The sequence below is a fragment of the Pyrus communis genome, chromosome 14, assembly GCF_963583255.1.
Source record: "Pyrus communis chromosome 14, drPyrComm1.1, whole genome shotgun sequence".
In the NCBI taxonomy this organism is placed as follows: domain Eukaryota; kingdom Viridiplantae; phylum Streptophyta; class Magnoliopsida; order Rosales; family Rosaceae; genus Pyrus; species Pyrus communis.
In genome coordinates, this window is record NC_084816.1 from 8,074,104 (window position 1) to 8,207,436 (window position 133,333).

Consider the following 133,333-nt stretch of genomic DNA (forward strand, 5'->3'; position numbering starts at 1 on the left):
TTCCCAACAGGATGTGAAATCACATTTTGTACTGCGCTGTAAGCAACACACATGAACTGGTGCTTAAAGCCCTTGTTAGAACTTGTGGCACTTACCCAAGTTCATAACAATTCTTGGAAATGGGTGGCATGGGAGGAAGAGAGGAAAGGCACGGATCGATCCTAGAGTCTTCCGGGTAGGTTTGCTTCAGTGGTGCTCGAGGGTCGGTTTCCAATCCTCTTCTGCACCTTCCAGACTGCGACCTCGACAGCTAACAGAAGACGAGGCGCGGTCCTTAAGGTCATGACTCCAACGTTCTCTTGGAGAAAGAGCCACAAGGTATTATGCAATTTGCATAATTCGGAGGGAGTTATGCAGAAACAAACGAGATTTAAACTCAGGATCTCTTCCAACAAAATGAAGACTGAGTGTAACCGCACGAAATGCTCACGGGACAGCTTAATATGTTTGTTGAAATAGTGATAGTTTTCCTAGAAAATGTAAGGTGACGAAGGTGCTACCATCCACTGGTTTTCTTTTTTCTTTGTCATGGGGTAACTCTGATTTGTCAAGAAACCTAATGAAACGCCTCGTAATTTGCTTCTTTGAAGGAAAACCAACCAGTATATTAGATGTACTGCTTGAGGAATAGAATAAAATATTGTATTGTAAATTTGAGTTGGCGCCATGAGCTAATTCAATTAATGGAATGTTTTTCCATCTGTAACATTGTGGATTGAATATTTCTTTTTCATTCATGAGTGAAATAAATATTACGTTTACAAAGTTAAACCGTTCTAATTAATGTCGAAATTACACGTATAATGCTTACTCTATTATATAAGTTATCTTTTGCAACAAGATGTGAAATCACATTTCTTATTGCATTGTAACCAAAAATGGCGAAAACAAAGATATTGTTTGGTAACTATCATGTATGACCTTGTACTAAGGTACACTGAACACTAACATAATATCTGTTCAAACTAAAAGTACACGCAAACTAGAAAACGAAAGGATCCGGCAACAAGTAAACTTTTCGGGTAGCAACCTAGCTCTTCGTATAATTGGCAAGACCCGAAAGTGTTTTCCAAGTGTCTTTATCGCCTTCCACCATACAGATAGAGGCGCCTATCAAAAAGATACTTAGCAGGTCTCAGGTCTGCACATTCCTAGAAATTTTGTCGAAATCTGAGCTGAACACCTCCTTCAACCAAATGAAGAATGAGGGTCACTAGACCACTAGGGAATTCCAACGAATCTGTAGATTTCGTTGCAAGCTGGCCAGGCCACTAGAGTTTGACAACCTGATACCATCAAACCCACTAAGAAGTATCAGTTCTTATGCCAATTATTTAGGGATCTAATTCTAATGCCGGCCATTGTAAACTAGAGTCCCAATTGTTACGCTTTATCCCTACACAAAATCTGTAAGTATTGAACTTGTAATATGCTTGCAACATTCTCTCCCAGATGCCAATTTGCTCAGGTTAGGGATTTCTTCTATCACTTGATCCTTGGTCCAACAAATCTCCAAATTCGTTGCCACAGCAAGAAAGCAGGCCAATGGAGTTAGAAAACTGATGCTACCGGTACCAAACCCGTTGAGAATTTCATCAATTCATATGAGAATTGTTTCAGAAATGAAGTAATGTAATAAAGAAGAAATGCAAGATAATCTCAGCCGGTGGACTTTTCCAAAACCAAGAAGAAAAAATCCACTTTGGAAGAATTGAACCGAATACAGAACATCTGAACTTTAATATAAACATAGAGCTCGATCGCCTCATTACGGAAACTTATGTGGAACAAGAAGGCTGGTATGGAAAGCTGCAAATCCTCTCCAACTCCATCAAAACCACATACACAGTTGCTTGTTTCAGAAGGAACTCCTCTTGCTGATCCTAGCTACTACATAAGCATTCTTGGTACTCTTCAGTACTTAACGTTCACAAGACCGGACATTGCATACTTAGTCAATGTAGTATATGTCAGTTCATGAATAGGCCTACAGATGCACATTTATTTCTGGTCGAGAATTCTCAGGTATTTGCTAGAGTGTGGACTCACCTATACACCTTCTGTTACTCAAATCCATGGATATTCTGATGCTGATTGGGCAACAGATATTAATACAAGACGTTCAATCACTGGTTATGTTGTATTCATTGGTGACAATCCCATATCTTGGCAATCGAAAAAGCAGCCATCAGTTTCACGAAGCTCAACTGAGGCTAAGTATAAAGCATTGGCAAATTGCACTGCATATGTATGTTGGATTCGAAACATACTCAGAGATGTGCATGAGCATTTGGATACTCCTCCATCACTACACTGTGATAATATCTCTGCACTTGCATTGAGTACAAATCCTGTCTTCCATTCGAGGATAAAACATATGATACAAATTATCACTTTGTTCGAGAAAGAATGCAAAAGAAGGATGTGACAGTTCATTACATCCCTACTGAGAATCAAGTAGCTGATGTTCTTACAAAGGGTTTACATAGTCCAGTCTTCATTAAACATTGTTACAATCTCAGACTTGATTATCCTCGCTGAGATTGAGGGGGAGTAACAACCAATAAAACTGAAATGTCATGTCATTTCCTGATTGGGTTAGTTAGAATTGTTGGTATGATGTAATGAGTTAGTTAGAATAGTGATGTACTGCTACATAGGCATAGTTAGTTAGAATAATGAGTTAGTTAGAATTGTTGGTATGGTGTACTGCTACATAGGCATAGTTTGTTACCATTGCTTAGTATAAATACCCTGTAATAATTCTATTTTCTCTTAATGAACTCATTTCAGCTTCTTACATTTTCTCTCTCATTTCGCTCTCTCTCTCTAAAACTCTCTCTCAATCTTTCTCTGTGAATTCATAGTGTTCATCAATGGTAATGCTTCAGTTCTGTTAATAATAGTCACAGCATGCCTTGAAAGTGAAATCGTCACCCAACATCTTAAATGTTAAAATTACAACATTAATTTCACTTTAAGCAAAACGATGGCCGGCTTCATAAATTAACTGATAAATTATCATATATCTCCACACGAATAACTTGTATTAAATACAATCTGTATTATGTTTCTTCCAAAAGTGTAATAAAGTGCAAGAATAAAAATTGTATTCCATTACTTAATCATCATGGAATGGATCGGAATGACTTTTATAATTCCATTACAAATTTACAACGCTTGGAATAAAAGAATAAAACATCAAATCTTTACTTCTAATTTTCTTACTATGACAAATTACATGGACATCAGCAATATATTAACAAAAAAAACGAGGAGATTTGTTGTATCAAGCACGTGCTCATTCGTCTTGTCGCATTCAAGCTTTTATGGTCTTCAAAGAGGCCATGAGTTTAAATCTTGTACATGACAGTTAGCGAAAATCTAAGAAAATTTCTTCCATAGATGCTGTTCATCGCCATCACCACAACTACACATACCCTCTTCTCGGTCTTTGACGGTGGCTGGAGTCGTGACCCTTGAGGATCGAGTAGATAGCTGCTCCTCATCAGCTGCCAAGATCAAGCTATCGTCTGGTGAAGACATCAAGGCAAATGAGGAATAACAGCTTCTTTGCTAGAGAAAACAAATCCTCTGGCAGCGTCGACGTCGCAACCGTCTGAAGAATCTAGGATACAGAGGTTGTGAATCAGCATCTACCTTCCCTTCTTTCTCCCATGCCACCCATTTCTAGAAATTGTTACAAACTTGGATAAACAACACGAGTTCTAACAAAGGACTTAAGCACCACCAGTCCATCTCTGTAGGTTACAATGCAATAAGAAATGTGATTTCTCACCCTGTTGTGAAAGATGATTTATCGAGCAAGGCCTTGGAATGGAAAACCAAAAGAGAGAGATGGTCACACTAATTATCAAGGTAAGTTTCAAAGAAAGACCGTTTCAAGAACTGTGCATGCATTATACGTGTCGGTTTGACATCAGAAAAGTTAAATTCTGCGTAACTGCAACATTTATTTCACCAATAAATATCGGATTAAAGATTTGATGCACAATGTTACTCAGAAATAGTATTCGATTGCCAATGAGGGTTGGCTCAATTAGTAAGGTCTTTGTCTTTTGTGTGGCACCTCCAAGGTTCGAGTCCTGCTGCCAGCAGACCTCATCGGTGCATGATCTGTAAATTCCTATGTAAATTTATATCAGTGGCAGCTGACAGTTAGGCACCATGCGTAAGTCCTTCTGACTCGAGGTTGTGAGTATTAGACCTAACAATTTCTTATACGACCCGTTAATGCGACACATAAACTACACGAAAATAACGGGTTTCGGGTCGATAGGATAACTAATCGGGTCGTTATCGGGTTATACAATAACAACCCATTAATAACGGGTCCTTAACAAGTTTACAGGAAAGTGACACGCGGGTAACCCATTTCAACACGTTAAGAAAAATGTTATTTTGATAATTTTAAATATTAAAATTTTAAACTACCAAAAAAACTTACTATAAAATATAATAGTCATAGTGTATATATATATTGTATAGGCTAAATAGCAAAAATGGTCTCTGGGATTTACATAATCAATAGAAATGTTCCTTGAGAATGAAAATTAATAGAAATGGTCCCGAGATTGTCTACCATCCATGAATTTGGTCATTCCGTTAAAAACTCTTTGGGCAATTTTCAAAGCTTCGTAACTCAATCGTTTTTTAACCAAATTCGACCCATAATATACCAAAATGAAGATAGGAAAGTGTAGAACAAGATTATACCTATTTGGAAGCCCAATGGTAGCCGGAGATGGCCAGAAAATAGCCTGAAAAATGACTGGTCCGCAGGAAAACTAGAAAACTCGCCGGAAACTGGATAAACTTTAAACGTTCATAACTTCTTCAATACGCAACGAAATCGAGTGATTCAAAAACAAAAATCATACTTCTCGACGAGACGAAGATAATGGTACCTTTCTCCACGGCTCGTCGAGAAAGGTACCATTATCTTTGTCTCGTCGAGAAGTATGATTTTCATTTTTGAATCACTCGATTTCTTTGAATATTGAATAAGTTATGAATGTTTAAAATTTATATATTATTTTATATAAATTTTAAGGGAATTCAAAATTTAAGCTTTTATTGTATTATTATTTTAAATAAATAAATAAATTTTAAGGGAGTTCAAAATAAATAAATTTTATATTATTTTATATAAATTTTAGGGGAGTTCAAAATTTAAGCTTTTATTTATTTAGTTATTTTTATAGTATACTATAGACAAAGAGTGAGATTAAAAAATTATAAAACACATTAAAAAAAATAAAAATATCAAGTAATTTAAAAATACCAAATACATTAAAAAATTATAATAATTAATTTAAAAGTGTGAAAATTGTGAAAAAATGGGCAAATGCTTGTGATCATATCCTCTACGCTTTGAGGACGGATACATGGCCATTTGAAATCTTTAGTACCATACAAACCCTCATTAATAGTATTTTTAAGGGAGTTCAAAATAAATAAAATTCATAATCATTAATGTACAAATTTGAAAAATGTGAAAGCATATATAAATGCTCGTGATTGCATTCTCAACCTTGAACGCAATTGTCTTCATTTTGCATATCCTTGAACATTTGGTGTTTTGTAATAATGTACTAATGTTTTTTTCATTAGGCTCTTATTTTGGGGTGGTAATATTTGAAAGACAAATGTTTTTTTTATGTTTTGAAGTAATATTTATGTGACAATATGGTATGCATATACTAATTTAGTATTATTTTTCCTTTTTTTTTTGGTCGAATTACATTTTACATTTTCATTATTTATTGATTTAAAATATATTTTCTTTAACGGGTAACAGGTCGGGTCATATTATCTGGTAATATTAACGGGTCAATTTCGGATCTGGTCATATTTCTCGTTTACTTTAACAGGTGTTACACGACACGACCCATTAAGATATATAGGTATGTCACGAAAACGACATGAACATGGAAAACATGACATGAATGTCAGGTCTAATGGGTATGCTCTAACGCTGGTGGTGAGAATAACCAATCTCTCCTTAAACGTTTTGTTACCAACAAAAGAAAAAGAAGTAGTATTCAATTAATTGAGTTAACTTGACTCATTTTAAAGAACTTTTCTAACATGGATACATACGTTGCTATTTTGCTCAAACTATAACACGTAAAATTGTTTTTTAATTAATATTTATTAGAATAGGACATAGCTACTGTGTTGTCGATCATTATTATAAGATGTTAATGGTACAACTTGCGTTCACGGTACCTAAAATTTTTCTCTATTTTAAGCTTATAGTGTCAACTCAAACAAATTAATTATATATTTAGATCCATGTGTCAAGCAAGACTTGAGCATTATCACTTTTAAAGCAACTCAATACTTTTTTTTAATAGCTGCACAACTCAATACTTAGTTAAGTTGGTTAAAACAATATGTTTTCTCTTTACACTTCATCTCAAATCCTCCTCTGTCTAGACTAATTTAATACAAATTATCGCTTGCATCGAAGAAAACAAGAATACAAGGGTTCATTTTTGTTCATCAACAAGAATTACAAATTGCCCCGTCCCGTTGTATAATATAAAATTTTATTTTTTACTTGATTTTAATCTCACTTTTATCTTGAAACAAAAATTTTGCTACTTTTAACAATCTAAATTTCAAAAAAAAATTTACGAAAAAGAAAAAATAAATCAAACTTTTAGATTGCCGTTGTGTAAGTGGGCATCCGGTCCTCATCGTTGACGGACGACACATGACAAATTACGAGGGAGCAGACTAGCGCAGAGGGATGTACATTCCAACAAGAATCGCAGCCAGAATTCCCCTACTCACATCTCCTTCGCTTCCCTCCTCCTCCTCCCTCCGCAGCTTCTCCTCTTTATTCTCTCACCACCGTCAGTCAGTCAGTCTCTCTCTTTCTCGCACACCCATATTGAGTAAGAAAACAAGCATATCAAACTTACCTATTTCTTCTCATTTTTCTCCAGGCGTGCGCAAATTGGGTAATTTAGCGCCAGCAGCGCACATTAGTAGATTGAAACGCTGCGCTGCGAAGAAGATGGCTTGGAGTTTGGAGAAGAGCGACGCGGGCGTTGAAACCCACTTGGGGGTGGTCCGGCCGGCCACTGAAGCTCACGCTGAAGAGGCCGTCGGAGCTCTCAGAGCCGGAAAAGTCATTGCCGTCCCCACTGATACGCTATACGGCTTCGCTTGTGATGCTTGGTATGGAATCAACCCTATGCACTCCACCTGTTTGTTTAAATGTCTCTGTGTCTAAAACCCTGTTATTTGTTTTCCGATATCGGTATAGCGCTCTTGTTTTTAGTATGATGATTTATAAGAAAGCCCATACCTTTGTGTAATTTTGTAACCCATCCCTGAAACGGTGGAGAATAATTGCAGCTCTTTAGAAGCAGTGAACCGGATATATGAGATTAAAGGACGTAAGCATACAAGTCCTCTTGCAGTTTGTGTTGGGGATATTCCAGACATTGAGCGGTTTGCTGTCACGGACCATTTGCCCCATGGCTTGCTTGAGGCTCTCCTTCCAGGACCCGTGACCCTTGTACTAAGCCGAGGTATAGCGACAGAACAGAAATTTCTGTATTCAAGAAAAAAGAAAGTACTAAGAATTTTTTTTTTTTCTGATAGACACCACCATTTGATTGATGCTTGATATCAATAGGGTTGATTTCGTTTCGGCTTTGTCACTTTCACATTCAGTGTTAAATAAGAAAAGCTAGTTTGGGTATTTTGCAGGGGAGTCAAGTATTCTTGAGAAGTCTTTAAACCCAGGATTGGAGAGTATAGGAGTCCGAGTACCCGACTGTAACTTCATCAGGGACATTGCACGCAAATTGGGGAGTGCATTGGCCCTTACAAGTGCAAACCTAAGTGGGCAGCCAAGTAGTGTTTCCATCAAAGATTTTGAGAATCTCTGGGAACACTGTGCGTACGTTTACAATGGTGGTGTGCTTCCTTCAGGCCGTGCAGGCTCAACAGTTGTGGACCTCACCAAACTCGACAGGTACAAGATTCTTCGACCCGGAAGGTAAGAATCCCATTGACTACACTACCTTTTCTGTGATGTAAATGGCTGGGAAAATGAAAATATATGACATTATTGTTGTGGTTTGTTATTTAAATCTAGAAGAAGTCCTTAAGGAAATAATAGTTAACAGCTTATTAGAGATGAAGTACAGCTGAAGTATAACATATGGTGTATTTTGTCTCATCAATGCATTCTATTTATGGGAAATTTATTAAGTTTGTTTAGTACTCACTAGTCACTACACACGCAAAGATGACAGTAATAAACTAATAATTGGTCTAATGATGCCTTTTCTGCCGTTGAATTTAACAAAATTGTCGGGATAGCTATCGGTAATAATCATTTTTCTCCAGTTTTAAAATGCAAATATGTTTAGGATTCTTTTGATGGATCAAATCCCGAATGTTGCTCTTTAGATATGTCTTCTTCATATCCTCTTGTTTCTTTTTGCTTTGGGCATGCTGAGCTTTAGTACAACCAGGTTCGAGTGGTGTAAATATTCCTTGCTTTGCCTTTGCAGTGCGAGAGACGAAACTGTTGCAATTCTGGGAAGGTTTTCTCTTGAGGAAGAAGGAACCGCTACTTAAACCCACATGCATTGCAAATTCCATGCTTTACATGCCTTAATGGCTGTGACCTGGGCAGCTGGAAGGTATGAATCGATGATATATACACACTTATAATCCGGAATTGAAGCAAATTTGTGATTGTAGAATCCTATTTGTTTTTGTAATTTTATATGACCTGAAGCGATCGATGAAGTTTGGATATAAGTTAGATTGGTTAAGTTCATTCACCACTAAGCTATTATCTCAAGTTCTGTTATATTTTAATACTTTTATATTTTGATACGAATTATTTTGTATCAGATGTATTTCAAATTTGTATTTATGCAAGTATATATAGATGTTAGGGGAGAGCAACTATATGGAACAGATTCATCGTCCTGTAGCTTCCCAATCCAATAATATATTATCATGTGGAGAAAAAATTGCACTTAACAATGTATTATTGGATACAAGACGTCACATGATAATGAATCCATTTCATGTAAGTCCCAATGTCTGGGAGATAGTAGTGACAACGTCGTTTCACTTCTAGGCCTCTTGGGCAAGCCATGTTGGTACAACGTTATTTCCTTATGATATCGTGTCAAATTTGTAAGTGGACGCTGTCATATTCACGAGCACAATAATATGGTCATGAGGACGTAACACGACATGATAACACGATTCAAGCTCAATATTATTCTTTAATCACATTTATTAGTCTTATGAACCCGGGTTAGCACTAGCACAGAAAAACGACACTTCTTCAAACTTCTTCACAAACCAACATGATGTATCAAATTCTGACCGATGGATGGTTATTTTAAAGTTTCGAATCCTCCAACTAAGATATGAATTGATTTAGACAAGTCTTTTTCGTTTCATTTTAATTTTTTAGATTTTAAAAGTATAAGCGTCTTTGTTTGCCCGTGAATAAATTTCTGTAGGAATCATAACTGTTCCAAAAGCCATTGGATATTCAATACTGCCCCCAACTGAAACATAAAAATAAAAGAAAATTAATGAAAATGACTTAAAAACTACGAAAATGACAAAAAAGTGTTGTAAGTGAATAGTATCATAATTGACTTTTTAGAGTAAAACTGTAGTTTTTCGTTAAAATGAATAATACCGGAAACTTTTCGTTAAAGTTCCCTAAAAATAATGAAGGTGGATTTGAAAGTGGTAACCTGAAACACTGGTAAATAGCTTGGCATATAACTAACAAAACATAGAAGGTAAAAACAACTGAAGTGAAGCCACTTAATACTACAGTCTAGTGATATTCCTCTTCACTTGTAAGTGAGAGGCCTTAGGTTCGATTCTCACCAAAGGCGAATTTGAACCACATTATTGCTAGTCCATTGTGATGTTAAGTCCACTCCCTCTTGTAGATAATATTGTTTCCTCCAAAAATAAAATAAATAAATAAATAAATAAACAACTGAAGAAACGTAATTTTTGAAGTTTTTGAAAGCAGTATCATCTATCAACCAATGTGAAAGGATTATCTCCTGAAAAGTGAAGTCCAAAGACAAAGTCCTTGAGTTCTGCTTTCATGGGCGCTTTCTTCTAATTGGTATTTATCTATATTTGTTTTTTCAAGTTTGGGAGCCACCAATTCTGGTTCAAGGGCTTCGATGAGTAGACTAGAGCGTGTACGGAAGCGCGTGGGCAGCAATTTGAGTTGTAAGCCCAGCAGTTTAGTTTGTTACGTTGTTGTCTTCCGGCGGAATATGCCAAAACGGTGTATGCAAGATTCCTAGTTGTGCTTGCTCTTTGGCATCAAAACGTAGAGAACTCATGCTCGTTCATTCTCTCCAAATTACGCATTTAGTGACGGGTTAATTTTTTTTTGGATAAATCACATTTTACCACCTCACCTTGGATTACATAACAAATGCATTTCTCATTTTTTAAACATTACAATGTTATACATCAACTTACGATTTATTGCAATATTAGACATCTGTTAAATTTTCTATCAATCTGATCGTTAAATGATGACGTGGTAGGTGTAGGGTACACTTTCTCCGCCAAATTTTGAAAAATAAAAAATGGCAAATTACATTTTACCACCTTAACTTTGAGTCACGTAACAAATGCATGCCTCATATTTTAACCATTGTAATGTCATACATCAACTTACGAATTCATTACAATGTCAAATCTCATTTTCTTATCCATTAATTTGTCAGTTAAAGCTTGTGCCCACTCCCTTGCCTACTGGGACTCCACGCTGTTGACATGTCGAAGCTAGCGAACAAGTTCAATGTAGATTCGAGAGAGAACGAGCACCAAATGCCGCCGTCCCAACCGAGCGTGTTGTCTTCGTCGTCGATGGAGTCGTTCGAGTTGGAGTGAGCACTTCTGGATATGTAGGCGAAGCGGGAGATGCAGACGTTGAGAAAGTAGGAAGCGAATAGGAAGCCAGATCAGAAGAAAAGTCAAGGACGGAATGATTCCCCAGCGGAGAAGCAGCCGACAGTGAAGAAAGAGAGAACATAGACGAATGTGAATTTGAATTTGCTCTATCCGGTTCAACAATAGGGGCAGTACCCGTACTCACCGGTTTAGCAAATGATATCATATATTTACTGAATGGGACTAGCCACACTCCCCCGTTGACAACCAAGTAGCATGGAGTTTCGGTAGGCGAAGGAGTAGGCCTTGCGCCTACCACGTAAGCAATTAACAAAGAAAAATTCACAAACAAGGGAACGAGGTCTGACTTTACAATGAATTCGTAAAGTTATATATGACATTGCAATGTTCAAAATATGAAATATGTGTTTATTATAAAATTCAAAGTTGAGATGGTAAAATGTAATTTGTTATTTGATAAGACAGTGAAGCGTGCGCCTAAAATATCATCATTTAACGACTAACTAAACAAAAAATTTAATGAAAATGTGACATTGCTATGAATTGTAGGTTAATGTACCCAAAAAACGATTTCACGGCAAGTTTACACGTTCTAAAAAAAACACATGCACAACGAACATGGACAAGCTTTGATTGCATCGTTATGGCGTTGGTTCCATGGCGCATAGATCATTAGACCTTATATTTAATGCCACTACCCACCACACTAAAATATGATTGGTGATTTCATTTGTTTACCCTACAAGCGTATACCTTTTCTATGCATATCAAATTTAATCTGCACTAAATCTCAATGAAATGGTTTACTGTTCATAAGCAAATTGTGCTTCCAAATTGCTTTCGTATTTTTATGTTAATACCGATTGTGGTCCCGGAAATCCCGCCATATGTATACGTTTTTCTTCCTAATTCCCTTCTCTCTTGAGGTTTTGTGGAGGAAGAAGGCTGAAAATTACTAAGAAGAGTAGCACACGCAATTATTAATGGCTTCGTGCTTTGTATGGTTAGACGACTTATTAGATACCAAGATTAAACATTTACCAGAAAAATAGATACCAAAACAAATGGTTTTGTCCATATCCTTCCGGCCACAAATTGGTACAAATTCAACCATTGAAAAACAAATTTCCAAAAATCCATTGACAACTCCCTTCTCTCACTCCCCATCCCACCACCAAATTTTCCAGCTTCTGGAGTTCCAGAGCCTTCTTCTTCCCGTTCTCACTCTCAGCTGCTCTGACTGATCATCTCCACACATCACTCAAGGTAAACAGAAAAAACCCATCAGCACAATCACCAGCACCCCACGTGTCCACCAATTGAGCATCCTTTTGAGCACTCTGGTTGTTGGTTTTGTAAAAACTCTTTTTGGGTTTTGAATTGCATTTGATTTATTTGTTTTTGTTAGGTTTTGTGTTTTGTTGATTGTTTTGAGGTAATATATTATGTGATTTTATGCAAAATTTAATCAGGAAAGTAGATAATTCAGTTGGTGTGAATGTGATTAGGTGGTGGATTGGTTTAGTGTTTTGGGCTATGGGAAAGCTGAGAAATCTGTGAGGAAGATCATTGTATTGAAGTTTCTTTAGCTGCTTACCTTAAGGAAAGAGTGAATTTGAAAACCCACAAATTCTTTTTCCTGTTTATGTTTTGGTTCATGATTAGTCAATAGTCAAAGTTCTTGTCTTGACATGTTAATTCTGAATTTTGATGTATAAAATGATGAGTTAACTGAATTTCTAGCAAATTGTGCTTTTGAATTGTGAAGGGTAAAGCTTTGCAGTCGTGGAAATGGCGACCGGAGCTGTACCGGCTTCTTTTACGGGTCTGAAAAGCAGGGACTCAAGTTTCGGGTTTGCTAAAAGTATGGATTTTGTGAGGGTTTCTGATTTGAAGAGGTTCAAGTCTGGCAGAACAAGAATCTCAGTGATACGAAACTCAAATCCAGGCTCAGATATTGCCGAGCTCAAGCCTGCATCTGAAGGCAGCCCTTTGCTAGGTTGTTGAACTCCCTAATTGGTTTAGTCAGCCTTTGTTTTAATGCATGTGTTGTGTTTTAGTCCTTGAAATTACTTTTGGCAGCTGCAAAAACGGGTGAAAGTACAGCAGATTGCTATGTTTTCTTTTGCCTTGTTTCTGGGTTTCTCAGAAATGCTGAACAAGAAATAATCGGTAGTTATTATTAGCTGGTTGTAATCTTCCTGTTAATCAATAATTCATTTACATGGTTGGAAATAAATAGCTATTAACTAGAAAGTTGTGAAATAACTGTTTGCTGGATGAGATATATCTATAAAGAAACCCGAGGTAATTGTTATTGTGAAAATGGAATTCTTGCCTAAACTAAGCTAATTGTATTAGGATCAGTCAAACTAAGCCTTGGCTTGATCACATTTATACAGTTTTCCGAGAGACGAAATGGAATGTAAGGTAGTATATATCAGCCTAATTATGTTTTTCTACCTTTATAAAGTTTCTTTCATATTGTCTAATAATTTTTTTTTTTTTTTTCAATTTAGTTCCTAGGCAAAAGTATTGTGAATCCATACACAAAACTGTCAGGAGGAAAACGTGCACAGTTATGGTTGGAAATGTGGCTATTGGTAGTGAGCATCCCATAAGGGTTCAAACAATGACCACAACTGACACAAAGGATGTTGCTGCTACAGTTGAACAGGTTTGATAGTTCCCTTTTTTCATTTATATACTAGTGGATTGACCCAACTTGGTATATCTATGATACCTCTGGGTCTGATTCAGATTGTTGGCATATCAATTTCTCCCTTGTTTGTAGGTAATGAGAATAGCGGATAAGGGAGCAGATATTGTTCGGATAACAGTTCAAGGGAGGAAAGAAGCAGATGCTTGTTTTGAAATTAAAAATTCCCTTGTGCAGAAAAAGTAGGCTTCGTTGTTGTATTTTCAGTGGTTAAAGATCTACTCTTTATGTTGTTTAAGGCCTGACCATGTTTCAATCTATATGTGCAGTTATGATATACCTTTGGTGGCAGATATTCATTTTGCTCCTACTGTTGCACTGCGGGTCGCTGAATGCTTTGACAAAATTCGTGTCAACCCTGGAAATTTTGGTACACAGTTCACTGTTCAATGGTTTTGTTATATTCTATTTGAAGGGAGTGATTGTGGATTCATATAGGTGTTTTATTGCAGCTGATAGACGGGCCCAGTTTGAGAAGTTAGAGTACACGGAAGACGACTATCAGAAAGAACTTGAGCACATTGAGCGGGTAACCATATATCTATCAGTACATGGCCTCTGCTTGTGTCCACTGTTAAAGGCACACATTAATGTTTGAGAAACTGATGCAGACTTAGATTTTCATTAAAGTTTGATACGTATGTGTGAAATGGTAACTATTTTTTCCAAAAGTGAATTGACTATGAACAAAATAAAATAAAGAGATTAAAGAGGCAAGTATTTTGTAAAGCCTATATTGTTGGGTATCAAACAATCTTTTATGTTGATACACAATCATGCTCTAATGTGCTCAGTTTAATGAAAGTTATGTTCTCAACAACGGCAGGTTTTTACTCCATTAGTTGAAAAGTGTAAGAAGTATGGAAGAGCAATGCGTATTGGGACAAACCACGGGAGCCTTTCAGATCGTATAATGAGCTATTATGGGGATTCTCCTCGAGGAATGGTGAGCAAAACATTGTCTTTTTGCTGAAAATAGTTCAAGCTTGTTTGATGTACATACAAACTCATTGGGTGTCATTGACATGTTATTCCTCAACAGGTTGAATCTGCATTTGAGTTTGCAAGAATTTGCCGGAAGTTGGACTACCATAATTTTGTTTTTTCAATGAAAGCAAGCAACCCAGTTATCATGGTCCAGGCATATCGTTTGCTTGTAGCTGAAATGTATGTTCAAGGCTGGGATTATCCATTGCACTTGGGAGTTACTGAAGCTGGAGAAGGTGAGGATGGGCGAATGAAATCTGCAATTGGTATTGGAACCCTTCTTCAGGTACTATTGAATCATTATGTTGAGGTGTTGTGATCGATTCAAAACCAGTAAACATCGTAGGGATTATTCTGATTTATGAAATTATGTGCCAGTAATGCACTATTTTGTTAAGTTGACTTTAAGAATAAGTATTTGCGTACTGCAACTGTGCTTATGACAGATGATAGGTTTATGATAGATGGAAGGTTCGTCTATTTGTGTATGTCATGTGATCCTGCACTTAGTTCAATAGTCCAATAGATTGAAGCTAATATAAATGCTACGAAACATTACATTTATAAGTCATGTCTAGCCATAATGGAACACTAGAATTTTGCATGCAGGATGGCTTGGGTGATACAATTAGGGTTTCACTTACTGAAGCACCGGAGGAGGAGATAGATCCCTGCAGACGACTGGCCAACCTTGGTAAGAGAGCAGCGGATCTTCAGCAAGGAGTGGTAGGATTTTACAATCTTCTGTTTGTTGATTCATATTCTTGATCGCTTCTATTTTAGAAATTGAAAGTCTAATCAGCTTTCTTGATGGCATTATTTGTATCAGGCTCCATTTGAAGAGAAGCACAGACATTATTTTGAATTTCAGCGTCGATCTGGTCAACTGCCAATACAAAAGGAGGTTAGCCTAGATCTTGAGATTGAATCAATTAGTGCTTCATATTCTTTTTTCTTTAACAGAGATAATGAAGTCGTCAAAACACAGGGTGAAGAGGTGGATTATAGAGGTGTCTTGCACCGTGATGGCTCTGTTCTGATGTCAGTATCCCTTGACCAGTTGAAGGTACAGTTGAAATCATACATCCTTTATTCCATTCTATTGCTTTTTTTTTTTTTTTTTGGGCTTGGGTGGAGAAAGTACACTGACCTTTTTGCTTTCGTTATAGACACCAGAGCTCCTGTACAAGTCACTAGCAACAAAACTTGTTCTCGGAATGCCATTTAAGGTCTTACTATTATTCCATTTTACGCTTCATATTGTACATCATGCAGGTTTACTGGGATTTTCATTTATATAGTTCTGTTAATACAGGATCTTGCAACCGTTGACTCAATCTTATTGAGACAACTTCCACCTGTTGATGATGCGGATTCTGTAAGAACCCTACTGAACTTTTCTTCATTACTTTAGAAATAATCCTGTTCTCTCTCTCTTGCTCCCCCAACCATTCCCCCAAAATTTTATTTACTTCGTAATAAGCTGCTTGTGCATTAAGTTCTTTGCAAGAACAAGAATAATGTGACAGTTTTCTTTTTATTATGATCAGCGGCTAGCTCTCAAAAGGTTGATAGATGTAAGTATGGGTGTTATAACACCATTGTCAGAACAGCTAACAAAGCCATTGCCCAATGCCATGGTTCTGGTAAATTCGAAGGAGTTATCAACTGGTGCATACAAGCTTTTGCCAGAAGGTGAAGCTTTGTTACCGAAATGAGTACTGAGTACTGAGTACTGATGCTTGAACACATCCCTTTTTTCTGTGTGTGTTGGAGGACGGCTACCCCTGTTTTATCTTCTGTATTTTTTTATTGTGAGTTAATTACCTTGTAGGTACACGGTTAGTGGTCTCACTACGTGGTGATGAACCCTATGAAGTGCTGGATATTCTCAAGGGCATTGATGCTACAATGATTCTCCATGATCTGCCCTTCGGTGAAGATAAAATAAGCCGAGTGCATGCTGCGAGGAGGTAATGACTTTATAACTCATATAAATCATCAAAATAAAATTTCCATTGTAAGAATTTCAATCTAGAAACCTAGGCCCTAGACACTTCAACCAATATGAAATTTGTTTTCTCCGTTCTTTGGCGCTGTTGATTGTTAAATGACAGTCCATGTTTTAACTTCTTGTATTGTTATGCACATCTTTCCTTCTCCTGATAATATGAAGTCTATGTTTCTGTAGGCTATTTGAGTATCTGGGAGACAATGCTCTAAACTTCCCCGTAATACACCATATTCAGTTTCCAAGTGGAATCCATGGGTAATTACATGATACTCTTCCCTTCTGTCAGAGATCCACGGTATTAGTACTTCTAGCTTAATTCCACTTCGTGCAGGGATGACTTGGTTATCGGTGCTGGTACCAATGCGGGGGCCCTTTTAGTAGATGGACTTGGAGATGGTCTTCTCTTGGAAGCCCCAGACAAGGACTTTGATTACCTGAGAAACACATCTTTCAATTTACTACAAGGATGTAGAATGCGGAATACAAAGACGGTAGGGAGTTTTCTTACGAAATATAACTGAACTTGACATATCATAAAGAGAGGATGGTCTTAAACAATCGCCATACATGCCTAAATTTCATTTCAGGAGTATGTTTCATGCCCATCCTGTGGCCGAACTTTGTTTGATCTTCAAGAAATAAGTGCACAGATACGAGAGAAGACATCACACTTGCCTGGCGTTTCAGTAATTACCTTATTCTTTAATGATCTTGAATGGTGATTGTCTTTTATTCTCAGTAATCCAATGGTCTCTGTAATTTGTTCTCTATTTCCTTTTTCTAGATTGCGATCATGGGTTGCATTGTAAATGGACCCGGGGAGATGGCTGATGCAGACTTTGGGTATGTTGGTGGCGCTCCTGGAAAGATTGACCTCTACGTTGGGAAGGTATTTCCTCCGTCCAGCTTGAAATTTGTTATCGGTTTAGTTTGAAGAACATAAACTAAATACGAGGTTGAAATGTGTTTCAGACGGTGGTGAAGCGTGGAATTGAGATGGAGCATGCAACCGATGCCTTGATCCAGCTAATAAAAGATCACGGCCGCTGGGTTGACCCTCCTGCGGAAGAGTAAAAGCCGGTAATTTCTGATCATCGCATATTGAAAGTAGAGGGTATTCAAGAGAGAGAGTTGTCCCACATTATGTTGTATACTCAAGTAGCCACAGTTGAAAACAATAAACGATGACTTGATCTCAAAGAAAATGTGTTGCCTTATATATTGGCACGAGTTGACAACATTCACAAGAGGCCAAAAGTTGAAAATGCCCCGCACTTGCATACCAAATTTATCGTTGGCATATTTCTTATTTTTTTTATACACACTTTATTTATACTAAAAGTTTGTTTAGATTTGTTTTTAAAATGATTGCAAGCGTTTTTTATAAAAATGTTTTTAGAACCAATCTTTAGTAAAAATGCAAGTAAATTCTGAAAAAGCACTTAAAGTGCTTCTTGGAAGAAGCGCATAACTGGTGCTTCTTGCAGAAAGCACTTTAAGTGCTTTTAGAATCCAAAAGTTTTTTTTTTTGTTTTAAATAGCGCTTTCAGTCATTTCACCTGCTCTCCGGTTTTTATTGGTCCCACCCACACATTTTGTATGGTGCCTTAAAAGAGGTTCCTCCACTTATGAATATGTACGAGTTTGTAATTTACAAACTTTAATGTAAGAAGAAATTTCTCATTAGCTATGAGTGGTGGCCAAGCCATGTTCAAAGATGACCCAAAAGTGAAATTTACAGATGCATGGTAAGCAAAAAAGACGACCTTGTTTAGCATGAGGAGGTTTTTCATGACACGGATAGACCACCATGATATCCTGTCTCAGATTCAATGACAAGTCACAAAGTATAGCACTGGCAATATTCTCTCTTGTGGAATTTGCTCCCTTTTCATTTTTTTAAAAGTTTATTAGAATAATGACTTGTTATAAACTGATCGAGATCAAACATGGACAATATTCCGATCATATATTGGCTAATCAAATATTAAAAATAATCACTTTAATCGATTTCCCTATTTAATTCTGGCCATAAGGAAGTTGTGGTCTTTGTGCATAGGAGAGTTTGTACTAGGGTTGGGCACGGTTCCTGGCCGATTCCACCCTCAAATTAGAACCGGAACTGAAAAATATAAATTATTCAGTTCGATGCTATTCCACTTAAACTTTTTACTAAAATCATATAGTTCGATTTACAATGGTTCCGGTTCGATTTTGAGTGGTTCCGCCAATATAGAAGCTGAAACTGATATGAATGATTGGGTTCTGTTCTTGAACTTAAGTTGACGTTTTTTTTGTCTGAACGATTTTTTACAATTTATTTTATCATGATTCAATTCGATTTTGCGATTCTGCAGTATTATGCCCATCCATAGCTTGTGCTCTCATTTAATCTTTAAACTTTAAAGATGCCGAAGCAAAAGTAAAAGCTACAAAAGCATAAAAAATGGAGAGAAGGTAGAAAGGAGGAATAAGTTCCAGTAGCCCAAGTATTCACTTTACAAAAAATAAAATAAAATCTTTTTTTTTTTTGGCACAAAGTCGACATATCTACTTCGAAAAATAAAGATGCAATAAAACGAAACCAACAAAAAGAATAGATGTATAATTGATGACAAGTCACGATTATCTATCTTTTTTAAGAACTGAAAAAACTCACAGGGATACTTCAATCTCTTCTTGACCACAAATTTGGGTTTCAAACCAACAGCGGATTTCAAACCTGAGACCTCTAGTTTTTAGTTTTAAGGAAGCCTCATAATCTGTAGTTTGGACCAGCAGCTCCTAATTTAATTTACCATATTTATCATTCACCATTTATTTCTATCCTTCCTTGTTCACACTCTCCATTTATTCACAATCATCGCATTGCAATCAACGGGATAAATCAAATCATCGAATTATATATAATCTAAATCGCAATTAAAATGGCACGTAATCATCAAATCAGAAGAAAAACGAGTAACTCCAAATCTGTAAATCCAATTATTATATTATTTCTAAAATAGAGAAGCAATACACGAATCACTGATATTTGACTAATCAAGTATCTTACCCCCAAAATTTAAAAAGAAAATAATAAAAATAATCTACCTATCACCACTCCTCCGCCGCCGCGCCAAAAAATCAAGAATCGAATTGAATCACCATTTTTCACCGCCGTAGAAAACCCCAATTCAATCATATACTAAACATGCCCAGAATTTAAACAAAAAATTACGAGAAATTAATACCAGAAAATTTAAGATTTAACAGTAACCTCTATAAGTAGAAGAGCTTCGCGTATGAAGACGATTGAGTGTTTCTTCAGAGAATCTCTCTCCTGGCGGCGTAACCGTACTGAGATCTACGGACGTTATCTTGACGCTTCTTGTACACGAATCCTCCCAGCCCTACCAAACTGACTCCGACGATGACTCCGAACGCGATCCCCGCCTTCTTTCCGGTGCTCATTCCTCCTTCGGAGGACTCCTCTCCGTCGCCGTCGGCGTTGATGTTATTGTGATTGATGTCACTAGGAACCGACGGAGCCGAAGAGGGAACCGAAGGTTCGCTGTCAGGCGACGGCGATGGAGTCGATTGCGGCGGAGCGGGAGGAGAAGATGGAATTGGTGAGTCGGCCGGAGCGTTCGACGGAGATGGAGGGAGGGAAATCGGGGATGGAGATGGCGGTGAAGGTGCATCGGCGCCGGGTTGCGGCGATGGAGTCGGGGAGGGCTCTGGCGGAGAGGAAGAAGAGACGGCGGTGCTGAATTGGACTAGGAGGAATGCGAGAAGCAGAGGCGAGAGGAGTTCGATGAACCTCGACATTGTTGACGGAGGAGGCGGCGTCGGCTCGAGGTGTTTGTTTCCCGAGAAAATGTAGATCTGATGGGAAAGTAAGCAGAGAGGAAGTTGAAATTTTGGGAAGCAGTTTTGAAATGGAGCGGAGGAGATCTGAATTTGAAAGGAGGAGACCTCGGGAGAAGGGAAAAAGGGGACGGCCGAGATTGAAGGGGAGGGAAGAGGGGGAGTCAGATCTGGACAAGTAGGTGGAGTAAAGAAGCAGGGAGAGGAGCGATACACTGGATCTAGAAAAATGCGGAGGAGATTTAAGTTGGGTTTTTTTGGAAGTGTGGAAAAGAGTTGGATGATATTGTAATTCTATTATTTTATTTGGTCTTATTTATAAAGAGTTGTGTTTTTTTTTTCTTTTTCATTTTTTTTTGTTGGAAATGCAATATTAGGAACTATACTTTATTGAATTTGAAATGAAAACGATATTTTAGACTATGCTATTTTACGAGGTTCATTCAGTATTATAATCCAATAATATTCTTTTTATTTGTAAATGGAAGTTTTAGATTCAATATTATTAACAGTTCAATCTTCAAATTTGTGTAAATGAAGATAATAATATCACTTGCATCTCAAAAAAGAAAGTACATTATTGTATAAAAAAATGTATTGGACTCCAAATGCAAAGCGAGCAGCCATTTTGTACTATGGTCTAATGATATTCCTCTTTACTTGTAAGTAAGAGGTCTTTGGTTCGATTATTGCCAAATGCGAGTTTAAACCATATTTTTGTTAATATATTATGATGCTAAATTTACCCTCTCTTCTTTAGTGTAGATAATATCGTTTGTTAAAAAAAATTGCAAAACGAGCACACGAAGGAGAGGAAGGGACAACGTTTAAAAGGTGAGTTGGAGATGACTTGAATTGTAAGGACATGAGAAATATGAGCTTTAATTGCTTGGTGGGTTTACTATGAATATTAATTTCTTTATTTATGGGATGACTTGAATTGGAAGGAGATGAGAAATGTGATTTATCAAACACAATAAACGCGGCAAGAAATATCTTTATTTATGTTTTGCAAGCTACTGTTTTTTATGCAATTTGCACATGATATGATGGGGACTAATTTTCATTTTTGTTACCTTTTAAAAACCCTAACTCCAAATTGGAAAAGGAATATTTGATCATCCAAAGAAAAGGAATATCTAGGAAGAAAAATGTGGAGTGAAATACGGATGGATGTGTGACTCAACCTGAACTTGACCTTAGATGGGTAGGTGGTCGGATCCAAGGGTCACTAGGTCGTGTTTAGTTGTCACACAGGAATCGCCGTATCGGGTACGGTGATTAACGAGTTGTGTTTGACGATAACCAGATCTTGTTCTTGTCTAGAGTTATTATGTCATGTAAGTCAATAATTGAGTCGACGTAGGTTTTATTTATCGTAATATGAGGATCAAAGTATTGACAACCCACTAAAAACACAAAAAAGAAAGAAAAAAAAAATCCAACAGCTGTTTTATACCTTATCAGTTATGGCATTACAACAAATACGTGACAGGATGGCCGGGCTAAATTGCTAATGGGTTAATTTGTTTTTCTTTTTTGAAAGAGGACAAATATGGAAATTAAACTATATACATACCATTGATACCAACCACAAAATTAAAAACTTTATTATCCTTTATCCAAAAAAAAAAACATAAAGCAAAACAAAGGAATGCATTATACATGAATTTATGGGACAAGGATCATTTCCGGATCTTCTTTGTGAGGATTTGATCGTGTCCGTTCAACGTATATAGTGCAGTCAATTTTCATTAGGTGCTATTTATATTTAATTTTAAATTTTAAATTTAATATGATTTCTAACCGTACTATGTACGATAAACAAACATAATTGATTGATTTTCCAGATCCCCACAAAGAGGATCCAGTGAGGATCCTATTCCGAATTTATGGACATGATTGTCCATCCAAATATAGGATAAATAATGAACAGCGGAGCGAGAGGTCTGGTTTTTTTGTCATTGACAATATGGCTGTCCAACCATATATGATAAGAGAATTAACAATTATTATTCACTTAATATGAAATTAATTATGCCTATGCAAAACAAATTAGAGTCCATTTGCACATGGACATGGTTTCACAAGCATTATGCATACAGGGATCTGCTTAAAAAAGCAATAACAATTATTAAAATTCCAATTAATGGCTAATGGGTACTGAAAAGAATTTGCATGAAACAGATTTATCGTCATTGAGCGTCATATGCTAATAATATATAGAGATGTGTAAGTTTTTATCCGCATGACATACATTTTTATCCACCTTACCACTGTAATGTGTAGAGCCATAGTTGGTAACACGTCGGCTCTAGACTTTCAAATCCGGTGGGCATCTTTGAATAACTCTGAATATAATTTCAAGCGTTAAGATGTTCATTTTCTTCTTTACCAATCTATCTTAAATTCTAAGGGTGACAATTTTGTTGTCTTATCATGTAACGCTACTAGATCATGATTGCATGAGAGGCTGTTCTATTTATGCCAACTCACGTTGGGCTACAAGTGCCCTACAATGTTTGACTCAAACAAAAAAAAGGTACCCTACAACTGATGGACCACCCTACCTAAGTCTCTTGATAGGCATACGAGAACATAAAAAGTGTGTTTTGAGACTAAAAAGAACATCTTTTTCTTTAAAAAATAGCCTTAACCACTTTAAATTAAAAGAATTTTTAACAGAAATTTTTCAGTACTGTTCATTTTAACGAAAAATTATATTTTTACACAAAAAAATCAATATTATTCACTTTACCTTAAAACTCAAAATTTTCAAGTTATTTTCATTAATTTTCCTTAAATTAAAAGCCACTTTTATAAAATTGTCAATTTAACCTTGGATAATTAGCTACAATAAACATATTTTGACATTTTGTCGATGTCGTGGTTGGATTAAATTGATGCTTTTGTAACAAACTAAACTGAAATAACACATTCAATACATCAACAAGAGATTATTCAGGGTAAGTTTCTTAAAATTATCCGGACATCTTTTCGGGATTTATATTGCGAATTTGAGTTTCTCATATCGTTTCTGATCTCCCTATTTTCTCTTCTATGTGACAAGTCTCTCTTTCTCTACCACACGTACGGTGATGGCCAATACTAACTAGGCAGACAAATTAGCATACGCTATATTCCTCACAATTCATCCTTCGAATCTTCGGCGCTGCCGCTCCCTTTGCTCTCTGTAGCAGCAGAACCCTCGGATTTTGGTGTTGAGGCCGGCTTTTGGAGCTTGAAGGGGATTGATGCGTTTTTCTTGAGGAATTTGTAGAATGCCACCACTGTGCGGTCACCGTCTACGGTAATCTGTTTGGCATCAAGGAAGCAGATAGTCTACGTCAGACACAAAACAAGGAAGAACAAGAAGATATGTGCAGAAGCTCTTGTTGGATATAAGAAAAACATAATGAACGATTCTAAATGCCACTTACTGGATCAAAGCTCTTATTTCCCGCTGGGAAGAATAGAAGTGTAGGGAACCCATCGGCCTGCAAAATCAAACGAGCAGCAATTAATTGCAGAGTTCTTGTTTCCAATGGAGATTCACTTTTTACCCTTAGGATATCGACATTAGGCGTAAAAACAATAGAGTCAATTTGACATTACCTTCGCCCTGGGATGCTCATTTGTGGTTCCGTCCATCTTCGCTATAACAATAGAGTCAATGCCTCGTAGATGTTTGGCAAGCTTGTTGTAGGTTGGCTCCAGAGATTGGCAATGCCCGCACCAGGGTGCATATATCTGAGATAATGATTCTTCAAAAATGAGGACCTTGCAAAGACAAATTTTAATCAACTATTCGTTTGTTTCTTAGTTTGCAGTGTTTACCTCGAGAAGAACATCCTTTGACTCATCCAAGACAATTTCATCAAAGTTATTCCCAACAACTATTTTCACATCCCCGTCGTTCTGTGCCAATCAAAGAAAACATATAAGTTTGAATAGAGAACCAAGACAACACAATTAGGAGGATGAAAGAAATTTAACACTTACACTTTCAGGAATTGGGTCCGACTTATAGAAAGGTTTAAGCTTGTCCTCAATAAAGTCCTCCCCAAAAGCCTAATGAAAAATGAATTCACAAGATACAGTTAGAATGTATAAAATGAAGCACACAGAAGAGAGAGAGAGAGAGTAGTCACCTTTAAATTAGCTAAGGTCACCTCTCCGTCAAGAAAAAATTTCCTACCATCGTCATTTCCAGTGTACCCAAGAACCTATAAGGAACAATATTATTCATAGCAACAAATAAATCCAGGAACATGTAAATTGCAACTATACAATCTATCTTCTATCTTTCCAAAGTAAAGTAAGTGAATTGAATACAAAGGTTAGGAAAAGCTCACTGTTGGAGCTTCACTAGTGACACCGAAATAATCCGAAACTGGCTTTCCGATATCTTCATTATCCGTTTCCACATATACAAAGATAAGCTGCAAGCAACCACACACATTATACAAAGTTAAGTTGCAACCCTCATCCTTTGTTAACAAAAAAAGAATGCGATGTGTAGCTTAGCAGCCAAAAAAACATCAGAAGCTCAAAATTATGCAGGTCATATATAGTGGCCACAGAGAACAAATGCAACAACACATTCAAAGTTAATAGAAACTGACCAACCTACTTAAAGGACAAGGTATGTATTAACCTTTCTATTTTCTATTGAAACAATATTTTGTTAGTAAAAAGAGATGAGCACAAACTGAAAACCCTAATAAGGCCGAAAAAAGGGTTCCCTGGAGTTTTTCAAAAATCAAAGCTGGTTATTTTAGATGCTCTTGAACAGTTTCTGTGACAGCAATCCAACTCATAGCGAATGGCGAATAGTAACCATACCTTTCCTTTGAAAAGCTGTGCAGCCTTTTGAAAATCAGGGAGAACCTTCTCTGAATCTTTTGAAGAGGCAAAAAGCAACAGCTGAGAATAGAAAGATTACATGTCAATCAGCATGCGATGTTTAATACTTTGTTTTAAAGAGTTTCATATTGAAGTCACATCTATGAAAAAAAATTCACACATGTAACAATTACCTGTTTCTTAATAGTACTTTCAAAAATTTGTGGGGCATTATCCCTGGTAAAGGTGATAACCAGAGGTAGCTTGTTCGCAAAGACAAACTCCACAATTGCAGTCTTATCAAATTTACCATCTGCAGAAATGAGAAAGTGAGTATATAGTAATGCAACCCAAAATCTCAATCTGAGAAATCTTAGCCAATGTGATAACAATAAAGAAACTAACCGAAATAGCTTAGTTTCTCAGCCTCCTTCTTTAGCAGGACCAAAGCAGGGCGCTTAACTTCAGCGTCAAGATGGAAAAGTTTTGCCACCTTAGGATCTACAGTTTGGTAAAAGGACACCTCATCTTCAAGTCTTGAAGCAGCAGCAAGCTCGTCACTCTCAGGACCCTTTTATCATAAGAACAACACATAATCACAACAAGTATTGTATCATGGGAGACAAATTACAAAAGTTAACAAGAGTAAATTCTGAGATCTTCCAGCCACCTTTGTCTTCCTTTTTCTGTTTCGAAAAATCATTTTAAAGATACCAACTTTATTATTAATTTATTACATGAAGAAAAATCCAAGTGTTTTGTATGCTTCATTGATCACCTACTTTTGAATTCCTATTCTAGATTATGTGCAATTAATCAAAATGCAAAATTCAGCAGATCCCCAATTCGGCATTTGACAGCCAAACTTGTCCTAATAGATTCGGCTAGTTCCATGTCCACGTATATTACTCAAACAAACTCTAGGCCGTCAACTAAAAGCCGATCGCTTGGACCACATTCTAAATTTAAGATTAATTCCATTCCTAGACTATGAAGAGGCAACTGTAACCTGGAAGAAAATTTTCAATCTCCTTATTACCGCCACCAGAGTTTACGACCAACCAGTGTATTATGCACATTAATTATAATCTAATGCATTATTATAAAATCACAAAATTATACATTTCAGATTTCATAACATACCACCAAAGAGTTGAGGTAGCCCAAAACGACTTTGCTTTCAGCAGTCAATATGCGTTCCGCATCCTCCAATGTGGTCACGTTTTGGATGCCAGGTCCAATCTTCTTCTTAATCCAGGTTACAATTCCCTCCCTGAATTCACAATTCCAAAAATTTATAACAATCCATAAAATTTAAAAATTTAAAAATCGGCCCCTGCAATTTTGATAATTCTATCAAATTAACCAAAAAAGAAACTCACTTGGTCCTTTGGCCTGCGTAAGGCTTGTGAACGCCATCAATGAAGAAGAAGATAGTCGGGAAACCCTCGATGCCGTACTCCTGCGACAGCTCGTTCTCCTCTGTGGCGTCGACCTTGGCCAAAATTACATCTTCCCCCTTGAGCTCGGTAGCTGCCGCCGCGTACTCCGGTTTCAAGGCCTGGCAGTGTCCGCACCACGGCGCGTAGAACTCGACCATGACGAACCTATTCTTTTCCACCACATCGCTGAAGTTCGCCGCCTTCAAAACGGCGACATCCTTCTCGTCCACCTCCGGCTCCTTGTACGAGTCCTCATGATCGCCACCCTCGTCAAAATCAGAGTAGTTCTCGAGATCGTCGTAATTGTCCTCGTCGTAGTGGTCCGGATCTGGATAGTGCGGCGCGTCGTCGCCGTGGTCGGTGGGCTCCTCGAGGAAGCTGAGATCCTCATCGTCGTCGTCGATGGGATGCGATTCCTTGCAGAAAACCGAGTGGGAGAAGAAGAGGAGAGTGCTGAGTGCGAACGCGAGAACGAGTCGACTCGCCATTTTTGAGTGAGTTCGGGGATCCAATGAGTGAGAGTGAGATCCGGTTTTAGCAGGGTTTATAGTGGAGGAAGGATGGAAGAGAAGAGGAGTCAAGGCCTCGTACGACGTCGTTTCGTAGGGGTCAATAGAAATGCTTTACCGTTGGAGTTGCCGCTGGATTTGGTTCTAAAGCGTTAAAGCATCCTTCACGTTGACCGGCTAACTCAAAAGCATTTTATAGATTGGAAAGCAACTTAAGAAATTACCAAAGAAAAAAAATGTAACTTCAGACATAATTTTTCTTGAGTGTTTTCGAGTACTTTGAATCTTCAAGTGACAAATCGTAAGCAGCGTGGTCAAGAGGATTGTTTGTTCTTGCATCATGACGTGAGTTCGAATTTCTTCGATTTAATAATCTAACATTTAAATTTACAAATTTATTATTTGACTAAAAAAAAAAAATCTTAATGTCATAAATCGAATTCATTCAACCATTGTTAAGCAAAAATTGAAATCTCACTAAATTAATAGAATTTTGGTATCTCGCTTTATAAATATATACACATATAAGCTGCTAAACCCTTGTCGATAAATTGATATCTTGCTCAATTTATAGAATTTAAGTGGTATCAAGGCTATTAATTTAAAGAGGTTAAATTGTATTGCATCTATATATAAAGCCGGCAGGCTTTTGAACAGTAGTTTTTTGGGTCACAGGCTTCACCAAAAAGAAGTGGACAGAAATGCGCATCAAACAAAAAACTTCAAAAGCATTTCAAAATAAAGCATCAAATTTGGCATGGTGTTTTCATCATATAAATAGTGTTTTTTAATATTTAACTATTTACTGTATAATGATAAACAGTGTTTTTAATATTTAACTTTTTCCCGTACAGTGTTTTTTATTTTATTTTATTTTATATTTTTTTTATAAGTAGTACCTCACAATCGGTTAGCAATAATGTAATTCAATTAGTTGTTTATTAAATATTATTTTCTCTATTTTTAATGTAAATTCAATAAAATGTAGATCAAAATTGAAGACCGATTTTATTATGTGGATTCAGCTGCTTTAATTGGTTTATGAGCGGTTTTTTCTAGCATGGTCTAATATTATTCATTTAAAACATATAAGTTGCGTCTAACACGCCGTGATTCCAAAAGTATCCACGCGTGCATGAAGGCTAGTATAATCTTAAGTTTGCATGATTACAGCTATTATAATTCATTAGACTCCAACGGGGTTTTAAATGATTTAAGAACTAATCCTACAAGCCTGTGTATAAATCAGACTTCAGAGTTTTATAAAATTTGGGCTAAATATATAACATAAAGTAGATAATAACTTTAAAAAAAAATGATATTATTGAAACTAAGAGACTTTGGTGTAGGTTAAGCCTCATAATGGGTTAGCATAAAAACAGCCCAAAATAATGCATCAAATGTGGCAGGGGTATTTTCGTCAGATAAACAGTTTTTTAATATTTAACTATTTACTATACAGTGATAAACATTGTTTTTAATATTTTACTTTTTCCTGTACAATATTTTTTTTTATATTTTTTTAATTAGTACATCACAATGGGTTAGCAATAATATGGTTCAATCAATTGTTTATAAAATAGTATTTTCTCTATTCTTAATATAAATTCAATAGAATGTAGATCGAAATTGAAGACAGATTTTATTATGTGTATCCAGCTGCTTTAATTGGTTTATGAGTGGTTTTTTCTAGCATGCTATAATATTATTCATTTAAAACGTGTAAGATACGCGTAACACGCCATGATTCAAAAAATATCTTTCTTGCGCATGCATGAAGGCTAGTATAATCTTAAGTTTGCATGCTTACAGCTATTATAATTCATTGGACTCCAACGGGGTTAAATGATTTAAGAACTAATCCTTCTAGCTTGTGTATAAATCAGAGACTTTAGAGTTTTATAAAATTTGGACTAAATATATAACATAAAGTAGATAATAACTTCTTTTTAAAAAAAAAAATGGTATTATCTAAACTAAGAAATTGTGGAAGTAGGCTTAATCACACAATGGGCTAGCATAATATGATTTAAATTCGTCTTTAGCAAAAATCGAATTTAAGACTTTTTGCTACTAAATATAATACTCTTTTAAAAAAATTCAAACGACCCTTAAAATGTTTCATTATAAAAGTATTTTGTTTAGTCTCATTATCGTGCATGTGGTAGCTTTTTTTCGCTTGAATAGTTAACAACTGATTCTAAAGTTTCAAGAACATGGTAAAATCCCTCCAGCTTGAGACCGTCTTACGTAGGGAAACAAGTATCATGAACATCGTATTTTGTTTAATGACTTGATGAAGAGGAATTTGGACATCGTATCATGAACAAACATATTTCCTAATCCTAGCAATCCTCAACTAGCAAGTTGCAAGTCTTATGACGCGTGAAGAGATAAGAAAAGCAACTAGGAGTTGGGATCGGCTCCATGATCCAAATAAATAAAAAAATATTAATTTTAAGTTGAAGATGTTTACATGATCTCTGCACGTTCAATTTCTTGCCATGGAAGCAGCACAAAGCTAGCAAGCAAAGGATTCATTCAGCAATGGATCTCAACAAATGGTTTCTTTACTTTACTTCTAGCGCAGCTTTTGCTATCTATAACACTCTAATAGGAAACCTCTTCAAAGGTTCTGAGTCAGGACGACATAGTCCAACTAGCCCTTAATCTAATGATATTTTACTACTTTGTCCGTGAAAATTTGCACAAAATGTATGTTGGGTCATTTGGACTATAAATGGAGTTTTTCAAGTGGTTCCGATTTGTTACAATCGTTCTTATTAGACCCCGTTTTGTTTTTCTTTCGTTTTCACCAAAAAAATTGCTTCACTTTAAAATTAGAGTTAATTACATTTGTACTCTCTAGTTTAGGTACCATTTCAACCTCTTACCTCAAATTACAGTTTGCACCCCCTCCTGTTAGTCGCTTCGTTTTATAAATTCATTGATATGTCATTGTAAACACGAAAAGTTCCTGAAACAAGAAACAAGAATACCGTGTACAAAATATATTTTATGTTTAATGATTTTGGGGTTACAATATCTTTGTAATTTGATCCTCTGATTCTATCTTCGTAGGGTGTAGGTTTGTGGATGAGCTGTTGATCCAAAGGGCCGTCGGGGCTTGATCTAGGGATGAACAGTTGATGAACGGATCTTCGAGGGCTTTTGAGCTTGATCTTGAAGACTGGGTGTATGGATTTCTTCAAGAGGCCGTCGGGGCTTGATCTTGAGGGTTGATGGATGAGCGGATCTTCAAGGGCTTTTGGGCCTAATCTTGAAGACTGAGTGTATGGATTTCTTCAAGAGGCCGTCGGGGCTTGATCTTGAGGGTTGATGGATGAGCGGATCTTCAAGGGCTTTTGGGCCTAATCTTGAAGACTGATTGGATGTGTGGATTTGTTGAGGTTGTTGATCCAAAGGGCCGTTGGGGCTTGATCTTAGGACGAACGGATGATGAACACTTTCTTTAAGGGGCCGTCGGGGCTTGATCTTGAGTCGGCGGAAGTTCTTCAAGGGCCGTTGGGGCTTGACCTTGAAGGAGGATTTGACGAAGAACGAAGAGTGTTTTCTTGATCCTTCGGGATTTGCTTGAGAGCTTTAGAGTTTCAAGGCTTCAAGGTTTTGGTGTGATGTAAATTCCCTTCTTTCTTTCTTCTTCTTCCTTTCTCCCCTTCTTCCTTTCTTTTTTTTTTTTTTCTAAATGAATGCCTTGGCTTCCTATTTATAGAATTCCAAAACTTGATTTTTGGATTTAAATAATCAGATGAAATAAATCATTTCTGCCAGATATTGACACGTGTCCTATTTGATGACCTTTCCAATTTATTTCGATTTTTCGTTGAGTCACACGCTACATGTGAAATTTATGTGACACGTGAGCGTTGAAATTTTAATTATTGGTTAACATTCATTTCACCGAAATTTCGATGTCTACAAATGCCCCCACTTCAAGGCGCGTCGTTGACATGTGCTTGTCATGTGTAGAAGATGCGTTTTGAAGTCCCTTAATGTAGATGTCAACCCAAGGGCCGTCGAGGCTTGATCTTGTATTGAGCTGGAAATTTCTTCAAGGGCCATCGAGGCTTGATCTTGAGTTCGACTGGAAGATTTTCTGGTTTCCTCCAATCGTTGATTTTCCACAAGCTTAATCTTGAACTGGGCTGGAAGATTTTTTTTTTTTTTTTGGTCTCCTCCGAAGGTCTGAACTTACTCCTTTTATCTGGAGTTGAATTTGATTCAAGGGTGGTGAACACTTGATTTTGAATCGGACTTGTGATTTCTTCAAGGGCCATTGAGGCTTGATCTTGAACTGGGCTGGAGGATTCTTCTGGTCTCCTCCGCTCGTTGATTTTCCTTTGTGCTACTCTTGAACTGGGCAGCAGGATTCTTTTGGTCTCCCCCCGAAGGTCTACGAGCGGTTTCAGGATATGGCAGGCAAGTACGAGGTGGAGGTGCTGACCTGTTTCTTTGTTCAATCTTTCCAATTCGTATTGAATACGAATCGGAAAGATTGAAGTTTCCTTGTCCCTTCTCTGGCAGTGTATCAACCGTTGAAGATGACTACTCGAGAGCAATACTAGGTAAGCAATCAGGAATAGATTCCAGGTAGTCGGTTCCAGATCGGAAGACTGACTCCAAGTGCCGGCTGATTGCTTCTTTCACTTTGCCATGCGAGTAAGAACAAGGACAAAGGAAAAGACAGGGAAAAAGCATGATATGAGATACCTTTGCTTTCGAAGAAGCAGCGAATGAATCAACACATATATTTGTTGTGCTTGTCTCCACATGCTTCGATGTATCATTTTCACTTGCCTTACTTGCTCCCCTTTGCAGAAGTGGTATTTCCTTATGCAGGTTTAGCATCTTCTCTTGTAGTATTTGTCCTCCGATGCAGGAGTTGAATGCAACCTTTGCATTTAAATGGTGCTTCACTTCTTGGTGGCAACTGGTTTGAGTGGAGGTTCCGACATATTGCTTTCTCTGTCCTTGTCTTGGCAGGTGAGAACAAGGGCAAAGGAAAAGATAAGGAAAAAGCATGATATGAGATACCTTTGTTTTCGCCCTTGATGATATGAGATACCTTTGCTTTTGAAGAAGCGGTGAATGAATCAGCACATGCTTCAATCTATCGTTTCCTCCTGGGTCATCTGTACTCCAGGCATCTGGTATCTTCAAAGGTTGAATAAGTTTTCTCAAAGGAAGAAGAAGAATTGTGTATTTCGAGAGGCTTTGCTGGGAGTGCGCCCTCAGAGGTGAGGAAGAGTTGGGCATTTTCTTCAGGTCTGCCTTGCCATAAGAGACGAAGGTCGACACATATAGGGATTTCTTAATAGCAAGTGGTGGTACCGTTCTTTTACCCTTGTCGACAAACGTCTCTTCGATATCTGAACGACGCCTCTTCGATTTCTGAACGACGCCTCTTCGATTTCTGAACGAGCGCCACTTTTGACAAAGTTGCACGCGTTTTCTGAAAAGCAGAGAAAGCGTCGCCGAACTTTGCGCTTGTCGGCTAAAGACGTGTAGTTACGATGATGGCCTCCACGTGTTCTCGACTTTGTCAGATATCTTTTGACAAAGTTGAACGCATTTTCTGAAAAGCCGCGAACGCGTCGCCGAACTTCACGCAGGAAAATCCGGATTTTTGAATCGGTGGTCGTGTCACTTGGCTTTTTACAGAGGTATCGATCACTCCAACATACACACTCTGAAAATTGCCCATTCTTGAAAATCGTCTCCGGCCTTTTGAGAATTATCTTCATCCACCCATTCTCTCTGAACACCTTTGAAAAAATGACTAACTCATCGAACCTTTGCTTAGATTTGAGTCTCAGCAGCGATCCGGTTGCACCCGGTCAAGGTAATGTATGGCGCCCTTCTTTTTTATCTTCTAACGGTCCTCTTACAGGTGAAGACTCCGTGATGCAGGACGCCACAACAGCTACAATAGTAGCTAGGAACCTCCTCACTCCAAAAGATAGTAGGCTGCTGTCAGGACGGTCCGATGAGTTGGCCGTTCAAGAGTCCCTCGCTCTCAGCGTTCAGTGTGCAGGCTCTGTGTCCAACATGGGCCAACGCCTACTTGCTCGCTCCCGTCAGGTTGAATCGTTGATGGCAGAGGTGGAAAGTCTCAAGCAAGAGATCAAGCAGCTGAAGTATGAGAATAGAAGTTTGCACGTGCTTGCAAACAACTATTCGACGGGCATGAAGATGAAGCTTGATGAGCTGCAAGAATCTGAAGGTCGGATTCAAAGTGATCGTCAAAGGTTTTCGTCTTTCCTCCAGAGGCACCTTTTTCCTGGGTCTTCCAGCGTTTGGCCAAGTATTGAGGCCTGGAATGCTCTAGTTTCAATGCCTCCCGCTCCGATGCCTTCTGCTCCGATGCCTTCCGCTTCTAGAGTTTTGCCAAGTAATGGGGCTTCACGTGAACATCCTTTGTGAAAGCTCCATCTTTTTTTTTTTTTTTGTACACACTTGTAATTTCTTAGAGATTAATGGACATGTTTTATTTTATTCAGTGTATTGTGCTAAGTACAGATAAAACATATACATCACCGTCCATCATCATTCCTTTTTATTTTATTTTATTATTTATTATTATTATTATTTTTTTTTTTTTTTTTTGACTTTTCTTTGCTTTCGGTGGCACTGATCCACCATTCGTTTATATATATATTTCAGATGGTGCCAGAAGCACCATCATTGTTTTTTTCTTTCTTTTTATTATATATATATTTTTTTTTTCTTTTTGCACATGATTCCAGAAGCACCATCATTGTTTTTATTATATATATATATATATATATATATATATATATTTTTTTTTTTTTTTTTTTTTTTTTTTGGGATGGTGCTGTCCATCCAGATTCCATCATTTTTTTTTTTCTTTATATGGTGATCTGCAAGGCTGAGTTTGTGGGTGAAAACCCAGGCCGAGTCCGAGAGAAGACGGAGGAAATCTTTGGGTGTGAGTTGACAAACTTTGATTTTGTCAATCACATTCAAAGGCAGCAGCAGAGGCAAGCAGACGGATGAGATCTTTGGGTGTGAGTTGACAAACTTTGATTTTGTTGATCACATTCAAAGGCAGCAGCCATGGCGGAGGTGCAGAAGCAGCCAGAGCTTGAAGTAGTGCAAAGCGTCGAGCTTCATGATCGGCTAGTCGTTTGACAGCGGTCACTGAAGTTCTTCGCCGATTTTGACCACGGTGGCCAAAATGAAGCTGAGGGACTTGCAGGCGAGGAGCTGCATGGATGGAGAGGAAGAAGTGCCTTGTCGTGTCCCGTCACTTTCTCTTAACCTCTCTTACTGACTTCATGTTCTTTTGTTGCAGAAAAAAGGGAGCAGAGCTCTTGGATTTGATTGGAAATTCACCGGGTGGTTTAGACCATTGATCAGGACAGTACCACTGAAGTGAAGGTGCTTGCTCATCGGAGAAGAAGCTACAAGCCTCCTCACTGCTAAAGAAGTTGTGCTCCTCCACCTTCACGGAAGGCTGATAGCTCTTTTGGAACGGAAAGCAGTTCATTGACGATGATGACGGCAAGGACGACGAACAACAGTTGAATTTGAGTGAAGTGGAAGCCGGTAAGGGGAATCTTGGGGTGGAATCGGATGAACTTGGATTTGAATGCACGCGGATGGTGTCGTTTTTGCTTTGGAATGCGTGGCAGGGTCTTGATGAAGCGTCGCCGTGCAAGGCAAGCAGCAAAGTCCATACTGTTGAGGTTGAAGAAAAAGGCGATGTGCGACTCTATCAAGAAGTTCCTCTCTCAGGCCAGAGATTCCCTCTTCTTCACACCAAACTTGGCGATCTTGAGGCTCCTGTTCAGACACATCTTGAATCAACGTGGCAGGATGCCCATCCAATGATGCCGTAACTAAGTCACTCGCCAAGTCGAGACTCAGCGAGTTCTTGAGCGACGAGATGGCCTCAGACACGTTCCGGCTCAGCCTCTGCAGCTTCTTCTGCTTCCCGCTTTGAGATGTTTACAAGTATGGAACCAACATGCTCAAATGGATCTTCGCTAGCTTCATCTGAAGATCTACAAAATGATCTCACAAGCTTCATAACATAGAGCCCTTGCATCTTCTCGTCTCCAGTCTGAATTTTGTGAAAGATTAACAAGAGCTTTCGCTGCAGGTTCCACGACCTCCTTGTTTCCGGCTACGAGACGAGATAACGAAGGAAGCAGAATCTTCGAATAATTGCCCAAAGACTGCAGGCCGTCGTCGGAGCCGGTTAGCCCCCGAACGATATCAACAGCTGCCTTTGTCACTGCTGGAGATGGAGAGGATAGAAATCCCACTAGCTCTTCCAGTTCCGTCGCCATTGTTGTCGAAGAACAAGAAGAAGAGTTGGAAGATCCAATCTCATTTAGACCGTGCGATCGGAGCAGTGGCTTGGTGGTGCTGGTGTCCCTGTGGCTGTTGTTGGATGAGTTGACTTTGAAGCCGGACTCGGAGCTAGTGAAGGAGGGAGAGTCGCCGCCACCGTCTCCGGAGAAGTAGTGGCCTCGTAGGTGCTGCGGCGGAATTGGAATTCGAATGAGCGGCGGAAGAGTTTCTGTGGCTGTTGTTTCCGAGGTGCCAACAACATTCACATTGGAAGCTGACAGCAATGGTATCTCTAATCTGCTCTGGACTGTCCAGATCGGGATGAAAGGATGATACCGACAATCAGGCCATACAAAGCCAAAGCTTCGGCAAAGATGAGAATCAGAATCATGCCAACAAAAAGCTTTGGCTGTTGTGCGTTCGCCCTAACACCGGCATCGCCAACGATGCCGATGGCCATTCCGGCGGAAAGTCCGGCGAGTCCACAAGCCAGACCGGAGGAGAGGTGGGCGTACCCATCGAAGAGGTAGTAAGATTTGGCCTTTGGGTTAATTCCAGTACTGATAATCACAGCAATGATCAAACTGTAGATACCCAACACTCCCGCCATAACAACCGGAACAATCGACTTCATCAGCAGCTCCGGCCTCATCACCCCCATCGACGCCACGCCCACGCCGCTCTTCGCCGTGCCGTACGCCGCTCCCATACAGGAGAAGACGAGGGCGGCCGCCGCGCCAAGGAAGCCGAAGAACGGTGCCGTTTCGTCGCCGCTGAAGGTGGATGGCGCCATCTTTTCGGTGTTCCGATTAGCGATTGGGGTTGGAGTTTCTCAGATTTGGGAAATTTCTGATCGCGGAGATTGGAGAGAGAGAGAGAGAGAGTCGGGCCTGGATTTGGGTATATGGGCCTTCGTCCTCAACACAACAATCCAGCCCACCATTTTGGGCTTGTCAACATTTTGCTTCCTCTTCTTTTTTTTTTTTTTTTTTTTTTTTTTTTTTTTTAGTAGAGAATATATATTTTTTTCTAATACATAGTAACATATGTATTTTTTTTTTTTTTTTTAGTAGAGAATATATATATTTTTTCTAATACATAGTAACATATGTATTTTTTTTTCTTTCTTTTTTTTTTTTTTTTTTTTTTTTCTTTTGTAATAAAATTGACTTTCTTTAATGAAACATTTATTTATTTATTTTGATGTGACTGTACTTGAAGTTTTGAAGTTTCAAGTTGCCTACGTACTCTTCCAACGAAGAGATCAAGTCATAACGTAGTTCAAATGAGTGATGGTTTTGATGATGATTTTGCCGTACACAGTTTATGCTCTTGCGGGCTAGGAGCGTTTGATGCCGTTTGCAGTTTCAGCTCATGCAGACAAGGAGCTTTTGGTGCCGTTTGCAGTTTCAGCTCATGCAGGCAAGGAGCTTTTGGTGTCGCCTTTTATGCTCGTGCAGACCAGGAGCTTTTGATTGTCGCCTTTTAGGCTCGTGCGAACGAGGAGCGTTTGGAATTTGTCAAACGATCTTAGAGAGGCATTCCTTGCAATCTTTATAGCAAGGAGCCTTGACTGAGTGATTGAAGAAGTCTTATGGGAAGAAATCGCGCATCGTAATGGCAACGGACGATCTTTGTGTCATAACTTCATCATCCTCAACACTCTCATGTAGCTTTGAAGGTTGACGGTAGCTGCTTTGCCCCCTTTCCGATTGGTGAACTTGTGGAGGAGACCTATGTTTCTTGTGCATTTTCTTTGGAGTGACATAAGTCCATCCTTCAACTTCACTTCACTTGACCGACATGGTCTTGGAGCATGCCCCCAGCGGTTGAGGTGAAGATTTTGAGTTCAAAGAGCCAGAAGTGGCGGTGGTATAGTTTGACTTCACCACATCATTAAGATCTAGCTCGATGATCCCTTTCTGAGCCAACTTCATGATGAGATCTTTTAGCACAAAGCACTTTTCCGTCGGATGACCAATGAAGCGGTGGAATTTACAGTACCTTGGACTGTCAGTACGGTTCATATCTTCCGGCCGTTTACACTCAGGTAGGTCGATCACCTTTTTTTCCAGCAAGTCATCTAACATGGCAACCACGTCAGAGTCGGGGAATGGATAAGTCTTCTCCTCAAGCTCCTTCAAAGTGCGTCTACGTATCTCTTGATCACGAAAAGCTTCGGTTTGAATCACCTTGCCTCGTGTATGGATTTTGACTGGAGTTGTGTTGACCGTCATTGCTTCATTGGTGGGTTTCCACGCAGCTTTATCCACCTTGGGCCCCAAAACTTTGTCATTCTTGTAGTCGGCGATCTGTTCTTTCTTCCCATGACGGGTGATGCTTAACTCTATATCATGGGCGCGGGTGGCTAACTCCTCAAATGTTCGTGGTTTGATGCCTTGAAGGATGTAGTGTAGTCCCCACTGCATACCTTGAACGCACATCTCGATGGCGGAGGTTTCAGAAAGCCGATCTTTGCAATCCAGGCTTAATGAACGCCATCTATTTATGTAGTCGATGACAGGTTCATCTCTCCACTGTTTCGTACTGGTCAGCTCTAGCATGCTTACAGTACGACGAGTGCTGTAGAAACGGTTGAGGAATTCCCTTTCTAGCTGGTCCCAACTGTTGATAGACTCAGGTTCGAGGTCAGTGTACCAGTCAAAAGCGTTACTTTTCAGCGAACGCACGAACTGTTTGACGAGGTAGTCTCCCTCTGTCCCAGCATTGTTGCAAGTTTCAATGAAATGGGCGACATGTTGCTTCGGGTTGCCTTTTCCATCGAACTGCATGAATTTTGGGGGCTGATAACCCCTTGGCATCTTCAAAGCATCAATCTTCTTGGAGTAAGGCTTTGAGTACAGTACGGAGTCGTGCGAGCTTCCTTCGTACTGTGTCTTGATAGTGCTGGCGATCATCTCCTGTAGCTGCTGGATAGAGAGAGATCCCATGGATGCCATTGCTTGGTCTAGCTTCGGCTTCTCTTCAACTTTCTCCGCTGGTGGCTCCTCTTCTTCGTCGTCTTCTTTCTTTAATAGGCCAATATTTGGGTCGACTTTCACGTCGGGCAGCGCATCTAGTTGGTTGACAAGTGCGGCAATCTGCAAGTCCTTCTCTTCCACAGTCCGTGTGAGCTTTACGATTGCTTCATTCATCTGAGCTAGCTGTTCCTCGATTGAAGTTGCTCCAGTGGTCATGACTTGCATGGTTGTACTGCCGCTTGGATCAGGGTCGGAGAGTAGGGACTCTGAGTATTTCCTCGGGCTTTCGTCTTCTTTACCTTCTTGAACCGTGATGTAGAAAACATCTTGGATCTCCTCTTCAGTGCCGTTTTGTTGGGTTTGTTGGCATGAAGATTTGCTAGTGTGGACGATGATGCGCCTCCTTACCTTCAGTGGTCCTTTTGTGTCGACCTCTAGGATTGCTTGGCGCTTCATCCTTGAAGGAATCAAGCTTCGAGCATCGTCTTTTTCTCCTAACCCATCGAGCTTTTCTTCCTTTGATGTTGTCTTCCTCTTTCCAAAAGGCTTACCATTATCTTCAAGTCTTTCTGAAGCTGATCGTCGCAGAGGAGAGATAGCTGTGTTGCTTTGTTTCTTAGGCTTTAACAACCTTTCAAAAACAGAGCTTTGGGATGTCGGCGCGTTAAGCCTCTTGAAGACAAAGGTTGGGTCTTGACCACCAATGCGATTAAGCACTGAAGTTCTGGAGCTTGAATGGCTCATCCTATCGAAGACCGACGTCCGAGGGGAGGGTTTAGGCTCTTCTTGGTCTTGTTCAATGCTCACGCTGATGTGTTGAGCGCTAGCTTTCTTCATTTTGCTTGAAATCTTCACGGGTGCATTTGGTGTGAAGCCAAGTCCAGCCTTGTTGTTGTCAACTCCATAATCATGCTCCTTCAACTTCTTTTGAGTCTCGGTGAGGTCGCGATCTTTGTCGTTGACGGTGTTTGAAACCTTCTTTCCAAGATTTGAAGGGGAAGCAAAGTCATGCCTAGCCTTTGACATGAGTTCGTAGGCATTTGGGTTGAAGCCTTCTTCGGTCCTCTTAGTTAGAAGAGAGCTTGGTTTCACTATGACACCATGTTGCGCCTTCAGACGGTTGATGAGTCCGGCGGTTTGCAAGTTTTTCTCCTCTGCAGTCTTTATCAGCCTTGCAATTGTTTCCTTCATCTGAACCAGCTGTTTTTCAATGGAGGTAGTGCCGATAGTCATGACTTGTTCTTTGTCTGAAGCCATGGACTGTGCTTGAATATCTTGAACGGAGACAGAGATGAGAGGTAGGGATAGTCCCACTGGGCGTGCCAAATTTGTAAACACGAAAAGTTCCTGAAACAAGAAACAAGAATACCGTGTACAAAATATATTTTATGTTTAATGATTTTGGGGTTACAATCTCTTTGTAATTTGATCCTCTGATTCTATCTTCGTAGGGTGTAGGTTTGTGGATGAGCTGTTGATCCAAAGGGCCGTCGGGGCTTGATCTAGGGATGAACAATTGATGAACGGATCTTCGAGGGCTTTTGAGCTTGATCTTGAATACTGGGTGTATGGATTTCTTCAAGAGGCCGTCGGGGCTTGATCTTGAGGGTTGATGGATGAGCGGATCTTCAAGGGCTTTTGGGCCTAATCTTGAAGACTGAGTGTATGGATTTCTTCAAGAGGCCGTCGGGGCTTGATCTTGAGGGTTGATGGATGAGCGGATCTTCAAGGGCTTTTGGGTCTAATCTTGAAGACTGATTGGATGTGTGGATTTGTTGAGGTTGTTGATCCAAAGGGCCGTTGGGGCTTGATCTTAGGACGAACGGATGATGAACACTTTCTTTAAGGGGCCGTCGGAGCTTGATCTTGAGTCGGCGGAAGTTCTTCAAGGGCCGTTGGGGCTTGACCTTGAAGGAGGATTTGACGAAGAATGAAGAGTGTTTTCTTGATCCTTCGGGATTTGCTTGAGAGCTTTAGAGTTTCAAGGCTTCAAGGTTTTGGTGTGATGTAAATTCCCTTCTTTCTTTCTTCTTCTTCCTTTCTCCCCTTCTTCCTTTCTTTTTTTTTTTTTTCTAAATGAATGCCTTGGCTTCCTATTTATAGAATTTCAAAACTTGATTTTTGGATTTAAATAATCAGATGAAATAAATCATTTCTGCCAGATATTGACACGTGTCCTATTTGATGACCTTTCCAATTTATTTCGATTTTTCGTTGAGTCACACGCTACATGTGAAATTTATGTGACACGTGAGCGTTGAAATTTTAATTATTGGTCAACATTCATTTCACCGAAATTTCGATGTCTACAGTCATACCTCTAGTTGTTAAGCTGTTTATTTGATCGTTAAATGATGGATTGGAAAAAATGTGCCAGAGATTGCACATCGAGATATACTCGGCTTGGTTGCTTTGAATTGAATATAACATATTGACAACCAGCTGCATCACCAAAGCCAGTGATTTTCTTGAAGACCTGTACAGCTTTTAGAGAATTGCTAATTTATACATTGAACCCTGAACTTTTACTATTTTCATTTGATTCATGTACTCAACAATGCTTTTATGTATCATATATTTTTCTTGTGTAATTAATTACAAATCAATCAAATCTATAAAAAGAATGAAGAGAAGACACTGATACAAGGAACTCATTTGAAAAGCTCACTCCCAAGAGTCACAGCACCTATCTCCTCATCAACTTCTATATGAAAATGGTTACTTTCTCTCCCCTGACGAATTCGTTCTAGCTCCTCCACAACAATCTGCATCTGCGGCCTTCGTTCGCTCCCATCTACACACATCAGTGCCAGCTCCATCATCTGTTTTGCAGTTTGCCTTGACATGTCACCTAATGTTTTATCAACAAATCTGTCTAAATCCTTGCAATCCTTCGCCTACAAAAGCAAACAGAACTTGATTAGAAATGAAAATAGTCTGTGCTTCGCCTTGTTGCTTTCTCCTATTGTTTACAGTTGTCACATAAGCAGATTTTAAGAACGAACAAAAGAATTACTTCTTTGTATGACAAACTTGTAAGAACGAATAGTCAGTGAAGTTTCACACCTACGCATAAATGCATATATAATGATGAAAGCATGTAAATGCTAGAGTGAATGCATTTTTCAGAACCGATGACTCATTCTCCCTCTCCACGAACTTTTGATCAACTTCGTTCAGGATGTACTAGGATTTTCTCTCTACTACATCTCTCGCACACTCTAAAACCTTCATTCTTTCTTTAAAAGCTCTCCAATTACGCCACTTGATCTGATCCGAAAAGGATAAGAACAACCTGCAAGCTCCTCTAGAATCTTGAGAATGTACATTAAATTAGAGAGAGCTTCAGCTATCATTTTGCTTGCCTTAGAGAAGTGAAGTGTCCATCCACATAAAGACGTGTGGAGTGCAAGAGTGTAGATGGGGTGGCGTTTGGCATCAAACAACAGACAAGTTCCTGATGGCCTATACCTAAAAGGTAAAGACTGGGGAAATAAGAAGTTATCGTTAGGGCAAGATAGAGATAGACACCTGCAATATTAAATTATCCCCCGAGTTCAACTGGTTTCTTGCATTCGCTTCACGTCCACTGATCAATTCCAGTAAGAAGACCCCGAAACTGTACACGTCACTTCTCTCTGAAAACTTCTTTGATGAATCCAACCTTTACAAAAAGTAAGGAGTAGATTAGATTGGACATCATCAACAAATTCAGTCTAAACAGAACTACCGTAGTTCTATAATGAACGAGATCTGAAGGTTTTTCTTCAATCAAATTAGTCAACTTAAAATTCGAAGCAACTTCCACTATAAGAACTAGAGGCATAACTTGATGAAGCACTCAGAAGCAGATTGTTACTAGCTGCTCAATGTAGTACTAGAAGAAAGTTAAATCATACAGTAATACAATCAACTTCTAATCTTGATCGTTTGGCACTCAACTGAATATAGAACTCGACATAATCAAGGTACTGTTCAGTGTTAGATTGTTTTCACCAATCTAGACTGCTTAACGTGCGAAAATGACCTGCAACGAATTAACAGGGGAATCTTTGGTGAATAAGTTGGTGGAGGAGGAAACTTACTCTTATATTCCTCACAGGCAATTCTTGCATATCAAGCGATCTTGATCATTAGTGACAAATAGCATTACAGGCACAAAGAGGTGGTATCCACATCCTACAATCTAGCATACAGACTTAGCACTTTAAGGATAGATTACATACTCTGGGTCAAGAAAGCAATCTACGGCTGAAGATGAGCCAGCATGATGACCCACTAGCAATTTGGTTAGTCCATAATCAGACACCTTGGCAGTAATGCTTTCGTCCAGTAGAACATTGCTTGTACAAAAATGCATGTGCAGAAGAGGAGGCACCAAACTGTGAAGGTGCGCAAGTCCTTTTGTGCAAAATATACGAAAGAGGAAATTCAATTATTTAATGCAAAAGATAAAGACTTGCACAGGAACATGAAGCAGGTGGTGTACCTTTGGCTGCACCCAAAGCAATCGATAGCCTTTGCTTTATGCCCAACTTTCCAATAGGTAAACCTTCAGCATCTGCATAATATGTTGTTAAAGAGGGGGAGAGAGAGAGAACGAAAGAGAGTGGGAGAGAGAGAGAGAGTACCGTATAGATGATTCCCAACATTTCCATTTGGAAGATAGTCATATACAAGTAACTGTTGAGTAGCATCTTGACAATAACCAATAAGCCTGAGAATATGCATGTGGTTGACACGAGCTACGTGCTTTACCTGTATCACATCAAGAGAAGTCAGAATACTCAGAAGTTGCTGCCAAATCATTTTCTGGGCACTACCTCACTAAGAAAGTCATGCTTTACTAGATAAGAAATTTGAATAGGCACTTGCGTACCTCATGAAAGAAATACTGAGTTGGGGCATGTAGGCGTCTCTTGACAGCCACAATAGTTCCATCTTGGAGCAATCCCTTGTAGACCAAACCAAATCTACCTTGGCCTATGATATTAATTTCATTGAAATTGCGCGTTGCTTGCTCCAGTTCCAATATTGTGAGTTGCCTCAAGTTTGGTGCACTGTATGGAGAATGAGCAACGGCGTAGGGAGATGTGTCCCCTCTTTCCCACTGAACTGAAAGAAATCAAAGAAGGAACCAATTCACCAAAATTACCCAGTAAGCCAAACCACAACCTTAACAGATAAAACACCATTTAATATTCTTGTACAACATTATCAATCAAGCATGAAACAACTTCGCATCATTTTCAGTCACATCATACTGTTACATCTGTAATCTTTTCAACGTACACTGGAACTGAATTTTATAAGACGCACCACATAATGCCAACTTTGGACCATCTAGCTAGGAGGATTCCACCATTTTTTTTTTTTTTTTACTGGGTTAATTAGAATGCAAGGTGGTTAAATACAGATAATCCAAACACATGGATGTTTTGCTCCCTTTCGTAGAACAAGCAAGTTGATTTATCTTGAGGACCTCAATTTGAGAAAGGCATGTCCGTATTGTACCAACGTGGTGTGTGTGGCCAGAAACTCATTACTTACCCCAGTGCTGCTTCAATTTTGAAGCCTTCAAAACAATGTCTATAAAATTGTATTGCTCATCATTTGACTAACAAGAATATGCAATGCAAGGAATCCACAGAATTCTTTGGCTAATGACCAATGCAGTTAGATGTTTGCCTAATTTGAGTCATTTTACATCCTTTCAGGGTCTGAAAATTCCTCAAATGGTTACGAGCCAACTTACCAGTGGGTGATGGTGCAGATGATACTGTCTCAGATGTTCGCCTAGTTAATCTTTTTACACGCATCAAGCAGATGTAAACGAGCATCACTATGATAATCACAAGCAGGGTGGCAACAACTCCACCAGTAATTGCTGCAATTTTCCGTTTTGATGAATGGTTGCCACGAACTTCTTCCACAGGTGTGAGTGTTGGAGTACCGTTATCCCCATCAACTATGGCTTCTATCCTCCTGCTTCTTGGGTTATGGTGCTCTTTTCGTAGTTGAATTGAAGAGTGTGTAACGAAAAGTCTTGGAGCAAAAGGTGGCAAACTGACTGCGTTAGTCCACAAAGAAACTGAACAGATTCCAGAAAACCTGTTGAAGCATAACATCTAACATACTTCTTACATGATTACAGAAATATAATCAATTTGTTCGCTTGCATCTTATATTAATGCTATGAAGGCAACAATTGTTCTACTCTGATTTTTTTTAATGAATCATCATATACTATTTACTTCTACATATGACAGAATGCACTGCTAGAGAGAGAGAGAGAGAGAGAGATCTTACAGAGGATAAATGCAAGGGTCCTTCAGTTTGTGACAGTTGACAATTTTCCATTGTCTTAGACAAGAACATCTTCCAATTCGACTATCAAACAGTTGAGGACTTCCGCCTCCGCTCTTAAAAGTTAGTAGAGCTTCAGCTAGATATTTCAGAGAGGGAAAAAAGAATAAGAAATCAGCATTCTTCCAAATGCGAATCGCAATGAAGATTAAGCAAAGCATGTTACTCAAAACCACAAGAAGTAAGAACATGACAGCCTAAACATCATGCACATTTTTGCGTCAATCGCATGCCTAGCCAAACCATTTCGGACATGAACAAGAAGTTGCAGCATAGCAGTTTAAAAGGGAATTCCGATATCCAAAACAATCTAAACACCGTGTACATATTCGAAGCAGCACCTTAAACATATGATTTCATCCTATGAGTCAAATAACAGTAGGAAAAATGGTTGCTTTTAGTTCTTACAGAAGAATCCATTCCATTCAAACAATATGCACAAGCAGATGTGGCAATAACGAAGTTGGATAGAGCAAAATGCTCCTACTCCGACTCAAGTTCGAATCCCGTTTCTGGCAGTTTAGATTAGATTAAAATATATAAAAAAGAACAAGCAAAGTGAGAGAAAAAGTACCATAAATTATGTAGCTTGTTCTGCTGGGTTCCAAAATCTGGATGAGAAGAAGCAGAGGCAGCTGTTGCCACCAGAACAAGCGCATTGTCAATAAGCCTCAACCCATTTGAAAATCCACCCCCCCCAAAAAAAAACAAACCACCCTGCAAATTTTAAACCAAACAAAACCCTAATCAGCCACTCAATCCAGATTCTCGAGACTTGAAGAACCCTCAAGGACCGACAGAACAGGCTGTCTTGTCTTTTGTGGGACCATTTGCTGTGTTTCTTGTACAACGGCTAAAATCCCAACATTGCATTCACACTTGGCAAACAAAATCACAAAAACCACACATCCCAAGAGATTCCCATGGGAATCGCAGAAACATCCACATGAAACAGTTCAAAACTTGGGAAATGTTCAAGTCCCAGAACCCAGATAGTGAATGATGATAATTGATAAGAAAGTGCTGTGCTTTTCCCTCGGGTTTTTCACTTTTCACCTTACGAAAAAAAAAGCAGCTTTTTCTGACAGGGCTTTTTACTTCTGCTGTTCAGAAAAATCTTAGGATTCTCGCGAAAGTAATGAGACCCCAAATTTCCAAATCTTTGCAGATTTTCGAATTTTTGATTGTTTCACAAGAAGAGTGTAAAACCAGTACTGATGCAGAAAAAGTTAGTCAACACAAAGCTAAAGTGTGACTAAATGGGCCTTCCCATCAATGTTAGAACATGTTATCCGTGAGAATCTTTTGCAAACTTTTTTTTTTTTTTCTTCTTCTACATGTCAAGGAAAATTAAATAAATAAATATAGATATATATAGTCCAGAGAGACGGAGAGAGAGGGACAAATAAAAAGCAGACATGCCCTGCAAAAATGAAGCTGAAGAGATTCATAGATTATGGAAAAAGCAGTTTATTTTGTTGCTGCCATAAGGCTTCAGCTTACCGGAGAATTCTTGTATTTTGAGTTTGTTGAGGTCCCTTGTGCAGGTTTACATTGGAAACAAGGACTTCCTCTCCCAGAAAAGCAGCTAAACACAGACATAATGAATGACATGACACACAAGACATGTTCCAAGTAGGTCCGGATGTTCCTATGCTATGACATAAGAACAGTTGTTCTTCAAAACCCCTCTTTGTTTTTGGGCCTCTTTCACATTTGTTGACAGTCTCAGACAACTGTAGAGCATTAAATTATTAATTTTTCAAATTTAAGAAAGTCAAATCATTGTTTGTGTTGCTTTATAGAGAATTAGAAATGATTTGGACAGTCATTATGTGAGATTTTAACTATTAATGCAAGCAAGTATTACAATGTATTAACGGTTGACAGTTATTCATGTACTTATAAACAAATATTACTTGCACAACTCTTTTATAGATTCATAAGAGGTTTTAGTTTTTAAGTGTTTGTCAACTTACGTAGAAACTAAGCATGTTGTGTGTACATTTTCATATGCCAATACATTTATTATATAGGGTGTTTGAGTCTACATGATATAAGTACACATGAGTCAATGAGAAGATGTGTCCCAACACTTACTTAAATAAGAGTGGAATTTCAGCTGATACAAGCTAATCTCATAACACATTAATGGCTGACAGTTATTCACGTGTGCATAGACAACGATTATAATGACCGAATTTTTTGACGAATTTTCTCTTTCCAAAGTAAGAACAAATTTGAGATTGTATTCTTTGCAAAGCAACAAACTTTTTTTTTTTGAACAATCAATATTATCTACACTAAGGAGGAGGAAGCGAGCTTAGCCTTACAATAGACCAGCAATAATTTAATTTAAATTCGCCTTTGGCGAGAATTGAACATACGACATCTCACTTACAAGTGAAGATGAATACTACTAGACTGCAGTACTAAAGTGGCAAAGCAACAAACTTCACTTTTTGAATTTGAAGAAGAAATTGCATGCAATTAGGACGTCAATATGGCACTAACCTACACCAATTAATCATGAGTAATGCCACTAGTTGCATGTAATAAAGTTTCTCTCATAAATTTGAGGTAGTTGTGTAACCAGATTATAATTTCTTCCAAGTTCCAACTTCTAACTTCCAACCCAAGTTATTATGGAATTCAACATCAAGACCGTAAAGATTTTTTGTTTAACCGGAATTTTCTACGGTGGTCTGATACTCCGGAGTACCATAGTACATTCTCATGTGTCATTGTGTATGTTTGTTCAGAAAGAGCTTATCTATGGGTCTACATAATACAAATACTAGTGAGTTTACGAGGAAGGAGGATTTTTGGGTACCAAGTCGTTGTCGGACTGGTCCTGCATAATCCTGCGGTTCATGGAGTCCAAAAGGTCCCACAACCAGCGACAGTCACATGACACTGGGTTGCTGTGCTGCCCAGCGTTGGCAGAGGGGACTCTAATCTCTATCCTTGTTTTGAAAAGTTGGTTTTTATGGAAAAATAAAATAAAATAAAAGAAGCACTCTTGTGACCTAGTCCTTTTCTTCCTTCATGCAAGCCTTATTCGGAGGCTATTAATATTTTTAACTATTTGAGTTGCAGATTTTTAATTTGGTAGTTCAGAAAGTTCATTTTACGTCTTCCCCATCTTCTCAATTTGGCTTGCGCAAAAACCGAAACGAAAGTAGCATCTTAAGTTTTCTAGCTGCTTTTGAAGTTTAGCTTTAAATTAACTTTCTCGTTCAACAACTTTATCAAACAGTCGAACAATTAAAACTTTTTTGAAAAATAAAAAGTTGTCCCAAATAATCAACCCGAAACAGACAGTAATTCTTGTGATTTGAGGTTGAAACTAAATAATGTAATTTGGGAATGAATTTGTTGGAGGATTTCTCAAAGGCTATGTCTTTTTTGTTGTTTTGATTTTTATGATTTGCATTTAGGGGAACAAGTTTAGTTCCTTAAAAGTTGCAATGTTTGTGCCAATTACACCAAAATAGTATCCGAGCTTTGTTTCAATAGCCTTGGTGTGTACTAGGTACCAACCCAACTTCGAATATTTATTGGTTGATAGTGTGAGAATAAATAAATACATAAAATGTCTTAGAGCATCTCTAATAGAGATTGTCAAACGTGTTTTGACAAAAATATGATTTTCTGGTTCCAAAGAAGATACCAAAATTCCATATGGATTGACATTCTTCACTTTGCTGTCAAATTTGAAGGTAACATCAAAATTTTTTTTTGTTTTATTTTAATGATGAGCCCATACATTTATTCTTTCTTCACTTATTGATTAGTTTATTATTAAATTCTGACTCATTTGATCTTATAAATAACCTAAAAAACATTTTAATTCGACATCTTATTTGGAATATGAGACTTTACAAAATGTTGTTTTGTCATATCAACTATAAAAATAAAATTTGACATTTTAATGTAACCTTTCTATTGGAGATAAACTTTCAGTAAACTTATAAGGAGTTTAACTAGTTTTGCTCGTCGAAACTGGTTTCAAAATGAAATCACAACTATTTTGTATATCTGAAAGCGCTATTAACACTTCAATGACAACTAAGAACGCGGATGAAAAGAGTGTGCCGATGAAGTTTCCTATGACCAATCCATAACATACATCACAAGCCGGGATTGTTCGAAATAGACCGAGTCAGACAATTCGTGAACCCGAGTTCAACCCATCCTCTCACAACCCGTCTTATACGGGTTGATATTCTTAACCGGGTTCAGTTAGGGTAACGGGTTAGAACCCATCTATGCATTATACTGGGCCTGCCCATGTAAATGTCTTTTGGGTTGGGCCTGGAGTTAATAAATTTAAACCCAGCCCAAATCAAGTCCTCTCCCCTGTCGCGCGAGCCAAACAAAATCAGCTACCCATTGTTCTCCTCCATCTGCACAGAAATCAAATCGAACAGCCCCAAATTCCATACGCGCATCCGCCATGATTAGCGTTCTTGCTCAGGTAGTCCTCAATCGAAATTACAAATTCAAACCCTTTTGTTTCGGTTCGTGATTTTCTCGTATGAACAAAATTTTATAAATGCAGGAGCGTCTGCTGGGCGCTGCACTCGGAAGCATTTTCACGGGGATCGTTGTGTTCGAGCAGCGCCGATGCATCTACAACTCGATTTCAGGGACCAAACCTCAACCAGTTTCCCGGGTAATTTCCAATTTGCTTGTATAATTGTTGGTGTTAAGGCGTCGTTTTGTGCCGACTGAAAACCCTAGCTTTAGCGTGTGAAGTCTTAATCTTGTTGGTTTGTAGCTTTTCCCAATTGGTCGTGTTTACCAGATAATGAGGTTATGGCTAGGATTAGGTTGCTTGATCAGTATACTTGGATCATTTGTTGGGGAAAATATTTGATTTTTTATTATAATTTTATTGTATTTATCTATGATAATCATTCTCTGTACATGAACACCTCGAAGTACCGCTGTGGATTCGATAAACTCAACAAATTTTGCCCAATGAGGTCTATAACAATTTAGAACTGAATTGGTGATGATCACGGTTATCCGGGGGATGAAATGGTAGGAAATCAGGGGATGGATATTTGTTCTTCTTCGTTTCAGCGAGTAATTATATGGGTTTTCTGTCTTTGCTTTCTCCTGGAAACTTGTTGATATGAAAATCTTTGACTTTGATGATGTACGATTATAATCATAGGTAGGCGTATAGACATATGCATCTATTTCAGTTAAGCTACATCCCAAAAGGAAAGTTAGAGGAGTGGAATAGCTAAGGCGTGGGGTGGAAACACTTGTATACATGATTTTGTTACAATTTATGGTTCTAATGGTTGTTTGGTAGAAATGTTTGTTCCTCATAGGACATTTGATATTCAGCAATACTGAAAAACAAAGTAGCATCTTCTCAGAAAGGAGGAACAACCTTTTGGCAATCAGATAGATAGAAATGTGGCGTGTCCCAACCAATATAACAATTCTCTTGAGTTTGTATAGAAAGCATTATCGTTTAGGGACTTGTGAGTATTGTGTTGTAATATAGGATCATTGAGATGGGTCTAATCTAGTTTATACATGACCTATTAATGATGAACTTGATGGAATATTCATTACTTTAAGAAAAAGAGTTATTACTTTCTTGAAATTATTCATGGTCAACTGTCATTGTTCATCGCTAATTATAGGAACAATTATTATGCAGAATCCAAAATTGATCCTCGTTCTTTCTTGTAAACCATATACTGGCATTTTTTTGGTCCGGATCTAAATTTTTCCATTTGCTAATGATATTGTAGGAAGAACTGTCGAGTCCTAAACATTTAATAAGGTGGGTTTGAGGGAGGAAAACTGAAGTTGGAGTAGGTTAATTTTGGGTTAAATTTCTTTGATGCAGCTATTGCTCATGTAACAGAAGTTGGTGAAGGATAAAACTCTTGGTTCATGAAAGTTGAAGAATAGGTAAGTTGAGTTTAGAATCATTTTTGGCTGGGCACTCTCTGTGCACTTTTCAAGTGAGGTCGTAAACTTTGGATTTATGACCTTATGTTATGGACTTGTGTGCACTTTGTGTGTTTGCCTTCTTTCTTAGATCATCTCCATCAAACTTATCATGTAGCTGGAAACTATTAACCGAACTTACCAATAAGCATGCGTGACATAGATTGAAACATTTCGTAATTTATTGAGTTCCTAGCTTGCTTTGCTTGAATTCTAACAATTTCGGCTTTCAAAACTCTGCAGATTACAGAGCCCATATTTGGAAGGAAAACTCGTGCAGAGCTTGCACATCTTTGGAACAAATCTGTGGACCAGACATTTCGACCTGTGATTGAATCTCTTAGTTCATCTGGATGGTAGATAGATTTGAATTGCTGCACTGCACCCCGTATGGAGTTCTATTTGCGTGACATTTATACATGCTGAGCTAAACTTGCCCACATTGTATCTTTTTACATATTTTGAGCAAACCAGAAGATAATGCATCGTGACCATCATTTTAAAGGCATAATAATTTTGCCGGTAAACTATATTATATTTTTTTAATTTACATCCGTGAATGTCTTTTTCTTGATGGTTGATGACCTTCGTGACAGTTCAAGATTTACCAAAGATAAAACGAGAGAATGGGACCCGAATGTTCTGGCCCTGATTGTCCAACCAATCCATCTGGATCTTTTCTTCCATTGCGATCATTAGAATAACTGAACATATATCTAGCTTTATGGTTGTTACTACAAAGACCCCGTACTAGTGAGTTTCCTTTCAGCTGTTTGTGACACTTTTGGTTTACTTTAGGAGTGCCTTTCATCAATTTGAAAAATGACAAGATCATTTGCGGATTCTTATCTCAAAGCGGCGCTAGGTGGAGATTTTAGAACAGTGGTTATGATACGAGTTCGATGTTCAGAAGCAAAGCCATAAAAGGATCAGGATGATCCTAGGCCCATCCTGAGATTTTTCAAGCATAAAGGTTTAGTGTTATGCAAATGATTTTCAAGGTTTATCGTAAGCTCAGAGCCCCAATCTAACGTTTTTATTTTAATTTCTTTCATTGAGTTTGATTTGAGGTTTGTGGCTCCTATGGAGTTCAGGCAATCTGTTGTTTGTGAGTTTTGAGGAGGCCTTTGGTCTGAGAATCAATGGAGGGTGAGAAGAAGAAAGTTAGAAGGCTTGGGGTTTAAATTTAGGGAAGATGATGATGAGAACAACACCATACCATATCCAAACGACGTTGATCAGTTGCTCATCACTCAGCATAGTAATTTTTGTAAGATCAGGAGAGCGTTTTTCAGATTGAGACGTTTAGACCCCTCCTAGGCTAAAATTCTGACTCCACCACTGTCGATGTTGACGTTTTTAGAAATCGTAGGACATAATCATGAAACCTTTTTTTGTTTTTATCTTCATTCGTGTAGGTTACTTGCTATTTAACTTGTTAACATGGGGACCTCCATTTTCTATCATTGACTGCTCTCAATGTAAATTGCTTGGTAATCATTTGGTTTCTCAGTTTTGCTTGAATGCTAAAAAGTGAACAAACTTAATTGCCATTAAGGAAGGGAATTGTTATTAGCACTCCAAAAATCTCATTCTACACTCCAAACTTTCTATATTAGGAAATAAAAATACACTTGTAAGGAGTGAAGAATGAGATTTTTAGAGTGTCAATAATACTTCCCTTAAGGAATATGTTTAACTCGTAGATACCGTGCACTGATCACTAATTAATTATGGATACACACTACATAATCTGGTTTTAGTACAATGAAATGAAGGATAGATCATAGAGAGATCCAAGTAGGGTTGTAGATAGCTTGGTCGTGCCATGAAGCTTCATGCAGTGAGAAGAGAACTTCATACATCGGGTTTTACCGTGTTGGTTAGACTCATATTTGCACTGCGTGTGACAAGCACATAGTAAACGCCCATTGCCATAAAGACTGCAAATGCTAAACCGAACACAATGCCAGCAACCCCAGCAGCTCCGAATCTCGCTCGCCCATTCTGTGATGTAGAGAATCTGCTCTCGTGTGCTTCTGTTGATCGTACTTGAGCTGCAAGAGGCAATGGTGAGCAATTGGATTCAACACATGGGTCTTTGGCATTGGGGTTTTGGGACGTTGGATGGAAAAAATTGTATGCTGACGGTGAAAACGCCATCGGGTTTTCTTTGGCAAGGCCGTGGGGGGCTCTTTCCACGGCAAAAGCAACGGAAAGAAACGTCAGAGAAGCGAAGAAGAGAAAGATAGAAACCCTAGAAGCCATTTTTTTTCTCTCTCTAATGTATGTAGCAGTAGTTAGTCTTTTCGTATGAAACTTTTGGGTGCATTAGTGTGGCTTTTATAAGGTCCGAGGAGGGAGTGGTTGTCGCTTCGCTTGGACTAGAATTTTGGTGATGGAAAAGAGGTCCAGGAAGGAACAGAATGATGGTGTCCTGTGCTGATCTCCCCGAATCCTAATAAGAATGTCTAAATTTCCAGAAATACCCTTTAAAGGTTAATTTTGTTGCATTTTTTACGAAGCATTATTTCATTGAGAAGTTGCATGCCAGTCCTTGAAGAGGTTATTTATAAAGGGTATGATTGTCATTTAATTTGTTCACAACCTTAATATCTTCAATACTTTAGTTTCTCTTAATCAGGTTTTTGCTCCACTTGAGTGCCTTAATTTTTAATCTTCTCAGAACCACTATGTCCTTAATTACTCCTTAATTCATAGATTTTCACAACCATATAACATACTAATTAAATTCATGGTTATCACAAGCAAACCACTTTTTGACCCCATCTCTTTAACTAATTTCTATGGGATGGTGCTATCCACACACCGCTCATAATTTTCGGCTGTCAGTTCGAATAGATTGAATAAAATCGACATAAATTAACAACAATGTGTGGGAAGTAATAAAAAGAAGTGTGTAAATAACACTACCCTTTCTATTTTGGTTCTCCCAAGTCTTCCCTTTGTAGCTCAAATGAGAGATGAAAATGTCTTGAACGGATGTAAAATACATATTTTAGCTGAAACGTGTAATTTACATCTTTCTTCTTACATCTTTAGGAGTTCGGCCTTGCCATTCAAAGATATTGAAGTAAATAAAATTCCAAATTTACATTGAATAAAACTTATATTTACATGAGCACAAAATCTCGAGTGTAAGAATAAGAACACATAACCACTCAAGCTACAAAATGTCACAAGTCTTGTTTAATTATCATTATAGAAAATCAAATTTAAAGTGGTCTTGTAGTACCCGACAAGTACAATTAATATATGCATTGCAAACAAGCATGGATGTGATTTATGCACTGTTTCAAATGTAATTGATGGCAATGAAACAGAAAAGCAATTTGGTGGAATGTAGGGTGTAAAAGGAGCTAAGTAATGGAAGGAGGCTACCATAAGCATGGCGTGGAGGTTTCTTAACTTGAAGGGGCAGCAAAGGCAACCTCCATGTACATGCATTCATGATGGGGCAGCCAAGCTTTGTGTGTGTGCCACCGGCCTTGGCAGTTGACATTATTGCAGATGTTTAAACGCATGCCGTTGCCAATTTGCCAAACCTCAAATAAATATTTCCATTCTCCCTCACCCACTCTAATGTTAGAGTCATGATTGATCATGAGTCTTGACTCTCTCTCTCTCTCTCACTAAGGGCATCCACAAGATCCTTGTTAATTGGTTCAGGGCATCACATGTTTGATCACTGCACCTTCCAAATCACGAGTTTGGTTGTATGTGATAAACATCTCGGACTTTTGGCTACTTCAACATTTCAATGTTTTGTTTTTGTGTTTGGTGAGCAAAAACTTTGATATCCAAATAGCGCTCCTTTGTTTCTTAGGATTTAAATGGATTTGACAACTTGTAAAACTCAAGATATATTGAAGAGAGCGATGGATGATTTTTCTTTGAGTGAGGATTAGACATGAAAAACTTATGTCTACTTATCCTACTATTTTTTTAGGGAGAGAGAATTGTAATGTATATGATTTCTTAATGAGTAACTCATTTTCATTTTTCAAGTTGGACATAAATTATTCTTCTATTTCTTTGACATTCCTTTAATATAGTGAATCATCTTTTCTCGGTCATAGAACTCCAAACGAGATTATGTTCTTTGGGACAACTCATGTCCTAATGATATAGCAACAATTCATTTGTTTACAATTGGGCATCCTATAAAACTCATTTATTTGCAGACAATACGAAAATGTTATGTGATATGTCACGTCAATTGGTATTGTACAAAAATTAGAGGTGCAACTTAGGTTGGGCCAATTCGAACTCGTCCATGTCCAACTTGACTTTAAACCCAACCAAGCGATTTTTTTTTTAGTTATAACCGGTCCGAACCCAACTCAATTTCAACCCCCTTTATTGATTGGGTTGAGTGGGGTTGATCATTTGCCGTCTATCCCCAACCCAACCCAATTAGATTAACTAAACTCAATCTAACCAGATTGTAACCCATATCAATTAATTCTCATACTACATCCAAGTGGGCTAAGTCCAAAAACCAATGCCCTTTCTAATACTTTTTTAATAAATTACCCTTTATAATTACTTAAGCTTTTAGGGAATAAAAGGCTGTGATTAGTCAGTCCATATTCGTAGTCTCTAAATCCTAAGGGGTGTGTTGTCAAACTTAGATTTGAGAGGATTTTAATAGATTTTGATAAGTGATGGATTTCATAGGATTATGTAGACTTCTACAAATCCGTATGATTTTGGAAGATTTGAGAAGATTCACGTAACAAATTTCTATGGATTTTGATAGATTTTTAGCGTTGAATCTTAACCGTCAAATAAATCCAATAATGATAAATGAATCTAGGTCATAAATCTAATCAAATAAAGTTGTTCAAGCTCTAGAACTACATCCCTTGGAGCCGAAAAAGAAAGTCAAGATTATTATACAAACCGAACTCAAAGATCCATAGTTGCACCCCTTTCCAATCCTACTTCCTCCCCCACTTTATTCTTATTTGTTCCTAATATTTATGAATGAAACAAATGCATGCATGGTACAAAGACAAGCATAATTAAGAAGCAGACATGCTCTCAAAATTTCCTCTTGATCAATCTATTAGACACTTAGGTATCATAATCCAGAGAAACCTTTCATCTTCATTTACAACTAGAAGCAGTCCAATCGTAATATGAAAATTTTGGCAGAAACAATAGCAATCAACATGAGGGCCCAACAACTTGAAAAAATTGCAAATATATATGAAGAAAAAAGTTGCAACCCAACAATGAAAAGTTGAAGAAAAAATTGCATAAAAATGATGCGACCTAGCAACGAAAATTGAAGAAAAAATTGCAGAGATGAAGGAAGAAGATAAAGCAAACAAAGTGGCAGGCAGTGAGAAGAAGAGGAGTCAACGTTCAAAGAGGTCCCTGGATTTGAAATCCTAAGGTGTGAGGTAGGATTCCATTTGGTCTTGAATATATATACTTCTTCCTCTCAAATCTCACAAAATCCACAACTTAATGAAATCCTACAAAATCTTTAATTTTTTAATACATCTAGATTTTGATGGACTTTAAAACTGACTATTGAAATCTCCATTGACTACACCTAGATTTACAGGGATTCTAAAAATCTTTTGGTTGACTATATTAGGATTTTAAAGTCTTTTAAAATCCTCTCAAATCCAAGTTTGACTACACCCCCCTAAGGCTTTATAGTAGATTGTTAGTCTCCAAAACTTAAATTCTTTTTGTCTCGAAGCAATTCCTCAGCAAGTTTGATTGATTTATGAAATTAAAGTTAACTAGCTTTGATGCTACTTGGCTTAATTTTTTTAGGAATTCTTGAAAACTAAGTTGTTATATGATTAAACTCGAAAAGTTGGGCAACCCGAACCCAACCCAAGTAAACCCAAACCCAATTAAACCTGAGCCACAACGAACCCGAATGAAACCCAACCTAAATCTGAGCCCGAATTGTAAAAGTTGGGTTAGAATTGGGTTGACCTTCCAACCCACCCCAGTTGCGCCCCTAACAAAAATAGATGAATGAGACACATTACCTAACATTTTGTTAGCGTATTTTTCTCCCTATTTTGAAGTAGATTTGACAAACATGTCGTGTTTGTATTTTTCGAGTCATACCCTTTATCTTAATGAATCATATCATGTCAAACCTGTTATCTTATTGAATTCATAGCAAGTGACCCAATAACGATTGACTCGTCAACAGGTACACTATCCAAATAGATTCCAGTTGGCAGCAACTTTGTCCCTCATGCCTGAGCTCTCTCCCTCCCTCATTCATATTTCCCTACTAGCTATCTATGGTTCCTTGCTCTTATAGACCTCAACAGAAAACTGAAGAGTAACGGCAGCAAGTGATTGAATTTAGTAGTTCTTCATATAAAATTATTGACTCTAGAGATATAGTAATACGTAGAAAACATAATTGTTTCAAACACTACAGAACCAAAAGTGCCCCTTGTTTCAACCGTGGGGAGGAAATTCCCACAAATAATGTAGTTTACTTGCTTAGTGCTTGCCTGAAGGGGATCCCCATTTTCGCTATGTAGGTTACCACCCCTTGATGTGGGCCTTCTCATTCCTTCCCAATCTAAGGGTTTGAGGACCTCTTCATACAAAATATAGCTCAATACCATCATCCTTACATGCATCACTAACCAATTGGATTGGAGAGAGGGTACTAATATTGCGGATTGATGCATTTTAGTATTTCGAATAATATATAATAAATATTATTATTAATTATATATTATAAGATTGTAATATACAATAATTATAGAAATAAAATAAAATTATAAACTTAATTACATTACTCGTTTTTATGTAAAATTAAATTCTAATTTTATTATATTTCCTTAACAATTGACTAGATAAACCATCTAACTCATTAGTGGATTGATTCGGAATCTGTATTTTCGTGTCGGTTTAACTGAGCAAGCAAATACCAGAGCTACTTTGGACTCACCAAAGTTGTCTTCTTTCTCTTTAAGTGCTTGCACAAGGGCCAGAGGTCACCTTTAAGTGGTGACGACGGCTGCCGGTGGACCACTCTCCAATGCCTGAATCAGAAATATATCTCAAATGGTAACATTGTACTCAATGTTGCAGTTTCAGAAGTAATGTTCTTATACCTTGTCTTCTTTCTCTTTAAGTGCTTGCACAAGGGCCAGAGGTCACCTTTAAGTGGTGACGACGGCTGCCGGTGGACCACTGTCCAATGCCTGAATCAGAAATATATCTCAAATGGTAACATTGTACTCAATGTTGCAGTTTCAGAAGTAATGTTCTTATACCTTTGCTGAAGAACTTAATGAGTTTGATTAAGCCTTGTTTTCAAGTGAAGCATTCCATAAGAGGACAATCCCCTCGTTCCGCCTGTTGTGCAACATTTATATACTGGCTCATAATCTGGGAGCTCAGCCTGCACTGTTTGCTATCTAGGAAATAAGGGTGGGCATGGGGTGGTTCGGCACTGGTTGGACTCCAACCCATTGGCCAACCCAAGCGGTTTGGATTATGCTACTTGTGGCAGTAGTGAGGGTCACCCTACTAAAGGTGTCACGCCCAAGTTTGAACCTCAAACTAGCAGTGCAGTAGTGTCACGCTTCACCAAAAATATAAAGTTACAATTTCTAATCCCAGAGAGACTCCTACTGGGGATAATCTCCTATGGATGTTCCAAATGACCTCCGTTCCAATGTGCGGTTCATTGTGTGCGATTAGCGAACGAATTGGTACAATGTGCCAATTTGTGAGGATCAGAGTATGATCGAGGGAATACATGATTTTTGACCATTTATGTGCTAATTGCTTCTTCAGTCTTTGTCTCCAAGGAAATTATCTGGTCGAGTCCTCCTACAACCTTCGTGCAGCCCTCCTCTAGGGAGACTTTGATAAAGAGCCGAAGGTTGAGTGTGAGTGGCGCCTCACTGCGATCGTCAGAAGCATGGAAGATCGGGTGGGTCGTAAGGAGGAAGAGATCAAGTCCTTGGCAAAGCAACTACAAAGAATGACCGGCACTCTACTGACAATGCTAGGGTGGTGGCAGAGAGCAAGAAATTCGAGGATAGGGTCTAGCGTAAAAAATGGATTTAGAGAGCAAGTTGGATCAAAATGATTTTCACATCGTGGGATTTCGGACATTGTTTAGAGGACATAGCAAAAATTAATCCATTTGAGATGATGGTGGACCTTTACTTATTTTGAAAGAAGCTTTCAAAATAAGTAGAAAAGTAGTAGCTTATTACAACAACAAAACCAAGATATATTGTAAGACTAAGACTATAATTTAAAGAAGAAAAATACAAACCCTAGAAAGAATGCATTATCTAATCCTGGGAAGGCAAGTCCATACAATAACCTCAATAATATATATTTGTTGTTTAGTCAATACTTACCGACCAGGAAAATAGATAACTGTTAATTATTTTCAGACTCTTTTTTCATGATCAAGATAATGAGATGTGCAGTATTTGATAAGGTGGCATCATCATGTTCATACACTTGCCAACTACTATTAAATTACCCAAAAACTAAAGAAAATATTAAGAGTAACATGAGTGGCAAAACATCGCTCTCACTACATGCGTAACTCCAAGAAGAAGCAGCTTAAAGCATTACCTACTTATTATTCCTAGAAAACGACCAGAAAGCCATCAAATATGGACGAAGATAAGGTAGAATAATCACTACAAAACTATATATTATTGGGTTCCATGTAACATCCAGCCACCTTTTGAAAAAGTAATACAAAGGCAACTCGAATGACCTGGTAGTGGCATATATATGTGTTGTCCCTATAGGCTATATCCCAAACAACTGCTGGCCAAAGATAATCAAAATCAAATGCACCATCGACCTCGCTCCCAAGGTTCACCACCACCACAAAAACGCATCTTTATAATAACATAAACTATCTCATCAGCAACTTTTTAATAATTGTAACGATAAGAATGCATACAACTCAACTCATCTCTGGTTTTCATATTATATTGCAACTAATTTACACCACCACAATCCCAACGAGAGAGAGAGAGAGAGGTGAAAACAGTAAGCCTTTATAGTTTTCGTTTCAAACCTTTTGACAGTTGCTAATTTCCCTTTGAAGAGGATCCAACTTTGAACACATATAAACTCTTTAACTTGTTATGATAGTTTTTTCTTACTATTTAGACGAACTCCAAAAGCTTTATGCTTTCGACAAAGAAATGCTTTATTAGCGTTTTGATCAAATGATGAATAAATATACATTTCCGCGGGTAATTTGTTGATCAAATTCGGACTCAGTACTTCTTTGAATGTTGGGAAGAAATGTATATCACATCAGAAGCTAGTTGGTCACTTCATTATGATGATTCCACCATTTAAATAAAGTTAAGTTAAAGTTTATCTTTCATTATCTCTTAATCAATGATCACATTTTCAAACCTGATTAATTAACTCTACCTAATCTGATAAGGATCTGATAATTGGGTTGAGGAATATTCATTAATTAATTTGCAAGCAAATTGAAAACCATGATGTGAAGCATTAGAAGGTGATTGAGACCAAAGAAACAACTCAGACTTCATTAGCACTCTCTGGCACCAATATAAATACAACACCACTTAAAAAAGTAACAAGAGAAAATAGTAAATAATAATAAAAGATAAGGATACACAGAAGAAATGAAAATAGCACAAACATGCAAAGCAAAGATAACAAAGAAGAGAGGGATACAAAATAACACCCCTTGCCCAAAACCATGATTATCTACAATTCCATAGCCCTTCAAATTTCTCCTTTTGAGACCATGACAGACTTGCACTCCTCAATTTTGTTATTCCTTTAGAAACACCATCTCCGTTTGAAAACCATGGATCAAATTAATTAATGATCAATTAATTAAGCATTGCTCCTGAAAGATCCTAGAGCCTTGATGGCTCCTGCTCTCAGAATGTATTGGTGGTAGAAGGCAGCAATGGCAGCTCCAATGAAAGGTCCAAGCCAGAAGATCCACTGAGATATAAAACAAAACCAATTAATTAAGATAATTAGTGAACCAATTAGATGTTGATCAATTACGTACACAAAAGAAAATAATATAATAAAGTTAATATATATATATATATATATGTATGGGAAAACTGAGAGAGATCATACTTGGTCATCCCAAGCTTTGTCCTTGTTGTAGATGACAGCAGCTCCAAAACTCCTAGCGGGGTTGATACCAGTCCCAGTGATTGGAATGGTGGCCAAGTGAACAATGAACACAGCAAATCCAATGGGAAGTGGTGCCAAAACCTAAATTTAAGGTGGAAAAAAAAAACATAAATGGTCAATAAATTTACTTAAACACAACCAAAATTTATCAGTTATAAAAAACTGTTAACGATCATTTGGTCTAGTGACACTTAATTTATAATTTATCAGGCCACAAGTTCAAATCTCGTAGCTAACAATTGAGTGAGAGATGTGCTTACAGGGACGTGAGAGTCTCTGGCATTTCTCTTGGGGTCGGTGGCTGAGAAGACGGTGTAGACAAGAACAAAGGTACCGATGATCTCAGCACCCAAACCAGTGCCCTTGTTGTAGCCATCAGCCAACTCGTTGGCTCCACCACCATACTTCACGTAGTATGACTTCTGGAAGGCTTTCACCAACCCAACACCGCAGATGGCACCCAAACACTGCGCTACGATGTACAACACTGCCCTGATCAGTGAAACCTTGCGAGCCAAGAACAGCCCAAAGGTCACAGCTGGGTTAATGTGTCCTCCTGCAATTGTCATAGAAAAACAAGACTCAGATTCTGTTGTAAGTACTTGTATAAAGCGCTTTTAGTCAGTAACAGTTTTTTTTAGTAGCGCTTTTATTATAAACACTAACAAAAATTTACTAAAAGTTCAAGTACTTCTGAAATCCTAGAGTCACTCAAACTCCAAAAGCACTTATCATATGCTTGTTCATGAAGTGCTTTCGAGTGCGTCTGAGATTTCATAGACATTTGTTATTTTGTTTATCTCAAACACTTCCAAGAGTGCTTTTAAAGTTTCAGGATCACTTTCATCTATTTCTGCCAAAGACGGATGGGAGAGAAAAAAAAAAAAAAAGACATACCTGAGATACCGGCGGTGCAGTAAACAAGGACGAAGATCATGCCACCGAAGGCCCAAGCGATACCAAGAATGCCAACTCCGCCGCATTGGTCAAGTTCACTCTGGCTTTTGTAGCCAATCACAGTCAAAACCGTGATGTAAAGGAAGAGAAGGGTGGCAATGAACTCAGCAATGACAGCTCTGTAAAATGACCACTTGGTGAGCTCTTCAGCATCAAACAAGGGGGTTGGAGGTGGGTCCTGGTAGTCTTTGGTGGCAAACTCACCGTGCTCAGCTCCCTCAATATCTTTTGCCATGGCTTCTGCGACTAATTAAGCAGCTTTTGGCTTTTGGCTAGCAAGGAATGAGAGAAGAGGGAAATCGTTTGGGTTTGTGAGTGTGGATTGAGAGGTGAGAGTGTAAAGGGGTATTTATGGGGCAGATGGAGTTAGTGTATGCTAAACAATAATTAGGAAAGTAAGTACTTTTATGTTATTGTTTAAGTAAATGATACATGATTATGTTATTTTATGCCGCCCTTAATCCATATTAGCTTGATTTCGCTTGCATGGGCCCCCGCTTGTCCTCCAACGGCTGCTAAAAATAAAAGGGTTTCTTTATTTTCTCACCTTTATTCATCACTTTAGAGATGGCCACTCACCTAGACACAAATAAAGGGTAGTTGATTGGTAGATTTATAAGTGTTACTCAATTTAACTTGGCAAATGCAATGGGTATAATAATGCGCTTGAAAGCAAAATGGTAAATGTTAAACGGTCATCCAACCCCAAAAAGTGTAGGCAACGGTCTAATGCTTACACTCACATTTTGCTTTTTGGTTGCTTTGGGTAGATTGGTACTTATGGGGGATATCTTCACTCACAATGTATGTTATAAGAAATTGAAAGGAATGAGTTTCGTTCATGTATTAATAACTAAGGAGTGAAAATAAATGGATCCAAGTATCTCGGATCTTCTTATAACACTCACATTCTCGTTTATGTGTTTATTGACAGCCAAATATTTGAAAGGAGTGGGTATGATTCTCGTTTATGTGTTAACATCCAAGGAATGAAAATAAATGGATTTAACTATCTCATATCTTCTTATACCTAAACAAACAAGGTATCAGATTACCAAAAGAGGATTGTTTATGATGGTGCTATCCACACAACCCTTTTTTATCTTCTACACACCCATGTTAATTTCTGACATTTGATCATTTTCAATTTATTCGATGGAATGTGTAAAATGTAATAAAAAAAAAAGGTCCATGAATAGAACCATCCCATTATTTATCACCATCCCATTATTTATCAATCTTTCATATTCCTTTTCTTTTTCATAGTAATTTCACGTAACAAGAATGATATTTTTACTATCTAGTTGTATCATCTTTCTAATAGAGATAAGACCCATATGTGTTGACCGGCCCTATGTCTATTAGATAAATAATAAAAATGATGGTACAATTAGGTGATAATTGTAGCATTACTCGTATAAATATTTTTCTTCTTCTTGCTCTTTATTTTCGTGCATGCAAATTGTGAAAACCAATAGAAAATGAACCTGCAAGATTGGAGAAATTAACAATTCTCACCTACAAAATAGTATATAATAAGAAGCCTATAATTGAGAATTTAATAATAATATAAGGAACAAAAACATTATCCTTAAAGTTTTAATTAATTCATTTATGAATATTTTATCCCTAAACGTATTGTCATATGTTGGCAGATGATGGTTTGCCAGAGGAACTTGTCTGGATCCTACCTAATATCAAATGGTATACATATATGGTGGTTATGCACCATTCGTCATCGCAATTATCATACCGATCGTGTTTTTCTTTCTCAAACCCCCTTAGACTCATTAGAACCAAATTCAGGGCAATAGTTCTCCCAAAGAAAAATATATATATTCAGGGCAATATGGTTTCAAGTTAAGTTGATACGGTATTGTAATTTGACTTAGAATTTTGTATGTATCCTGAAAATTTTGTATAGATTCTCGTTAGTTTTGTAAAATTGCAGAACAAGAATGTTATCATTGTGTGGCTAGATATAAGTGATGAATGCATATGACTTTAACCATACATCAGAAGACACAAGTCTTGTTCGTCTTGCCTTTCGACCAACTCTCATTACGCTTAATTTCAAATTTCGCTCTTCATAATCAAAGCGCTACTATTACCCTTATAAAAAAAAATTACATATTGACAAGAGTAACGTGCAAATCTCACTACGCTTAATTTCAAATTTTGCTCTTCATAATTCATATTAAATTAAGATGCTGTCCAAAATAAAATTTGGCAAAAAAAGTCTGCATATTTCATTTATATAACTAAGCCAAGTTTGGCTACAGCTACATAAAACAAATTCAGGATCCAAACATAGTGCAAAAATACATAGCTCATGACAACTTCACAATAGATAAACCATTTAATTTAGAGAATTTTAACAAAATATTTTTGGTACTGTTCATTTTAAAGAAAAATCATATTTTTACACTAAAATGTCAATCCTAGTACTTACTATTTATTTTGTCTTTATCATTAAAACTCAAAGTTTTCAAATTCTTTTCCTAATTTTTGCTTTAATTTATACTTTTGGTAAAATGTGGATGCCATGAATTGACAACCCTGGCCGCCCCACTATAATATAACTACAACCCCTTTTGATTTTTCCAATCGACAATCTGACATTCCCCAAATCCTGATTCCCCGATCCAAAATTCCACGTTTTGTTTTCAACTTTCAATATTGTCCTTGAAAGTATGGCTAAAAATGAAACACTTGTCCAAAACTCGAAAGTGGATGATGTAATTGAAAGAAAACTTGGTTTGTGTTCTTGGCTTTTGTGTGGCTGCAAGTGACCCCTCATTGGCCGGTGCCTCCCCCAAATTTTTTAGTCCATGATTTAGACATATGTTTGAGTGATTGCTTAATGGTTGATGGTGACCTAATGCAAAAATTAGTCCTAAAAATATCTTGACAACAGACTAGAGAGGGCTGTTGAGCAGAAAATAAGAAGTGAAATAGACTAGGAGGCAGGGAGAGCTCAAATCTAAAGACTTTGGAGAAGGAAAGTAATGGTGTATCCTTTTATTTGCTCCAAGCTCCTTTTTCCAGCATGTTTAAGTGGCATACAATTGAGAAGGCATTTTGGCTAACCCTACCAGACGGGTATTGTGCCCTTTGTCGGCTTATCCGGTACAAGAATTTTGTAACTCAATTGATTGAGAGCATTTATGTTTGAGCTTGAGATTTTAGGTTTGGTTTATTTTCCTTTTACTCTTATCTGTATGAGAAAAATAGATAAATAGCACTCAGTTTAAATAAAAAAATTTGAAACTTGTTGTGAAATTGAGGTATGTGTGTAGGAACATAAATTAAATAAGACACAATATTTATGAGGTTCGACAATATTTATGAGGGACGGTAGTAGTAGTCTCTCTCATTACCAAACTGAAATTACAAAGGCAATGGAAACAATAGATTGTGTAACTTCTTCTTCTTCTACTGCTTATGTTTTATTGGTGACTTAATATTGACCATCATATAGGAATTGTGAGATGTGCTTATTATGAGGATTGGGTAGAAATCCTTGAAATTGTGTGCCTCTCCACTGATCCACTTTCTTTGACTTTGTCTATACGTGAAGGTCCATTCAAACCAAATAATGATATCCATATTTACAACACTCCCCCTTGGATGGCCCAACTCTTCGATTGATTTTTCTTAGACGCTTGCCCTGACGATATCTCCCCCTAATTATGAAAAGCTTGGATTAACTAACTTGCCATCAAGTCGATGCAACTCATGAACTTTATGAAGTGAAAACCTTGGCAGATAGTTGGTGATGTTGTGTACCATAGCTTTAAACGCGTTTCTCCAGCTTCCATTACTTTTTTTTTTTCTGGGAGAGATCTTTATGCAAGCTAGAGAGATATTCAGATTTTGCTTGCCCAATAAAACCATGACTATTAGTAAGTTTATTTGAGATAGAATAAGCATATGTCTATAATTTCCTAGATATATCAATAAGTTTATTTGAGATAGAATAAGCATATGTCTATAATTTCCTAGAGATATCAATAAATAGACTTTGTTTCATTTTAATACCTATACGTTAGTATTGTTCCTCACATGAAATGTTTCATCTAATTCACCAGGTCACGTTCTTTGACTTTGTCCATACGTGAAATGTGCTGATTATGAGGATTGGGTAGAAATCCTTAAAATTGTGTGCTTCTTCGCTGTGGCACTTTTAAGTGAAGGTCCATTCAAACCAATAATGTTACCCATATCTACACCAAAACTACATATTTTGTAATTTTCTATTTTGTTTTTATACTTTTGGGCTTTGGACCGATATAAATCGTATGGTTAAATACAAAAGAGCCAGAATGCTATTTAAAATACGGAAGGTACAAAATGGGCTTCACCCATTTAAAAAAGGATAAAATACAAAAAAACTATCTCAACTATAGATGTTACGACACTTTCATACCTCATCTTTTAAAATTGACAATGTCATACCTCATCTTTAGAATTTGTGCCAATTTTATACCTTCCGTTAGCTTGGCCGTTTATTTCTTAGTTAAATGTTGACGTGGTTTGATCCGGACACATTTTCTATTAAAAATTTAATAAAATATTATTAAAAATAAAAAAATATCATTTAATAATTTTTAAATATTAAAATAATAAAGAAAAGTTAAAAAAAATTAAAATTTAAAATTTAAAAAAAAAACCCTCACGTCCCCTTTCCCCACCCCCCGTCTCTCTCTTCTCCCCCATCTTCATCTTCTTCCCCTTCCAGCCCTTCATGCAACCCAGAAAAAAGAAGAAGGAAAAAAAAACCAATTTATCTTCGCCACCCCCTCCCACTCGTGATTTTCCCCGACCCCCCTTCCTTTCTTCCCCCCTCCTGTCTTCCCTAAACACGCACCCACCCTCGTACTCACTACCTGCAACCCCAAAAACAAAACCCAGTTCGTCTGTCCCCCCTGCCACCGCCCCACCCAACCTGCAGAAGAAGAAGAAAAGAAAGATAAGGAAATAAAAAAAGGAACCCCAATTCGTCCTTCCCCCCCCCCCCGGGGCACCCACCCTCGTCCAGGTTCTCAACCTTCAGAATCGGCCTGGCGAAGGTTTTCCAATTCCATCTCAATGGGATCTGGGCTTTTTTTTTTTTTGGGTTGCAGGTAGTGGGTGCGAGGTTGGGTGCAGAGGGTGGGTGTGAAGGTGGGGAGGTTGGGTGCAGAGAGTGGGTGCGGGGAGAAGCGAGGTGAGAAGCGGGGAAGACAAATTGGTTTTTTTTTTTTTTTTCCCTCTTCTTTTTTCTAGGTTGCAGTTACAGGAAGGGGGAAGAAGATGAAGATGGGGAGAAGAGAGAGAAGGGGGGGGAGGGGACGAACTGAGTGTTGTTTTTTTTTTTTTTTTAATATAACTTTTCTTTATTATTTTAATATTTAAAAAATATTAAATGATTTTTTTTAATAGAAAAGAGGCATCTGATCAAGCCACATCAACATTTAACTGAGAAATTTATGCCAAGCTAACGGAAGGTATATCATTGGCACAAATTCTAAAGATGAGGTATGACATTGTCAATTTTAAAAGATAAGGTATGAAAGTGTTATGACACCAATAGTTGATATAGTTTTTTGTACTTTACCCTTTAAAAAATATCCAACTCTCTTTTTAAGTAAAATTTGATGTTTTAATGATTTTACAACATTGTACTGTGAAATTAATTAATATAAAAAAAAAATTAGTTATTCTATGATTCTTGAGAAATTTTATTTGAACCCATAGAAAATCACTCTACAACCAACTTAAATTTTAAATGTAATTTTCTTTTTTATCCTATTATATAATTACCATCAAGTACAAGATGAAAATAACAGTAAAATTGAAATTTATTAATAAACCCACTAATAATATTGTGGCTCTTGAAAATGATTAAAAAAAAATTTGATAGATATGTTATATTTTAGATATAAAAAAAATAAAAAATAAAAAAACAACACAACTATATTGCACTTGTAGAAATAGACTTAATGCACTACACATTCATTATAGAGAGCCAAGAACTTGTAGGCTGCAGTAATGAAAACTAAAGCTCAATCAAGATTGAACACAATATTTGGGTAGAATAGAAACAAAAAGTAGTTTGATTAGTGATCAGGCATGCCCTACAATAGAAAAACAATAAAACCAAGAATCATAACTTGCTAAGATCAATCCCAGCTTTCTTCGCAACAACATCGATTAGATAGTAGGGAGAGGTTGAGAATAGATTGGATAACAGGGAAAGGTTGCCCAATCAATCATTGACAGGAAAATTTAGTATCGAGTTACATAAACCTAGTTTGTATTAAGATTGAATGAGTTGCAGAACATTCATGGGTGAAATGTCATTGGAGAGAGAGAGAGAGAGAGAGAGAGAGACTACAATGTGTAAGTGATGAATTAGTCAGATAAACCGATGAACCAATTACCCCTTTTCAATGATCACTCACATATTGTTGTAAACCTCATTGATTTGATTGCTTTCTTTACGCCTTGAATGAATTGCAAGACATGATCTTAGGTTTTTATTTTCTAAATAGGTGTAAAAATAAATTTACATATTGAATTGGATTTGTGAGGGTATTTTAGGTAATAAATTTGGGTTTAAAGAGATATTGATAGTTTAATTAAAAAAAATTTGCGTGTAGAAAGTAAATTGGGTGTAGAAAAATGTTGTACGGGTTCAAATAAAATTTTCTTTCTACAAAATCAAGGTATTGACCTAACCAATTTTTTTTAAAATGATACGAGAAACAACTCTTGCTCTAATAGTGACATAAAAAAAGGAATTATTATTATTATTGGTACTTCAAAAATCTCAACACTCCAAATTTTCTATATTTAAAAAAAAAAATACAATTGTGAGAAGTATACAATGAGATTTTTGAAGCGTCAATAACAATTCTTAAGAAAAAAAAAGATAATACTTGCATTCCCTACTTTGAGGATGAATTCATTCCCTCACTTGCAAATAACGTATCTTCACCGTAAGGAATGCAAGTACCAAATAAAACAACGGCTCATCATGAATATGTTACTTAATACCTACATACATCGTTGATTTATTTAATACATTTTGGATGACTAAACAATATACAATTCAAATGATTTTTTGTAAAGATGATCATTATCTGAAGATTTAAGAAATTTTCATGATGTAGATAAATTATTGCAAGTGGAAAAATGGAAATTAAGAACTTGTTTGCTCACTGTTTCATTTTTCATTTTTCATTTTTTTTAAACTAAAATCAAAATTTAAAGCTATTTTTGTGAGTATTAAAATATATTCACAAATTATAGAATAGTTGGATACCATTGATGCACAAGTGATTAAAATATATTCACAAATGTACATAAAAAACACACATACCAATTATCCAAGAGTGGCTGACAATTGCAAGCCATCATCTCAAATAATTGTCATCTCTCATTCAATTCCTGAACGAGGACGCTATCTCCATTCTCCAGCACAAACTTCCCCTTCAAAACAAAGGGAAAGAATTCCTCAAAGCAAAACCAAGAACACTAATCGTCGTCGTCGTTATACTCTTCCACTCGCTCCTCGAGAATCGTCTCCAATTTCGGAGAGCTAGAACCCTTCCATGGAAAATCAAGAAGGGGCGGTGCAACCTCAATCCAAGGCTTCCTCGTATGCACGAGCTCCTTGGGCATTGCTAGTTTGTAACTTACCATCTTCATAGCTTGTTAAGCAAAATTGAAGCGAAATCGTAGGTTTTGATGTCGAAATTTGTATGCTTTTGTGATGTGGAGAAGATTTTAGGTAAATGGATGCCTCTCTTTCTCCTTTTGGGTTTTAAGGTTGAGAAGGAGAGAGGAGGATGGGAAAGGGAAAGGATAACAAGGGATTTGAGAAATGGGGTTTTGAGTGGGTTTAGATTTGAGGGGTTTGAGGATTTATATAGGTTGTGTGTTTAGGCAAAAGCCCAACTTAGGAGGAGGCTAAACAAGCAAATTTAGCAACAGAATTCTAATTATCCCTTGCATCTTCCTATCATTGGGGTAATGAACATAAAATAGGTTGGCCAAATTTATGCCTAATTGCTACAAGGTTCGACCTAAAAAGTGTGAACTTTTCTAGATGGTGCGTTCTTTTTCGGTCAATCTATACAAGGTATGTTTTAGGTTGGGAATTGACCTCAAAACAACCCGTTCATCGATTCTCCTAAGATTTATTCAATCTAAAGGCCATAAAATGGTGTAGAAAAGAGAGCAAAAATCAGTACAGTTTGGATTTAACAAACACCTGGATGCCAAAGATCCACACAACAAAATCTACATCCGATTTTCGGAGGTAAGACTTGATTTTACATATCGGATTAGTATCCAAGAGCACCCGAAATCATAGGGATTCAGCCTCTCTGAAAAATATTATCTCAACAGCATTCCATCCAATTAGGGGTAGCATGTCCTAACAAGGATTCTAGATGTCAAATGCAAGCCGCACGCAGTAGTACTACTTCTACAACAGAAAAGGTAAAAAGAAACAATGCTTAAGGAGGTGCGCATTGCGATGTCGGGTGAGAGACAAGGCTTTCAGAAGTGAAATTCAAAACATACAGTAAACATGTTGCAAAAAACAGAAGAATTGGTAGGGGAAATGACAAGATACACTTGAACTAATAGTTCGATTGGCGTTGTGTTGGTAGTTCGAGATACAACTAGGGGTGCAAACAAGGGGTTTTTTAAAACACAGAAAGAAAATTCAATACAAATGCTTGAACCAAAACAGGTGAAGCAAACAACGGCACGAAATAGGACTCGAAATCCCGCAACTCATCTAAATTACCATGAAAAAGTGTGATTAATGATCTTAACAACGTGCTCAAAATTAATCCCAAATTATCCGAAATGGCATACACTCCAAAACAAAAATTTAATTCAGCTAAAGTAAAAGAGAGAGCTTCCCTGAAGCAGCAGCTCAATCGAGAGGGATCTCGACGTCACCGTCGGCGATCTCCTGTTGCAAATCCTTGGGGTCCTTGCCGTCGACCGTGCAGCCCACCGAGACGCAGGTTCCGAGAATCTCCTTCACCGTGCCGGCGAGCTCCTTGGCCATGGATCTGTTCCTCATAACCTTGGCTATCTCGATGACGTCATCGAGGGAGATGTTGCCGCTGTGCTTGATGTTCTTGGTCTTCTTGCGATCGCGCTCGGGCTCCTTCAAGGCCTTGATTACCAGGGCAGCCGCCGACGGCACCACCGAGACCTTGGCTTGCCTGTTCTGGACGGTGAGCTTGACGGTGACACGGAGACCCTTCCAGTCCTTGGCGGTCTCCTTGGCGATGTCTTCTCCGATCTTCTTTGGGGAGAGACCCAGGGGACCGATCTTTGGGGCGAGGGAACTGGCGGCGCCGACCTCCCCGCCGGTAACGCGGACGTATACATCGACGACCTGTGAGGGATCGAACTTTGGCGGCATTGTTGCAGATAATGGCGAAGGACAAAGAGTGAAATGCTAGGGTTTTCAACAAAGGCGACAGACGGAGAGTGGGAAATGCTGTGAATTATATGCTAGGGTTTTGCAGGGATTGATATTTTAAAATGTCGGAATTGGCCCTGGTGTTTGCGGAAAGTTAAGTTTTACGTAGAGTTGTCTGTGGCAATTTGGGCTTTTTGTAGGGCTCTTCCTTAAATTGGGTTTGGGCCTGGTAAAACCACTACTTAGACTTGACCTACTGTCATTGGGCTTTATTCTATTTGCCTAATTGCCTTTCATATTTTGCCGTTGTGTTACTCTCCGTCCAGCCTTTTTTTATATTTGCCTGATTGCCTTTCATATTTTGCCGTTGAGTTACTCTCCGTCCAGCCTTTTCGTGATCAACAACTTAAAATTAAGGAAGGGGGTAACTCTCTTTATCTCGCATATCGGAGTTTAAGAGTTTTCATCAGTGCAGTGTTGTTGACTTTAGAAATTGCAATGCCTATGTAGCTCGAGGCCGAGCAATTATGAGCTAACTAGATTCTTCTTATGAATGCGAGCATGTCAATTCATGACCAAGCTCGGCTGGACGAGTAGAATAGATGTAGGGGTGGTAATGTTGAATGCGTTGCTGACTTCTGTACTCGAGCAATTACAGCCAAAGAAGGAACACTTCTCGGCCTTGGATTCTAGAACCTGAATGCAAGGTTGGCTTGATCAGTGCAAAGTTCTAACCAACAAGAGGTTCAGCAGCCTTGACTATATTCATAAAAATATAGGTGCGCCGAATCAGTATCAGGCTATATTCAAAGGAGATAAGCATTTTTATAATCAACGTGTTTCAGCCATGTAAACGTCGAACTGCGAAGTTTTGTGTCTTGGGGAACGTAGCTCTGTCACTGCCAATCTAATTCGGTATTTTCTAATTGTTTGAAGTATTTTGCTGCATTAGAATGTTTTGATATTTCAGTCGTGCACTACAACAACTTTCGGTCTTGTTAACGAAGCTCACCTTAGTTGAAAGTTTTCTTGGTTGATTTGATGTCATACCACACACAGCAGGACTCTCTTGTATTTTTGTCGATCAAAAAAGTGATGCTATCACTCTCACAAAACCCATGCACAAGAGTCCACACTCACCTCTGTACCAGAAACCTGGTGCTGCTGCTGAGCTCAAGTAGTAAAACTACAGCCGTTAGCCTGTTTACACAAATATCCTCACGTCGAGATTCAACCTGTCTTTGTTTTGCAACTGTTATCGCAACCTGTCTCGGTCTACCTCGATTATCTTTGCTTAAATTGGGTTATCATGTAAAGGAGTTTATATCTCAAGTGATTAAGCGTGTTAGAGCTTACATCCGTACTTCTTGCCTTAGAGCTTACATTTGTATTTCTCTGTTTAATTCGTTATCCTCCGTTACTACTTGTATCAAAGGGGAAAAGGCAGGTCTATCATTGTTCTTTCAACTCCTGAACGAATTATTTAACTGAATTATCAAGAGAAAAGATCGGCTTTATTTGAATGAAAAAGAGTCATTTTTTAGTGTGGGACACTGGGATTTGATCGTATTGGGGTCATTTCAATTGCCAAAAACAAATAATGGTGGGGAGAGAGTTTGGAAGTTGCAGTTAGGGTTTCATTTTTAGTTTAGAATTTCTCACGGTGAAATGATTGAAATAACTTGACATAAAAATCCACACTACTATCACAATTCTAGAACGACCATCACTATCTTTCCTTTACTATTCGGGAACGTTAGTAATTTTTTCATTCGAATATTCTCATTTTCTGCTCTCTTTTTTATCTTACAGTGTTTGATGGTCGACACCATTTAATTTCTAGGTCATTCTATAAATATCAATTATGTAAAATAAAATTAGACCGATTAATTAATGGTTTAATTAACGATGTCAACCTTACAAATTAGGAGTGCAACTTTGGTTGGGCCAACCCGAACCGGCTCATGTTCAACCCGACTTTAAACCTGAACCAGCAGGTATTTTTTTTAGTTATAACCCACCCGAACCCAACCCGATTTAAACCTGAACAAGCAGGTGTGCAGAAAATCTTTATTACAGGTGATGACACATTTGAAAATATTGGGGTATGCGAAGTTTCTGTAAGTTCCTCTACAACATATGATCTTGGTCGTGGCCTTTAGCAAGTATGTCGTGCCTGAACCTTTCTTTCATATTCATATAAAATGGTTATAGCGTTACATTTAATTTGAGACTTCCATCAAATTGCTAAACCTGAGGAACTTTAGTTAATCAAGCCTTGAATTCTGGTAACCGAATCACCATCTTGGATTACAAGTTGAATTCACATTATATACGGTAGCAAATGTCCAAGTTGGTACTAGTTTTGGTATTTCTTGTATTTTAATTCAAACCTTGCATGGTTGAAACATTCATATTTAGTTTAAATTTATAACGGATACAATTTGCGGAATTGAATTTTAATTTTGAAAAAGTTGGGCAACCCGAACCTAACCCAAATAAATCCGAACCGGATTAAACCCGATTAAAACCCAACCCGAACCCGATCCCGAATTGTAAAAGTTGGGTTAGGGTTGGATTGACCTTCCAACCCGCCCGAGTTGCACCTCTATTACAAATATTCAAGTGAGAAGCATGGTTCGCCTCTTTAACGGTTAATTGTTTGATAAGCAAGCCATTTTAGATTTTGTAAACATTGCAGAGATTTATGATTTAGAAAATAGATGACTTAGAGTATTACGCAACATTAGAGAAAAACCCGAAATGGTAAATTGAGAAGACCCATATGAGAAGGTTGCTAGCTACTCTTACAAATATCACGACTATTTAAACTTTGTAATCATTACCACTACCTTAATATCTTGATTATCTCGGTGGTTGAGCTTAAATTGAGTTACCTTGGCAAATGACTCATAACTTAAGTAATTAAGTAACATTCCCTCTTATATTGAGGATCATGTGTTTATCTTTCCCCTTCATCCCACATCACTAATAAAGAAAGAAAAAAAACAAGTTTATTGATCAATTAAACTCCAAAATGAATCATTCTATAAAATGAGTCATTATTAGACGAGAGTGATTTCTGCAATATATATATATATATATATATTTGCACATTTATGTTTATTTCAACTTTAGCATCAAATAAATTTAAAAAAAAATCAAGAGACTGAAATAAACAGATATTTCCATAAAAATTAAATAAATATGCAGAAATTATTTCGTTTTAACAGCAAAAACCATCACATTCAAAGGAAAATAAGGGTGCATAAAGGAGCTTCAAAGTTGCAAGTTACAACCCAACTTTGGATAAGGAAATCACCCTCTCCTATCCAATCACTCTCATAAAATGTCATTATCCAAACACACTCGGCTAAGCTAGGCTCTACTAGAATGCTTCAAAGGGGTTACGTATCAATCCAACGGCCCACAACTTACATCAACTTTATGCCATGAAAGTGAAACCCTAGCTGTTAGGCCTTCTCACCCTCTCCTCCTCCATGCCTTTTAATAGATAGAGACTCTCACTCGTCTTATTAACCAATAATACAGCAACACTATCTCACAAGTAATAATCTAAGTTGAAGGGTGATTATAATGGAATTCTTTTATTATGAAAATCAACGTATTTAAATTTGTTTGGAACTCAAGGGTGTGTGGATTTTTTTCTTGGGTGGGCTAACTAAAATTAGTGCCATAAAATCATATGTTTATTTTTTGCTTATATAAAATTATATAGTACTACAGTCTAGTGGTATTCCTTTTCGCTTGTAAGTGAGAGGTCTTAGGTTCGATTCTCGTCAAAGACGAATTCGAACCACATTATTGCTTGCCCATTATGAGGCTAAGTCCACCCCTTCTCCCTTAGTATAGATAATATTTTTTGTTAAAAAAAAAAAAATATATATATATATATATATAGTAATCAATATAAAAGAATAACAATAGAATAAATTATTCTCAAAATCATAACTGTGACAACTCTCGTCCCTAATTTTAAGTTTTATAAATTTTAAAGTAATGATTTTACGAAAATGCCCTTAGAGGCGAAGATGTTTGACTTTCGTTGACCGTTCGAAGTCACAATTAATGTCTACGCATAGATCTCGAAGCTGTGAAAGCATAGACGAAAGCCGTTTGCGAGTCCAAGTTTTAACGGTATAGTTACGGACATTTAAAGTCGTTTTACTAAGCTATGAATATTAGATTGATTAAAACTCCCACCATGTGGGAATTGTAACCAATCAAGGTTTAGAACCACCCAATCATATTATTTTTAGGACCAATCAGAGATTTTTTTTTTTTGGGGGGGGGGGGGGGGGGGGGGTAAAAGGAGGGACCAATCAGGAAGGGTGAGAAAGAACCACCCTTTCCCGTCGACCCATCCATGCTCCATAACTCGGTTTCGAACTGGTGTGAATTCCGGCCAATCTCATCTATTTTTCAGGTGAAACTCAACCATCCATCACTTGCAATCTTTTCTACAACCTCCCATCTAACATCTCCTCCCAAATTCAAAGGGTTTAGGTTCAAAACCGTGTAGAACCTCACCGGAGGTGCTCGACGGTGATTCCTTCGATCCGGCGAGTTCTACCACCCACAACTACCCTTAATCAACTTCCCTTGGACCCAGGAACAAGACCCAACTAGTGGTAGAGACGTTGGAACACCGAGGAAGGAGAATCGAAGTTCACCCATTTTAGGGTTCCGGTGGGTTTGAGTGAAATTGGAACCTTTTTGGCTAAATTGGACTTGGTCACAGGTATAAAACTTGCTATGCTCTTTGAGATCTTCATTTCTATAAAATTTGAGAATTTTTGGAGATAGTTGAATTTCAGGCGAATCGGGACGGCTGACCGCCGTATGTCACTTAAAAAATAAAGTTCCCACCACTTCTATTAAAACAGATGGTGTACCACTTGCGTTCCCTTCACAACTAAAAATTTCTTCTAGTGCTTTTTGCAAGAAGCACTTTAAGTGCTTTCAGAACTCAAAAAAAAAAAAAAAAATTAATTTTTTTTTATTTATGAAAGCGTTTTCAGTCATTTTAAAAGCAAATCTAAACGGATTCTTATTAAAGGAAAATGTTAGAGAGACCATATTTTATAAACCACATGAGGTGGCCATTGATGGTTGGACACTTCTCAAATGATTTAAATAAAAAATCCAACTACTAACTATCACATCATATAATATACAAAATATAATTTAAGTAGATCATCAACATTACATTAAACATTTGTACAATATTGGAAAATCAATAAAGCGAAAACGCAAAACTAAAGCAGATAAAAACTGCATAAACAACTGAAAAACTCATGTCACAAGCCGCACAACCAACAAAACATATACCGCTAATATCCATATTTGGGTGGAACTTTGAATTTCAAAGAAGTGATGCCTTTTAGCTGTTGGTGGGATCATCTGCTGTGGAATTATAATTGTTTTCAAAGATCCAATTTTGATGCCATTTTAGTCCTCGATAAGGTAATCCAATACCCACTACCCAAAAGGATCGCATTATTGTTGTCCCTCGTGATTTAAATATCTACCACTTATGACTATCTGGCTTTTAACAATTCTTTGCAAAAACAAATTAAAACATAGATTTAATTAATTGAAAATAAATATTTAAGGATAAGTCTAAGACGGTGTTTGGTTAATTATTGCCCCATTTGGTCCCCTTACATGCATATCTCTCTTTCTCCTTAAACTATGATTTAATTATAAAAAAAGAGTTCAATTTGTACAAACTCGAAATAAGTTGTTAAATTCAATCATCAAATCAACGACTTGTTTAAGGATCGGTACGAAGTTGTTTAATTTTTTTTAAAAGCAACTTCTTAAAAAAGTTGGAGTCTTAACTGTGTTTGGTATATAAAAAAAAAAAAAAAAAAAAAATTCAAAACTTGGGTCCAAATTAGCAAAAAGCAAAAGCAGCTCTACACTTGCTTATCAAAAAAACGTTTTTTCATTAGAGGGAGGTGGACAATACCAATTAATGAAACTTTCATTTGACAATCCTACCCCATCTCTTTTTTTTTTTTTTTTTTTTCCCCTAAAAGCACTTTTAGCACTATACAGTTTACCAACACTTACCTGCTTTTTACATAACAATTTTTTTTCACAGCATAGTATAAACAGTTTTGAAAAAAAAAAAAAAAACACAACTCCAAACTAACCCTAAATGTGTATGTGGCGCTCATATTTCTTTGTAGCTTAAATGTGAAACCATATTCTTTTTTCTTTTTGAACAAATGTGGAACAATATTCTAACCAAAAGGAAAAGGCATAGCACAAGTACTTCAACGAAAAGTGCTTCTCTTTATGAAATTGCACCTACTTTTTTTCCATAGAAAAAGTTTATGGCAAGTGGCTTAGGTCTTAAGATGCTTGAATTAATTTGTTATTGGCTTATTGGTTATTGCTAAGTGATCTTTGATTAGTGCATGAAATGATTTCCACTTTAAAAAAAAAAAAAAAATCGTAGCTATTACTATATAATATGACTTGATCATCATCAGATCGTAGTCTAAATAAACAAGTCTTGAAATAAGGTCATCATTATTGGAGTGTAATTATTTTTTAATGAAAGTAGTATATAATATTCGAATTATTATATTATGGTTGAATATAATATATAATAAACGAAACATCGCATAATTAAGACAAGACGTCATCACCGAATTGATTAATCAAGTTATTATTGGATGATCTAGATTAAATTAAGAAATGAAACAATCACTATGGCATTGAGTGGATTGGTGTTATTAAAATCGAATCGCAGGAAGGCTTTATTTACCAAAGTAATTCATCACATGCATCATACCGTCACGGATAATCACGCAACCCCTATATTATAAACTAAATATAACAAATATTATCAGTCAATAATTTGGAGTCACCCTTCTCAAATTGAATATGTTCATGCCTATTCTGTGAACACAAATAAAGTAAAAAAAAAACCAATGCTAGTGTTTATTGGATGATTTAGACCACATTTTAGCCATCAAAATATAATATTCTCATGGAAACCAGCCAAAAGGACGTAATATTCCCATGGGTTATTGTGAACTCATTTGCTCGAATCAAAACTTATGCTTAAAAATTGACTGCATTAAACCCAACTTTATCCAAACGAATTTGGTAGCTAAACAAGTTAGATACAGATAACGTGAATTAAATCAGTTGACTTAATTAATTCAACTTTATCAAAATGAATTTGGTAGCCAATTAAGTTAGGTACAAGTATATCAGAGTTAGATAAGTTGATGAGGATAACGCCTTAGTTTAGCTTATGCTCGAGTTTAAATTCAATCAGAGTAATTTTGTATTCAATTAAATAAAGGACCAATGAGAAATGATTTTTACATATCATTTATCTTCTACTATATGGGATATTGATTTTTGTTTTCGTCTATTAATTATTATGTGTTTTATTCGACCAAAAAGTTGAAAATAAACAATCGCGTGCATGGAAAGAAAAAAAAGGGTGTCAAAAAATCATCTTACGAAATCAATAATTACAGGTTTAACAATCTACAAAAGAAAAGAAAGTAAAGAAAGACCGATTGACTGGACCGACTTGAGCATTCGCATTTTCCTCCTTTCTATTTTCTACACAGCGCGAATCCTATCGCTTTCGTAAGCAAAGCGTGAAGTTTGCTTTGCCGTTCAACGTTCAACTAATTTCATAAACTCCGGTGGGTCCCCCCACTCACGATACCAATCCAATAAAACGCGATACGTGCGCGGCGATTTTTCGCACTTGGTTGTCGCATTTGAGAGGACAACGGGCCAGCTGGTATGAGTCGCGCTAGATCCGAGCAGTGGGGCCAACTTCACGTGCCAGCATGCTCTGCAGTTGCGTGAAACCAAACTCCGCCACGTGGCAAGGATACAGGTGACGGGACACGTGTCCAAGGCCTCGAACGTCTAAACAGGACCACTTTTGGCCTCTTTCTAGGGAAAAGGATCTTAAGCATACGATCGAAATCTTCCTGATCACAAAATTCGAACCGTTTAATTTTAATTCAACGGTTTTAAAACAAGAGGTTCTTTAAAAGTTATAGTAATTGTAACCGTTGAATTAAAATTGAACGATCCTTATTTCGTGATGAGGAGAATTCTTATTCTATGTTTAGGAGAGGATCCTCTTCCCTTTTCTAGAACCAGACCTCCATGTCGCGACAAAACTTGTGACTCCCAGCGCGAGACGCATTGTACTTTTGTTTTGTTCTCGTCTTACGACAAACCCGCATTTACCATACTGCCCCTCTCTCACCCTTTTTGTCCGCTCCCCCGCTATCTCTCTACGTTACGCTTTCAATTCCCTCGCCCTACGTGGCGGTCATCGACTGCTTGGAAACCAACGGCGCCGAAATATTTGGCGAGTTACGAAATTTATTATTTATTTATTTTTTATAAAACGGAAAATACAAAGTAGTATTCTTCACATTTTTCATCTTTTCCTTCACATTTTTCATCAAATCCACCATATTTTATTTTTTTAAATGTACGTTATATTGTTTGCAGTGGTGAGATTCATGTGAAACTCAGGCATCTAAAATAAATCAGGTTTCCTAACAGGCAATGCGTTTTTTATGTGGTTTGAAGAAACAAAATCAGTTGTGAACATGAATAATGTTTTCACATAAATTACAAGAAAAAAACTTTATATGATACAAGCATTACTAAAGTACGTATCATGACATCCTTTATGATTATAATTATTTGGGCCGCCAAAAAAAGAAAAAAAAACATATTTACATACGTCATAAATTTTAACAATTTCTATTTATTTTTTTAATTTTGGATAGAAGACTTTAAAAGAATAAAGCAAGAGGACCCAATTATCGCCCCAGACTTTGGTATTTTCGCTAGTTCCATTTTGCGACCTCCAACCTTGGCGAATAACTTCATGAGTTGAACACACAAAAGCTTTTGTCCAAGTCCACATATCTCATATTTCTTACGCATATGGTGTAAGGATGCGTCTTTTACATTACAATTTGAAAATCGGCGGGCTTGGTCGTTTTTTTTCCATTGCGATCTTTTCTTTTTTGTTAAAAAAAAACAAATAATTCAAAACAAAAATATCACCAGTGTCTCTTTTCTAGTTTACAGTTACAAAAGATCTATTACGTGATTTGGGCCAAACAAAAAGGATCAAACACCAAGCATACGACTCTACACGAACTGTCTATTTGCCACCCACTACTATCCAGCCACGTAGCGAGCGCAACTCCATAATTCCGAGTGGGTCCAATAAAAACCTCTCCCAGCAGAACCGTGCGATGCAATATAATCCCGGGCCCCACCCCCGAGATATTGAACCTAACCCCGAGTGGATAAATCGAAAATCCTACGTGTCAATTCCCGTAATATTAGAAGGGCCAGTTACGTAATTTTACCATAATTGAACTCGAAGAGAGAGGACAGTCTTATCCACTTCTGCCGAGCGGCGAGCCGACCTGTATAAAAGGCAATCGAAACGCCCTCATTTAGCAGAAGAAGAAAACCCAAGCTTGGAACCAAAACGCAGCGTTTTGAGCCTCCCCAATGGCGACTACTAAGAGTTGCTACGCTAGGCCGAACTACCGGTACCTCACCAGCGACCACCAGCACCAAACCCTATCGTCCGATTTCGAGCTCGACGAGTCGGACATCTACAACTTCGGCAGGTCCAGCTCGCCGGAGTTCCGCAAACCGGTTCCGAACTCCCGCGGCGTCTCAGCGTCGAAGAACCGGAGGGGAGATTACGGAGACCGGTCGGACCGGACCTGCGGCACGCCGTCGTCGTTGCCGGTCGGCATTCCGGACTGGTCTAAGATCTTGAGAGACGAGTACCGGGAGAAACGGAGGAGCGAAGACGACGAGGCGGATGGCGAGGACGACGTGGAGGGAGGCATGCGGATCCCGCCGCACGAGTTGTTGGCGAGGCAGATGGCCAGAACGAGAATCGCGTCATTCTCGGTGCACGAAGGCGTCGGGAGGACGTTGAAAGGGAGGGATCTCAGTCGGGTGCGAAATGCAATTTGGGAAAAAACTGGGTTCGAAGATTAATATTTATTTTTCAGAAGAAGGAAATACATAGGGGTTTGGGGTGTACGGAAATTATTGGGTAGATTTTTTTTTTCTTTCCTTTTTTGAATTTCTGATGAATTTTCTGCTCGTTTTTCTTCTAGTTTGTGGGATCAAGATGATCGATTTTACGAATGTAACCCCGAATTGGAGAATTGTCCTGAAATTCTCGTAGGTTTAAATTTAAATATTAACATAATTTGTTCTTTAAATTCCAATTTTTTAATTTAATTAAGTTAATTGGGTTGTTATTTCGGATGATATGAAAGTGGTTAATTTTTGGGTTTGAAGTTTGAAAATTGTAGGGGAGAAACGGTGGCTGTGGCGGTGGCGGGGCCAAGTTGGTAAATCGAAATGGAAAGTAAATGATTGGCGGGTGTTCTTTTAATTATTTGATTGTTGGTGGGGTTGGTACGAAATAAAAAGCAGAGGTTACAAACTGGTGAGAAGGACCGCAATTGAAAAATAATGCCCTCTCTTCTTCTCCCGTGTACCCTGAAAATAATAATAATAATAATAATGCACATAATACAAAGGTGTCAAATCTAGCCCCTTTTTCTTTTCCCTTCTAGTTTTGTCGTCGTCCCTGAAATTTGCATCAATCTTTCTTTAGACGGTGTTATTCATATTGCATATTTTACTTTACACATTCTTTTTTAAATTTTTGGTCGTTGAGTCGAAGATCAGTAGCTAAATGGTTGAAAAATGTTTGTGTTTGCAATTTGGGTCGATTGGGATTTACAAATGCATCGGCAGTTGTCGACAATTACTTTCACACCATACAGCCGTTCTTTCTTTTTTTTTTCTTAACAAAAAATATTATTTACACTAATAGAGAGAGGATGAAATTAGCCTCATAATGGACTAGCAATAATGTGATTCAAATTTGTATTTAACGAGAATCGAACCTCAGACTTTTTATTTTCAAGTGAAGAAAAAAACTACGAGATTATAATACTAAATGGCTCCATCAACAGTTAATAATTGCTCATATGCTCATATGACGACTAATACAAGAAATTGTTCAATGCAATTGCTATGAGGTTTTTTAGAGCATCTATAATGGGGACTTTAAATGAAGTCTCTACAACCTTACAGTCCCTAAAATAAGGATATAAGGTTTTCAATGGGTTGGAATATAAGTCCTCAAAGTATCTCAATATAAAATGACTCATCGGATACCTCAAAGAAATCGTCAAATTTGATGACTGTTTATAGAGACTCAAAGAGTGGGCTTACTGTTGATTTTGAGTGGGAAACAACCTCACCGATGTGTGCCTTCTCTTTTTAGGAATGATGCACAACAACTTCTCTTTTTGGTTTTTTTTCTTTAATTTTTCATTTTCAACACGAGAAAACTTTTTTATTTTTATCAAACTGTCACAATACTTCAAGGAAATGAATAATAATTTTTTTCATATGTTAATCCCTACATTTAGGGATTATACTCATGGCAGATTGTAGAGGAATTAATTTTAATTTGAAGGCAGTCTATTTATTCTGAAAACATAATTAATATTTTAAATTGCTCTAATCTACCAAAGTGAAAAATCTAAACTATATCACGATATTCTAAACTAGTCTGAAATACTTTAACTTGTAGCCAACCTTAATTAATTTTGAAATATTCTTATGGTGAGATGTCAATTGTTTTTAATCAATCGAGTAATATGTAGACTACCACCATTACATATATAGTTTTTGTTTTCCTACAAATCTTATGCTTTTTTTATAAGGCTCTAGTTGCTTCTTCGATAAGGTTATGTAGTGTTGAGTTCTTTAATTAAGGAAATTATTATTAGCACTCTAAAAATTTCATTTTACACTCTTAACAAGTGTATTCTTCTTTCTAATTATAACAATTGTATTTTACACAGATTTGTAGACGAAGACCATCGGATGAGATTTGGGTTTCGACGAAGACCGTCGGCTACAACCGGAAACGAGAGCTTACATGTACACGACTCGCTCGTCGCATTGTAGGCTGGAGGATAACCAGAACCAGAGGAGGAGGAGGGATTTCTGATTTTCATTTTTTTTATTTTTATTTTTGTGAGATGAGATGAGTCATGATTGGCATGGAGGGAAAGTTCAGGTTCAAGTTGGAGGCATTATTGGTTTGAGTAGATGTAACGACATGTTTGTGCTTGTGTCATAATTTTTTATTTTTATTTTTAGAAGACACACGAGCGCGATGTGTTATATTCATCCTTGTTCTATAATAATGTGATGGCTTAATTTGGCTTGTATTGAGTTTTGAAGGTAACATTAGTTGTTTTCTTTGTAGTTTTTTTTTTTTTTTTTTTTAACATTGTTCTTGTAATTTTGTTCTGTTTTTGCTGTATTCAATTGATCACGAAGTTGAATGTTTCATCAATTCCGTATGCACATCTTCTCATTGGAAAAAAAAAAAGCCCAACTTAAATGAACTAATGGTGTTGACGAAATGAAATTAGAAGAACGAAAATGCAATAAACAACACTCTTGCTTATAAGCTTCACTAGATCTAAATTACGGAGTTGAGTTTTTCATTATACATGAACTGTTAGTGCAATTTAGCATTTTATTTATTTATTCATTAGTTTCATATTCACAGATATTTCAATCTTGCCTCTTCCACTTCAAATTGTTGCGCAAACGAAAATTTTAAACGAATAAAAAGATTATAAAAAAAAAAAAATAAAAAAAAAAAAAGGGGTGAAGAAAATGCCAACCATGTTCTGAGATGGGTAGTTCTGTCATATTCCAATTATGCTTTTGAATGAAAACGACTAATTGACAAATAAGGACACCAAGCGTCATATACTTGGTGAATAAAGCAAGGACCACTTCGTCATTATGCCAACCTCCACAACGAGAGACATTCGACCTTGTCTTGGCAAAAATGAATGGATGGCAATAAGGCTTAAGCAACGGCTTTCCTTTCCGAAACGGAAGTTTGGAAGGATCTTAACCGTTGATTTTTATTTGAGTGGGACCACAGGTTTGGGGGTTATTCCATACCAGTCCCTCACCCGTTTTATTCAAGTTCCCCCGTCCTCCTGGCCCTCCTGTCTCTTTCGTTTGGGGAAGAAATATATGGTCCTTTCCATTATGTTCCAAGTTGGAATCATTTGGTTAGAAAAAATAATGTGTCTTTCACTCTTAATGTGGATAAAGATCAGTATGATATGAGTATACCGCACGTAATGTCCTATGTTAATAAGATAAAAAAATGTCGATAGATTTTTTTCGTCATAAATCCTCTAGTTATTGGCACGGAAATCATTGTAACGATGAACCTATACCATACAAGTTGTCATCTTTAATCCGAGGTGATTACGTGAAATAAACCTTTATACTCGTGTCATATACTAGTTCAGGATAAACCTACTATTGAATCTATTTTACCATTCAATCAAATGATCACACGTGGATTAGGAGATGCATTTTTAACGAAAATTCTCTTGAATCGTGTAATTTTCTAAGGGTAATATTAGGGAGATTAAATTTATATAAATTTTTTGAAAACTAAAGGACATAGAAGTTGATGATTGGTTTATTACTTAAGCGCTGATAAATGTACTCATTCTTATTGGTGACACATCATTTAATTTGCAAAATTTTGTTTCCAAATTTAGTCTCCCTTGCATTTAAAACATAGGTCCTAAATAAAGATACTTGATAGATCACAACATATTATGCTTTGGTAAACATGGTGAGTTTGACACAATCTGCTTAACTATGACCACGGGCAGGATGAAATTTCTCATATCCACTCCGAGTTTGGAAGAATTGAATAATCATAATTTGCAACCAGTTATCCAATTTTTAAAGAAAAAAAAATAATACAATAAATCAATGGTAGATAATTCTAGACCATTAAAGAAACTCGAATCTTATAATTAAAGTTATCCTGCCCCATAATCTTTGTTGGCAAATGGTCTAACATACTAAAAGACAATTTGCTATGAGTTGTTGCGAGACAATTTATTTTAATTTTAATTTTATTTTTTAGACTGTCAATTTGAACTAGATAAGGTGATATCTGGTAAAAATGTATGAACATCCAAATAGATAATCTGGCAATATAAAATTCCAGATATACGATGAGAAATTATTTCCATGTATAGAAACGCTTTAGTTGAGATGTTCATAAGTCAAGAGTTATGCTCTTATTAGCCAGTTTTGACATGTTATTTTATAAACTTCAAATATTAATTAAATAAATATATGTTTGAGTGTCCAACTAGATATTGATAAAATTCAATAGCCTTACCAAAAGTTAACCTGTAAGATTTTTAGGTATGATAGAGAGACTGTTAAAACTAAAAAATAATAAGAATAATACTTGCGTTTTCCCTATAGTTAAAATTAAAAAATAATAAGAATAATCTTGCGTTCCCCCATGGGTGGAATACACATATCTTATTTCTTTTGAATAATGAATTTTCATCATGTAAATTTTATAATCAGAACAGTTTAGTTTCTTAATCCTCATTTGAAGGTCATTTCTACAGAAATCGTTTGAAGCGAAGATCATTTAGTAATTTAAATGTATGAGACAAATCAACGGTGTGATTACCAAAAAACATATTTATGATGAACCGTCCATTTCTTTCATACAGTTTGATGACTAAACGATTTCCAATTCAAATAATTTTTTTTGTAAAAATGATCTTCAAATGAAGATTAAGAAATTGAAAGTTTCGATTATAGAGTTAATATGATAGAGATACGTTATTTGCAAAAGATGGAGCTCATTTTCTAATAAATTCTGTGCAGAAACTGAGATTTGTCGAGTGTAATCATATTGTGAGGAGAAGCCCGGTCAACATACAATTTTCAGAAGCTTTGGGCTTGGCCCAAAAGCTCCTTTGACTTGGCCCAAAAGCTCCTTTGACCTGCCCCAACCCAAGAGTATAAAATCCGAACTTTACAAAACGGCCCGTATCGTACTAGCACGGCTCAGTTCGGATTTCGGAGCCACCCACCTACTGGTCAGAGCCGCGTTGCGAATGGAGTAATTTGCAGCGGAGCAGAGACAGAACCAACGACTGGTAGACGAGCCCCTCTCTCTCTAGTTTCGACCCCTCTCTCTCTCTCTCCAAGCACACTCGATTGGAGCCCTAATTTCTCACTTTCACCAAAGCTCACCGTGATACCCTAACCTTTCTGGTTCTCCATGTCCTCCGAATCGGGAGCTTCGACCTCCGGTGACGAAGCCTCTGAGCCAAACCCTAACCCTGACCATACTCCCAAACCCCCCGAAGACCAATTGGCAGCCCTCGCATTGTCGGAGGTCGATAGCCACGGGAATGGCGTCGCACATGGATCGGCCGCGGAGAACAATCACCAGGAGATCGAAAGCGACGAGGAGGAAGTCCAGGCCAATTCGGTTGCTCCTGGTTTAGCTGAGGGGGAGGAGGCGAGCGAGGGTTCGCCACGTGGCGGAGTCGGCGGTGGTGTTGTGTGGGCGACGACCAATTCGGAGCTGGAGATTGATGGGCCGTCGAGCCCTAGCAGCAGTGGGTATGCGGGTGAAAGAGGTAGTAGTGCCAGTAGTGGTGGCTCTGGAACTGATGAGATTTCGGAAGTGAGGAAAGATGAGATTGTCGATAGGTTTCCAGATTCGCAAACCCCGTGGGTGCCCAGTAAACGGCATGTCGATGAGGTATTGCGTTCTAACAACTCCTTGGTTGTGTAATTTGTCTGAAAATTTGATTGCATTGGTTGAATTGCTTGATCATTGTATTGGTCAGTCAAACAAGGTGTTTGTTTTAGAGTTTAATTGTTGCGACGATTTAGCATTGTCCTAGAAACTTAAACATTATTGAACATCGAATATGAAGTGAGAGTTTTAATTGTGATTTAGTATTGCAAAATAAACAGTAGTGATTGAGAGAGAAATTGTGAAGAGATTTAGGTAATTTCCCTACGAACTTCTTCCGGAAATGGTATTGGAAATAGCTCAAGTAGTCGATTCATTTGTATTTTTGTGTATTTCACGAAATTCAAAATGTCAAAAGATTTTCGTTTAGAATGTGATCAATATTTAGTTGCCTTAGAGTCTTAGACAAATATAATGGAAATAAGAATTAAGATTGAACACTTTGCATTATTGTTGTCTGAAAGTACACAGAAATGTCCCATAATGTCTGAGAATACTTGCTACTACTATAAAATAGACCAAAGTCTACCGCTAATGTTACAATGAATATTTTGAAATTGAGACAGACAATGTTTTTCTTTTTGACATGTATTTATACCTTCTTTTGATGAAGCCAGTTTTGCACCTTTTTGGACGAACTCACAGTACGGAGTTACACTTAATTGTTGGAGCCAAAATTGCCAAATTTTTTACCTTTAGACTGCCCTTAACTGCTGAATGATTTGGTGCTTACTCAAACAATCTTGTTGAATTTTCACAATGCCTTAACCATATCAATGTAAATGCCAAAATTCACACCATTGTTTAATGATGAAACGGTTCCAAAGGTAGAAGGGAAGGTGTAATAACAAATTAATAATGTGTTTCTTGGACTTGAATAATTTCATTTTATTGGGAATTCAATCAATACATGAGAAATAGCTTTCATTTCTTTCATATCAACAGACGATCCAATGTCTAGGATGTTAATTTTGTGTTTGCAGTAAAAAATGCTTCAATAAAAGACGAATTAGACAATAATTCAGATTCTAAGATAATACAAAATATCCAAGGGGTATAGGCTTACTTGAAGGGGTGCTATGCATCGAACATTGTTCTACTGCTGGTGTTCTTGTTGACTAGAATAAGTGTAAATAGACTGTCTAATGTTCAAATTTAAGATATTTGCATGTACTTGTGCACCTGAATAAGGCATTCAGATTTTGAATGATAAACGTTTATTGTACTCATTTATTGTAACTCTTTGGGTCTATATGGTCATATAAATTCCTGTTTACGAGAAATCTTAGTTGAGTTACAGAGCTAAAAGCCTTAAAGTTTTGATAAAGAAAAAAAAAAGGATGGCTTTCCAATTTTTGTTCCCTAGCATGGTCAGTGACATAAAATAGCATATAGCATGTTCTGCAATAACTAATAATACATCATAATAGGTATTGAGTACAGGATGATCATATATTGCGCATTACTGTGGCATTTAGTCCTTAAACCTTGATCTTCAATAGAGAACTTGATTGAAAATAATATGCTGTTCAGTGTCTTTTTTATTCATCCACAGTTTGCTACATGCACATAGCTTTACTTTCACTGGAAAAGTGATTTTCAAGGATAACTGCAATGGTCTGTTTGATTTATAATTGAAGTGCAGGATGATGCTTCCATATCATGGAGAAAGAGGAAGAAACACTTTTTCATACTAAGTCACTCTGGCAAACCAATATATTCCAGGTTTGTCTCAGGTGCCTCAACTATCTTTTTAAATAAGTGCAAAATTTACAATAATCTCTATGGAAAATAAAGGGAAACCAGTTTATCTATATTCTGCAGTCGTGATATATTTGTCTTCTATTGAATTTCTTATTTAATGGCAGATATGGAGACGAACACAAGCTAGCAGGATTTTCAGCAACATTACAAGCCATAATTTCCTTTGTGGAGAATGGGTACACACCTTAACCTTTCTGAGTTGATTCTCTTCTCCAATTTCTTAATTATTAATTATTTGTCTACAGATTTACTTTAATGAAAGGTAAAAAACTTCCAGTGATTTGGTTCCGTAATTGTTTTACAGTGGGGATCATGTCAAATTGGTTAGGGCTGGAAAGCATCAGGTCTGTTTTGTTCCTTTATGCGTTTAGAATTTTTGTTCTTCAAGTTATCTCTTCTATAAATAATCCGCGATTGCTAGGATGATCAAAAGAACTACTTTCTCATATTCCTGGTTGTATAAACTTAACATGATCTTGCTTGAATTCTATTGACCATCCCCCCGAACAGAAAACAACTTTAATTTTGAACTAGTTGTTGTAGCTGCGCCGTCCATCCTGACACTATCTTCGGCAGAGTTTGGTCATAGTGATATTTGCATGTTATTCTACAAAAAAAATATATGGCAAGGGACCTTAGGCTTGTACTTTTTGAATTTGATTATATGATGTGAAATGAGTTAAGTTTTATTCCTGAGCATCAACTTATGTATTTTAACTTTTAATGATATAAACATAATGTTCATCGCCTTCAAAATGCCTAGTTGTTATTGTTTTATGGACGTCTAGAATGAATGACATTATTTTACTTTGTACAATACAACTCACAGTTGTAAGTCTTATCTTTTTTGAATCAGTTAAATTAAATTGGCATGAAATATTTGTATGCTCAGGTGATTTTTCTTGTAAAGGGACCAATTTACTTAGTATGCATCAGCTGTACAGAAGAGCCTTACGAGTCTTTGAGGGTGCAATTGGAACTTATTTATGGTCAGGTAGCATTGGGTTCTTCCCTTCCTCAAAAGTCTTTATGCATTAATATGTTTGACTGTTAGGTCATATTTTGTTAGTGATTTGTTGAATAACCAAAATATTCTGCTTGTACTTTCCTTTTAATGGAATAAAATATCTTATGTTAGTAACTGCACTTCATTTAAATTTTTTTTATGTGGGTGCAGATGCTACTTATTCTTACTAAGTCAGTAAATAGATGTTTTGAGAAGAATCCGAAGTTTGATATGACACCTTTGCTAGGAGGAACAGATACTGTCTTCTCATCCCTCATCCATTCATTCAGTTGGTTTGTTTCTCTGCTCCCCTTGGCATGCTGAATTTGGAAAATGGATTTTTTCTCTTTTCTTTTTTGGTTTTGAAAAACCATCCAGTATACACTTGTGGTCGTCTTTATTATTTAAGTGTTTAACACAAGTAGTATGTTACTGATAATGTTATATTGGTGATGAAATATTGTAGTTCAGACAGTAATAGATCATCCAATGTAATGAAGGGGCTGCTTCCCTGATTCAATATTATTATCATATCAAACCTGATCTGTTTTAAACTGATTGTTCACTTTCAAAATTACATGTCTGGAGATCATAAAAGTTTCAAATTAAATTTTCTTTGTAAAATTTTTAGAACATATCTGATAAAACTATGCTTTTCAATATGAAGTTTACATAAGCAAAGTCATTGTTGTCTTGAAATGTGATATATATTAGATGCTGTGCTACTTTCTCATTTACTTTTTGGGTTACTACTATTGATATCCTAATTTTTCTTGTTATTATATGCTGCCAATGTGATTCTCATTGCCCCGGCCAAAAAATAAAATAAAAAATCTAAAGCAGATGATGCTTATACTATTTACTTCTTTCTGTATTTTCAGGAATCCTGCCACTTTTCTTCATGCATACACTTGTCTTCCCCTTGCTTATGCGACAAGGCAAGCAGCAGGTGCCATATTGCAAGATGTTGCTGATTCTGGTGTTCTGTTCGCAATACTGATGTGCAAACACAAGGTTCTGTCATCCACCTTATTGTTTATAATTGGGAAAACCTTTTCTTTAAGGACATTTTAAAAAATTTATATTTCGTGGCACAGTCTATGAACCTTTTGCAATTGCAATGTAACAACTTGAAATTGATTGCAGGTTATCTGTCTTGTTGGTGCTCAAAAGGCCTCTCTTCATCCTGATGACATGCTGCTACTTTCCAACTTTGTCATGGCATCAGAATCATTTAGGCAAGTAGATTAATTGAATAGGTCTGGTGTCATATTTTCAGTGATTTAAATGAGAATGGGAATCGAAACTGGTACGATATGATACAGAAAATACTAAGTACTAGTTTCAATTTCCAATCCCATGTACTTGTTTCAGTTTCCAATCACAAGATTTTCAGTTTTTAAGGACAATCGAACACTAAAATGCCATATGGTACTTTCTTTCTGCTAACATGGTTTCAATTGTGGGTGATAATTATTTATGGACACTTTCAGGTGCAATAGTCATAAAATTCTCCTTTTCTCTTTATGCAGGACATCTGAATCTTTCTCTCCAATTTGCTTGCCTAGATATAATCCCATGGCATTTTTGTATGCTTATGTCCGTTATCTTGATGTGAGTGACATTTAGGTTCATGACATTTCTTGAGTAAATTTGCGTACACATATAGTATACCTTGCCTCATGTCAGCCTTTTCTACTTAAAATATCATGACACGATAATACTTTCTTCTGGCAGGTTGATACATACTTGATGTTGCTTACTACTAGTTCAGATGCCTTTTATCATCTCAAGGATTGCAGGTATGTTGTAGAATCATAGATATTATGAAGGATATTTGTGCTGTAGGAGGGCTTCATGTGGCAATTTCTTATCCTGTTACATAGCAAATCATTAACTAGTTTTTTCTTCCCTTTATAATTTTTCCTGTGATCTTATAGGATTCGTATTGAATCGGTTCTGTTGAAGTCAAATGTACTTAGCGAGATTCAGAGATCCATGCTAGATGGTGGGATGCGTGTTGAGGAGTTGCCTCTCGATCCTTTGCCACGTGCTGGATCTTTTTCTCCTCATTTGGTTCAACATACAGTTCAAACAGATTCTCCTGACAGGTTCAGGGAACCATATATTGGCGTAGGCGGTCCTGCTGGACTTTGGCATTTTATATATAGGAGTATATTTTTGGATCAGTATGTATCATCCGAGTTCTCACCGCCAATAAGTAGTCCTCGTCAGCAGAAAAGGTGACAGCTGAATCTAACAGTACATTTAAGCATAAAATCGAATGTCTCCCACAATGAAGTCGTGTGTCACTTTTTGTTGTAGGTAGATAATTAATTCTTCTTCCTGCAGATTATACAGAGCTTACCAGAAGCTTTATGCTTCCATGCATGACAAAGGAATTGGGCCACACAAAACCCAGTTTAGAAGAGATGAGAACTACGGTACTTTTGAATTTATACTGCATCATGCATATGTGGAAAGGAAAAGTTGAAACACTGAAAATTTTTAATATTGTGGATGCACTCTCATTACTGCATCGTCCAAATTTTGGTTTTTTAACCATGATTGTATCATTTTTCAAACCTGAATATTAATGTTGGCTTTTCAAACGACCGGCATTTAATGGCCAGTACTCGAGGTATTTTGAAGTCATAGTTTCTCAACTAGCCATTTGTTTGTTGATCCCTTCACGTTTATGACTGTAATTAATAAAAACTCTATGGTAATCGAACTTGATCTTTACTCTGTGTGTGTCATTGTTACTGCTTCACATTACATTTTTATATAGGATACCACAGTTGACTTTTGCTTTGATCACATCATACTTTGTGTTGACATGCATGATACATTCCTGATGAAGTTATATGATCATATTGTTTTGTCAGTTTTACTATGCTGGGCCACCCAGGACTTTGAGCTTTATGCAGCTTTTGATCCACTTGCAGACAAGGTACGATTATTCTTAAGGTTTTATTGTTTCCTACCCCTTTCCACTATGCATACTTGTCCACTTTTACATATGCCAAAGGGAATAAAAGGGAAAGGGTTGATGCTTTTTACTTCCACCGGCCTTGTTTGGTTTTATTAGACAAAAGGGAGAGCAAGAATATAAAAAAGTAAAAAGTCGTGGGTCCCAGCTTATGCTAAGTAATATAATTCCCCCCCCACTCCCGCGTATTTTTTGGCTGCCTCATTTCTCCTACAAACAGTGAATTGCAAATTGTGGGCCCAGTGAAGGGGTATATATGCAAATCCTTGCCCTTCCATCCAAATTTTTTGTTTTTCCATTTCTCTAGACTGAATATAGATTTAGGGATGAGTTGACAAGAAAGGGTTTTTCTGAATGAGGCATGATCGCTTATCCAAAGAGCATTATAGTGTTCATCTCGCGGGATAGGGGTTGAGATGTGTTTCTGGTTAAGCAGCAGAATAAATGGGCAATGCTAGAGCTTGTCACTAGTGTGATCAACTCATAGGTTATCAACGTTTTGTATGCCCTGCTTATATTATCACTAGGCTAACGCAATCTCAACCAAGTTAGTGGGACTGGAGATGCTCATAGACAAGGAGAAATCAGAGAAGTGAAACAGAACACCTTAGAAGACAAGAACTTGTAGCAAAGTAAGAAATAACCGCGGTAATGTGAAATGAAAGTGAAAGAAATTGAAGAAAATGAATGGCAGGGCTATCTTGAGCACTGAAAGACTGATAGTAAACAGGCCCTACAATGCACATGAAACTCAAACCCTGTGATTCATTCATGTGTCGTTACACTTCGACATTTCATTATAATCACTTAGGGTAAGGTAGATTCAGCTGGTTACATCCACTTATTAGCATGTGACAAACAGAAATCTGCCCTTCACAAGGTGCATTTTCTTTAATGTCAAGGCATTGAGGAAAATCAACTTCTCGTCAAGCCAGTGGGAGAAATGGGCTTAGGACTTTTTTCCTTGACAAAAGATTTTAAGCTTACATTATTTTTGTTTTGGCTATAATTAATATTTCTTGGAGAAGCAAGTTGTAGCTGATTTGGATTTTCTTTAGATGCATTTTTTCTTCTTTAAATGCCTTCTCAACGTAAATTCGTACTGGTTTTCAGGCATTGGCAATAAAGACTTGCAACCGGGTTTGTCAGTGGGTGAAAGATGTGGAAAACGAGATTTTTTTGCTAGGAGCAAGCCCCTTTTCATGGTGATATCCCATTATATTCTGTAATACTTCCTGTACCATAGTTCTGTTTCTTTAACAAAGTTCAAGTTATCATTTTTGTCATACGCATTTGAAATAGCAGGCGATGTTGATCTTAACTTACCACGTTGTTGCTTCAGCTTCAAAAGGTTTGCATTTCGCACAGATGTAAAAGCAGTTACAAAAACAATCCTTTTAACACATGGTTATAAGTTTTTTCACGCGCAAACTTTTGTGTAAGAAATGGCTCCATTCTGTCTGTCGATGTTTTTCTCTTTTCCGGATTGAGGTCTGCTGGATGTTTGCGAAGACACTTCAGGATCATTTTAAGCCTTGTTTTCGTTCACGGGTGTAGGGTTTAACGTATGAAATTGCCATGAACAATGCCTTAATCAGCACCATTTGTCACTGCACATCTTGTACTTGTTTCGTTGTGTGTTTTTGTTTCTTATATTTGCTCTTTTGGTACATTATTGGCATTTTTTTTTTAGAGTATCCAGGCTCATGATCCTTGATTGCCATTCTTTTCCGAAGCTAGAGTTTATGTATTTAGGGTCTGTTTATATTTTTATTTAATATTGAATATCAACAGTACTTGACAAAAATTGGTCGCACGATGGACGATAAATGGACACGATTGGAGGATCACTGGAATCCTCACAAAGAGGATATGGAGAGGATCCTCATTCGATGTATATACCTAAATGTTATAACTTTGACTCGGGCTTTAACATTGAGTTTGTGTATTGTTAGAATGACTTCTTTCCATGTTGGCATGAACTCCACCTCAGACCTGAATATTTACGGTCGAAGAAGCACCGTTACGGTCGAAAAATTTGATCGTTTTCGCCTTACCGTTCTTCCTCTTTGGAGATGCTACAGAATCATGCACCTTGAATCCAAACTCAAAACCCTATTGAATGTTGTGCTCCATGCATAACTTGCTCCAATGACCAAGAATCTCTCTCTCTCTCTCTCTCTCTCTCTCTCTCTCTCTCTCTCTCTCTCTCTCTCTCTCTCTCTCTCTCTCTTATTTGAGTGGGAGTAATGTAAATTATGTAATCAAGTGATTGAGGCCTTAGAGGCATATGTTGCGTTCACATCATTGATTAGGGTTTTGTTAATTAAACATTTGCAACTAATCTTCACAAGAATACTGTTAATTAACATGTTGGACCTGGATCCAACAATTGCGGGACAAAAATTGATCGACCTGCGATACTTAGCCAGAAGATCCTCTCTCTCTCTCTCTCTCTCTCATGCAGTGATAGGATCCCGTGACTAAAGCTCTCTACTTAGTACAACTTTCGTGTGTTAAAACTGAAAGCTATCATTTTAGTTTCAACGGAAAATTTTAGCAATGGTGTCTTCATCATGCGTTGTGTTTTTTATGCCCATGAAAAAATAGTTACCTTTTCACTTGTTTAGTTTTAACACTTCACAGAAAGCTTAACGAAAATTGGTAGTAGATGACACAAAAGAAATTTTAAAAAGTGTAAAAGGTGTGACAATTCCAACCGGTTGATAAAGAGTAAAGTATAACCCGAATTATAATTCAAATGGGCATTACTAATTTTTTATTTTTAAAGTGAAACGATAGCAGTTTCTTTAAAACATTAAGAAAATCTAAAAACTTCATAGACGGCATTCTGGATTAAATCTAGTAGCTATCATATATGTTGATATGTGAGCATGACATGCATGAGAAGCAGCTAAGGAAATCAACCATCACTCTAAAAGTAAAAAACGCTTTGATCTTGATAATTGGAAATTCAATCACTTCATAACCTAACTACATAAAAGATTATGCGCGCAAAACTGCCAACAAAACTAGTAAGAAAACACTCTCTATATTAGTACGACAACATGGTATGATCATTTAAATATCATTCCAAGTGACAAATGATATTAGTACTATAACATTGTATGATCATTTTCAAGTTTTTCTTTTCTTGCATGCCTATAAACAAGCTCCATTGACTTTGATCAATGATCAAACTCGTCTCGGATTTCACATGATGCGACAAAATTCTATATATATATATATATATATATATATATGATCTGAATAGTCTATTTTGTAAGTCTCGTTTCATAGATCATCCTGATAAAAATTCAATTGTGAATTCAATCCGAAACCATTTGCCTATTTAATTATCAAAATAAATTTTCATTATTTCTTATATAACAAAGTATTCGTTATTTTCTTTGAACTCAATTAGATGTCCTAAACATTTTCGATTTGGCTAATACTTTGTAAGGATGATCTATGAGGTGCAACTTGAAAAATAGACGGTTTGAATCGTTAAAATTTGATGTGGTGTGAACTCCACAACTAATCCCTATTTTTATAAAAAAAAAAATAAGGATCCATTCCCTTAAAGGTTTCATATATATAGTCAAGTGCCGATTTAGTCATGGAATTATCATCTTAGTGAAAATTAGATCCTTGAATTAATTTTTCGGTAAAATAAGTTCCTAAAGTCATAACAATTGCTAATTTTATCCAATTTTTCGTCAACTTAAGTCACTTGACACACTTTAGAATGTAATACCATCATTTTTTTCACCTATAATCCCTTAATATTTTATATAGGTTACGAATCTAACGTCTAATTTATCCTCCAAAGTCATACACTAATTCTTTATGAAAAATTACCAATCTACCCTCAATGTGTATCACATGCAAGTAGTATGACTTAAATTGATGAAAAATTGAATATATTAGTTTCGAATCTAACATTAGAGATATAATTGACAGATTTTTATAATTCAATGATTGATTTTTCTATAAAAAAAAAAAAAAGTTTAGAGACCTAATTTTCACTCAAGTGATAATCTATAAATCAAGGGGAGCATTTTTGCTCACCATCATTTAGTGTGATGTATGCTCACCACCCTATTTATCACCGTTAGATGAGTTTGAATTTCTAGATTCGTGTAGTGGATAAGCATAAATCTCAAAATTTAAACTCATCTAATGATGATAAATTAGGTAGTGAGCATACACTACACTAAATGATGGTGAGCAAAAATGCACTCATAAATCAGGACTTATAAAATAAACGAATCGAATCGTTGAAGTTCGATATGAAATGAATCCCATAATTAATCATTTCCCTTGTTATTTGTAAGATTAATTATTTTATAAATTTGGAAGATGGTGCCCTCCCTGTTAGGCTACGCACATCATTAAATGCCTAATTGAATTCCATCATCATCGGCAACAACAACAGGAAGATTTAAAAGTTAGTGGGAATGCTTTTTCAAACTTTTCATTTACTCGTCCATCTTCTTTGTGGACTAACTTGGAATTTTGGGATTTGGAATTGGAACCCGGGGGCGCTATCCCCAAAAACGTCTTCCAATTTCCTTCCTCAAAAGTATAATGACATTTTCTTGATGAAGACTATGTTTCGACGAAAAAAAAAATATAATAATAAAATTTAGATTAAAGTTATAATTTATAAATTAACATGCACAAATTCTCTTATTTGAATTCATAAATATAGAAATTTAGAATTTTTGCGCGGAAAAAAACTTGGAATTGACATCTCGAATTCTCAAGTTTAAATTCCATGTAAATATCTGTCATTTTCCAATTTTTATGATTGAGAATTTAAAAATAAAACAAATTCATATTCAATTCCATTGTTTTTGAGGTTAATCAAACAAGAAAATTTACAAATTCTAAAAAATAAAATCTCGTCATTTTAATTTCCATAATTTTAAAATTCCTTAATAATTTTAAATTTCTTCATCCAAACATAGTGTTAGTGCTACGGTCTAGTAGTCTTAGGTTCGATTTTTGCCAAATGTGAATTTGAATCACATTATTATCGCTGACCCATTGTGAAGCTTGACCCACTCTTCTATTCCCTTAATATAAATAATATCGTTTTTCTAATGTAGATAATATCGTTTGTTAAAAAAAAAAAATATATATATATATATATATGACATTTTCGGTATTTCATATTATAGTCAAACATCATCAATTCGGGAGGTTAGAGAAGTTTTTGTTTTTGTTTTTGTTTTGTTCCCCACTTTTACTTGTCCGTGTACCATGACCATAACACCCTTGGACAGTTTGACAAACGACTTAACTTTATGAAAATTAGGGGGCAATTTGATCATTTGACGACATCGGTGCTGGAGATTCCATGCTCCTCTGAGTTGGGAATTATAATAATGTGCATGAAAGAGTGCACTATTGACTGGCCGATGTCGACCGTGGAGGCGTTGGTTTTATGGTGTTGACACGAAACAACTGCGAGTAACATTATATGTAACATATTTTTGGTTTTAAAACAAGGAACTGGATTGTCTGTCCTCCCTATCTCATACATTTTTCATCCTTTCTTATTTATGTGGTCACGGTTAACCTACGTTAACATTTTATATTCCCATTGTTTTTTGTCTTATTATTTTTATAAAAAAATCAATATAAAATGTTTATGTGGCTTAACCGTGACCACAAAAATAGGAGGGGATGGAAAGGGTATGGAATGGGGAGGGCAGACAATCCAGGTCCTTAAAACAAAGGGATTTTTCCTTCTTTTGTTGTACTTTGTTTAAAAGTTTGAAGGGACATGGTGCATCTGTTGTTAATAAGAGCATCTCTACCAGTTTATAGAGGGTGATGGTAATTAGAGGGTAAGGGTAATAAAACTCTTACTTTTCACTTTAAACAATAGTTATCTTTGAGCAAGTGCAGTTACTATTCCCTACATATCATTGCCGTAGATTTTTGGGTAATTTTAAACGTTTAATTTGCAAGTGTGTTGAATTTTTTAAGATTTTTAAAGTGTGAACATTGTAAGTTTTTTTTTTAAATTTTTTAAATAATTTTTTTGGTAATTTATATAATTTATATTTTATTTTTTAGAGTTGGATTAATCCTAGTCATTGGATTGAAGTTTTTATTTTTTGAAATCAAAGGCTCACAAAAAGCCACGTGGATGGGTAAACGGGAAAGTTGGTGAACAGCCCACGAGTTGAACATATGGGTTTTACGTGCCCCCCTAACCTACGTCGCTTCAAGTAGGGAGCAAGCCTTTGCAATTGTTGAAGGGCTAGCTGCCCTTACAATTGGGGTAGCTACCTTTAATCCAATTGCCTCCCATTTTGTGGACTGCCGGAGGAGTTTTTTTTTGGGTGAAGGGCAACTTAATCCAATTGCCCTTGCAATTGGATGACTGGTGGAGATGCTCTAAGGGCCAACTCGATCCTCTTGCCCAAGGATCCTAGATGGAACCCCGGAGAGCCGCTACTCTGGCTAACGAGCATGCACAACTCATACTAAATATGATCAACTGCACATTTTATTTTCTCTGCGTTCCTGACAACCAGTAATTGTCCCGATAAAGTCTTCCGGTTGCATACTATGGCTTAAAAAGACTAATATCATACAATGTGGGCAGTAGTTACGACCATAAAATATGATTAGTCTAACATTATAACTCATAAGAAGATGAAACCAAAAGGTACAATGTTAGTGGTGTCACAAAAGAAATGAGCAGCAGGAGTATCACCATTGCCAAGAAATTTGGGCATTAAAGTTGCCTGAGTAGTAGAATCTCTTCTCTTGGATATGCTTTTGACTGATGCAGCAGCTGCATGAGGTTTAAATGCATAGGTTTAATGCTTTGTACTCACAATTCAATACACAAAGAAAATCCCATTGATATTTTCACAAATCAAAAGAAATTTAATATTTTTTTTTTAAAACACGAACTTAGGAAAAAAATCAAACGAAAAACTTAATTAACGAAGTTGATTAAAACAATTTGCAATATATGTGAGTCTTACCTTCATTAAACTCGAAGTGGAAAACAAGATTCAAAATCCCTTTATGTAGAAAGGGAATTTAATACCGACCAAAAAAAAGAAGGGGAATTTAATAACTTTGAAATGATAATTAAATACATTTTATCCAAAATGGTTTTTGAAAATTGGAATAACTCCTCATTTTGGTTCCTGTGATTTGAAATCGATAGAAATGATCTTTGAATTTATCCACCATCAATTATTTTGATTTGTTATTCAATGAAAAATCTCTGTTAAATAAGAATCAAATAACAAAAAAGCCAGAGTTTATGTATTATTGATTAGATGGTGGTATTTATTATCTGTAAAAGGGTATGGCCCCAGACCAATCTCTAAAATTGTTCACCAGGGAAGGGGAGGGACCAATTTGGATTGGTCCATATTCTACACGGCAAAAGGCTTTTCATCCTCAAACACTATTAGCGGGTTTATTTTAATGATATATTATTTGGTTTACAAAATTGAATTTAAAATTTTGGTTTACCTGTATTATCCTTATATTTATTTTATTATTTTTTAAACAAATAATATTATCAATACTAAGGAAGAGGAGGTAGGTTTAGCATCACAATAGGCTAGCCCCTTGTATTTTTATTTAAGATTGCATCACCTTGTCATGCAAATGCAATATACTCATGGAGCACAAAATTATGCAAGAAAAAGGAAGGGAAGGGTCACGTATGGATGACTACTTTTTGGTCCCCTTAAAAGTCTCTTATACTCATCACCTCTATACAAAAGTATCGATGTCCTTTGACCACAATGTCATTGACAAAATACATTGTGTTCATAACAAACTTGACATTCGTTAAACCTGTTCATATTCCCCTCTACCAAGAAAAATATTACTAATTTTGATTATATCTTTTACAAGATGGAAATCATTTGAGATGAAATTTTTTTTGTAGACAAGAGCGGTTGTTTCTTAAACAATGGAAGCGTCGAGAAGATATCGCTTATGCTTAATTTTATTGAACTGTGATATCATCTATTAACAGAATTGATTATATAGGGAGTATAATGACCGTTTAGAGTAAGATATTTCGTTGTAAGGCAAGTGGTGGATTGTTCTGATAATTAGGGCATTTCTCTTTAACATACTGCTAATGTCTTATTTAGAGATTAAAATATGCCTTATTTAGAGAATAACACCTTGTTTGAGATCCATCTATATAAATGAAACTCACTCAAACGAAAATTCTCATGAATAATATGGCTCGTAAATATGATCCATATACCGTTACACATTGTAATTGACATATCTACCATTAATTTGCCACGGCAATGAAATTAGTGTGATTAATTGGGATTAGATACCAACTTAAGTAGAAATGAGGAAAGGGCATAGCACATTAGCAGAGGTAGGAGTGGGAGGTAGCTATTGTCTTCTCTAAATCAATCCAGAACAGAACAGGTAGCTATTGTTTTCTAATCAATGGAATTAAGATTTGTGGAAATAAAATTGGGTGTATATGTTAGCAACCTAAACCACAGGCCCAGGCCGCAAATTGAAGTATACCTAAATTCAAAATTGTTTTATAACATTCAGCCTATAGTTGCTTTTTTCTTTTCTTTTTTTCAATTTTTCAAAAAAAAAAACTAGTTGGTGATTTCGCTACAGCAATTTACTCTTTTGGGAGCCTGAAAGACACATACGCATTTCAATCTTCCTTGGTCACTATCGTGTCATTCACCAGCGCTAGGAATCGAACCCAAAGCATAAAATACGGACTTGATCACTAGGCCACCTATGATGGTTAAGAGCTACATTTAATTAACTAAATCTTTTCTGCTAAAATAGATATAAGTATTATTTTTTATCAAATGGGGGCTCGATTTTTCTTTCCTAGCCATTTATTTCTAGAAGGGAAGAAAAGAAGGAAAATTAGAAGTCCAAAACTCATGACTAAATAATTGATGGACCACTTTGATTCAGGTCAAAATATATGAGCAATTATTGAATTTAGTTCAGTTGCTCTTTTTCTCAATTTTAATATTTTTTTATTTATGTTCTTTACTCAAATTTTTAAGCTGAATATTTTAATATAAAAGTCTAATCACTTTTGGTGAAAAATAGTTAAAAGAAAATATATAGGTCATCATATATGATACCGATATTATAGATAGATAAAAGACATTTAACCTGTGTTAGAGGTTATACGAAAATAAATAAAATATAATCTATCTATTATCCATGAAAATAGTTTAAAGAAGTTTCATCTCTCATACGATCATAAATCCATATATATGTTGATAAGCTGATATATATAATACTACTACTTACAATATAAATTAGTTAAAACAGTTAACCTATGATGAAGTAGAAGGAAAAATTGAGATACAGATTAGGAGCAGGAATAAGGAGAAACAATATTTAATCCTAAAATTAAGTAAAATATAATTATATAAATAAGGGGATACTTATCACAATTTAATAAAAAGATAATAAAAATAAAGATAATCAGTGTTTGGACCTTATCCAACAAAGTAGATTAAATCTAACAAAAACTCACAAAATTGAACTTATATCAAGTTATGATTGATAGCCCTCATCAACCACTAATTAAATTACGGACCCAAATTTAAAACACCAAACTAAAGTTAAGTTACCCCGAACAACTCTAAAAGTCCAAAATATAGACTGATGTGCAGCACCATTAGCTTGCTGACTGACATGGGAAGTTTTTGACGCATTGAAGCTCTGCATTATTACCCTTGAATTCTCGATGAGCCCACCTACCACTGAATTATCCGGTTCTTCCTTTTGCATTACCTTGACAACTTGTAAAGCATCACCCTCAAGAAGAACCTGGAGGTACCCTTGCACCGAAGGCAAAACAACCACTCTTCTAGCTGCTAAAGCGTCAACATGAAATGGGGAAGTTTTCAGGATATGACAACAACAAATAACCTATTAACCCATGAATTCTCAATTTTCTAATCACCTTTCTTGCATGTGAAATAACCTAATTTCTGGACTACCTTGGAAAAGCCTACAATACTATTGGCTCATTTACTAATTTCAAAGTGTAAAGAGATGATTGAGGAGGAATCAGAATGGAAAAGAATAGAATTAAATTTCTGTTGAAGTTGTTGAAATTTTATATGAAATAGAAGTGTAGTAAGTTGTTTTCTAATTCTCCTTAATCTAAATGGAGATAATGAGTTTCTACAAACGAACCTTGGATATGGGATCATCGAGTCAATAACGTCTCGCTACCAAAACCTAAGTCATCAGAATTTTTCAATCGCAGAAGCGCGCAATGTTTCTGGCAAACGAAAACTGAAATTTCCGACTATGCCCAAATTTCACTAAATTTAACATAAAGATGAATCTCAACACAAGAAACAACTTTTATACCTGCTACGAATTACAAAAATGGATGAAAGACAACGAAATCTCCTGAAAGCCCTCGAAAGGCGCAACCACATCGCGTCGCCGTCCGATGTTTGATGGACGATCATAAGATAGGGTTTTGAAGCTAGGGTTGATGCTACCCTAAACGAGGTGGTGGTGACCGTTGCCATTTAATATATTTGTTGAAAAAAAAAAAAAAAAAAGGTCGTCAAAACTCTAGAAAGATCACGGCCTCGCACCGTAGCATGTGGTGGTTTATCGTATTGGAACTTTGGTAAGTTTTGTTCCCGGTGTCAAGGTGACACGTCCGACCTTGATATTTTCCAAACACTAGGGTAGGCACATGCTGGCTGACACCCGAAGGTGACGAAACCATATTAGGATGCATGAGAACTAGAAACAATTAACCAACATAAATAAAACTTGTAAATTTAATTATAATGAATATGCAATTGTGGAACGTGTTCAGAGCATACAATTAATCCGAGACACTAAAAAGGAATAATAAAAATTGAATGAACAAAGAAATGGGTCCTACTCCAAGAGGACTAGAAGATGTAGATGTAGGAGTGCCTTGATGCCGAGATTGTACGCATCAATTCTAAGTCCTGAAGGGGCACAAAACAAAACATAAGTGAACCAAGTTGATATAAGTAATACTAAAAGCATTAAACTTTAGCATACTAACCCCCAGGTTTAGAAAACTCGTATAGCATGATAAGTATAGGTTTTTCTGAAAATCCTAGCATGCAATAAAACCTTTCATAAAACATATATTGTACATATGATGCTTAGTAGTAGTAGCTCAAGACATACACACACACACACACACACACACACACACACACACACATACATATAACTTCATTCACCCAAAGGCACTATATCTCCCGGCCAAAGCCAATATAAATATCTTCCGGCCGAAGCCATATATAAGTATCTTTTGGCCGAAGCCACCAACCAAACGCCTGGCCGAAGCCACTTAACCAAACGCCCAACCGAAGTTAATATAAGTATCTTCCGCCCATAGGCATTACAACCCCCAGCCGAAGCCAATATAAGTATCATTTGCCCGTAGGCAGAAATAAATATTCATCGCCCATAGACAGTATCATTTGCCCATAGGCAGATCGTATGAGTAACCACTAAATAAGCACATAAAAACATTAACATAATATTTCTAATATATATATATATCTCAATTGGAGCTCAGTAGCTAAAACGTCATATCGTAAATCATGTTCAAAGTATATAATCATAAATCATATATACTTCAAAGAACGTAAATCCGATAATGCATAATATATCATAAAGTGTAAATCTAATTTACTCATGAACGTTTCATAAAACGTAACCAACAAATCATGATTTTCATGTATGCATTTCTAATATTAAAATATGCATTTTAGACGGGGTCCACTCACAGATACTTCGCCGTCGAAGAGCCGTGCAAACTAGAGAGAAGGGAAACGCCATAAATAATTGCACCTAAACACATAAAGGTATCAATAAACAAAAATATATTAAAATGGTTGAATTTGGGAAAACGGATGTCATAAAAGGATTCAGGACGTCGAAAAATATAAGGGGGACCTCAGGTACCCCTACGCGTTGATTTGGGTTGTTAGAAAAGTTGCCAACGCCACTGTGGACGGCGGCGGAGCATAGTACCTCCGGTGGAGGCCCGTGTGCTCCACGCGTCGAACAAGACAGGCACCCACATACAGGCCCACGTGCCACCCGCGTGCTGGCCAGGGTTTTGGGTTTGTTTCTGGGCTACAAGGTTAGGCCTTAGGTCCTTGGCCCAAAGATTTGGTCCGAGTAGCTAGAATTGGACTTGCGTTCTATGGGTTTAGGCTTATATTAGGTTACAGGTTTTGGGCTACCGGGTAGGGTTGACTCGGTTTTCAGACCAGATTCACAAAGAATGAAGCCGAAGCTTCCCAAACTCCGATCAACCCTGATTCTCAACCATGACCTACGATCTACCTACCAAAATGAAGACAAACAAGTGTAGATTAAGGTGATACCTTTGGTTTCCTTGGTCGTGGTCAAAGTTGGCCAGAAAACAGCTTGGAAGTCACGACATTCTCGCCGGAATCTAGGGAAAACTCACTAAGTCGTTTTCTGCGTCCAACAACTACCAAAACAACTCAACATCATCCTAAACTCAAATATATGCACCATCCAAGAGATTTTAAGGGCTTACCTACGTCGAGGGTTAGTCGGAGGAGGACGTGCACAGTGGCACAACCACGGTACAACTAGATACGGGGAGGTTGATGGTGTCCTTCCTTCGTTCCATGCTTCGTAGAACTCGCAGGGTCAAAGGGTGAAGGTGGTGAGTGGTGTTGTTATCGTTGTAAGGGTGTATGCATGTGTGGTGCTCGAGGGAAAAGAGAAGATGCAACAAGGGAGAGAGAGAGAGAGAGGTTCGAGAGTTGTCACAGGGATGAGGGAAGAGAGAGAATGAAACGTTGGGCTGGAGGGACAAAAACCAAAGGGTGGCCCCCTTGGGCACACCAAATAAGACCCAAAAGGCAACCCATTCAAAATATCTAGCCCAATCCTGATGAAATTACCAATATACCCTTCCAATAAAAAATTTGTAAAATTATTCGGGACGGGTTGTTACACAAGGGCTACACTTTGGTGGTGGTGGAGACGATCGCCATTGGCCAAAGAAGGAAAAACCTGAGTCGTTATAAAACCATGTCACACTTTGGGTCGGGCGACCCGATCGCATATAATCTGGGTATGCTAGGATCTAAGTTTCCATTTTGGGGAACTTGAAATTTTGAAGATTCTTAGGTCAAACTTGCTATTTATAGTAAGGTCAAAGTACCAAAATGCCCATCACTTTCGATGCTTGTAACTTTTTTGTTCTAACTCGAAATTAAGCGTTGGTTGAGCCTACGTGTTCATAGAATCGAGCTCTATCCATTTATTCTAAATCCACCTCCAAACGCCAAAGTAAAATTTAAAATGACCAAAATGCCATTTGAAATCATTTTTCTCAAAACAGTAAAAATAATAATAATAATAATAAATTTCGGGACGGGATATCACATATATAGCTAGAGTGAAAATTGCTATGCATTACAAATATATCTTAAAAATCCTTTATGTTTTGTAAGAATAATATTGAAAGATGAATTGATTTTTCAACATGGTGTAGAAAACAAAAGGAAATAAAATATTAGAACACTTGTTTAATAGCTATTTAGTAACATAGAAAACATACAAAAAATTAACCTGAGTCTGTTTTGGAGAAAATCTTACCTACTGCAGTTTTACCTAACACGTGTCCAATATGCACCAGTCGTAACTTTTATGTCGTATAATTGCAACTAACAAGTATTGAAGATGCATTGGACATAAAAAGCAAACAATAAATCTTATTTGCCACAATTGTATTCAACGAGTGTCTAACATGCACTGGTTATAACTGACATATCCGACCCGGAATGTCCACCTGGACTCGAATCGAGTTGTGCTGGCCGACACTTGGAAGGTGACAAAACCGTAAAATGTAGTGATGTGGAAAAATATGAGTAAATTTAAACCTAAAAGTGATTAAATGCAAGAGTGCTCATGTGAGCGGGATTGAACTCATTCCACATGTGATGTCAGAACATAAATAAAATACAGTATAAGTAAAATAAGAATTATACCATCATAAGTAATCTCCTATAACAACATTTGTCATGAATCTTCATCGACACAAAAATTCTGCCACTAAGGCCATCTCCAATGGAGCCGGCTGCCGGCCACAGGGCCATAGGCCAAAATAGGGGTGGGTGCATGTTGGTTTGGGTCAGTTTTGGGCCAAAACCGAAACCAAACCGACCTAGTCAGTTTGGCCAAAATTATAAATCGAAACCGACCAAGCTAGGTCTACAACTAATCGAGTTGGTTAACCGAATGTGGCGGGTTGGTTTGGATTGGTTCTATGTTTATGTGAAGACAAAAATACATAATAAATTTATCTTCCAAAGGCCACACCAATACGAGTGTTTGCTCAAAGGAAAACACAAATGAAGCAACCCAAGGATAGCACCAAAGCAACAACTAAGCTTTTCTGGCGATTAATACCATGTAAAGCTATATCGATTTTGTAGTAATGTATAACTGTGAGCGATTTTAGGGAGAGAAAGTATTAGACTTGAGGAAGAAGAAAGAAACTTGTATTAAGATAATGATCTTACAGAGAGTACATTTAGCTATATATTGTAATGCCTTATAGACTAAGTTCTCCAAATGGTGCCCCTATTATTCTAGAAAATGACTCTTAAACTATTCAGGTTTTGTTTTCATGTAGTAAAAACACGGAAACTCGTAAATAACTAACAATTTATATTACTACACGTATTAATTATGATTAAAAAATAAAATAAAATATATGCGGGTCGGTTCAGTTAACCGCATCCTAAGATTTTTGAGAATCGATTGCCAAACCAATTAAGGTCAGTGCGGTTCGGTTTAACCACCGAAAATTAAAAAAAAAAAAAAAAAAAAACCAAACCAAACCAAACCATCGGTACAGTTTGGGCGGTTCAATGAGTCCTTTTTTTTTTTTTTTAATAAATGCCTTGCCCTAGGCCAAAATATAGCCAAATGGCTAGGTAAACATAACTAGGCCAAAAAGTTGGGCCCAGCTGTGCTGCTAGCTGATGTCATGCAGTTTTTTTTTTTTTTTTTTAAGATGAAATTTAAAAAAATAATAATAAAAATTCTAATTTTTTTTCTATAAATACCTAGGTCATTTTTACACCATTTCTCACATTCTTTTCACCATTCCATACTATATTACCTCATTTTAATGTCTAAGTTGTTAATATGCAAATAAAATTAAAATATTTAATAACATGAAACTTAAAACAATATTTAGCGACAAGTGGCCTTCAAAATATGTCTAAAAACCTTATTTCAATATGGTAGTTTAATTCAATTAACCAATAAAATTAAATAACAAACTTAAAATAATAAATTATTGAGGGGCTAAAAAATAGCCCATTTCGGTTGGAGATGATATATAAATATGGCATAGCACTGTTCATTAAAAAATAATTGCTTGCAAGACTATAATCTGAATGGAGGCTAAACTTAGCCCTTTTGGTTAGAGATGGCCTAAATATTTTCAAAAAGGTTTTACAAAGCTTTATTTTTAGGCCCACTCACCATTATTTTTCACCCCTCTATGATTTAATAGCAAAGCTTTTGTGTTGACGAGGAAATCAAATTGATTTTTCCACATGGTGAGGGAAAACAAAAGGAAATAAATTCTTGAATGCCTACACGAAACAAATCTCAATTGTTTAATAGATATGTTTTGTAACACTGAAACAATCAACATGAGCCTGTTTTGGAGAAAATCTTACCTATTGCAATTTTTTTTACGGTTGTCTAATTGCAACTAACAAGTGTCGAACATGCATTGGCCATAAAAAGCAAACAATAAATCTTAAATGCCACAATTGTAATCAACGAGCGTCTAGTATGCACTGGTTATAACTGACATATCGTTGTCCCGTTGCAGACAACCCATCGATTCACATGCACTGATCATAACTCACATTAGCCGTTTTATTGCTTACAACGAGTGTCTCACATGCATCGGTTCTACAGTCACATGATCAGTGCATATCAATGCATGTAACACGCTCGTATGCACTAAAACAACTACATGTTTTCACTCCCTTTTGAGAAACATAATTAAATGATATTAAGTTATAATCGGTAAATGGTATCAAAATAATACAATATTGATTAGCGTAAAAATAAAATAAAAATTAATTATCTTTCTCTTGTTAACAAATCTCTCGTGATTTGCAATTAGTATTATGACGTAGTGATATTCTTTTTTTATTTATAAGTAAGAGGTCTTAGGTTCGATTTTCGTCAAAGGCAAATCTAAACATATTATTACTAACTCATTATGAAATTTAGACCACTCTCCTACCCTCTTAGTGTAGATAATGTTTGTTCAAAAAAAAAAAAATCCCTTGTGATTTATGATCATGAAAAATAAATAAATAAAATAAAAACATTAGACAAAATTAAACAAAAGTATAAACGATTAGAAAAATGATATGCGGTTGTCATTTCTTCATAAAATATCAATTAACCTAATACTTACTTTGTAACATTTAAAATTTTGTTTTGTTTTTTGTCGTATATTTGAAGTTTAAAAATATAGAACACGGAAAGAAAAATAAAAGAAAAATGGCGGTGAAATACATACCAAGTTTGTACGCAAAGTGATGTTGTATATTTTTACATTATATAAAATTTCACTGCAATTGTTAATTAAATTAAATTAGTGTCACTTCATCTCGTACACTAGCAAAGAAAGGAAAAAAAGAAAATCTAAGAAAAGATGGCATCCACGGAACCCATGCAGAAGCAGCCTAACGTTCAGTTGACTCCCACCAATAAAACCCCACTATTTAATTTAACTCCCGTCTCTCTCTTCTCTCTCCCCCCCCAATATTTTATTATTACCTTCCCCAAAAGACAAACTCCACTCTCCTAAAATATTACCCCCCCTGACCCTGAGTGGCCTCCCTTCTCTCTCCTCCATCTCTCTCTCTCTCTCTCCCTCTCCCTCCCTCCCTCCCTTTCGCAGCTTCACATCCCCCAACTCCAAAGTCCCAACCTCCTCTCTGCAAACTCAATTTCACACCACCACTCACAAAAACCCTAAAATCCTCTGATCTCAACCGGAACCATTTCCCTCCGGCCCCCAGAAACCCAAATCCACTTTCGACCCGACCCAAAATCGGCGCCGATCCGATCTCGCGCCGGCTCCTCCCATTACCTAAACCCAACCTTGGAGCTCCGAGAACAGTTGGGTCGGACGGAGACGCACAGGGAGGGAGACTGAAGAGAAGAGGGGCGAAGAAATGTACAAGAACCAGCTGCAAGAGCTGGCCCAAAGGAGCTGCTTCAACTTGCCTTCCTACACGTGCATTCGGGAAGGTCCGGACCACGCGCCCAGGTTCAAGGCCAACGTCAACTTTAACGGCGAGATCTTCGAAAGCCCTCACCACTGCACCACTCTCCGCCAGGCCGAACACTCCGCCGCCGAGGTCGCCCTCAACTACCTCTCCAATCGCGGCCCCTCTCACTCTCTTGCCGCTAGGATTCTGGTTAGTTATCTCTCTCTTTCTCTTCACACCGTTGGGATTCCTTTGGGGTTTTGCGCGCGTGGTCTTCAGTCGCCGCTCGGTTTCTCGCTGATCAGTTGCTGTGCGAACATGATGAGCTCGCAACTGAAATCAATAATTTATAAAATTATAATTTTGTTCTTTTTGCAATTTCAAAATTTGGTGTTTTGTATGGGGTTTGCTAATGTGCGCCGTGTAAGTGATCAAGCATGTCCTGCTCACCGGACTTGTGCGGAAGTCGGAGGTGGGGATCACTGGCCGGCCGGGATTAGGCTCTTGAGGTTGGGAACTGGGCGAAATGACGGAAATGCCCCTCTTCTTGTTGTACTTGATAGCAGTGGGGCGTTCTTAAAATCCAGTTTGGATTCTCTGAATTCTGAAAAGCTGATGACTATGCTAACTGGAAACGTGCTAGTAATTAAATCGTCAGGGAGGGGTATTTTGGTCATATAAAATGTGGGTTTCCATAGTCAACTTCAGGGAACCTGTTCTCTTTCTAGTTGTCCGCCTGATTGGTTGCCGGGAAAACAGAGCAAGTCAATTTCTTTTTGTAACTTTATATGGAATTGGTTTATTATTTAATTTACAACTTGGCATGTGTTTTGGTGCAATTTGGAGGAGGAAATTTGATCTCAGGAAACTTGATTGTGTTGTTGTTGTTGATGGAAATTGATGCATTCTCGTTGAGTTAATCGGCATCAAGGAGGTTGAAATGGCCATTAAACTTTGTTTCCATGCTTTATCTACATTTTTCGGGTCGGTTGTGAATTGATATGACACCTAAACTATCCTCCCTTCCAAAAGTATTTAGGAAATTTTGCTACCAAATGTAATTAGTTGAAATGGGTCTGTAATTTTCCAATGTCATTATCACTTTGATGTGTTTGTAACTTGGTATACAATGCGTTTTGCGATTTCATTTGGTATGTTGTCTTGATTCTGATAGGCCTTGTTTTGCTCAGGATGAGACGGGAGTTTACAAGAACCTCTTGCAGGAAATTGCTCAACGAGTAGGAGCTCCGTTGCCACAGTACAAAACCTTCAGGTCTGGCCTTGGCCACCTACCTGTTTTCACCGGGGTAGTTGAATTGGCTGGAATCACATTTACAGGGGAACCTGCCAAGAACAAAAAACAAGCAGAGAAGAATGCAGCGATGGCAGCTTGGTCATCTTTGAAACAATGTGAGTTCCTGTGTACTAGTCAGACTTATATTTCATCGCATTGTATTATTTTGGATCACAGTTTTTCTGGAATTTGATTTTAGTTTAGCGCCCATCTAAACCCTAAACCCTTTTGCATCTGCTGCTTTCATTTTAATGTTCTTCTCTTTGGCAAATAAAAGATGTTCTGTTTTTTTTTTTTTTTTTGTGTCGTTTCTTTCTGTATGATACTCATCTATGAAATTAACGCGATATCTCTTTGAAGTCATCCTTCCATATTATGTTCCAATTAAAAAAAAAACTTCTATGTATTGAACTTGGTGATATATTATGAGAGTTGGGGTCAAAGTTTAGTAACTTTTGTGTTTAACTTGAATCGCATATTTTATATTGGACAGTGGCAAAGGAAACTGCAAGCTCTTCATCTGAGCCCGAGCACAATGATGAGCTGGAACAGATCACTATAGCACGAGCCTTAATCAATTATCGGTTAAAGGAAAAAATGACAATGGCAAATCCAACCGCTCCAATTCTATTTCCGAAGAAGTTTCCATTTCAGAACCGCAGACCTACAAGTCCACAACCTCCACCTGCTCACACCTCAAAAATACTGCCCTTAATTTGCCAAAAGCAAGCTCTGCGGAGCAGATTCCAGTCAAATGCAACACATGATAATCGTGTTACATCATCACAGGCTTCTTCAATAGACAGTCGTGTGATGCGTCCCCAAAGATTCCCTGCTGCAGGGGCAGCTCCTTATGTACCCATCCGACAATTGAGGACTCCTTGCCATGGGATTGCACCGCCAGTGACAATAAGGACAGCGGTGCCTGTGTTCTCAGCACCACCTCATGCAATGCCCTGCCAAACAATGCATATTCCACCCGTACGAGTGGCTCCTCCTGTCACTGTGAGGCAGGCTGTACCTGTATTTTCTTCTTCACCGGTTAAGAAAGATGATCCACCGACCACTCGGAAAGAAGAATCGCCAATCATTTTGAAAGAAGATTCTCCAATCGTTCAGAAAGAAGATTCTCCAATCGTTATTGCTCCAGCTGTGCAGAATAAATCAATAGGTCAAGTAGAGGAAACTGTAAGAGCAGCAGCTGCCAACGATTTGGAGGAATTGAGGACAATTGAAATCTTGGAACAACTAAAAATTTGATGGTCGTCGGGAAGAACTTAATCCGTGGGAGGTACAAGTGGTTTTGTTGGCTTGAAGTTCGTCCTGTCATATTTCTCATCTTATTATATGTGTTGTCTTTTTTCTTGCTGTTGCCGGTGTTTTCTTTATCCCTTTTTGTTCTGTTAAAACTTCAGTTGGCAGGTTGATTTAGAATTAGAAAATCTCATATCTATGCTCTTCAAAAGTAGCTTGCTATTTTAATTACTAATTTTGCATTAGGAAAGTGATTTCTGCACTCGCATTAGGCCCCCATGCCCTCCTGTTTCTTATAGCCTCTAGATTGAATGCATCAATGCTGAGTGTGAAAATGAGTGCACAAGGAGAAAACGGGGAGTGAATATCAACTCTCTTCATATATCGTTTACGCTACTTCTGTATGCCATTCAAAACGAGCTGCGTGCTGCAGAGAATAGGAATGACACATGATTTTGACATGTATTGATTTGAATTGCTAGTGTATGCGGTAACGACACGTTTTTTCACATCATTTTTCTCTTCCTACACGTTTATTTCATTTCATAAACCAAAACAAGATGAACTGAAATGAGCAAGGGTGTGTCGAAGGAGAAAATGGGTTTGGAAATCATTTTCCTAATCAACACCCTCGCATATCAAAGTTCTAGCGAGTCAAATAAATCGCTAAACAACGGTCTAGTGAGATTCAGTATCAGTCTCCAATTTGTTAGAGGAGGTCATGAGTTTCGAGTCAATTTTTAACTTGAGTCTCCGTTCTAATTATGTTTTTTAATGTAACTTGCATTACAAGTGTTGCATTTTTACCACTTGAAATAAAGCCTTTGTATTTTGCATCACTATAAACAATTTCTTCAACACTACGTTACACTTTGATGGTGCACAAAGAATTGTGGATTAAACAGGTCCCAAAATCCTTTGCCAAAAAATTAAATAACATGGCCCAAATCCTTTCCTCATCATAATCCATCTTCTCTAGGCTGGGCTCTCCCACAACAACATGAGCAAGGTTTTCTCAAGACCATCCAACTGGATCGGACCTTATGCCAATATTCTAACTCCTTTCACACAAGAAATTCTTTTGAGGTCAAAAGTTCGAAGTAACTTGAACATCAAGTGCACATGATTTATTTTGGATAAAAATTTTAACGGGATTAGGATGGGAAGACAAATTAATAATGTCGAAAATTGATATGACAAATTACTTAAATTTTAGTTCATATAAAAAATTGAAAAAAATCTATAAGTTCATATGACATTTCAAAAAAATTTCTTTTGCATAAGGTTATAACAACTACCAGTGAACAACTAACAAGTCATAAGACAAGAATATTTACATGTTATAAATCGACTATGCCTTTGTCCTCTTCTTAAGCCTTGACTCACCCTCCACGGCAAAGCAATGGAGATTGGAGTCTGGTAACCAAAATTATCACTTGCTAACGCTCTAACCCGAGTAACCTAGGTCACGTGGAATCTCATGTGATTTGGCAAGAATCACCTTGCAAGACTAAATCGATAATGAAGTAGTACGCATACGATTAGGCATGAGTAAACTTACTTATATGTAGAAGTGGTAAGCATATGATTCATTCTGTTTACCAATTAATATCTCTTCCTACCCAACAAAATATAAAGTTCTAAATTTATATTATAAGTGATAGAGGGCATTGGGTGCAAGGGAGGGGTGTCGGAGAGAGACACTCTATTGTCATCAGTTTGCCACATGACAAACATCTATTGAATGATAAATTCACTTTTAAATATGTGACAAGCGTTTATTGGGCGAATGATGCTATTCAGACTATGTCTTGATTGCAGGATAAAATATTTTGTGTAAGAGGCATTGTTGGAATGAGTTGACACCAGCGGTGGACTAGTTAAATTCACAAGTTCTACCAGCGAGTTTTATTTTGTGTTTTTGCATTGATTGTCTTAAGGGGAGAAATTGGGAACTCCATGCGGGGAACATAAGTTTTTATTAGTTTGAAATAGAAATCCTTAAGTTATTATGTAAAATGATACAAGAACTACTGGAGTTGTGTCACCCGATACAAGCCAGAAATGTGGATGGACTTAATCTCACATTGATTTAGTCTCTCCTTGAATTCTATAACCTTCTTAGCACTTTTGTAACGTTTCGTTGATTTCAGTTCATTAAGTAATATATGTAGTTTCGTAGTCCTTTTCTGGTTTGTGGGATGTACTCTCAGTCTCATAGAATGTTTAGCATGTGAGAAGCAAAACAATCAATTGAATTAAGCCAGTCTTCAAGTCTTTGGTATTTGGTAAGCCCCACAGGACATTGGTTCTTAACTAGGAACAATTGAACATAAGGATAGGCTGTTCAAGTCATTTGCTCATAACCCCATCTTTTCTTGCATTTGGTCACACCTAAACGGTCTACAAGGTTTTTAAAGCAAAGTTTGAGCCATATACGTCCTAATTTCTTAAAATGTAGGAGCCAAATACCAAAATGCACCAAAATTTGGGCCATATGAATGCTTATAAAACACGCAAAATGGTTATTGCAATTGAATCCATATTGTCCTCATACCACCGGGGAATTGTCTATGTCCCTTTAACAGACAGCAAAAGAATCCCATGGACCAATAAATTTAGGTACAAATTCATTCAGTCGAAAGAGGAAATGTACAAAATCAAACTCACATCTTTGTTGGATCAGAAACTGCAGGTCGTATTTACCACTCTGACTGGTTATAAAAGTGCACCAATTGGTTTGGGACAGATTTCTCAGGTCATCTTCATCCCAAAACGAATAGATCTAGACAGACTCTCGTCACAAGTTGTATATAACTATGAGTTTATATATCTCATCATGTGTACGTGCATGGTAAAGAAATAAATACATGATTACATATAACTAGTAATATAGTAGATTTTTTTTTCCTTCTGCGTGAACATAATGCTCTATTAAATTGTTTATAGTCACACAATAACTAAAGAGAATTATTATGGGCACTTCAAAATTCTCATTTTGCACTCTAGATTTTCTATATTTGGAAACAAAAAGCACATTTATGAGGATTGCAAAATAAGATTTTTAGAGTGCTAATAAAAGTTCCCCAACTAAAAGCTTTGTAAATGTGTTGTTCCTAAACCAGAGTCGGATGCAGGCTAGGACCTAGGTGGTCTCCCAAGACCACCCGGAGTTTAGAAAATATATATTTGAATGTCTTCTGAGGGTAATACTTGCTAGGCATATATTGATAAGTTGCGTGAATAACACAAGCCAAATTCTCTCAATATAACTCATAAAGTGTCCGACGAAATATCTCAGTGAATAATTTGATTTTTTCTTTGCGCACTTCGTGCTTTGTTTCTATCTAAAAAACTTGGACCTTTAACACTGAAACCATCTAAGATTCGAATCATGAATCCGCCACTCTCTTTACCATATCTAAAAGAGAAATGCTAAGGAGACATTCTCAGTGGGACTCTTTGTCATCTCATGTTTTTTGCACAATCTTTTATAATGTTAGCATCATGAAAATTAACATTAAATTGTGAGATGGAGAGTCCCACTTTGAAAAAGTCTCTTTCTTATACCAACATTATAAAACATTGTGCAAAAAAAAAATAAGACAACAAAGAATATATAAAAAGTCCTGCTTTAAAAAGAATCTCGGAGCAATCCTCCTATTTAAAATAGTGGTCCAAATCATCTAGAATTTTGGCTTGCAAATCTTGTATATACCATTCATTTCATGCATGCTTGGGTATCTCTCTGGTTCATCTACCTCAAGGCTCACTAACGTTTACAATGCCAAGTTTGACACACAATAATGTGACACCGATATATTTATTGAGTTTAAACCTAAGTGTGCTAATTTTGTTTAGAATAACATGAGATAGGATTTTCGTCAGTTTCTTTTTGTGAAGATTCCAGGGATTGTGTAATCATGTCCTTTTATCGTACATCATGCGATCAGAAATTATTTTAAATTATATTATTTAAAATTGAACATAAATAGTATATAACGAAAACTGACCGCACGATGTACGATAAACGAAAAAAATTAAAGAATCTCCGAAATCCTCACAAAGAGAATCCGGCGAGAATCCTATCTCGAATAACATATTCTTATAGCTAAATTACAAAAAACTACCTCAACTATCGGGTAGTTAACAGTTTTATACCTCATCTTTAAAAAGTTTCAATGTCATACCTTATGTACAAATTTGTTGCAATGTTCTACCTATGTTACGTTGTCTGTCAATTACTCCATTATATGCTGACGTGGCTTATGCTAGGTCTCATCCTCTCCACATATGAACTTCTACGTTGGTTTCTGATACACGTAGATTGTCTAAAAGGATGACACATGTATATTACAAAAAAATTAAAATTAATTTTTTTTAAAATAACAAAAAATATATATATATATATTTTATATTTTATATTTAATTTCCCTTGTGAAGTGTGCAATTCGACTTGAAGCCTGAAGCCCCAACCATGCAATTCCATTCTCATCGTTTTAATTCCCAAATCAAAGAACCCTAACCTTAATTTCATATCACCCGCCCCAAATCGTCAGCCAAATCACGATCAATAGTTCATTCAGCAAAAACCCTTTGTTTAGGGCTTGTCCTCACTTACCTTCCTTTTGTTTGTTTTTGTTGAAAACCCTAAGTTCTTCTGGTTTTCGAAGGATTTGACAGTATTTCGAAGGAATCGAAATGGGGTGGAATGTGCGCGATGATCCCAAGAAAACGACGCCTACCTACTATAAGTACAAATTTCAGTTCGTTTTGTGCTTCGTTGTTTCCTTTTTTTTATTCTTATTATTCTAGGTTTGTTGATTCCAAAATCTTTGTAGGCAATATGTGGGTTTCATTGATTGTTTATTCGAAATGTATATTGATATGTTGTAGAATGGGGGTCTTGTGGGTGCTTTGTTTATTGTTGTCAAGAAAAAGGTTGTTTGGGTGCTAGTCGTCCAGGGGGTCTGGTGGGTGCTTTGTATTTTGTTGTTGGGGAAAAGGTATTTTGGGTGCTGGTGGTCGTGGGGGTCATTTGGATAATTGTTTAACAAAAGTTCAAATTTGGGTACTTTTGTTTTGTTTGTTTATTCTAATGTTGGATAATGGAGGGTCCTTTTGGTGTTTTGTTTGTTGGAGATGGGTAGGTTATTTTCAAATTTATTCAAAATGCTTATTGATTTGTTGGATAATGAGGTCCTTTTGGGTCCTCTTGTGACTTAATGTCACTTCCTATGATAGATGATACGGTGGAAGCTTTAGGATATAATGAGATATTCATGAACTACTACTACTACTACAAGATTCCCAACATGGACATTCATAATGGTTTGAAGCCCATTCAAAGTGATGTCGATGTATAGAAGATGTGCAACTTTACTCCAAAGGCTCGACTATTAGACATGTACATTGAAGAATTCTCTGCATAAGAAGCCTTTACCAAGCAACAACATTTTATGGAGTCTATGGAGTGCATCGGTCCAAGCACAATGGTTATTGAGGAATTAAGTGATGAGGAAGATGACGTTATGGCAATAACTTGTAAACCAAGAAAAAGAAAGGGGTTGCTAGCTATTGAGGGACCCTCAGATAATAAGGGGGTGTCTATTGAAGAAAAGGTGACTATTATGTGCTCGGATGATGGTTTTCACCAAGAAGAGATGGCTGGTACAAGTGTGGCTGAGGTTGAAGATGTACAAGTTGCTGAACAAGTTGATGAACAAGATGTACAAGTTGATGAACAAATACAAGTTGGTGAAGAAGGTGAATACGAATATGGTGATACCTTCTTTGATGTACCTATCAATTTTGAAGGAGACCAAGAAGGAAGTGATGAAAAAGATCCTGAAGAAGACAGTGACTTTGTAGAGAGTGATTATGGGAGTGATGAAGATAACCTAAATTTTGCTAAGTATAATGTGATTCAAGAAACATATGAGATGCAATATGAGCAAAGAACATGAAGGCAATCTCAGAAAAGGAAAAAAAAAGGCCAATTGAGGAAAGCAATGAAGGAGAAAAAGAGCAAGTCAATGAAAGAGAAGGGGAAAGACAAGAAGAGGAATGACAACAAAAGGTTAAAGAAGCTGAAAATGGGGAGGTGAATCTGGTTCATGATCTAGATTATAATTCTGATGCTTTGGAAAGTGTACACTTTGAAGATGAGGAATGAGGCAAAAACAGATAGCATTATCCAAAGTTTAATGAGAAAACGGACATGAAGTTTCCAAAATTTACTCTAGGGCTTATTTTCAGAGACAATGTGCAATTCAAGAGAGCCGTCATGACGTATTCCTTAGAAATTCATTTTCATAGGAATGAGAAGTTGAAGATTACTGTCAAGTGTGCAAAAGACTGCCCTTGGATGTGTGCTGCTGGCAAAATGTATGGATCAAACAACATCCAAATCAAGACAATCCTTGATGACCACACCTGTGGGAGGACTTCGGCAAATAAGAACATGACTACTTCTTTACTCACAGATTTGTACTTAGATCGGATAAAGCTCAATCCCACATGGCTTGTCGAATCCTTTTTATCCACTGTGGAATCCGAGTAGAATTATGGGTGTACAAATATGAAGGCTTATAGGGCATTGAATAAAGCTTTTAAGATTATTGAAGGGAAACATGCATAGCAATATACAAACTGTAGGATTTTGCTGAGGAAGTACGAAGGACTAACCTTGGAAGCACTGTGAAGCTGAAGTTGGATGAAGAAAGGTTTTAGAGGATATATGTTTGTTTGGGGGCATGCAAAGAAGGCTTTAAGGTAGGATGTAGACCTTTGATAGGTTTAGATGGATGCCACTTAAAGGTTTTACATGGAGGGCAGTTGCTATGTACTGTTGGCATTGATCCAAACGATGAGACATGAGTTATTGCTTATGCAATGGTGGAAATGGAAAAGAATGCAACTTGGATTTGGTTCTTATAATTGTTAGCTGATGATGTGGGTATAGAAAACCAAAATGGGTGGACATTTATCAATGACAAGTAAAATGGGCTAATTCCAGCATTTCAAAAGGTTCTCCCCAGATGCCACCACAAATTCTGTGTGAGGCATTTGTAACAAACTATAGGAATTTGTTCAAGGGGAAAACTTTAAAGGATGCTCTATGGGTAGTTGCCAAAACAACAACGGTTCCACACTTCAAAATGGCAATGGAGGATGTTAAGAAGCTAGATGAGGCGGGCTACAAATGGCTATGGAAGAAACCTGCAACTCAATGAAGCAAGTCCCACTTTGAAACCTATCCAAAGTGTGACATGTTGCTGAATAATTTGTGTGAATCATTTAATGTAGTCATACTCGTGCCAAGGCAAAAGCCTATTATAACTATGCTGCAAATAATTCACACTATGTTGATTAAGAAAATTCAAATGAGGCAAAGTATAATGATGAAGCAAGTAGGAGATCTCTACCCTAAGATTAAGAAGAAGTTGGAGGAAGCCAAACTCTTAAGTGGCATATGCATTGCACAATGGTCAGGAGTGACCAAATTTCAAGTGGGTGCTCAAGGTGTGGAACAATATGAGGTGGGCTTAGTTGAGAAGACATACTCTTGTAGGAAGTATGACTTGACAGGAATACCTTGCAACCATGCAATATCTACCATCCATTTCAAGAGAGAAAAACCTGAGGATTATTGGATCCTTATTATTCAAAGGCACGGTACTTGGAAGTTTATTCTCACTTGATAATGTCAATGAATGGTATGTCATTATGGGAGAATACTGAAAACCCACCAATCTTGCCTCTATTATATACAAGGTAACTTGGAAGACCAAGGAACAAGAGAAACAGAGAAACGGCTGAATTGAAGAAAGATGGTGAAAAAACTCCCACCAACCCACCAAATAATCCTAATCCACTTAAGCTAGGAAGGAAAGTGCAAGGTGCTTTGAAGTGTACTATATGCAAGCAAGAAGGATATAATTCAAGGACCTATCATCGACATCTTCCTCCAAGGGACAAACATGTAACATTTTGTACTTTCTTTAATCCTTTAATCCTTTAATCCTTTAATGAATGATTTTATACTTTGTTATAGGCATCCACATCAGCACAGGGGAAAGCATCATCATCAGCCGAAGCTACACATAGAAAAAGGACAAAGAAATCTAAGGTAAAAACCTAATCCTCTTCTTTGTAGTTTACAACAGCAAGTTTAGTTTAGAACCTTACTTTGCATCTGACATTTTGTAATGAACATTGAAATTAAATAGGGGATGGTTCATCTGCAAATCCTGAAGCTCATTCGCCAAGACCCACCAAGTAGAGAAAGATAAGGCAAACCAAGACCTAAAGATGCCAGACATTGTAACAAATTATTGTTTTTTAGTTCATGTTTTTTGTGCAATAGGAACTGAAATTATGGTACATGGGTTCTGGAATCAGACATCACAAACTTTGAATTTCTTTTGGTTTTTTGAACTGATTTGGAACCCTAAAAACACTACTTTGCTAGATGGATTTCGGTAGGTTTTTGGAATCAGTGCACTGGGCATTTTGGGATATTTAAGGATGTCTAATGGATATCTTTGTAAATGTTGGATGGATTAACGATGCCATATGAATTACAGTTCATCTTTTGGTCTTTGCAAATGTTTTGTTTGAAGTGGACTTTGTGTTCATCTTTTGGTTATACTTTGTGTTCATCTTTTGGTTATAGTTCATCTTTTGGTTATATCATGTGTTTATGTAGGATTTGTGTTCATCTCTATCTTACATCATGTGTTGATGTGGGATCATGTGTTTATGTAGAATTTCCATTTGATTTTTTTAGGTTGTATTATCTTCCAAAATTGGACCCCTTAAAAAATTAATTTTTTTAATATTATTTTTTTTGCTGATGTGGACTAGTTTTGGAAGGAAAAAATTATGCTAAAAAAATTCAAATTTTTTTTATTTAAATAAAATGACGTGGAAATTAATTTTGGCAGGAAATGTACGTGGCAGACCACGTGGAAGTTCATATGTGGAGATGGTGGGACCCAGCTTTAGCCACGTCAACATGTAACAGACGAATTGACAGACAACGTAATGGAGATAGAACATTGCAACAAATTCGTAAATAAGGTATGACATTAAAACTTTTTAAAGATGAGGTATGAAATTCTTAATGATTCAATAATTAAAATAGTTATGTGTAATTTATTCTATTTTTATTGTGGAATCGCGAGACTGTTAGTCAATTATAAAAGCCTTTGTGAATAACTTGTCGTGTTTCGGAGGATAACTGAGTGAAATTATGTTTTAAATTGGAGCCCTTTAAAGTGAGGATTTAGATCTATGCGTTTTATAAAAATCGAAGTGCCTAGTTTATGTGTTTTTGTAATTAAGGTTGCTAAAGTCAGTTTGTTATTTAATGGATTACTTTTTTTATTTTTATTTTTTTTTCCTTTGGGTAATGTCGATCCATTGCTAGGGATTTGGATTTTATTCAGATGTAAATTATAGGAATCATAGTGATCACATCTTAGTCATTTATCGTGCTATGATAAAAAATTATTGTACTTTTTTTTATATAAAATTAAACACAAATAGTACCTAACGAAAATTGATCGTATGATATATGATGAACGACCAAAATGTGGAAATTCCTAAAATCCCAACAAAGTAGATCCGGAGAGATCCTCTTCCCATTGCTAGATCCAATGCTTTAAAAAGGACTTTGTCATATAGTGCTCGTTCACTTCTTCTAGGAATTCTTTTCCATGTAAAGTTCAAGAAATATTAAGAAAATTCTCTTACAAAGTGAGATTTTTTATTAATTCTCTATCATTTTATGTTTTTCGTACAATATTTTATCGTGTTATTACAGAAATCATGTCAAAAATATAAGATGACGAAGAGTCTATATAGAGTCTCACTTTTGAAAGAGTCTTTATAACATTTCTATTAAAGTATTAGAGATTTATGTATTTTGTAGTAACTGATTACATGATTAACATAGGAGAGCCAGAATTTTCACTCTCCAAAGTTTACCCGCACTATTGCTTGAGTAACACCCCTTATCAATTTGGAGTCTTTTAGATCCAGCCAGGCAGCACAATGAAATGTGAAAAAAAAAAAAAAAAAAAAAAAAAAAAAAAAGAAACCATACTATCTTCATTATTAATTACGGAAAAAAATGTACTTGAATAATTATTATTCACTAAGAGAATAATTGATAGGGAAATTATTGTCTTAATGGAGCGGATTTGCTCTAATATTAGGTGCCTCAATTTTGAATTTTCTAGATCAAACATCCATGTCTTTTATTGATTTAATTAAACTTTTTTTTTGTCATAATTTTGGTGCTATATGCACATTATATTGTAACAAATTTACTAGCATTTTGATTACACTCTCTTCTGTTAGAGATAATTGTAAAAAAAAAAAAAAAAAAAAAGTTGGTTAGATTCAATTTATTTTCACAATAATGTTACAATTTAGCAATAATTATCTACGATTGAAGATATTTTCTTTTCAAAATAGTTTAAAATATTTTTAAATCCCCCAAAATCAAATGTACCGAAATGAGTTTTTTTTAAGTACGTTAAGAGAAAATAGGATTGAGAATAGTATAAACGTACCAATACACAATGTGTACAAAATAAAACGTACCAAAATAAAAATAATGTACCAATATTAACAATATGTATCAAATGAATCGTACCAAAATTGCATATAAACGTATCAATTAATGATTTTTATAAATTCAAACGTACCCACAACTAATATATACGTAATATATTGTACTTAATAATAATTCGTCAACAACTATACTTAAAAAAAACAACAACAAAAAATATAATTTCACAAAAAAATTAAAAAAATTACACGGAATTGATCACCAACTATTTGAAAAAATAAATAATATTAAATGTTTGCATAAAAAAAACATATTTGAAAGAAGAGAAAATATAGTTTAATTACTAAAATCTCCACTAAATAAGGAAAAATGCATCATGCAGATAAAAAGATAAATTCAAAATTTATTTTAATTTTAAAAAATAGAGGTGACTATTGGTCAAAGCAATTTAATCAAATTTTAAAAAGGTACATATGTTTAATCTAAATGATATAGAAAAACTGTAGGGAATTCTAATTTTCCTTTCATTTCCTTGGGTTTTGCAAATTTTTCAAATGATGTAGATGTCCATATTATTTATCACCTAAAGTGGTGTAGAAATATAATATAAAAATATAATATGAATAACATTACTCTTTAGTTTATCAAATTTTGTTTACCAATTTAACCTATGTAGTGAATTCGAAGAAGAGTATACAACACAACAGGCTAGTGCATTAGCGTTAAGATAAACTTTTTCTCAACCAATTTCTAACCGAGTAACCATTCGTGGCATTCATCCATTTGTCGGTAAAACTTTATGGTGGAAATAACAGAGCGTGTCTACCAAACAAGTAAAGATTTAATAGAATTTTAACGAAAAACTCTTTGTACTGTTTATTTTAACAAAAAATTATATTTTTACATTAAAAAGTCAATCATTGTATTATTCATTTTACTCTTTATTTTATCATTTTTATTAAAACTCAAAGTTTTCACTTTACTCTTTATTTTATCATTTTCGTTAAAACCAAAAATTTTCAAATAATTTTGATTAGTTTTTTCAACATTCAGATGAGAGAGAGAGAGAGAGAGAGAGAGAGAGAGAGAGAGAGAGAGAGAGAGAGAGAGAGAGAGAGAGAGAGAGAGAGAGAGAGAGAGAGAGAGAGAGAGAGAGAGAGAGAGAGAGAGAGAGAGAGAGAGAGAGAGAGAGGAGCTGTCACACTTCACAAAGAACAGTCTTACACGATGACAAAGTAGCGTGTTTGGGGTGGGGCCAAGTCTCCACTTCGACGACACCTACCCCTCAAAGCAGATGCCACGTGAGCAGTCTATTGATTTACGCAACAACGTTTTTTAATGAATAGAGAGCAAATGTATGGGGCCTACCCAGACAGAATGGGCCCACATGATTGGACTGGAAAGGGCCCCTAAAAAAGGGCTTTCAGAAGCACTGGCAATATTCCTTTCCTATGAGAAAAGCAATGGCTCAAGGAAAAAGAAGAAAGATGGGAACCCACCACCCATTTGGAAGAAAAAAATATCAAACAAATAAACCAAACAAAAAATGAAAGTGTAGCACAAGTATTGTTATTTTGTACTATGATTTAATGATATTTTTCATTATTTATAAATGAAAAATGTAGATTAAACTCTCATTAACGACGAGCTGAAATCAAAGTATTGTAATTATTGTGTACTTTAATTTAAAGAGAAATGCTATGGATCAAATTTCTTAAACTAAATTTGTAAACCAAATAATATGGTTGTATATGATTGAATTGGTAATCAACTGTTATTAACGTGCTTATTTTTTATTAGTGACACATCATTTAATTTATAAATTTGATTTAAAATTTTGATCTCTCTAGCATTATAAATCTTAGAAAATGATTCTCGCCAGATCGGGGTATCTCGGGATCAAGACTGTTCATCATACATCGTGCGGTCAGTTTTTGTTACAAACTATTTATATTTAATTTTAAATTTTAATTTTTAAATAATTTCTAATAGCACGATATACACGATGAATGATTATAATCACATAATATCCTGAATCTTCAGAAGAAGAAAAAATTTGGCGAGAATCCTTTTCCATAAATCTTCACCTCTTAATATCATTGTATAAAAATATTGTCAAAAAAATAAAGGGCACAATAAGGGAGGAGGGGGACAAAGTGGAAGGATGTCAATCTCATCATCTAAAGTTTATAAAGAAGAAAAAGTATTTTACCCCATTTGACTTTGTTAAGGGCAACAGGATCCTCTTTGGATTCTTATGCTTCTGGAGATTCGTGAATTATGTCCGTTTATTGTATATTATGTGATTAGTTTTTATCAATTACTATTTATGTTTAATTTGAAATAAAAATATTTAAAATAATTTCTGATCACATGATGTATGATAAACGAATACTATTCATGAATATCCGAAATCCTCACAAAGAAGATCTGACGAAGATCCAGATTCTTGTTATTGCCCATCATACCTCATTGATTGTGTACTATATATATACATATATGGAAACAGGTATTATATATGTGATGCATAACCCACCTACCATGTGTTATATGGCTCCTCTTTTGCAACCATGAATCATAATATGTACTTTGGAATAGGTATAATCTACTTTCTTATTAAGCCTGCATATGTCAAGGAATGGAAGAACTCCGCTATCTTTGTTCACTTTTAGCCAAAAGATGCTTGGTATTTCTTAATGTTGATGATAAAATTTTGTATTGCATAAATGCTTCATACGGTATATTCGTATGGTCTTGATTGACATTTTGTGGTTAGAGCATATACAACATTTATGCACGAACATAGTTGAAAAGCGTTTGTTATTACGACCATCATAACGTTCAAGTACCTTTGTCCCATTAGCCTTGTTTTGGTCTGAGAGACTTTTGAACTGAGACAGAGCACAATGTTGTATATTGAAACTATCATAACGATTAGCATGACCTTGTCTTTAGATTGCAAAATCCAAGATCAAGAAGGTCTTTCATCGACGGTAATTGTTTGATTTGAAGTTTAGACCAGTGCAAAACATCAGCACGCTAAATATACATGCGGCCTCTCGGTTGCACATTGGCATGCATGTTCCACTCAATACTCTCGAATGACGTACTCAAGTCCTAAATTCTTGGTTTACATTCCAAGTAGGCTTGTAGATTTTAGGGTTAACACTATGTTCATACGGTTTATTCTTTTTCATATTATGGTAAGAAACATTTCATTGATAAAATAGAACGAGGAACATCATCAATTGGGAATACAATTCCATGATACAAACGCAGCCGAAAGATAATACAAAACCTAGCCACATAACCATACTCAACCAAATGGAAAGATAACGTTATGAATACAAACCTTGCGTCACCTTCTAATCAATTGTATTTGCAAAAGAAGACGCTCCTTAAGCAAAGACGGCCTGCTATGAGGGATCACGAAGATATACATAGTCCCTTGCATGACGGACAGATTATTAAACCACAAAAAAGAAAATAAAACATAATACAAAAAATCATCCACATGAGAAACCTAACCAATATGAAAGATATGCTCATAGAGCCTAAACCCTCGAAGCCGAACCCAACACCATCAAACACACAAGGGAAACATCGTATCATCATCTAACGGTCTTGAAAATGACAAACAACAAGAAAATGTGGCTATGAATCCTTCAAAACCACTACAACGACACTACAACAGAAAGAGTGCACTACCCTTTGATTATCTTGCAATTGCCAGCAAAAAAGACCCTCCTACAAGTCACTTCCAACAAAGGTTGAGCTTCCTCCTCATAGCTATTGCCTAGCGCACAAACCACAAAACCATCACCTCAAATTCGAACAAGTGTTGTTGCTTTAAGCTTAGAAGTTGAGCTGTAAGTCAAAACTACAACAAAATGCTCTCCTCCTCAGAAGGATAAAGTCACTACAACCACGAAGACTCTTCTCAACAAAATCATATAGCTACTACTTCTAAGATACGGCTTATACTCGATATGTATGGTGCTGATAGATATCGTAAGACAATATTAGGTATGAAATAGGCACATCATGATTGATGCTCCCAAAATCTTGCCAATACATAAAGAATATCCTTGGTTTCCCCTTCCCTCCATGTGCATGAAAGAGAGACTTGTGTCGGGGCTGATTATGCACAATCATGCCAACACCACCATATCCATACATGGGAGCATGAATAACTTTTTCAACGCAGAAAGTCAAATTCTTATGCTTTTTACTATTTTCTTCCGTATTCTTTTGTTTCCACATGTTCTTCTTACTTGGATCATCTCATTTCGCATGCTTCATGTGCTTGGAAGGTAGCGAATGCAAAGTCATATTGGGCAGACAGCACACTGGAATGTCAAACTTTCTTTTTGTTGAATTAAGCTTCCCGTTATCAGATCCAAACAAAATACATCTATCCCAGTTATAGTGCCAAGATATGAATCACGATTCGCCAGACCAGTGCCGATTCACGTTCCGAAAATGGAAGTGGGAGAGGCGGAATTTGCCAAGATTTTATTAATTAATAGAAATTTTATTAATGAGACTTTTTTAAGAAATGCTAAGGAAATTTTCTCAAAAGTAAAACCTTTTAAAAAATGAGACTTTTCTTAGATTATTTGTAACTTTATGTTTTTGACATAATATTTTATAATTTTTTAGTACAAAAATTAATATTAAGCTATAAATTCTTTTTGATACATACTTAGATAGGATCATAGAGGAATTAGGATCTCTTGATATGACATGCTCTAAATTCTCACTGACGTCCAGGATTTGTTCCTTCATGAATTTGTGCTATTTTTTTTAGGAGTAGGATTGAATTTGTGCTATGTTTTTTTATCCATTTTTAGAGTACAAAATTCTCTCTCTTGCAGTGCTTTCATCGGAAATTGTATTTTGAAAATTGTACATTGAAAATTGTATCTGTTTATTTTACATAATTATACATAGAAAATTGTATCTGTTTAGTTTTTTATCTTTTGGCTAACCATGTTGCATATTTATTTTATAAATGTGATATTTACAAATTATTTTTTACTTCTTACACATTCTTTATTAATTTATGTTCGTTGATCTTCTTCATTTCATCAAATCCAAAGGCCGAAAATTAGAATGATATGTGAAAAATAAAAAAGGGTGTGTGGATATCACATTCCTTATTTTAAAGAAATGTTAAGAAGATTCTTTTAAAAGTGAAATTCTTCATGTGCCCTGTCATTTTATGTTTTTTGCATAATTTGTATACCAACATTATAAAATATTATGCCAAAAATGTGCATTGATTGATGGTAAGACTATAGAAAGTCTCACTTTGGAGAGATTTTTCAATGTGACCGCCACACGAGGTGGTACAATATGTGTCCCTATATAAATGGTGAGATACGTGTGTTAAAAGATTAATAACTTAAAAATTAAAATTGTCCACCACTTACATAAAAATATGTGGTGTACCATCTGCATTCCCATCACAATTAAAAATTTCTCTTCACTTTGAGAGAACCTCCTTTACATTTCTCTTTATTTTAATAATAATTCTTTTATTGTTTAAAATAAACAACTTTTTCATCATTTGCTCATTATTTTAGTACAAATAATTGTTCCACAATCTTTATGGAAAACAAGTGGAATTTTAAAGGTAAGGATGGACGGACAGATGGTAAAGTGGGGAAAAGAATCTTCGCCGGATTCTTTTCCTAATGATTTTGTGATCGTGATCGCTTATTGTATATCGTGTGATCATAAATCATTTTAAAATTAAATATAAATAGTACATAACGAAAAGAATCCAACGAGGATCGTTTTCCGTAAAGTGGGGATGGTCTTGTGACATTTATATTTGTTAATGGCACTAACCCAAACCCTCATACAAGTTCATGGGGTAGAATTTTGATATGCCTAATGACATTCTCTTAAGTGGAGTATGGTCGAACCTTGAGATAAAATCCAACTTTTTTTTGCTTTCAGATCAAATGAATTAAATAATGTTAAAAAATATAAATTAACAAAAAGTGTGGAAGGTATAAATGATGTGTGTATAGCAACACTCAAAACATAATTACTACATGAAATTGAATTAGTTTAGTTATTTAATAAATATATCAGTTGTACGACAATAATTGTTCCTCCTTCAATAACGACACGATACCGTTTAGTCATACAAATGTTATAAACATAATCGTTTATCTTCATTATCATCGTCTAAAGATAATCTTAGAAAAATTTATTAAATTTGAAGAATGTTTAGCTATCCGTATGTGTCAAACAAAACAAAATTGACAATTATAGTAACAAAGCAGATGGATATTGATTCAATCAATTGCAAATGCGAATTCTTCATGGGGTCATAGCTCTGTACCTTGAACTTAGGGCCACTTTGATCATCTCAATTGTTTAAATATTCTACTTCAACAAATTCAACAAAAAAATAAACAATGATAGTATGATTGTATCAAAAAGATTAATTTGAACCCTATGTGGAAAACTATAGTATTTTATACCACCTTGTTGTTTCTGATGCAATATCCTTTTGGTAATTGGGTATTTCCTTCTTTATTCAATAAAATTAAAAACAGAAAGACATTTGCTTGCCCAATGCTGAAAAAACATTAATTAAGTCAAATTGACTATGATTTCTCATGAAGTACATTTTTAATAATAAGAAAAATTACATGTTTTGTAGATGGTATAATGGGAACATGGGAAGCACGTGAGATTCCTTTTTACGCATGCCAAAAGCAAGTGAAAATGCCATAAAACAAATTTGAATCAAATCCCACTTAGTTTTTTGTATTAATAGAAATTAAAAAGTGCATCAAATATGATTAGAAATATAAAGAGTAGTGTTATTTACATACCAATTTTTACTTCTAACTTATCCTTCTCAATTTTTGATCACGCATCAAATATAATGTTAATTTTTTTGAAAAATTATAGAGTTGTTGCCACTTAGATGTAGCGGACGGTGCACATATATTGTTGTTATATTCATCTTATTATCTTATTTTTCCTAATAAACAAAAACCCACTTTATTTTTTTTCTTCTAACTTTTGATGATGTTTGGTCTTGGATTAAATGAAACTTCCCTTGGAAATCATATTCAAGGCAACTGGTCCTCCTTGTTCCTTTATTCTATGGCTTCAAAAATGTCTTTCGCTTCGTTCATGGAGGATTGAATTATAATGTATAATTTTTTTAAATTCACGATCTATTGAAAGTAAAGGAGAAAGATTTTTTTAATTTTATTTTAAAGGGAGTAGAAGGAGAATAGATTAGACATGAACGAAACTTCTCGTTTGTAATCCTACTATACTTTGAAGAGGAATGGAATTGATAACTTTTATTCTTGAGTAATATTTATCCCCTACATCTAAGTTAGTCATAATGTTTTTTTTTTTTCATTTTTCCCTTCGAAATACTTTAAAATTCTTATTCATTTCATTCCAATCTTATTAGAAAACGAGGTTTTCATGTTTAGGACCAAACCAATTGTATTACTATAAGGAGGTTATTACTTATTAGACTGTAATTTAATGTCGCTTGTTCAAAAAAAAAATCTTAATTAAGGAAAGTTGTATGAATACAAAGGAACTACCTTAATAATGGAGCATGCAAATATCGAAAATGTAACAATGAAAAAAGGGGGACACCTAAGCTCTAAAAGCATACAAAAGTTTCATACCAAGAAACTGTAAACAACCTTGAGAAGTTAGAAGCACAAGGTATTACGCACATGCAAGCTCAACAATGTGGCATCAAATCTAAAATAAAACATGGTCCCAAACAACTTTAGAGAAATATTTTAGTTTATCTTAAACCTTTATTTGTAGCATTTGATATTTTTGGACTTATTTACAATTATTACTATGATGAGACAAGTTTATTCAAGACTGAAATAAAAAGATAATAACTTATTATAATGTGGAGTTTATTCTTACTTTATAATTGGCTTAAGTTGGGACCATAAATTTAAAGGAAAACTAACGAAAAATGCTTGAAAACTTTGAGTTTTAACGAGAAAGACAAAATAAAGGGTAAAATGAATAGTACTATGATTGACTTTTTAGTGTAAAAAAGAGATTTTTTGTTAAAATAAACAGTACCGAAGGTTTTTCGTTAAAACTCTCTAAATTTTATGACTATAAAAAGGTTATTCTTCATAGTACCATTTTGCTATAATTTTTTTTTAGAGAAAACTTGATAAAGTCTAACTTTTTGAACCAATATTAGGAATACTCAATTTTATTAAAATAGGTCTGATCCTTTGTATTCATGATTATTTTATTATCATTAATTATTTTTTTAATGATAAAATTCACTATAGAAAATAAATCTCTTCCTAATTATCTTTGTAATTATTTCTTCTTGTTTCGTTTTCTTTTTGTTATTTCTTCATCTTCTTCATACTCTAAACCCCATTCATATATGTTATTTCTTCTTCTTCCTCCTCTAAACCCGATTCATATATTTTATTTCTAATTTTTATAATCAACCTATATCACAAGTAATTAACGTTGGAATTTTTTCCTGAAAATCCCATACCAAACAAAAAAAATCCCAATCCTATACCGAAAAATTCCAAAACCGATAATATTGAAAATTTTGAAACTCCATACCAAACCAATCCCGAACCTTTCGGTACGGGAATCGGTATTACATATTCAATGGTTTGGAAATCCCAAACCGAACCAAATATATATATTTATTTTGGTTGCTGTTAAATGTTAAATTTGAGTAGTTTGATAGTAGACTATATTAGAAACAGAAGTATGAAATTGAGTATTTTGGAACTTTGGAATATCAAATTGACTTGGTATGAATGAATTGGTATTTCAATTGATATAAAATTGAGGAACAAAATTTCAAGCCAAATGCCCAAATTTTGGCCTACAACCCAAAAATCTCAAATTTCAACCCAAAACACAAAATCTAGTCTTGATCCATCCTGAAATACTGAAAACATTCGGGAATTCCAAAAATTAGGAATATCGAATTTCAGCTCAAGATTGGTTTTCAATTCCCATCCTGAAAATTTTCGGTTTGGAATTCGGGATCCATTTTCGATTTGGGATCCCATATTGAACCACCCCTACATGTAATTGTATTTATCTTCTTATATGTCAAATACTTTTTTTATAGTATCACATATTAATGTGTCTTACTTGTAGATATATTATGTTTTTGTGCCCTTTAATTAGATTTCATTTCTTGTTTATAAGTATATTATTCATTCATGTATTTCTTCCTTGAGTTAGATCGTATACTTTGTAGGTGAGTTTATGTTAGTGTATTATTTTTTTGTTAGAAAAAAAGATAATATCAGACTTTACTTAATAGCATGTTAATTTTTTGAACTCAAATTTAAATGCCCCTTTTTTTGTCCAATTGAAATAAATATATTTTCCTAGAAGGAATTATTTTATTAGGTATTATTAGTGATACTCTCAAAATCGAGTTGAAGAAAAGATTCTATATGTAATTAAAGTGTTAGAATATTCAATATCCTAGTAGATATGATGTTGAATTTCCACCCATGTATCATGAGTTCAAAGCTCCTAATTCTCTAAATTATTGTAATAATTTCAAACCTTCATGTGACATCTAAATAATAAAAAAGAAAAAGTATACGCAATGGTTAGAACTGATATAATTAGAAAACTTCCAAACTTTTCTATAGAAACATACGTTTTTAGCCGTTTTAGAATCATTTCTAAACAGAAGAACCGAAGCGAAGTGAAATTGGTTTTTTTTTTTTTTTGTTTTTTTTGAGA

The 133,333-nt window shown here is 36.4% G+C and overlaps 14 protein-coding genes across 16 annotated transcripts; 6 read left to right on the plus strand and 8 right to left on the minus strand.

Annotated features, from left to right (window-relative positions):
- Positions 1–6,742: 6,742 nt before the first annotated feature.
- On the plus strand, positions 6,743–8,974 carry LOC137715997 (uncharacterized). Of its 3 annotated transcripts, none has more exons than XM_068455385.1 (5): positions 6,743–6,884; positions 6,978–7,212; positions 7,393–7,568; positions 7,750–8,041; positions 8,562–8,974. In XM_068455385.1, the coding sequence occupies exons 1-5, from the start codon at positions 6,779–6,781 to the stop codon at positions 8,626–8,628; spliced, it is 876 nt and encodes a 291-aa protein (XP_068311486.1). In that variant the 5' UTR covers positions 6,743–6,778; the 3' UTR covers positions 8,629–8,974. The 3 variants fall into 3 exon arrangements, with proteins under 3 accessions (XP_068311486.1, XP_068311488.1, XP_068311487.1); XM_068455387.1 differs by having other exon boundaries at positions 6,749–6,888; XM_068455386.1 differs by having other exon boundaries at positions 6,759–6,892.
- Positions 8,975–11,864: 2,890 nt separating this feature from the next.
- Positions 11,865–17,911, plus strand: LOC137714900 (4-hydroxy-3-methylbut-2-en-1-yl diphosphate synthase (ferredoxin), chloroplastic). Its single transcript, XM_068454057.1, has 20 exons — positions 11,865–12,240; positions 12,743–12,973; positions 13,494–13,651; positions 13,769–13,875; positions 13,963–14,063; positions 14,146–14,222; positions 14,520–14,639; positions 14,736–14,966; positions 15,290–15,406; positions 15,510–15,584; positions 15,669–15,746; positions 15,850–15,909; positions 15,996–16,058; positions 16,231–16,375; positions 16,515–16,653; positions 16,872–16,949; positions 17,026–17,185; positions 17,282–17,380; positions 17,479–17,583; positions 17,667–17,911. The coding sequence occupies exons 2-20, from the start codon at positions 12,766–12,768 to the stop codon at positions 17,766–17,768; spliced, it is 2,223 nt and encodes a 740-aa protein (XP_068310158.1). The 5' UTR covers positions 11,865–12,240; positions 12,743–12,765; the 3' UTR covers positions 17,769–17,911.
- Positions 17,912–20,000: 2,089 nt separating this feature from the next.
- LOC137714315 (classical arabinogalactan protein 4-like) lies at positions 20,001–20,504 on the minus strand. The gene has a single exon (XM_068453555.1). It carries the CDS (start codon positions 20,502–20,504, stop codon positions 20,001–20,003), a length of 504 nt encoding a protein of 167 aa, XP_068309656.1.
- A 2,976-nt stretch (positions 20,505–23,480) lies between these two features.
- Positions 23,481–27,367, minus strand: LOC137714762 (protein disulfide isomerase-like 1-4). The gene is made up of 12 exons (XM_068453894.1): positions 26,771–27,367; positions 26,532–26,661; positions 25,794–25,959; positions 25,583–25,701; positions 25,389–25,469; positions 24,899–24,985; positions 24,695–24,769; positions 24,546–24,614; positions 24,381–24,461; positions 24,159–24,293; positions 23,984–24,040; positions 23,481–23,858 (listed from the first exon to the last, which is right to left on the minus strand). The coding sequence occupies exons 1-12, from the start codon at positions 27,316–27,318 to the stop codon at positions 23,688–23,690; spliced, it is 1,719 nt and encodes a 572-aa protein (XP_068309995.1). The 5' UTR covers positions 27,319–27,367; the 3' UTR covers positions 23,481–23,687.
- A 7,908-nt stretch (positions 27,368–35,275) lies between these two features.
- On the minus strand, positions 35,276–35,675 carry LOC137714316 (uncharacterized). The gene is made up of 2 exons (XM_068453556.1): positions 35,496–35,675; positions 35,276–35,446 (listed from the first exon to the last, which is right to left on the minus strand). The coding sequence occupies exons 1-2, from the start codon at positions 35,673–35,675 to the stop codon at positions 35,276–35,278; spliced, it is 351 nt and encodes a 116-aa protein (XP_068309657.1).
- A 254-nt stretch (positions 35,676–35,929) lies between these two features.
- On the minus strand, positions 35,930–36,557 carry LOC137715912 (V-type proton ATPase subunit c1-like). The gene has a single exon (XM_068455273.1). The coding sequence runs from the start codon at positions 36,470–36,472 to the stop codon at positions 35,972–35,974; it is 501 nt and encodes a 166-aa protein (XP_068311374.1). The 5' UTR covers positions 36,473–36,557; the 3' UTR covers positions 35,930–35,971.
- A 4,649-nt stretch (positions 36,558–41,206) lies between these two features.
- LOC137714317 (probable serine/threonine-protein kinase PBL22) lies at positions 41,207–46,628 on the minus strand. Its single transcript, XM_068453557.1, has 10 exons — positions 46,530–46,628; positions 45,601–45,661; positions 44,970–45,105; positions 44,416–44,771; positions 43,540–43,775; positions 43,292–43,418; positions 43,150–43,221; positions 42,887–43,061; positions 42,192–42,324; positions 41,207–41,557 (listed from the first exon to the last, which is right to left on the minus strand). The coding sequence occupies exons 1-10, from the start codon at positions 46,626–46,628 to the stop codon at positions 41,312–41,314; spliced, it is 1,641 nt and encodes a 546-aa protein (XP_068309658.1). The 3' UTR covers positions 41,207–41,311.
- Positions 46,629–49,376: 2,748 nt separating this feature from the next.
- Positions 49,377–51,572, plus strand: LOC137716075 (uncharacterized). The gene is made up of 3 exons (XM_068455470.1): positions 49,377–49,506; positions 49,591–49,704; positions 51,252–51,572. The coding sequence occupies exons 1-3, from the start codon at positions 49,486–49,488 to the stop codon at positions 51,366–51,368; spliced, it is 252 nt and encodes an 83-aa protein (XP_068311571.1). The 5' UTR covers positions 49,377–49,485; the 3' UTR covers positions 51,369–51,572.
- A 1,293-nt stretch (positions 51,573–52,865) lies between these two features.
- LOC137714318 (uncharacterized) lies at positions 52,866–53,276 on the minus strand. Its single transcript, XM_068453558.1, has one exon. It carries the CDS (start codon positions 53,274–53,276, stop codon positions 52,866–52,868), a length of 411 nt encoding a protein of 136 aa, XP_068309659.1.
- A 7,277-nt stretch (positions 53,277–60,553) lies between these two features.
- Positions 60,554–62,503, minus strand: LOC137715014 (aquaporin PIP2-2). The gene is made up of 4 exons (XM_068454213.1): positions 62,112–62,503; positions 61,475–61,770; positions 61,155–61,295; positions 60,554–61,010 (listed from the first exon to the last, which is right to left on the minus strand). The coding sequence occupies exons 1-4, from the start codon at positions 62,404–62,406 to the stop codon at positions 60,897–60,899; spliced, it is 846 nt and encodes a 281-aa protein (XP_068310314.1). The 5' UTR covers positions 62,407–62,503; the 3' UTR covers positions 60,554–60,896.
- Positions 62,504–70,884: 8,381 nt separating this feature from the next.
- Positions 70,885–71,706, minus strand: LOC137715559 (large ribosomal subunit protein uL11). The gene has a single exon (XM_068454906.1). The coding sequence runs from the start codon at positions 71,605–71,607 to the stop codon at positions 71,107–71,109; it is 501 nt and encodes a 166-aa protein (XP_068311007.1). The 5' UTR covers positions 71,608–71,706; the 3' UTR covers positions 70,885–71,106.
- Positions 71,707–81,104: 9,398 nt separating this feature from the next.
- Positions 81,105–81,902, plus strand: LOC137716145 (protein S40-4-like). Its single transcript, XM_068455547.1, has one exon. It carries the CDS (start codon positions 81,169–81,171, stop codon positions 81,670–81,672), a length of 504 nt encoding a protein of 167 aa, XP_068311648.1. The 5' UTR covers positions 81,105–81,168; the 3' UTR covers positions 81,673–81,902.
- A 4,740-nt stretch (positions 81,903–86,642) lies between these two features.
- Positions 86,643–94,381, plus strand: LOC137716061 (vacuolar fusion protein MON1 homolog). The gene is made up of 14 exons (XM_068455453.1): positions 86,643–87,343; positions 88,986–89,065; positions 89,209–89,280; positions 89,409–89,448; positions 89,997–90,098; positions 90,282–90,403; positions 90,992–91,124; positions 91,257–91,348; positions 91,643–91,724; positions 91,848–91,912; positions 92,051–92,353; positions 92,463–92,554; positions 92,999–93,063; positions 94,216–94,381. The coding sequence occupies exons 1-14, from the start codon at positions 86,855–86,857 to the stop codon at positions 94,309–94,311; spliced, it is 1,833 nt and encodes a 610-aa protein (XP_068311554.1). The 5' UTR covers positions 86,643–86,854; the 3' UTR covers positions 94,312–94,381.
- A 15,863-nt stretch (positions 94,382–110,244) lies between these two features.
- On the plus strand, positions 110,245–113,191 carry LOC137715546 (double-stranded RNA-binding protein 2-like). Its single transcript, XM_068454893.1, has 3 exons — positions 110,245–110,642; positions 111,623–111,842; positions 112,220–113,191. The coding sequence occupies exons 1-3, from the start codon at positions 110,397–110,399 to the stop codon at positions 112,984–112,986; spliced, it is 1,233 nt and encodes a 410-aa protein (XP_068310994.1). The 5' UTR covers positions 110,245–110,396; the 3' UTR covers positions 112,987–113,191.
- The last annotated feature ends 20,142 nt before the right edge of the window (positions 113,192–133,333 follow it).

Excerpts from the sequence above, each read along its gene's own strand:
- LOC137715997 (XM_068455385.1), top strand. The coding sequence starts at position 6,779 with ATGTACATTCCAACAAGAATCGCAGCCAGAATTCCCCTACTCACATCT. Across the intron at positions 6,885-6,977 it reads CTCTTTATTCTCTCACCACC|GCGTGCGCAAATTGGGTAAT; the intron begins GTCAGTCAGTCA and ends ATTTTTCTCCAG. Across the intron at positions 7,213-7,392 it reads GGCTTCGCTTGTGATGCTTG|CTCTTTAGAAGCAGTGAACC; the intron begins GTATGGAATCAA and ends GAATAATTGCAG.
- LOC137714900 (XM_068454057.1), top strand. The coding sequence starts at position 12,766 with ATGGCGACCGGAGCTGTACCGGCTTCTTTTACGGGTCTGAAAAGCAGG. Across the intron at positions 16,376-16,514 it reads ATACAAGCTTTTGCCAGAAG|GTACACGGTTAGTGGTCTCA; the intron begins GTGAAGCTTTGT and ends ATTACCTTGTAG. Across the intron at positions 16,950-17,025 it reads TTTCCAAGTGGAATCCATGG|GGATGACTTGGTTATCGGTG; the intron begins GTAATTACATGA and ends CACTTCGTGCAG.
- LOC137714315 (XM_068453555.1), bottom strand. The coding sequence starts at position 20,504 with ATGTCGAGGTTCATCGAACTCCTCTCGCCTCTGCTTCTCGCATTCCTC.
- LOC137714762 (XM_068453894.1), bottom strand. The coding sequence starts at position 27,318 with ATGGCGAGTCGACTCGTTCTCGCGTTCGCACTCAGCACTCTCCTCTTC. Across the intron at positions 25,470-25,582 it reads AAAGTACTATTAAGAAACAG|CTGTTGCTTTTTGCCTCTTC; the intron begins GTAATTGTTACA and ends TTCTATTCTCAG. Across the intron at positions 24,041-24,158 it reads ATGAGCATCCCAGGGCGAAG|GCCGATGGGTTCCCTACACT; the intron begins GTAATGTCAAAT and ends TTGATTTTGCAG.
- LOC137714316 (XM_068453556.1), bottom strand. The coding sequence starts at position 35,675 with ATGGCGACGGAACTGGAAGAGCTAGTGGGATTTCTATCCTCTCCATCT. Across the intron at positions 35,447-35,495 it reads TCGTAGCCGGAAACAAGGAG|ACTGGAGACGAGAAGATGCA; the intron begins GTCGTGGAACCT and ends CACAAAATTCAG.
- LOC137715912 (XM_068455273.1), bottom strand. The coding sequence starts at position 36,472 with ATGGCGCCATCCACCTTCAGCGGCGACGAAACGGCACCGTTCTTCGGC.
- LOC137714317 (XM_068453557.1), bottom strand. The coding sequence starts at position 46,628 with ATGTCTGTGTTTAGCTGCTTTTCTGGGAGAGGAAGTCCTTGTTTCCAA. Across the intron at positions 43,222-43,291 it reads TGTTGGGAATCATCTATACG|ATGCTGAAGGTTTACCTATT; the intron begins GTACTCTCTCTC and ends CATATTATGCAG. Across the intron at positions 41,558-42,191 it reads GGGATAATTTAATATTGCAG|GCGAAGGATTGCAAGGATTT; the intron begins GTGTCTATCTCT and ends TTGCTTTTGTAG.
- LOC137716075 (XM_068455470.1), top strand. The coding sequence starts at position 49,486 with ATGATTAGCGTTCTTGCTCAG. Across the intron at positions 49,507-49,590 it reads TGATTAGCGTTCTTGCTCAG|GAGCGTCTGCTGGGCGCTGC; the intron begins GTAGTCCTCAAT and ends TTATAAATGCAG. Across the intron at positions 49,705-51,251 it reads AACCTCAACCAGTTTCCCGG|ATTACAGAGCCCATATTTGG; the intron begins GTAATTTCCAAT and ends AAAACTCTGCAG.
- LOC137714318 (XM_068453558.1), bottom strand. The coding sequence starts at position 53,276 with ATGGCTTCTAGGGTTTCTATCTTTCTCTTCTTCGCTTCTCTGACGTTT.
- LOC137715014 (XM_068454213.1), bottom strand. The coding sequence starts at position 62,406 with ATGGCAAAAGATATTGAGGGAGCTGAGCACGGTGAGTTTGCCACCAAA. Across the intron at positions 61,771-62,111 it reads CTGCACCGCCGGTATCTCAG|GAGGACACATTAACCCAGCT; the intron begins GTATGTCTTTTT and ends TGACAATTGCAG. Across the intron at positions 61,011-61,154 it reads ACAAAGCTTGGGATGACCAA|TGGATCTTCTGGCTTGGACC; the intron begins GTATGATCTCTC and ends TTTATATCTCAG.
- LOC137715559 (XM_068454906.1), bottom strand. The coding sequence starts at position 71,607 with ATGCCGCCAAAGTTCGATCCCTCACAGGTCGTCGATGTATACGTCCGC.
- LOC137716145 (XM_068455547.1), top strand. The coding sequence starts at position 81,169 with ATGGCGACTACTAAGAGTTGCTACGCTAGGCCGAACTACCGGTACCTC.
- LOC137716061 (XM_068455453.1), top strand. The coding sequence starts at position 86,855 with ATGTCCTCCGAATCGGGAGCTTCGACCTCCGGTGACGAAGCCTCTGAG. Across the intron at positions 92,555-92,998 it reads TAGAAGAGATGAGAACTACG|TTTTACTATGCTGGGCCACC; the intron begins GTACTTTTGAAT and ends TTGTTTTGTCAG. Across the intron at positions 93,064-94,215 it reads TTGATCCACTTGCAGACAAG|GCATTGGCAATAAAGACTTG; the intron begins GTACGATTATTC and ends ACTGGTTTTCAG.
- LOC137715546 (XM_068454893.1), top strand. The coding sequence starts at position 110,397 with ATGTACAAGAACCAGCTGCAAGAGCTGGCCCAAAGGAGCTGCTTCAAC. Across the intron at positions 110,643-111,622 it reads CTCTTGCCGCTAGGATTCTG|GATGAGACGGGAGTTTACAA; the intron begins GTTAGTTATCTC and ends TGTTTTGCTCAG. Across the intron at positions 111,843-112,219 it reads TTGGTCATCTTTGAAACAAT|TGGCAAAGGAAACTGCAAGC; the intron begins GTGAGTTCCTGT and ends TATATTGGACAG.